Source organism: Pezoporus flaviventris, unplaced genomic scaffold, assembly GCF_033815535.1.
Source record: "Pezoporus flaviventris isolate CSIRO_AGI_PZ_B2104156 unplaced genomic scaffold, CSIRO_AGI_Pfla_v1 ptg000228l, whole genome shotgun sequence".
Classification (NCBI taxonomy): domain Eukaryota; kingdom Metazoa; phylum Chordata; class Aves; order Psittaciformes; family Psittacidae; genus Pezoporus; species Pezoporus flaviventris.
Genome location: NW_026892776.1, coordinates 301,783 through 411,906, shown reverse-complemented (window position 1 = coordinate 411,906; position 110,124 = coordinate 301,783). Strand labels below are relative to the sequence as shown.

Below are 110,124 nucleotides of genomic sequence, written 5' to 3'. Positions count from 1 at the left end.
GCGCTGCTGTCCCGCCCCGTCGCCAGCCTGCCAGGGTCTTCCGCGTACATCTTCATCCCGCTCCACTCATCCTCACCCACCTCCCTACGCTCACCTTCTCCCCTTCCACACATCATCCTTGTCCTCTGCATGCCCTCGCGCCGTGCCGCACACCTTCATCCCCCTCCTCATCGCCATCCTCACACTCTCACACCCCACCGAACGCCTTCATCCCCCTCCTCACCCCTCTCCAAACACCTTCATGCCCCTCTTATCCCCCCCATACACACCCTCAGCCCCCCATACCCATCTCTCTCAGACACCCACCCTACCCTGAGATACCCAGGATGGGGCTCTCAGCCCACGCCACTGCGATTTCCCAGGGGAACCCAGCCAGGAGCCAGCCGATGGGTGGTAACGTGCTAAGCCACAGCCGCTGATCGCATGCAAATCCCTGGCCATGACCCAGCCCGACTGTCGGGAATTGCGGCCCCGGGTACGGGCAACACGTGACAAAACCCTGGCCTCAGTGGCCATGGGGTCCAGCACGCTCCGTGGTACCCAAAAGCCCCCAAGGTAAATCAGGGAGAGCGTTCCTCCCTGCGCCCTGCTTGGAGAGGGGATGCTCTTTGCACCCCATCCCTTCTCAAAACATGTTTTTCTAATCTTCGTGACAAGCTCGGTTGCATTGAAGCATTTTGGGACAAGACAAGCCAACGCTTCAGCCTGTAAAGCGGCGGTCTCCAAAGCATCCAGCGCATTCAGCAATCGTGTGTGATTAATAAAGCCATATCGCATTCTTCCACCCTTGGCCTGGTGCTAAGTTGTAAGAAATCTGGCTCCAAAACTGCAACAAAATGGTTGCTATTCTCCAAGGGCCGCTCAGATCCCTCGTTACTCATCCCTTACTTGGGCAAAAATGACATTGACTGCTCCTGGAGATGACAGCCTTAATTGAGTTCAATAGGAGTTTAGGCTGAGTAAGGCATGAGCAAACAAGCGTGCATTAGCCCATGAATAAAAGCCTGATCTGCAAACGTTTAGGAACACATGGAACTCCATGCAGGGGAGTACCAAGGGGGTCACCGCTGTGCCAGGCCTGGTTCAGCTCCGGCTTCAGCTTGGCTACAGAATCCAACCCAACTGCTGGCACCACTGGGATGAGCTGGTTCTGGATTGCAATGATCCGAGCCTGCTTTGGTGGTTTGTTTCAGTCCTGTCTCTTTATTTGTATTTCTTTTCCTCCTTCAGAAGTCCATAATCCCTGTTTCTGCTTTTCTTCGTCCACTGGTGGGAACAGCAACTTCCTTTCCCAAATTATAATATAAAAGAGCTGCAAGCAGCAACGCCATAAATAATATTTTCTTATGGCCAGAACATCCAAGTCTAGGCAAGACACCAAGAACAGCTACAACATTGTAAAACTCCAACACTTCTGCAGAATGGATTCACTAATTAAAAAATGATTCCTTTCTAAAGCACTTGGAAAACATTGGCTTTCCCAGTACTGCCTGACGCTTGCTGTGGCAAGCGAGAGCCCATCCTGCAAACCCACAGCCCACGAGTCTGCCTTTCCCTCTCAAAAATGTCCCCAAAATAAATACACAGAGAGGGCAAGGGAGAGACAAACACCTCGTCCCCATCACTTCTTTAGTTCATTAATGTATCACCACTTCAAAGCATGGAGCAAGAGCCCCCAAAGCTGAGGCAGCGCTCTCCGCTGGGCACGGCCCTCTCTGGGAACCCACCCGACAGCTCTAGCCCTTCCATTGCTTGGTAAGAAGTTATCCCACATGGCCTTCGCTCCTGGACCTGCTGGGACGGATCCAGCCCCTTCCCTCCACAGGCGGCATCCAGCCCCTGTGGCATCCAGCCCCATCCATGGGGCATTTGGCCTTTTGAAGCCCTGCAGAAATACCCCACATCCCCCCTGAGAGTGAGTCAGTGCTCAGTGCTGGGCACATGGGGTCTGGGGCAGAGGAGAAGCAAAGAAGAGCCCCCCATTTCCATCCTCCTGCTCAGCTCTGGACCAGCATGCTTCCACCCACTGGAGCGGGATGGGGATGCAGCACCCAGCGCCTGCAAGAGCCACCAGCATCACAGTGACGTTGGTCCTGGCTCAGCATCAGGCTGGAACCTCCTTTATTTTTTTCCTCCCCTTTGCCTTATAGCCATCTTTGCAAAAACTAAAGCACATTTCCCAGGAGATTCCCTTGAGGAGCTGCCAGCAGTCGCCACTGGCCATCGGCCATGCCTGTGCCTGTGCGCGCTTCATGGGGTTAAATCTATCCTTGCACTGTCGACCACCTGAAATGAAGCTTCAGAAGCCACAAAGCCTTCCTGGTGTAGGGAACGCATCATCCCTGGGGCAAGAGGAAACCCTTTCTCCAAGGAAGATGGGCACGTTGGGCTCAAACGCTGTTGATAAGGCTCCCTCTTTCTCTTTTCCTTTTTTTCCTGATCTTTTCTTGCAGCAAGCATTCCTTTCACACCCACGCACCCCCCGGCATTCCCAACCATTGGTCTGCCGGCGCATCCGTCACACTTTCCGTCGGCCAAAGTAGATACACATTTCAACTGCTTCCATTCCTGTCTCCTCTGGTGTTAACAGCCAGCGCAAACAAAGAGCCCGAGCATCCATCGCCCTACTGAATTGTTTGCATTTGTTCCTTTGGCTGCAGTTGGTTTGGGTTAGAGGGTTTATATAAGTGATTTGGGGTTCTGGGATGGGGTGGCATGGCATTGGTCACCCATGGCAGAGGGTTTCACTCTGCTTGGGCTGCAGGCTGGGAACGCCAAGGGGTTTGCAAGCAATAATAGGCAACACAAAAGCTTTTTGGGTGAGGGGAGGGAGAAACTCCCCAGGGAGCAGCTGGGGTATCAGCAGCTCATGCTCCAGTGAGAGCCTGGGGAGCCCTAACTACTTTTTCTTACCCCACTTTGGCTTTTCTGCTTCCATCAGAGAGGACAGGGACAAGTGTTAGGCTCAACTGTTAGCCAAGCTGCTCCCAATTCCAAACAGATGTTGGGATCACAGCTGGATCTGTGGACAGAAAGCTCTTGCTTTCCCCACATTTGGTGCTCATACCTAGCCAGGGGATGCTGGTCCCAAACCGCTGATTCTCCCTTTAGCTTACAAGAAGGTCTCTGATCTCACCACAAGGATAAGGAACGATGTCCCACGCAGTCCCTTTGTCCCTGAGCTGTCTGCCTTCATCTGCCCCACCACAAATGTATGCAGATGAATCACGGAGCCCACATTCATGCAGATGGTGGGAAAACCTTGGCTCCACCCATTAAGCCACTCTGGCAGATGCTCTCCAGAGGTCTCTCTGCAGCTCACGGTCCTGCAATCACTGTGAGAGACAGTTTCAGGCCACAGCATCATTGTGACACTGCGCAGCAACGATGAGCATCCCTCTTGCACAACCACATCTGCCTCATCCATCTCCTGCTCCTCAGCCTTTCTGTCCCAGCTACCTCTCACAGTATTAACTTGGGAGGCTTAGATCACCCACAGAATGGGGAAAAAACTGTGTGTGTCCTGGGAAGGGGACCCCAAACTGTATCAGGCCACCCTGTGGTCAGTGTATGAGCTGAACTGGTGAGAGTACTATTAGGGGGTCAAGGACAGCGTGGGGCACCTTGGCATGTCCCATTGCTTCTCACACTGAATTAATCAAATTTGGGACTGTCCATGCAGCCAAATCCTCACCCCACAAAGGTGCATTAGTGCTGGAAATGGGGCACAGGCTGCCTTGCTCCCCCCAACCTGCCCTCTCCATCACCTCTCCTTCCCAATGACTCCCCCCAGACCCCTGTAACATCCATGGGTCTATGTCCTGAGGTGGCATCTCCCGTCTGCACCTCCCCATGAGCAGGGAGAACCTATGGGGTGTGCAGGGCTCCAGATCACCACCAGCCCAGGAGGGTCTGGAGGGATGGGGGGACACGGGGAGCCTGGCTGGGTGCTGAGTGTGACTCAGCACCGCACCACACCTGGTGAGTCACCCACCGGCACTTCCTGGTGCACCCAGAGTTTTCCCTTCCAGGTCCCTCCTGGCAGCATTGCCCCTGCCCAGCCCCGTGCTGGTGATGCCAGCTCTGCCTCACGTGGCTGCCGGTGCCTCCCCTTGGCACGTGCCCACGCGGTGCCAGGGCTCTGGGTGCCAAGCTGCTCCTTAGGGACCCAAATTCCCAAAGGTTTCCAGGTAGTGGGATTAGACCCAGTGCATGGAGAGCCCTGGGTGTGCAAACACATCACGGGCACTGCATGGCTGCTTGCACCAGGGAAAGATAGGGCAAAAAAGGTTGGACTTGATCTTAAAGGTCTTTTCCAACCTAATTGATTCTATGATTCCATGAATAAAGCGGTTTGGTGCTCAGTGGCGGGGGGGGTGGGGTGGGGGGTGTCTGTGCACACTCATAGGCAGATGAGGAAACACAGAGACCACCAACCCCCCCCTCTCTGAGAGACCAAGCTACAAAATGCAAACCAGAATCTAAAACCGTCAAAAATAAAAAAAGGGGGATGAGTTTCCAGGATCTAAGTCCAAGAAATGTCTCAAAGGGATGAGATTGGGATCACAGTCAGCCTCATCTGCTAAATATACCCTGAGCTTGACTCTGCCATCTGGCCCCAGTTTGCCTGGATAAGTGTCCCACTGTGCTCTGCAGGCGTCGTGCACCTCCAACCACCACAGGAGCAGCTGTAACCATGAGCATTCACCATGAAGAAGGTGGAAATGGAGGAAGTGGAGCAGGACAAGGACACAGGAGCATCCACTGGGCACCAGCACGTGGTCCCTGTGCAGGTGCTACTCACAGGCCAGCTTCCCGTCGAAGCTGGAGAGAGCTATGGCAAAGGCCTGCACGGCACAGAGGGGGTAGTTGTAGTCCATGGTGAAAGCATCATCCGCCACGCGCCCAAACTGCATCACGATGTAGTCAGCTGTGGAAGAGAAAGTGAGAGGCTGGGCACCCATCCCACCCTTCCATAGAGCCATGGAATCAACCGGGTTGGAAAAGCCCTTTCAGCTCATCCAGTCCGACCCCAGCACTGCCCAGGCCACCCCTAACCCATGGCACTGAGGCCTCGTCTCCACGCTGTGTGAACACTTGCAGGGACGGTGACTGCAGCCCTGCCCTGGGCAGCCTGTTCCAATGCCTGAGCACCCTCTGGGGCAGGAATTGTTCCTCAGCTCCATCTAAACCTGCCCTGGGGCAGCTTGAGGCCCTTTCCTCTTTCCAATGGTGACATCCCAAAGAACCTGCTGCCCCCCCAGTACCGCAGTGCGTATTACCAAAAAGCATCATTTCCCCACTGCACGAACCACAGCACCCTTCAGTCCCCCCGCAGGGGCAGGGACCCCCCCGGCAGGGGACAGGGACCCCCCCGTGGGACCGCTGGGACCGGAGGGCGGGTGACAGGAAATCTGTATAAATAACCAGGGGCCCTCGAGGGGCTGTTTCTGTCCCGTAACCCAACACCCGAGCCCGAGGGCTTCTGACTGCGCCCGACAGGTGACGACGGCCGGCGCAGAGCCGCTGCCACCCCAAGGGACTGTCCCCAGGGCGCGTCGCACCCCGAGGTGACCCGCGGGCAGCGTGGGGTGCGTATGGGGGGGATGCCCTGGGGCAGCCTGGGCTAAGGGGGGGCTGTCAACGTCCTGGAGGTGCTCGGCACCCCGCGGGGTTTGTCACTGCCCTAATCTGCCTGGCAACAGATGACGCTCGCTCCCTCTGCCTGCACACGGTGCCTCAGGCCCTGCGTGGCTTCACCCCGGCACCCCAAAAGCAGCCACACGTGGGAAAATTAAACCTCAGCAAAACCAGGGGGTGCTGGGGCCGGCTGAAGGTGGTGCTCCCCCATCACCCCCCTTCCAATCCCAGCTTACGGTCACTGCTGTGCACGATCTGGAAGTTCTTCACGGAGGCGTGAGTGACCCGGCCGTGGAAGTTGAGGACGTAGGACTGTGTCTCATCATTCCACACCGGCGCCTTGTTGTGCAGCTCAATCACGTTGTCCATGTTTTTGTTCTGCCATCGCATCAGGAGACCATCGTTATCCTGGGGAGGGTGAGAGTGGGGAGCAGAGTTGGGGTGACTGTATCCAGAGCCCTGCTACCCTCCATGGGGTGCCCAGAGGATGCTCTGCAGCAGTATCCAGCTGGGAGCTGGGATCCAGCATGGAGAAAACAATACAGCTACCACATTTCCCACCTCCCAGGGAGGTGCTTTGAATCTCAGGGACACCTGAAATCTTTTCCATACCCTAAAATGGGCAAAATCCAAGGTGATCCCCAGCACATCCAGGCCCCAAGCAGTTCCTCCCCAACTTACATTTCGGGGCCGGATGGGCACCCTCTCGTTGTCAGAGTTCATCCCAGGGATGATGACCGTCATCTTCCGGGGGCCTTTGAACCCTAAAACATTGGTCTCCTGCAAAGGAAACCCCATCCCTAAAACCAGCAACCACTGCAGGCTGCAGCCTCTTGCGGGCAGCTGTAGGAGGGCTCAGGAATGGATCCAGCCCCATCCCACATCCCCGCCACCCCCTGGCAGCAGCCCAGTGAAGGGGTGCAGGTCAGGGACCCCCTTGCCCCTGCCCAGGACGTCCCAGGGGCTCCTTACATAGACCACAGCTGAGAGTTCCTGCCGCACGTTGGACCAGTCAGCGTTGGCCCTGTCGGGGTTCGCGCCGTTGTCGAACACTGTGAACTTCGTACCCATCAGGTTGGATCTGCAGTGAGGACAGGAGATGGCCGCAGCCGGTGCCACCAAGTCCCCTCTATGCCCCCAGCCCAGCTTTGCTCCAGCTGTAACACCCATGGCCAGTGCCATCCTTCCCATCCTTTAGCTGTTTGCTTGGGTTCAGGGCACCCCTGAATCGGGGTGTTAGAGGGTGCTGCCACCTCGGGGGCTCCCCTGCAATTGCTGTGCGGCTGCCAGCGGTGCAGCACGCTGGGACTTGCCGGGCACTGTTTCCAGCCATAACCTGTCTGCCTGGAGGAACCAGACAAGCTGGTTTTCCCCTCCCGGCCCCCCCGACACTCTTCAGGTTGGACCCAGCAACAGGGAACACTGAATTTAGCCTCCTGCTTGACCCAGCCATCGCCTGGGACAGCCAGCAACCCATGTAGCAATGGGGTGCCATCGCCAGCCCTACCTGAGCTTCCCAATGAAGTTCTCTCCTCCCCGTGACAGGTCGGTGGGATCGATGGAGATGAGGTAGTTGGAAGTTTTGCTTTTCTTCCGCTTCCTCCCGGCAAGGAGGAATACCTGCCAGGACAGGGGAACTTTGTGGGAACTGGGCATTATCACGGCCATCACCACCACTGTCCCCAGCTTGCCGTGCCCTCTGCACAAGGCTTAGCCCAACAGGTCACTGTCACAAGCTTGGGGAAGTCATGGACTGGAGATGATCCCCACAATACAGGCTGGGCCAGGAGGGTCTGAGCCCAGCCTGGCACCAGCATGGCTCTCCAGCCAACGTTTGCTCATCATCCCGGGTACCCTGTGAAATAGGCACTTCCCAGGAGGAATTGCAGGGGAAGGGAACAGCCCCATCCGGGACCCACCACCACAGTGGGATAGAACCCCAGACTGGTTTGGGTTTGGAAAGGATCTTAAAGCTCCTCCAGCCCCAACCCCTGCCACAGGCAGGGACCCCTTCCATAGAGCAGCTTGCTCCAAGCCCCTGTGTCCAACCTGCCCTTGAACACTGCCAGGGATGGAACAGCCACAGCTTCTCTGGGCACCCTGTGCCAGCGCCTCAGCACCCTCACAGGGAAGAGCTTCTGCCTTAGATCCAACCTGAACTTGCCCTGTTTCAGTTTGAACCCATCACCCCTTGTCCTATCACTGCAGTCCCTGATGAAGAGTCCCTCTCCAGCATCCTTGGAGCCCACTTCAGACACTGGAAGCTGCTCTGAGGTCTCCATGCAGCTTCTCTTCTCCAGGCTGAACAGCCCCAATGTTCTCAGCCTGTCTTTGTATCGGAGGTGCTCCAGCCCCTGAGCATCCTCGTGTCCTCCTCTGGACTGGAGAGGTGCCTCTGGGATGCAGGTGAGCATTTCCCCAAAAGCCTGAGGGTGCTCCTGCATGGATGCAGAGTCCCAGGGGTAGCCCCACATCCCAACCCCAACTCACCTTCTTGTCATTATCCAAGTGAAGGTAATAGGTGGGGTAAAGCCCCCGGTCCATCCCCTTCTTGTCCCGTGTCACCCGGCACTTGATGGTCACCCCCTGTGCCGCCGGCCGCAGCACAAACTCCTCCAGGTTGTCCACCTCAATAACAGGCGATGGGGCTCTCTCCTCCTTGGGCTGCAGCACAAGAGGGGATGGTGGCCCCACAGCCAAACCTGTGCCCTGCTCCTTCCCCAGCTCGTTGCTCCCCACCTCCCCTGGACTGTAGTGCTGCAGCTTCAGAGATGATGCTCCAGCTCCCCAACCCACCCTGGGGGGGAAGAGCTGCCACCTCCCACGGCTCTAAGGGTTTTCTTTGTACCTTCTTTGATTTCTTCCCTTTCCCCTTCTTGTTGGAGTTTTTCTGTGGGGTCTCCAGGGTCTCGTCCTCACTCTCAGCTGCTCTGGGAGGAGCTGCAGGCAGGGCATGGAGGGAAGAGCCTGATTCTGCTGAACCCCAAACCTGAACTCTGCGTAGACCCACAGCCATTGATCATAACCCCCTCTCCATGGCCAGGCTCACCCACACTCCTGCAGCACCCACCGCCCTCCACCACATCACCAGTGCTGGGCTCCCACCTTTCTTTTTGGCTTTCTTCTCCTTAGGGGGGTCCCCGCCGGTCTGGAAGAGGGATGCTGGGTTTTTCTTCTTTCCCGACCTGATGGGTTTGGTGCTGGAATCGGAATCATCCTCTTCATCACTGCTGGTGGTGGCTGGAGGGGATATGGAAGACATTGTCATGCAGCACTGGGTACTATCAGCTCAGGGTGATGCTATGGGGCAGCAGCACTGGTTGCTACCCCTTATCCCTGCTCTCCTTGTACCTTTCTTCTTGTTTTTCTTCTCCTTCTTCTCCCCATTCACCTGGAACATGGACATCGGCTCCTTCTTGGTGCTTTTAGCAGATTTGGCTTTGCTGTCAGGGTCACCCTTGTCGCCTGGTGCGATGGAGGAGCTGATGAGTGGCCAGACAGGGGACAGGTACATGCAGTGATGGGCACAGGGAAGTGGCAGGAAGGGTTGAGCTCAGGGGAGATTTGGGGAGGGGGCAATTGCCCCACAGATACCTGAGCAATGGTGATGGAATGCTACGGACCTCTCATCCCACTAAGGACAGATTCAAGTGGCAATGAAACCGAGCTCAAGCCATCCCTGTCCCCTGAGTACTTACCCTTTGGCTTCAGCTTTTTCTCCCGGCTCTCACCCGAGGGGGACTCTTTAGGTAGTTTCTTCTTGAGCTTTTTTGGTGGATCTTTACTTTCCACCTCCTCTTCCTCCTCCTCATCCTCCGAGTCCTCAGCTGGCTCTGCCCAGAGGTGACACCAGGGCATCAGCAATGCGATGGCCTCCTGCATCGGGCCATCACGGTTTGCGAGCAGGGAACCTCCCGCGGCACCCATCCCACCATGGCCATGGTGCTGGGGCCGTGGGTTCCAGGCCAGCCGCGGCTGGTGGCCAGTGGCACATGGGACGTGTCCGGGGGCGAACGCACACTGCCACCTCCTGGCTGCAGAGCGGGGGAACGAGCCCCAGCTTTTTGTCCCGGAAAGATGTCCCGGGAGCGTGTCCCAACCCAATCCTGGCTCCCCAGCCAGCACTATGCACACAGCTCCCCTGCCACATCCCCCTTCTTCCTAGATCCACAGCTGGGGTTTGGTCCAAAAGCCCCTCAGACGCATGCAGAGTCCCTGCACTGGTGGCACCAGTGGGACATGGCATCCCTGCCATCGATGGCACCACTGGGACATGGTAGATGGGGATATAGGATGCCATGAGCGGGTGCCTGCAGAGGGGTGGGTGCTAACCCCCACCTTGCTGCTTCTTGGGGCCTTTGACCACACGTGAGCGGGGGGCTGGGCTCTCCTTTTTCCTCCGAGGCTCCTTGGTGAATTTAGGGTCCTTGTTGTTCTCCTCCTCCCCCTTCTCCTCCTTCTTCTTCCTCAGCTTCTTCACCCCTGTGTATTTCAAGAGATGCCTGTGATAGAGATGCCCCTGTTTGCGGGTGCAGGATGGGGGGACACGCTGGTGTCCCCCCATTTCCATGGGAGCTGGGGAGTCCGCGTTTACCCTGTGCCAGGGCTCGGGGCTCCTCCGTAGCCCCCCCCTCGCCTGGCTTCTTCACCCGAAGCCGCCGGGGCTTTGCCTCGGGCTCTGGAGCAGGCTCCTGCCGCTTCTTCTTCAGCTTCTGCCCCTGCGGGTGGTGCTGCAGAGACAGTGCCTGCCTTAAACCTCTTTTTCCTTGGCAAGGCAAACCCCGATCATACAGCACCAGCTCCCTTTCCGAAATACAGCCAGGCTTTTCGCACATGGGAGCAGGGACCCCAGGGACACACTCACACCTTAAAACGAGAGACTTACCATGGGGCAGCCCCACCGAGAAGGCAGAGGGAGGAAAACAAAAAGGGCTGTTAGCAGCCAGCCAGCCGCATGTCAGCCCCGGGGCCAAGGGACATGATGCTGGCACTGCCCCAGCACCATGGACCACACCAGCAGAGAGGGACAAGCTACACTGTGCCACAGGGACCTTGGCCTAGAGCCACCCCAAGCACCCATGGGCATCCCAGGGAACCTGAGCTGGGACAGGGGACATGAGGACAGCAACAGCCTGACTCCACATCCCCATCTCCTCTTGGTCCCATAAAAGGCTCCCAACAAAGACAAGGAGCGGTGGGGCTGTTACAGATGGAGGTCAACAGGAGAGGGGAAGCAGAGGATTAGGCACAACACACCTAATCCTGGTTAGGCAGGGCTATAAATAACTTTCATTTACCAAACACGGAGCATGTAGGGCAGCGCTTGGCTTCAGAGAGGAGATATCTGAGGAATGGGTGCCAGCTTGAGACCCTCAGAAAGTGATTTAATCAAATCCAGCTGTACCAGTGCACCCACCACCCAACCATGCACCTTGCCCCTTGCAGTGATGCAGCCATCTGTCCCTGCCAGATGCTCCAGCATGATGGGTGAAGGTGTTTGGCAAGAAGGGGCTTTAGATGGATCCCAGCACTGCGGATTTTGGGGGAGGAAAGCTGGGGGTCCCATAATGGAACTGGGAACTGGCTGGTTTCTTCCATGTCATCAGCTCACAGCTAAAAACTCCTTTGCATCCTTTAATCCCTTAAGCAGCTGGAGGGGGGGGGGGGGGTGGAGGATAACAACCCCTTTAGGCCTTAAGGAAGCCCTTTGAGGAGGGGCTGCTAATTAAACCAGGTGTGAATGAAATCGCTGCTGAGACCCCTCAGAGGCCGGGCAGCATCTGAGGGCTGGGCTGAAGCCCCTTGAGGAGGGTCTGGCCCTTGGGGTCATGGCCAGGGGAAAGTGAGTCACAGCCAAGGGCTTAACTGAGGGGCTTAATTAAAGCCTTAATGAGCGCTGAGTGCTCACCTCGAGGGCTGTGTGAAACTGGTGGGAAGGGGGTTTGGAAGGATGCACAAAGAAGCGGGGGGGGGGGGGGGGGTTGTGGGATTTTCTTTACTTCCCAAAAGCTCCCCTGGGGTGCAGCATCCGGAAGGAGCATCCTGTCCAGCCCCAAGTCAGTCTCATTGTGGGGCCCTGGGGTTTGGGGGTCTCCGATGTCTCCAGACCTTGGGCCTGCAGCCAAGGATGGTGGCGCTGGGGGTGGGGGAGGAAGGGCTTTTTCTCACCTGCTTGGGCTTGTGCTGGGGGCTCCCCGGCTCTTCGCTGGGGCTGTGGGGCACAGAGAAAAGGGGTCAGGGGTTTCAGAGACCCCATGATCTCCGAGACCATCTGGCCAAGCAGCACCCCATTTCTGGGGAGAGGAAAGTCAGCCTTCATTTGGCTGCAGGAGCAACTCGCCCTGTCTCCACTGGGTGAAGCTCAGACAATAGCATCCTTCCTGGAGCCCAGGATAGACCTTGGCCGAGGGTGACAGCAATGATGTTAATATAAGACACCCCCACCAACAAACACTGTCTCTCTGTAGGCCAACAAGCATTACCACACCAACCCCAGAGCAAAAAACCAACCCGGATAAAGCAGCTCCTTAAATTGCATTTTAACTGGAAATAGGACAAAAAGGCACCAGTGGGGAAGCCCAGCACGCTTCCCAGCCCACAGGTCACATCCTGCCCACTGGCACTCACCTCTCTGCAGCCCAGACCTCGCGCAGGATCTCTGTCTGCAGTGGCATGGTTCCTGGTCCAGTGTCGAGCTGGCTGCTCCCTTCTCCTGCCCCAACCTTCCCTCCTCCCAGCACCAGCTGCTGACCTCTGCGGTCCCTACCAGCCTGGTGCTGGGTCCATGGGCTCAGCCACAATGGTCCAAGCGGCCTCACCGCATCAGCTCATCCACCTCTGTGAACCCCGTGGCAGGAAGAGCAGGCGAAGGAGATGATTAACTTTTTACTTCTCCTGAAACTCAGTAATAGGATTTCAGGGGCTGCCGGCCAGGAGAGCAGCTGGCAGGGCAGTAATCCCAGGAAAAGGGAGCCCCAAGGGAGCACACTGGGCACAGGGGGTCAATTGGACCCCAAGTGCCTTTTGGGGGTGCACAGCTCCTCCGCACACTGGGTGGGTTCCCTGGCATGGTGGAGCCACTCTCTCCAGCCTGGTATGAGCAGAGGAATGCAGAGGTTAACCTCACTTAATGTGCTTTTTTCCACCCAAAAAGCATGGAATCACAGAATGTTTTGTGCTGGAAAGAACCTTAAAGCTCCTCCAGCTCCAACCCCTGCCACGGGCAGGGACCCCTTCCATAGAGCAGCTTGCTCCAAGCCCCTGTGTCTAACCTGGCCTTGAACACTGCCAGGGATGGGGCATGTCTTTTATTTTGTGATAGAAAAGCAGGATTTGGGCTGTTTCGTGGGAGTTGTGCATGGGGGAAGGCAGCATCCCAACTCCAGGCAATGCCGAGGACTTCCCTATGGACCACAGCTCTGCTCCAACTCGGATCCCCCATCCCCAGGTCCCTTCAGGTCACTGCTCCTGCCTCACCCCGCTAACGCCACTGTATTCCCGTCCAAAGGCCACCTGGATGCTCTCCATGCAAAGCCGGACAAGCCAAGTGTCCTGGGTGCGCCCCATAACCCCTCAGCCTTGCCCAGCCCACCCCAGACCCCCCCCCCCCGCCGCCCCACTTCCTCCCGGTGCCGCTAGAGGGCATTTGAGCACCGCGCACCGGGACCCACCCGCGCCCCGACGGCTTCGGCGCCTTGGGTGCAAAGTGCTCCCCGCTCCGCTTTCAGCCCCAAACCGCACGGCGTCACCTGCCCGCGGTCGGTTTCTTTTCCACGGGGGTAAAAGCTCCGAGGCGGAATAAGCAATAAATTTCCTTGGGGGGGGGGAGGGGGTGTGAAGGGAAGGGAACCCAGGAATTGCAAAGCAAGTTGTGGGGTTTGTGCTGTTTCCCATGGAAAATGTGGCTTGGGCTGCCCTCAGATGACTTTTTTTTCTTTGCCTGCAACAAAAAGAAGCCAATTCTTCGCAGAGCCCCTGGTCAGCACCCCCAGAGATGCTTTGCTGGCTCCGAAACACCCGGGGGATGCTGTAAAACCAGAGACCTGGATGAGCAGCAGCACAGCCGCAGGTAAGAAAATGGGCAGGCTTGAGAAATGGTGCTTCAGCTATCACCTGGTGGGACTAAAGAAGAGGAATTCTAACACAATCTGGGTTATACCCCAAGACTGTGGCAGAGGGGGTGTAACAGGGACAGGCAGAGGGTGCAGAGGGACCTGCATGGCTCTCTGCTCCCTCTACACCCTCACCAAGGGTACACAAACCTCCTTCATCCACGCCGGAGCCCCTTCCCAAAGGTAAGCACTGGCAAAAAAACAAAAGCATCAGGACAATCCTCCCCCGCCACCCTCCCCCCAGGATGGTGCTGGTAAAAAGGGACACCAGTAAATTCCTTAACAAATCCCTTGCTGGAGCCGGGGCATCTCCACATCCTCCCCCCAGCAAGCCCGTTTGCTGAGCAGGATCCAGAGAAAACACTTCTTTATTCTTTTCTTTTCTTCAGTTGTTTATTTTTAAGCTCCAAAAAGGGCTTTACAAAGAACAGACAGGAAAACTAAAGCTGTTCTGACAGTGTCCCTTTAGGATGCAGGGCGACCACAGCCAAGGTGGCAGCAGCACCGGTGCAAAGACACAATGTGCCCCAGCCCCCCTCACCACAGCAGCGAGCTGTGAACGCATGGTCCCAGCCCAGATCCAACAACGTCTCAAGCCCTGCTCTTTTCTTCCCCTGTAAGGAGCCCAAATAAGCAATAAAATCACTTAAAGATGGGTGCTGAGGGATGCGCTGCAAGCCATGGATTGGTTGCCTGCGAGCAGTGCAGCTGGACAGGTTTTACTCTCCAAGGACACAGAAACTGGCTTCTTCAAAGGATAAAGTGCTCACCAAAACCCTGGTTACAGGCAAGCCACATCCTATCACCAAGTGGCTGCAATGGAGGTGATGCAGATCCTCACCCTCATCCCCGGCTTCACACTGCAACCCTTTTGGCCACACAAGAAACCACCAGGAGAGAAGACCCATTTCTGTGCCCACCCCAGTGAGTACCCACAGGTGTCAAACCACCGGGTGCTGTGGGGAGCTGGGTGCCACCCGTGCCTATGCCAGCAGCACTCCCCTCACCGGCACCAGCAACCGGAGGCCGCACTGCAGTGTACAAGGAGCATCTCCCACATCCCAATCCCAGGAGGACCCAGGACAGCTGACACAAAGCCAGAGGAGCTGGGACGAGCTGCCTACGGAAACCTCCCAAGAGGCAAGAGTTTCAATTTTTATGATGATGATGATGATGATGATTTTTGTCTTTCTCTCCGTTTCCACACTGTTTGTTCCACGTGTGGTGGTCCCACAGCATCCCGCCACTCCCGCTCGGCCCAGGGCGGTGGGACAGGGTTCGGATTTTCCTTTGCAAGGTGCCTTTTTGCTTCCACGATCACACAAACTGTAACAAGCTTACAAGAAAACACTGGCGAGTCCTGAGGTCTGACAGCAATCTTCTTCTATGGGCAGGAGGCTCTCCCTTCCCCTCCTCCTCCATCATACATGTCCTTTAGCATCTTCAGCATCAGGTTTTGATCCCTTTTCACAAGCTGCTCTCTCTGCTACTTTTTCAACCCGGGTTTTGCTAGCTGCTTCCTGCAGGACGGCAAATACAGCACATAGTTGGGAACAGGAGAAAGAGCAGGCAGTTACAGTGATGCTGGGGATGGGTGCAGGCAAGCCTGGTAGAGCAGGCAAATCACAGAATCAACCAGGTTGGAAAAGACCTTTAAGATCATCAAGTCCAACCTTTACACCAGCACTGCCAAGGCCACCACAAAACCAAAATTCCCATCCTAGGAATTCCTCCCCATGTGAGATCCTCCCTGCCTGTACACAACTGCAGTTCACACTGGGGGCTCTTGTTTTCTTGGCTCAGCAGCTGGACAAGGTTACAGCTCATCAGCTCAGCAAGCCTTTGGGGAAGGGATGGGATCCCCTGGAAATGGTGCAACCCACCTGGATCAGGCTGAGAGAGCTGGGCTGGGTCAGCCTGGAGAAGAGAAGGCTCCTGAAGGGGAGACCTGAGAGCAGCTCCAGTGCCTGAAGGGGCTGCAGGAAAGCTGGAGAGGGGCTTGGGACAAGGGATGTAGGGACAGGCCAAGGGGAATGGCTTTAACCTGCCCGAAGGGAGACTGAGCTGAGCTCTTAGGCAGAAGCTCTTCCCTGTGAGGGTGCTGAGGTGCTGGCACAGGGTGCCCAGAGAAGCTGTGGCTGCCCCATCCCTGGCAGTGTTCAAGGCCAGGTTGGACACGGGGGCTTGGAGCAAGCTGCTCTATGGAAGGGGTCCCTGCCCGTGGCAGGGGTTGGAGCTGGAGGAGCTTTAAGGTCCCTTCCAACACGATCCAGTCTGGTTCTATGATGTAAGCAAGGCACTGACATGGAGCAAGCCTGGAGAGAGGAACAGGGCAGCAGGACAAGTAATTAAGGCAGCAACATCGGAGTGGGGATGTAAGAGCCTGAGCTGTACGTAACAGCCCATACACTGGCTGTGGGGGCAGGAGAGGAGCACTAAGGCACAGCACAGCCCCACGCCTGCTCCAGCCATCACTCTCCCTGACCTGAGCTGGTTATCCCAGCACACTGCTTCCTAGTCACTTATTCCACAGCCAGGCCCCAGTTCAGAAGAGATTAAACCATAAATGACCTACACAGATGGCTTGCAAAGCCATGTCCTCTCTTGTTACAGTACACCAGGTTTTGTTCAGAGGAATGCTGGATGAGAGCCTGTTACAAGATGGTGATCTCTCCATTCGAGCACAGGAGCAGGCTATTGCCTTACCAGCTGCAGGAAATCCATCCTATCATGTCTCAAAATACCCTTGGCCGTGCCAGAGACAGAATGACATTTCATTTTACCAGTGACCAAGAGGTCATCAACACTCACTGGCTGGGAACAGCAAAATCGAGTCCAAATGCTCACCCTGTTATCAGCTCTCGGGAGCTCACAGCACAAATACTTCCATTGATGACTGAGCATCTGATGGCAGCCTTTGGCTAAGAGAGACCCAGAAATAAACCACTTCTTCCCACTGCAGCAGGCTCTATCCCTCCATCCTCAACCTGATCTATAATTCGTTTTAACTCGTCTCTTTGCATGACAAACCAGCTGAGCATCCTGCTAGATGGCAACACGCACCTTTGCATCCCTCTCTGCAAACTTTGTGAACATGTTGGCGTAGATCCTCCGGTCCCGCTCGTTGTGTTCCTTTGTTTTCTTCTGGCACACAGAGATCTGGGATTTTGCTGCTTTGTTCTGTGGATTCACTTCCAGCACTTTCTGAAAGTCACATTTTGCCAGCTCAAACTCGTTCATCAATAACCTGGCTTCGCCCCTTCGGTACAAACCCTTCTCGTTGTCCTGGTCCAGTCCTAGTGCCTGCAAACACACAGGTCCCCGTTAGCAAACTGGGGCTCCCACAACTGACCCCCTTAGGGTCATACCCTCATTAAATGTGCAGAAATTAGGACAAGGTGGCTTCAAGTCTCCAGAGCACTTGCATCTTGCTGAAGAACTGACTCGTCTCCATCAGCAGCTGGCAGGTTGATAACATGGTTTACTTATGTCTCCAGGCTTAAAATCCCCCTGAGAGTAGCTGAGTCGATGGGAGACAAACCCACAGGCAAGAAATCAGGTGTAAATGCTGAACGTGAGCCCAGAAGATCACAGGCAGCTCAGAGGTGGGGAATCAATGGACTGAATGTGCTTTTGTGTCCCTGCTTTAGCAAGAACGTTATTTTCCTTTACTAAAAGCCACAAACGCATCTTGGAGATGACTTACCTTTCAGATTAAGGCAACTAGCCTTAATCCCGGGTGCAAGAGGAGATGCTCACATCTAAGCCTTTTATGAAAGAATTAATAGTTTCCTGACAAGGATGAGGTTGCTGCTCTTTAGGGGCCTGGCAAAGCCCCATCCCATCCCCCAGTGATCAGCTGCAGCTCTAGCAGACTGTCCCTGCTGTACCCAGATCAGCACCAAATGCCCATATCCAGCCCAGGCAGACCCAAACAGTATCTGAAGGCTTCCAGCCCATGCAGCATCGAGTTCTATGGATCTGGATTGTCCTAAGCCCATGCCCAGGTGGATTTTGAACCCCAGAAGGCACTTTTGCTCCAAGCACACAGCATCCACAAAGACTCTGAGGCGCAGAAGAGATGGTGGCACCATCACACTGCCATTTGGAAATTGCTTCTCGTACGAAATGAAACTCAAAACCCCCCAAACTCCCAATGAAAACATTCAGCAGGAGAGAATGCTCCAACTGTCTTGTGCACCTCTACCTTATCACAGCACTCCACAGCTTTGGTGTACTCTCGCAGCTTCAGGTAGCACATGGCCAGGTTGAGGAAGGCAGCCAGGAGGAAGGAGTCGGAGGCTTTCGACTCTTTCTCAGACAAGCCATATTCCATTTCCAGCCAGGACACGATCTTCCCATACTGAATCACTGCCTGCAGGTATTTGCCTTCCTGGGGTGGAGCAAAGAAGAAGAGGCTAGAGGAACCTGTGCTGACAACGCTCAGTCTGCTCCCGAAACATCCTGCAAACAGGTAACAAGTTTAACGTGGGGTGTCCACTAAATAAATGGAGGACGATGCCAAGTACCTACAAATCCACCAGGGCTTGGCTCAAGCTGCTGCTGTGCAGCCCCTGTGAATCATAGAATCAACCAGGTTGGAAAAGCCCTTTAATCCCATCCAGTCCAACCATTCCCAGCACTGCCAAGGCCACCCCTAACCCATGGCACTGAGGCCTCGTCTCCACGCTGTGTGAACACTTACAGGGACGGTGACTGCAGCCCTGCCCTGGGCAGCCTGTTCCAATGCCTGAGCACCCTCTGGGGCAGGAATTGTTCCTCAGCTCCATCTAAACCTGCCCTGGGGCAGCTTGAGGCCGTTTCCTCTTGTCCCATCCCTTGTTCCTTGGAGAAGAGACTACAAAGATCCTGGAGACAGACTCTTCATGAGGGACTACAGTGATAGGACAAAGGATAATGGGTTCAACCTTAAAAGAGGGGAGACTGAGATGAGCTCTTAGGCAGAAGCTCTTCCCTGTGAGGGTGCTGAGGTGCTGGCACAGGGTGTCCAGAGAAGCTGTGGCTGCCCCATCCCTGGCAGTGTTCAAGGGCAGGTTGGACACAGGGGCTTGGAGCAAGCTGCTCTAGTGGAAGGTGTCCTTGCCCATGGCAGGGGTTGGAACTGGATGATCTAAATCTTGATCTAGTATCTACTAAGTCATCTATCTGATGGTCAACCCGAATTTATGTCTAGCTCCCTTGTTCCACAATCGTCAACCTTACAAACCTTGAAGTACATCGTGCCTTTCTCCTTGACGATGGCAGCCTGCTCCAGCTTCTCTTTTGTGTCCATCTCCCACGACTCCTTGGCCTGAAAGAAATACTTGGAGCAATCCCAGTGGCAGCCCACCGCATCCAGCAGGACCACACAGCTTTCCAGGATTGCTTGCAATGAGCAGGACTCCTCAGGGCATTATTACCAAGGGTAGATCCAGCAGCAATGGGTATGAGGATACACCCAGAGCATGTACAGGGGTGAAGACCTGAAGCCTTTTACAAGAGTGGAACCCCCACCAGGTTTGGGATTTCTCACTGCGCCAAGGTGATTTATCCACCTGAACCCTACAGGAGGAAAAGCCCTGAGAGATGTGGTGGGTCTCACTCCTGCTCCGACCAGAGTGATGCCTGAGGAGGGGACCCAGCCAGGGATGCAGGACAGCGTCACTTGCCCATCCCATGGGCATCTCTTGCATCCTGTCCCCAGTATCCCAGCGAGCACAGTGGCTGGGCACACTGACTTGTATCTGTGCAGCCCGGGGCAGGGGGGGAGAAAAAGGAGAAAAAAAACTTAAGAAGGTACAAGAGGAACAAGGTGAGGAACAAACGAGACCCAGGCTTGGAGCCCAGCCCAAGAGATCCCTGGTGACGTCCCCCCTGCAGCAGGGGCTGGGCTGCAGCCATGCCAGGGGCAAAGGGTGGGCACTGCGAAGGGAACCTTGGCGCCTGCCCTCACCTTCTCAAAGCTCTTCAGTGTGACCTCGTAGACCAGCTCCGTGTTCGCCTGGATGCCGTACTTCGGCTTCCCTGCCTCGCCGAAGCCGTACCTGACCGGGCAGAAGGAGCTGTCAGAGAAGGGGGAATCTTCCCTTCGTCAGCGTTCGGCCATGAACTCAGACCCAGGCTGCCAATTCCCATCTCACCCCCAACTCCACATCTGCAGCTTTCTAGTGTTTCGTGGCCAAGGTGATGTTCAGCCATGGGCTGGGTCAGCCTGGAGAAAAGGCAGCTCCTGGGAGACTTCAGAGCAGCTCCAGTGCCTAAAGGGGCTGCAGGAAACCTGGAGAGGGGCTTGGGACAAGGGCCTGTAGGGACAGGCCAAGGGGAATGGCTTTAACCTGCCCGAGGGGAGACTGAGATGAGCTCTTAGGCAGAAACTCTTCCCTGTGAGGGTGCTGAGGCGCTGGCACAGGGTGCCCAGAGAAGCTGTGGCTGCCCCATCCCTGGCAGTGTTCAAGGCCAGGCTGGACACAGGGGCTTGGAGCAAGCTGCTCTATGGAAGGGGTCCCTGCCCGTGGCAGGGGTTGGAGCTGGAGGAGCTCTGAGGTCCCTTTCAACCCAAACCAGTCTGGGATTCTGTGATTCTATGTTACTCTCCACAAAGATACCTGACAACACTCAATTCATTATATAGTGGGAATCACCATTTCCACTATGATTCCAATCTGAATCAAATCCAACTTTTTATACAGGTTTCCATCCAGTGAAGACAAATCCCATGCGATTTCCAGGGAGACATTTTCCTTTCAGCCACAGGACTTGGATAAAACTTTTACCTGATTTTCCGAAGCATCTCCAGATTCCTACCTACGTGCCACTGGTCCCTCTTGCCATCCCCACCAGCGCTAACCCAAGGCTTTCCTGGAGGGTCCTATTTTCAGGATTGCTGTTTTCCATGACTGCTAAACCAACTTTGGATGCTGGAAGCTTAGAACTAGATGGCATCCCCGCAGGGGTGCTCCTTACCGTGGCGCGAGGTAGAGGATGCAGTGCTCTCCCCTCTGCATCTTCTCCAGGGCTTTGTCAATGCCGATGGGGATGTCGTGGTCCTCCCCTTCACCCACAATGAACTTCACATCTTTGCAGTCGAACCTGGTGCCACCACAGAATCCCTCCAGATGAACTACGAGGGGAAAAGGGGACAGGGCAGGATTGCACCTGGAGCCACCCAAACCAAGGCAAGGTGGGCTCTAAAGAAAACATCTTGTAAAGCAGCATACAAAGCAGATCTCCTGAAATCAGGCAAAACCTCCAGCTCTGGAAGTGGGGAAGACACAGGGCTGGGGGTAGCCAAAGAGCCCCTGGGGAGGAGAAAGGGATGGGGAGGGCTTGGAAACACTGCTGAAGAGCAAGGCAGGCCCATCTCATCTACCCAAGGAGCAGACAACAGATAAACATCATGACTAATATGTTCCCCTTGTTCTCAACTGCACGAGTCAAGTCTTACTGGAACTGGATATTGCTCCTGGCACGCAGCCACGCAGTTTATCATGGCGATTACAGACCTCCTATACAGTGCTATAGCGCCTTGCCTTCCACCTCGAGAGCACGGCTGTGTTCTCCTGCCTCCAAGAACTCAAAGTACAAGATAAACTTGCCTCTTCTTCCCCCCCCCTTAATCTTCAACCAGGAACAGCCCCAGCCGCTGGCAGAAGCGCAGGCAGAGCGGACACCAGGTACCTGGCACATTCACCACCTGGTACTGCTGGCTGCCTTTCCACAGCAAGATTCTGCTTTATTTATTCCCTCCTGAAGCCGTTCCCAGCTTTGGGGACAGTTTTATGTTCTCTGCACTCTGCTTGCAAGGTACAAGGCACAACACGTGCAGGCAAATGTAAAGTAAAAGCAGTTTCCTGAGGAACTGATGTACCGTTAGGGGAAAAAAGCCAACACAAAACACACTTGTTAGGAGAAAAATCCACAGTGGGCATTGACGTGGTTAGAACTGTGTGTAACGGCTCCGCAGCACGGAAGGACATGAGCTTTACCTTTCCTTGCAGCAGAGGGAGCAGGATGTGACCCGAGGATGTGCACTGAGCCCCTCACCCTGGTGTCAGGGCAGCAGGAGGCAAGTGCAAGGACAAGCCAAAGCAGACGCTGCGCCAGACACAGCCAAGAGGGTCCAGGCTCCATATGGGAGAGCTGCAGCCTGGGATGAAGGAAACCCACCCAGCTCTGCCCCACAGACACTTCCCTGTCCCAGAACCTATGGGAAGTCACCAGAATGAGACTCACAGACTGAGTGTGCAGCAGAGCCCCAACCCCAGGGCAGGTCCAGCTACGCTGCCATAACCACCCAAGGATGCCCTCTCCACCCCAGGGACAGGACACCAAGCTCTGCCTCACCACCCTGCTCCTGCCACCAAAGCCACACTGGGACCCGAGCTCAGCAGCACCCTGGGACACATCCTGCACCCATCACTGGCACGCGGTGACCATGCGCAGGCTCACCCAGAGCTCCTCCAGGGCTGACCTTGGCTTTTGCACTACCCAAAACCAAGCTGCAGCTGTTGTCTTAGGCATAAGAAAGTGGAAATTTCAGCCTAAAATACAGGTAACCCACAGCACCATGCACGTTCCCAGAGAGCATGGATCCATAATCCCCAAGCCCCAAAGCAGCAGCACTACAGCTCTCCCCTTTTCCCTGTCCCCAGCGGGACGTGGCAGCGACGGCGAGGTTCCTCTTTAAAACAGGATGCACAGGAGGATGCTGCGATCCTTCCCTTCAAGAACTGTTTTGCTCTACTTTAATTGCACACAAAATACACTGGATGAAGCGGGGGGGTGGGAATCTCCGCTTGGGTTTCCAGGAGCAGGTCAGCTGGTTGCAGTCGCTCTTGGATTACAGGGGGGAAGGCTCCGGAGGAACATCGCTCTGGTTGCAGCTCTGACTTATTGTTCTCTCGGTGCCTGCAGCGATTTTGTTTTTGAAGAGCTGAGAACAGAGTGTACCGAGTGCGGCTGGCACACGGACTTGATGTGCTGACAGCAATTTGTGCTCAGATTAAAAACGGAGAAGGAGGAGGGATGGGGGGGAAAGGTTGTAACAAAAGCTGGAATGCCAGATTTCAACTGCAGCCCCGGTTTTAAGGACCAGAACCGTGATTTTAGGATCTGTGTAACTTAAAACCTAAATAAAAGCTTTCAGAACTCCAGCCTGGAGATGCTTGTTCCTGGAAATGTGGTATCCCAGCTGGAATTAGGCTGGAAGAAACACCTCCCAGATACATGGCACCGAGAAACCATCGCTGCTCCCGTGGGTCACAGCCGTGCCCAAAGGTGGGCTGTGTGCTGTCCCCATGGCTGCTGTGCCATCCCAGCACAGTGCTCACCATGAACAGTGCTGCAGCTGTTGGGTTTGGGTTTAACTTTAAAAAAGTGTGTTTCATACAATCCTAGAATGAACCAGGTTGGGAAAGCCCTTTAATCCCATCCGGTCCAACTGTTCCCCAGCACTGCCAAGGCCACCCCTAACCCATGGCACTGAGGCCTCGTCTCCACGCTGTGTGAACACTTGCAGGGACGGTGACTGCAGCCCTGCCCTGGGCAGCCTGTTCCAATGCCTGAGCACCCTCTGGGGCAGGAATTGTTCCTCAGCTCCATCTAAACCTGCCCTGGGGCAGCTTGAGGCCGTTTCCTCTTGTCCCATCCCTTGTTCCTTGGGAGCAGAGCCCAGCCCCTCCTGGCTCCATCCTCCTCTCAGGCACTTGTAGGCAGCCATCAGGTCCCCCCTGAGCCTTCTCTTCTCCAGCCTGAACCCCCCAGGTCCCTCAGCCCTTCCCCATCACACTTGTGCTCCAGGCCCTGCACCAGCTCCGCTGCCCTTCTCTGGCCCCGCTCCAGCCCCTCAATGTCTCTCTTGTAGTGAGGGGCCCAGAGCTGAACACAGGATTCGAGGTGTAAGTTTGCACCCAAACTGCTCACTGCAGGGCAGCCTTGTGTGGCTCCTCCTTGTCCTCTCTCACAGTGATGTATTTAAGGATCTCCAGCCCCTGGATGAAGAGGGATGTATGGGACTAGATGAATTGAGGGCCATTTAAGCTGCGAACAGAGGCAGCGGGATGATGCCAGTGGGATCAGAGCAGCATTCCCTGTAGCTGCCTTCTCCACAGGCAGGACATCCATCATCACAATGACCACAAGCGTGCTCCTGCTTGCAGTGTTTGCTCTGATGGACGCATTCATTTGCAATAGGTAGAGCAGGGATAATAGGAGGGCACTATCACATGTGTGAGGAGCTTCACTTTTGGCTCCTTATGTCCTTTCAGAGAAATGACTCCTGGCTGGTGCCCTCCCTCCCTGCTTCAGTCCCTTCCTGAGCCATCAAAGCAGCATCATGTTCCAGAAAACCTCAAGCTGCAAAGGGAAAAACCACAGAGGGACCAGGGCTCTCCCCATCCTCCGCACTGGGCACGATGCTGCCTGTGAAGTGCTCACACATCATCAAAATAAAGAGGAACGCTGAATCCATATGACTGCCATTACATTTAGTCTTTTAGTTTAATCTTTGGGGGTGCGGAGCCAGCTCGAAGCTCGGCTCGCAGCTGGTCCCCAGCTAGAATGCTCACTGCGGGAGAGGCAGACAGTGCAATCTGAGTCAGAAACTCATTCTTCCTTACGAGGAAGCCTCGTTAGAAGAACCAGTCATCTAAGGCAGGGAGCTTTATGAGCTGTCACAGCTCAGATCCAATTTCTCCTTTGCTAAAGGGAGTTAATCTTTGTGTACGGGAGCTCTGAAAGAGAGAAAGGAAATGCTCCCATACAGAACAAGCTCTGAGTCTGTGGCTGAGTGGTTCTTGGGAAGGAAAAGAAATAAAATCAGCTAGGCTGGAAAAGACCTTTAAGATCACTGAATCCGTGATCAATGAGCCTGGCTTCCCCCATCCAGACCCAAATAATGTCTGCTCCAGAAACAGGATCAGAACAGGAACAGCCCGTGAGACTGAGCTCCTCATACTCCTGTATCAGCTGAGACCATCCTGGCCCCAGCAAACCCTGTTGATTCATTTCACAGAATCATAAAATGGTTTGGGTTGGAAAGGACCTTAGGATCCTCCAGTTCCAATCCCCCTGCCATGGGCAGGGACACCTCATTCTAGACGATGTCATCCAAGGCTCTGTCCAACCTGGCCCTGAACACTGCCAGGGATGGAGCATTCACCACTCCTCTGGGCACCCTGTGCCAGCGCCTCAGCACCCTCCCACTAAAAGGCTTCTTATCTCCAGCTGGAACTTTCCTGGTTTCAACTTGAACCCATCACCCTTTGTCCTAGCATTGCAGTCCCTCCCTGCCCTCTTCAGCAGCCTTCTGGCCGCAGGGGAAGAAAAGGCTCCATTCTGCAAAAGATGCAATAAACCCCACCAAAACTACCATCTAGGCTGAAACAGCCCCTTCCCTGTGAGGGTGCTGAGGCGCTGGCACAGGGTGCCCAGAGAAGCTGTGGCTGCCCCATCCCTGGCAGTGCTCAAGGCCAGGTTGGACACAGGGGCTTGGAGCAAGCTGCTCTATGGAAGGGGTCCCTGCCTGTGGTAGGGGTTGGAGCTGGAGGAGCTTTAAGGTCCCTTCCAACCCAAACCACTATGGGATTCTAACAAGTATGCCAGAGAAGCTGCTGAGCACCAGCATCAGTGCCCAAAAGAGATGCCATTAAGGGAGGATGTCCTGGCAACTGATGCTTTCCAGGCAGGGCACAGCCAGGGGTTTTGGCAGCCAGCGGATCCCAGAGCAGCCTGGACACTACAATGGATGCAGAAGGGTCAGCGGAGAAGCCACAGCCCTGAAACCCCATGTGAGGGTTTGCTTCCTTCATCCTAGCCCTGGCTGAGCAGCTCCAGGGCTCACAGCAATGTCTGTCAATGCAACTGAGGGAACAGAGCACAGGTTACACTGCAGCGGTCCCTCCAGCATCTCTGGCTGCTCCCATGGCCAATCCACCCTCCCAGCCAGCAGCTCCCGCAGAGCCAAGGAGAGCTCAGGGAACATCCCCAGGAAGGCAGGGAACCACTGCCCTCCAGCACCTCTCCATCTCATCCAGCCTCCACGTGGACATCACAGCATCCCACTGCGATGTACAAACACCTGCAACCTATATAGTGCCAACAGCTCCTTGCCAGTGGGCTGGAGGGATGATCCTGCAGCAGAGCACCTCCCTCCACAGCAACCAGCACTCACTTTCTACTGTAGCACCTTCATTAGGGTTGGAGTAACCTTCTCCCTTCCTCTTGATCCTCCGGATTATCCCTCCGTCCTCAAACAAGTCCTCACCTTTGAAGTCAAGCAGCTCAACCTAAAAAATAAAACAACAAAGAAAAGGTGGGCAAAGCTCAGGGAGAGGGGAAGGAGAAGAGAAAATACAACAGAGAAGCCACAGAGCAGCAGTTCATCCCCTGCCTGGAGAGCCAAGTCAACCAATTCTCCATTCAGCTGCTGAGCAGAAGTTGCTCATAAAAGCCAGCTCCAAGCCACAGCATAATACACCCGATTTATTAGAAATTGGGACACATCCAGTACCTGAAGCACAACACAAAGTAACAGTACAAATAAGTTTATTAAGCCTGTAAGGGTACAACACAGTCATTGCTGCAAGATGCTGCGAAAGCTGCCCAGGACCAGCGTGGGCAGGAGCTTCCCCTTCAGCCAGGACCAGCTCCGACCCACGGCTTTGTCCCCACTTGACTTGGAAAGACTCCGCCTGAAAGTGGACAGACCCATTCCTCCCACTGCCTGGTCCCGACGAGCCCTGCCCTGTGCCAAAACCTCGGCTCTCCAACCGCCCCACGGCATGAATGGGCTTTTAGCACCCGGAGGCTTTTCCCAGCCACCTTCTCCTTCCCACATCCATGTTTAAAGCAGGAATCTGCCCACTCTACCCCCTGGCTCCGGGGCTCTCCCCAGCCGGAGGTTTCAGTCCCAGCCTCCCAGCGCAGACACACATTTCTGAGAAAACCCTGGCAGCGGTTCCTGGAGCGCAGGGACACGTTTCAGGAATCCAAGCTGGGTTTTTTGTTGGTTTTGGGTGGGTTTTTCTTCCTTTCTGAGCTGGCTGGCAAGGCAGGAAGGGAGCAAGGGACTCATCCAAGCACCGGCTCAGCGGCGTTACTTGCCTCAAAGAAGAGGGTGGCGTTGGAGGGGATTTTGGGGGCGCTGCCAGCGGAGCCGTACGCGTACTCGGGTTTGCACAGCAAGTAGCAAATCTCTCCCTTCTTCATGGTAGCCACCCCGATGTCCCATGCCTTGATTACCTGACCTAGGAGAGAGGCACACGTGAGGCAGGAGGGAACAACCACCAGCCCAGGGAATACCCAGCCTGGGTGCTCCAAGGACGGCAAACCAAGAAAAAGCACCCTCAGAAGTCACTTAATGCAGGGCTTACACCGACCATCTATTGAGCAACAGGGTCCCACCACCCCCACGGTCATCCCATCCCCTCCAGGATCATCCCAGCCTCAAGCATCCCCCCGGCCCAGCTCACCCTTGCCCAGGCTGAAGACAAAGGGCTCGTTCCGATCGCGGCTGGAGTCAAATTTTTTCCCACTGGCCAGTTTGCCTTTGTAGTGGACATAAACCTTGTCCCCAATCATGGGGGACTCATCTTCACCCCCAGGTCGTTTAATGATCTGAGAGAGAGAAACCACCCGTGAGAAAGGGAGGCTGTGGGACAGCTAAGGATGCATGTGGAGAGATACACAGGTATTTGATAGGGACACAGATATTAGATACACAGATATTAGAGACATACATACAGATATCAATATTAACTATAGGTATCTATATTATAGATACTAGCTATAGATCCTAGCTATAGTTAAAGGTATTACATATAACACCTATTTAGATACATAGATATTAGACATATATAGGCACACATGCATTTTCATATATACATACATGCATTTTTATACATAAACCACATGCATGCACATATATATGTACACATGTACACATACATATAAATATATGCATGCACATACATAAAAATCTATATACACACATGCATATACACCTCAGTGCTGCTCTAAACCAAATGAAGGCTTGGGGGGGGGAGCCATTCAATTTGTCCTTCCATCAGCCCCTAAAAATAAACCCCATGGGACAGGGCTGGGAGCTGAGACCTGCCCGTTCTCTGCGGCACTGCCTGGATAAACACCGTGGCTCGAAACCCGACGCAAAGGCGACCGCGCTCGCTTTCTGCCCGTACACATCTTACTCGCAGGGGTGTGTCATTTCACTACTCGCTTCTTGTCAACACTTCTTTTGAATACTACAAGCCTGGAACATGCAGTTCTCGAGCTGAGGATGGAGCAGGGGAGGATGCTATTCTTAGAGGAAAGGTCCTATTCAACTGGAGAAGAACAAGCGCTGGGGAGCAGAACTATCCAGAAACGGCCCTGAATATGAAAAACGGGTTGTGGAGCAGACTGCATGACCTCAGTGGTGTGCTCTTTTTAATGTCTGTTGAGTCACACACAAAAATGCCTTGTGGATTTACAGCTAATAATCTGATTAGGAACACAATAGCAGTGAAATTGATTGAGCAGCCTGAATCCATCAGTCCCAAATACCACTCCATCCTTCTTTATTACAAGTGATGCTCATTTCCTTTGCCCTTCAAAGAGAGGAAACCAATCCTACAGCCCTCGAAGTACTACATGACCCCAGAGGCTGGAGATGCAGCCCACCAATGTGACTGTGCTCCCCAGAATGCAGAAAGAAAGGCAGGACCCTCCTGGCAGCCCCCCTCACCTTCAGGACCCCTCGGTCTCGAGCCGGTGTGATGTCCTCCCCATGCTCAGCGAGAGCCGCCGCCTGCACCTCCCCTTCACTCTTGGTGGCCTCATCAGTGGTCATGGTCTCTTTGCATAAGCCCCGGACCTGGGGAGACACGACACCCACCCCGTCAGCCTGTCAGGACCATGGGAAGTGGTGCAAGAGGAAAGGGTTAAAGAAAGTAAGTGGCTCGCTGTGCTGTGGGGCCAGGGCAGGAAGCTTTGAGCACATCTCAAGCGTACAGAGCGGAAAATCCCTTCCCAGGGGCCACCCCAGCTCTGCTGAACCATAGGGCACAGGAAACCCTGATGTGCAGTGCCCAGGGACAGCCCCTCAGCTTTGTCTGGCCACACCGGTGCGGACGCTCGCAGTGGTCCCCAGACCTCACCTTCAGCCTGGGGGCTACCACAGAATCATAGAATAGTTTGGGTTCAAAGGGACCTTCAGAGCTCATCCAGTCCAACCCCTGCAATGAGCAGGGACATCTTCAAGTAGATCACCTTGCCCACCAAGCTTCACCCATCCTTTCTGGCTCACATAGAACTGAGCACTTCTTGGGCACAGGTGCTAGAAATACAGGTACCAGGTTAGCATTTGCCTTTTGAGGGTCTTTTATACAGTTCAGGACTATTTCCCACAAGGAATCACCTTTTTGTCAGAGACACTGTAATTCGGAAAGCAGCACATCAATCCCAGGCAAACTTTGATTTCTCTTGCCCACCAGAAACACTCCAAAGAGACAGAGCAGGTTCCAAGTCTCAGGCAAGCAAAGCATCCCCCTGCACGGAAAGACCTGAACACGCAGCAAGCATCTTCTCCAAAAACTAAACCCAAACACCAAAAGAATCCCAGCTATTTGGGTGGATAAAGAGAAAATTCACAGCAAGACTCAAAGAAAGTGGAGTTTTTTTCCTGCTGGAGCTCCACACTCCCAACGTCACCACTAAGGTGCCAGAAAAGCTTTTTCGTCAAACACATTCTTTTTCCAACAGTGCCTGGTGAAAAGAGAATTGCCTATGGCTTAAAACCCATATTTCCTGATGATTTCCTTCAGACCATAAGGCTATTTTGGTAGCTGCACTGCTGCGTGACACGTAATCAAGGAAACATGTGATGGAGAATGAAAAGTGATGGGTTTTTTAAGACATAAACCAGAACTATTAAAGTCACTTGAATTGCAAAACGCTCCCATAGTCTTTGGTGTGGAAGCTGATGTTAACCAGCAGGAGAAAACACTCATTCAGGGGGTACGAAAAGAGCAAAGGATGTTTCCAGCTCCAAGGACAGATAAGTTGTGCTGCAAGAAGAACTGAGCTCCTCGCACCCGAGTGGAAAGGGAAGAGCTGGAACTCGCCACCCCCCCCAGCACAGGAAGCCACTGAGACACAAAGAGTCCTGCAATGGAAGAGGCAAATAAAAAAATAAGAAACTACTTGCTGCAGTGCTCAATTATCACAGGCTTTGGGGTAACATGAATGAAGATTTTGTCTGCTGCCTTTCCTAAATAATAAACCTAAATAAAACCACTAAAACCAGCAGCTTTGGTGGAGAGGCTTATTATCTCTGGGTGATGATAAACTGGAAAACAAACCATGGGTTACTTTGGAAGCAGTGTTTTATGAGGGTGCTGAGGCACTGGCACAGGGTGCCCAGAGAAGCTGTGGCTGCCCCATCCCTGGCAGTGTTCAAGGCCAGGTTGGACACAGGGGCTTGGAGCAAGCTGCTCTAGTGGAAGGTGTCACTGGTATTTGCAGTGGTGCTGGGTTAGATGTGCTTTAAAGGTCCCTTCCAAACCAAACCATTCTATGATTTGGGTGCTGATATGGTCTCCAAGCCACCTAGCACCACCATGGCCATCCTTCTGGAGTTGAGTGAGGAGTGGTGGTGCCCATCACTGGCACTGTGGCTCAGGGCTTCCCGACACAGATCCTGCGCAGCATCAGGGACACAAACCACATCCATAACCCATTTATTGTGGTATTAAGGGCCAGGAGGAGCACAAAAGGGGAGCAGCTTGCATAAGAAATTCCACCTCCTAGGAAAGAACCTCCCAAGGTCCACCAAGCAGCCAGTGCTGGGATGCAGAAGATGGATGGGGAGGTGCTGGCTCTGGTTTGCCGGTTGCTAAATCCCACCAAGAGACATCTAAAAATACACCACACGCATCCTTCTCATTATTTTTCTACGTAAGCAATTAGTGGAGTCATCCAGGGAAGCTGGCCAAGGCAGGCAGGAGGGGACACGCTCTGCGTCAGAAGCAGTGGGAGGGATGGAGCCCACAAGACCGGCTATGAAGATGAGGTCCACATTATGAAAGAGCTCAAGACTTCTCCATCCAGTGAGAGCGGCTCCACCTAGGTTAGAGAAAACCCCACGCTGCTCCCACTTATCTCGGGTTTGGAGCAACGGGAGGAGACTGGCTGGGGTCCAAAATCCCAATTAATGTGAAACAAACAGCTGGGGGGGATATCTGCTACTCCCCGAATTTAACCCCCGGGAAGCCAGGGACTGCTGGTGAGAGCCCTGCGAGCTTGCTGGAGCTGTCAGTGTGGATCTTCCCGCTGCAGGACCACGTGTGCCTTGGATACAAGCAGGGATACAAACAATTCATTACCCCGTGCAAAAGCCTCTGGGTATTTCTGACACGAGAAGCAGATCCTGCTCTCCCGTTGTTCTTAGCCACAAGCTTAATGCTGTCAGTCTGTCAGTGAAGCCAGGTTAAACGCTCTGATCGCCCACACTGCTTTATTCCCCTGGGGTCTAAATATGGAAGAGAGGGTGCTGAAGAGTTAAACCCCCTCAGGCTGGGGCGCCCTCTTCAACCCAGACGGGCAGCAATCCTGCAATGCATCAGAACATCACTGAAAGGACACCAAGACAAAAGGAATTTCCATGCACAGAGAATAAAAGCCATAGACAAGGGAGTAAAAAAGTCCAGAGCACCGCCCAGGAAAGCTGCTTTGGGGCAGTTCTGCACAACTTGATTCCCTCTATTCTGAAGCAAAGTCCTTTGAAGGAGCCCGGAGCCCACAAATACCCCTGCTTGAGCTCCAAGCACGGTGCTGGGGTCTGGCCTGTACCTCCAGTCACTGGTCAGGACCCAAAGCCACCAACTCCACCCTCCCCAGGTCACACAAAAGGATGAATTTATTCCTCACTGCTGAAGGAAAGGGTTTGGAGGTTTCATTTGCTTTTAATCAGCCCCCACTCTACTGGATGACCTGAAAATTCAGTGTAATAATCTGTCATTTACGAGTTATAATAAACAAGCTTTGAAATCCAGAGGTTTCAACATCTGGACACAATCTTTTTCAAGTGCAACTATCTCAGCATTAATTAACATAAAAGATATTAAAGTGCTTCTAGCTGAGCAAACAAGGAGGCTTGCGAGTTCAGAAGCCTCCTACAAGTGTGCAACACGCGCTTCACTTGGACCAGCACATCCTGACCCACGGTGCCAGTACACCGCCCCACTAAAGGAACATAAACTCAAAGAATCATGGAACGGTTCATGTTGGAAGGGACCTTAAAGCTCCTCCAGCTCCAACCCCTGCCCCGGGCAGGGACACCTTCCACTAGAGCAGCTTGCTCCAAGCCCCTGTGTCCAACCTGGCCTTGAACACTGCCAGGGATGGGGCAGACACAGCTTCTCTGGGCACCCTGTGCCAGCGCCTCAGCACCCTCACAGGGAAGAGCTTCTGCCTAAGAGCTCAGCTCAGTCTCCCCTCTGGCAGGTTAAAGCCATTCCCCTTGGCCTGGCCCTACAGGCCCTTGTCCCAAGCCCCTCTCCAGGTTTCCTGCAGCCCCTTTAGGCACTGGAGCTGCTCTCAGGTCTCCCCTTCAGGAGCCTTTTCTTCTCCAGGCTGACCCAGCCCAGCTCTCTCAGCCTGGCTCCAGAGCAGAGATGCTCCAGCCCTTGCAGCACCTTCTCATCCACCCCTTCAACTGCTCAAAAGCAACAAGGCTGCATCCATCCTTCTTGCAAATCTGCTGGTTTCCCAAACACTGTCCTACACATTGGCACCAGCAGTTGCAAATATTATTGCTCCCTCTTCCAGATTAAAAGCAGCATCACCACGACTGATACTCATGAGCAGTCGATGCCCATGTGCAATCAAGCTGCCTGCGAAGGGCCAGGCTGCCCAGACTGAGCATCCTCCGGCATGTCCCGTTGTGACTTTATTCCTCATTTTAGCACTGCCACACAGACATTAATTCAGCTGCGGCATCAGATAATTAAACATTTTTTGTCTATTTTTTTAAAGCAGGTGAAACAAAGGGCTTTTCTTGATGTCTTTTTAAGCTGGGCAATGGCTGGTGCCTTCCCCACCTTCATTACCCTTCAATGGTGTGTGGTTTTCAGGCTGGCAGGAACACCAGCGCACTGCATGGGCACTTGCAGAAATGCAGTGGGCACAGAGAACCACAGAATGAACCAGGTTGGACAAGACCTTTAAGAGAAAGTCCAACCTTTTCCCCAGCAATGCCAAATCTATCACGAAACCACGTCACTAGCGGCCCCATACACCTCAGAGCCCTTTCCTCTTTGCACATGCCTTTCCAACGATGGTACCAGGAGGATGCACACCATACAACAGCAACACACACTGCACAAAGATCCACACCATAAACCCAAGCCGTTTAGTTTTGCAGTTCCCTCTCTACATGAGCGCTGCTATCTTCCAGCCTGAAGAAACAGGAGAAAATTCTTATTTTCCGAGCAGAGAATGGGATGCAGATGTCCAACGCCGGGCTGAGGACAGACAGGTATCACACATGCTAGGGTTTCACCAAGCACACGAGCCCAAGCCACGTTTCCTAGAAATCAGCATACCGGGAATTTGCCAGCTCCAAATGGAAACTTTCTGCTGCAGATCCCTGCCAGAGGCTCACCCGAGGGGAAAGCAGCAGAAAGGCTGGGGAGGGGTTTGAGGGCTCTCACCTTGCCACCATGCGATCGCTGGAGAACGTCGGGAAGTCCAGGAAGGGTCTGGATGTGCGCACCCAGAAGAGGCAGGGTGAGGATTTCACACCAAAACCTGGTAAAGAAGACAGGAAGTAGTTAAAAATAAGACAGTAACATAAAAAACCCACATACACTTTATGCTCAAACAGGGGTTAAAATGAAGGGAGAACAGAGACGGCTGTTTTAAGCCACAAACCCAGCTCTACTATGGTCAGAAAGGGGTGATAAGACCATGGACAAAAGCTCCCATGGCTGCTCCCCTGCTCCCTGCAGCCACGGGACAACGTTTTGACCGGCTGTTTCCATAAAACAGCACTCAGCATCGTACCATCAGCTTAAAAAAGGGGGGAACAAAGAAAGGAGAAACAGAAAAGGCTATACTCTGTCCAACTTTTTTATTGACCGGTGCTGAAAGTCAGGATGAAAACTAGCACGATGAAAAAATAAGAGCAGGGGTTTGGTTTTTTTTAGACATACTTAGCACAAAGCACTTCTATGGCACCACAACAGCCTTAAAAGCTTTTGATTGCAACACAGGAGGGAGTTTAACATGCAAAAGGTCAGACTAAAACCAGCAAATCTGAATGCACCAGCAAGGGGGAAACATGGGGCCCCACATCCTGGTGACCATCACCCCAAATGCCACAAGCATTGCCCCAAATCGCAGTGAGCACTGCCTCAAATCCCAGCCCTCGAACTAGGCAGGAGCTTGTGGACCTGATCCTACTGCAGCCACCGGCAGATAACGAAGACCAGCCTACCCAGCGCAGCAGCCAGGCTCTCTGCGCTGTCCCACCGTGGTTTTGCTTCCCCTTAATTACAAAAACTAGTTTTTTCTAATAAAATCAGAGAATCACAGCATCAAGCAGGCTGGAAAAGATTGTTAAGATGAAGCCCAACCATTCCCAGCACTGCCAAGGCCACCCCTAACCCATGGCACTGAGGCCTCGTCTCCACGCTGTGTGAACACTTGCAGGGACGGTGACTGCAGCCCTGCCCTGGGCAGCCTGTTCCAATGCCTGAGCACCCTCTGGGGCAGGAATTGTTCCTCAGCTCCATCTAAACCTGCCCTGGGGCAGCTTGAGGCCGTTTCCTCTTGTCCCATCCCTTGTTCCTTGGGAGCAGAGACCCTGCTTCCTGAGTGAACAGTCCCCACACTGCGGGAGAGGGAAGCCCGGAGCAATGTTTTCCCCAAGACAAGGGTGTTTTAAGGCTCCTGGAACACAAGCCCGAGAAGCAGAGACCCAGGAAGATGGTGTCTGAGTTGGGAATAAATTAAAACTGGGATTCCTAAGAAAACATGACCTTCTTAAACCCGACCAAAGCAGCACCACGTAACCCTCAGCCCCATCCCGACACAGCAGGATGCACTCAGACATCAAGTGCCACTTCTCCCACTCATACATCACAGCTTCAATTTGAGATTAATTATGTTTCTGACTTCCCACCCCTTCTTTAACATAAATAGGGAAGCCATTAAATCTAAACTATCTCTATCTAAGACTCACATGGATTGATTTACATCCTAGCATGCACATTGTGCAAGCATTGGGCCCATCACGGCCACTCTGATTCAAACAAAAAGCCAAAACACAAATAGAGCTGCTTTCATGGCCCAGCACCCTGACGAACCTCCATCTTGGCCAGGGCAAACCGTAACAGATCCAGGGACCAAAGGTTATCCATGATTGCTGCTCCAGGGGTAACTCCTGCCCATGGAGACCCCGGTACCTGCCAAGCATCCCTTGAGCATCGCAGTGGCACCTGCCCTGCGGGACACCCTGGAAAGGGATGTGCCCACCCACCACCTCCCAAGGACCAGAAGGTGCTGGTGCTGTAACAGAAGAGAGGTAGCAAGGGAAGAGTTTTAAGCAATTAAGAGAACACCGAAAGGAACTACTGCATGAGGCTAACTTAAATACAACAGCATGTGCTCCCATCACACTTGCCTAGCTAATCATTTTGCCCAGCTAATATTTTTGAGCTTCTGAAGCAGTTTTAGTTAAGATCCAAGTCATAAATGATTGGTTTTCCCTTTTTAAATATGTTGAAGAAGAGGCTGCCCTCAAGTTTCAGCTGCAGCGAGAAGAACAACTGAGCAGAATGGCTGCTGCTCCCTGCCAGGATAAATATTCCAACAGACGGATGGGTTCAGCCCCTCTGCATCCCCCAGGAGCCATGGCAACATGCAAAAGGCTTTCAACAAGGTGTTGCCCCCCAACCACAGTTTACAATATAAACCCATTAAAGATAATCTGGTTATTAGCAAATCATTTATTTCCAGGTTGCTTCAAGTAAGATGATGCAGGGATAAAGCTCGTTTTGGCTCTCTAGCAAGCATCCCATCAGCAGCCCGTGGTCCATCCCCTCAGTGTGAGTGCCCAGAGACACAACACCCTCTAAAGTAAAATGGAGAAAAACCCCCAAGCAATATATTTTTCCCTCTCCTTTATTCCAAACCACAAACATATGCTGGGAAAAGCAAAAGCCATAAACATTTATGGGCTGCTGCTCTTTCAAGAGGAGAAAGTACCAGGATGGGACACGATCAAGGGTTTTACACACTGATGCTCTTCTGCTCCTACCCCTGAGGATTTCAGCTGCTCCCAGCACAAAAATCAAGACAAGACTCTGCCACAGGTAGCACATCCCAGAAATACTGGAAAACCCAGGAATGCCGGAGCCAGCAGCAAAGCAGGGAGAGGCAACAGCCTGCACCCACCCCACTCCTGGAGGAGCTAACACGGTCTCAGATGATGGTAAAACATAAAAAATAAGTTAAGAACCAGTAATAGTAAGTGTAGAATGGGCTGTTTCAGCCCTGCCTCAGCTTCCCGGGAGACTGCTGGCAGAGGGGCCCATCGCAGCATCCGAAGAAGCTCAGAGGCCATTATCCAGACACAGAATAGCACTCCATTTCCTAATGCTTTCAGAAATTAGGATTATGTAACTGGAGAGGGGAAAAAATACAGTAATATAGTCAAGCAGGTTACATAAACCACCCCTAAAAAGTGAGAAAGTGCTCGACATCCCGCGACCCACTCCCTGGCAACCTCAAACTGGGGTTTCTGCCATTGAAAATGTGCAGGCTCCTTTCACCGTGTCTTCTCCCCTGGTCAACGCAAGCAGGGAGAACAGACCTAGCCAGGCTTTTCGGGACACTGGAAAGAAATATTCCACCTCTGGCTATAAAACATGAAGTTCCATTCCCTGGACAGCACAGTCTGGTAACACTGATCCCTCCATAGAGTATCCTCCTGGCAGCAGCTACACCATTGCGAGCAAACCCCATTTTAAGAACCAGCTTGGGGGAACTAAAATAAAAACCCAATGGGAATAAACAAGGAACACCTTGTCTGCCAATTCTGTCTTAATCTGGCCTTTTTTCTTTTTCAGAATAAATTTGACAATTGAACTTGGATTTATTTCATCTTTTTTAATTTCTAAAATCATCTCATTGCTTGCAACAGACTCCAAACAACTTTCCACCCAGTCACTGTCACCCACAGCAGCTGGAATGTGTATTTTATCCTTATGTTCTCACTTATCCCCATGCACAAGCACTTGGCAGCATCCTGAGATCCCAAAGGAGGGATCCCCAACTTGGCATCTGGCATTGCCAGAAATAACCTGGCACCCAGGAACTTTTTTATGAAGCTATGTGTGTACCAGGGCTCTATAAACGCCAGATTTCATCGCGCAAATGACAATTCCCAGCATGTGGAACACCAGCCTGTTCCCACGCCAAATCAGGGTTTCTTGGAAAGGAGAAGGAAATGCCACGAATGGCCAAAATGACACTGGGGGACCAGGACTGCCGTCACTGGGGGACCCTGCAAGGTACTCGGGGGTCAGGATGATGCTGAGAATGCTGTGGCTTTGGGGACAATGTTACACACCCACCAGGTCACCCTCATTCCCACCAGCCCAGTGGAAACATGCATGTGAACATGAGTGCACACACACATACACACACACGTGAACTGCTGAAGGATGAGGGGGGAGCCACAATGGGGGTCACACGTCAGAGATGAGGCTCTTGGTGAGGTGGTGCGTCCCACAACTCCTTATACTGAATTAAGTGATTAAATTGAACATAAATAGCAGTAAGACATGGGGGAATGGGTTAAAACTTCAAGAGGGGAGGTTCAAGTTAGATCTAAGGCAGAAGCTCTTCCCTGTGAGGGTGCTGAGGCGCTGGCACAGGGTGCCCAGAGAAGCTGTGGCTGCCCCATCCCTGGCAGTGTTCAAGGCCAGGTTGGACACAGGGGCTTGGAGCAAGCTGCTCTATGGAAGGGGTCCCTGCCCGTGGCAGGGGTTGGAGCTGGAAGACCTTTAAGGTCCCTTCCAGCTCAAGCCATTCTATGATAGAAATATTCCCATTTCAAGTACTCTTGGATTTAAAGAGGCTAATTTCCTAAAAGCGGTGCTACCATTGATGCAGATGGGGCAGAGGAAGAGTTAATCTCAGTTCTTCCTCACCCTACCTCTTCACTTCTGACAGTTTTACTCCGATTCTTTTCATTTTCCAACACACTCACTAGCAAAAGCAGAAATCCTGATTGCAGTCACAGTTACCGATTACAGAAAAAGCCTGTCAGGGCCATGAGAAGAACAACTCGTACAGTAGAACAGTCATGGCCATTTCCTTACACCCACAAACATACCACATTAAACTAAATAAACACAGAACCCCCCAACTTTGCTAAGAAACTTATTATTTCCTTGTGATATGTATGCATGAGACTGGCACGAGCTCCAGTGATCCCTCAAGGGGCTGTAACAACTTTATATGCATATATATGAGAGAGTGAATATAAAATAAAATATTAAACAGTATAGAAGTAGAAACAAATGAGAACAATTGTTCTCAAACACTTCAAGAACATTCCCCTGCTCTGAGCCAGCCCAGGGAGCTGTGGCTGGACAGAGCAGGGTCTCAGTGCTGAGCATCTCGAGCTTTACAGCTAATCTGCAAGCTGGCAGTTAAAACACACCCAGTTACACAGCAGTGATACTCCTGAAGGATGCAACTTGGTTTTTTACTTGGGAATTGCCCTTATTTGCTGGCTCATCCCAGCAGAAAGATGCTCTAACAGCGCCGGGAAAGGAGATCAACATAATTCAAGCCTGTGCTGGGCAAATACAACCTTGGGAAGCTATGATTATTTAATTGTGTAAGAAAGAAGAAAAGTAAGAGCACAAGCTGCCAGGCCAGCAGCCATCTCTGCTCCGGGCAGGACAAGAAGCCACACTGGACCAGCCTTCCCCCCTAAACGGCTCCAGCACCAGTCCCACTCCATCCTCCAAGCCCGAAACTGTAAGAGAGGCCACATCCCGTCACCTCCCAGCAGGCTGCAGCAGAAGCGATAACTCTGCACCAGAAACCTGTTGGTTTAAGGCTTTTTTTCCTCACGCTATCACACATTTCCTCCAGCACAAGTCCCAACCCCCCAAAAAACTCCCCAAACACCTCTCCACCAGCATCCCATCCTTGTGGGCGCCCAGCTCCATCACACCCTCACCTTCATCCTCCTGCGTTGTGTGTGTTGCTGTTATCACCTACAACACAGCAGGGCCAAGGACCAGCATCCCAACAGGGTCTCTAGTATTCGCAGTGAGGGACCCCTGCATCCCACCTTTGGGCTGCAAAACTGAGCCCCCCTGGGAAGTTACTCCTGCTCGGGGAACACCAGGCTGGAGATAGAACCTAAGCATATCCAAGTCGCAGCATCACTGCCTGACCCAAACCCACGGCACCTCCAAGGAAACAGCACACAAAACCCACACAAATAACTGTGCTCATGCCCTTCCCACACGACTCCCCAGACCCACGAAGGACCCAACGCCTCACACAGCCCCAGGAAGGGTCCCGCAGCCACACGCCAGCCCCACGCACACCCCTACAGCGCTTCTCCAGCCCCACGCGCAGCCCTACAGCGCTTCCCCAGCCTCAGACGGAACCGCCCCAGCCCCACAGGCCCCACGCAGCCCCACGCGGGGCCCCGCAGCCCTCGGCAGCCCCGATCCTTCCGGGGCACCTCGCTCGGGGGCACCGACGGGCGCACGGACCCACCTGCTGCCGCCACCGCCCGGCTCCGAGTGACCCAGCCCGCCAGTACCGGCTGAGTCTCCCCGGCCGCCGCGCCCCGCCCACCCGCCCGCTCCTCATTGGCAGCTCCTCCTGCCAATCTTGCCGACGGCCCCCCCGCTGCGCCTTCCCATTGGCTAGCGTGGTGCTGGTATGCAAATCAGAACGTGTTCCCCTCCTCTGGCGTGCCTGAGCGCCCCGCCCACTCCGCGCCCTCGCCGGGGCCAGAGGCGGAGCAGGGCAGGACCCGGGGGTCCCGGCTCCGGGCGATGCCCTGCGGGGGGGTCCCGTTATGTGCAGCGCTCTTGGGGAGTCCCCGGCCCCGCGCGGTGCCCCGGGGGTGGGGGGGTGTCGGCGCCATGCAGGGCTCCAAGGACGCCTCGGCGCCGTGCAGCGCTCCAAGGTTCCCGCAGCCCTAAGCAGCGGCCCCGGGGAGGGTTCGTTCAACCCCCCTCAAGGGCACCCCCAGCCCTGAGCAGTGTCCCGGGGGGGGCTGTTCATTAAAACCCCCTCAAGGGCACCCGCATCGCTGAGGACCAACCAGCTCCACGCAACGCCGGCGCGGAGAGGGGGTGCCCCATCCCCGTGTAACCTCCTCGGGCCTTGTTATGGGGCACAGAAAGCCCTAGAGCGCAGATAGCGGCCTCTCCCGCCCTGCCCGGGGTTGGAGGACGCCGGGTGCAGGGGCACGGCGAAACGTTCCGTTCAGTATGAAGGAGGTGAGATTTTTGTTAAGAGCTGCCTTAGAATACCCCCGCCCCCCGAGTTAGAACTAACGTGCGGCTTGCAATTAAACATGGGGCACGTGCTGTCATTTAGGCACTCACTGGGAATAGAGGTCAAATCAAAGCCCACGTCAGGAAATAAAGAGCTCTATTTTCACCACGTCTCTCTTTTTTTTTTCCTGCTCTAAAACAACCCGGGATGAATTCTGTTACCGGGTTTTACACATTTCCTGCCCGGGAGCTTTAAATTCCCATTTACCAAAGAAATACTGGGTGTTCCCAACATCAGGAATTTCGTGCAGGCCCATCAGATAATACCCAAGCTCTGAAACATCCGACAACAGCAGTGAAGGGGTCCAGCACCCCAACTGTCCTTGCACCCCAATTTTTGTTTGCATTAAAAATATACAATATAAACTCAAAATACGCGCAAAGCAGCACCAGGGTGGGGTTTTAACAGGTATCTGCGAATTACTGCGATGCCAGCACCAGCTCACTTTGCTTTCTTGTGGGGTGGGATGCCCGAACCCTAGTGTTGGGGTCTGCCTCGTCCCCTCCATCCCTGTAACACAACCTGGAAGAAATCTGTTCCATAAATAATCCCGGTTGGGTTTGGAGTGGCTGCCAGGGACACTGCCTGTTCCCCCAGCTGCCTGCACATGTTCTGCCCCGAAGGGACAGGAGATCTGGGGGAAGCTTTGCCCCCCATCCAAAACGAGGAGCAGATCCCAGGGACCGTCCATCCCCGAGCACTTCGTGTGATGTGAGAGCAGCAGTTCCTGACGAAAACAGAAATAAACCTAAAAATCGGGGATATTTTTATTCATCCTTGCCTTCTGCTAAAAATAACCGGCGTTAATCTGCCTCGCGTCCCTCCGCCTCGGCTTCACGTCTAAAAGCCACATCAGTGACTCGGGGGCGCGTTGGAGAGCAGAGGAAATGGGTTTTCTCCCCGTGTCACGACACAAAGAGATGGCCCCGACTGTAAGTCGGTGGCCTTGGACAGGTGACCCACGCAGGATGCTCCTCGGGTGACCCCGAATGCATCCTTCCTCCCCCCCCCCGGCAGCCAGATACCTGCCCAATGCCCATTCTGGGGAGCAAAGGAGCTTTTTGGGAGCCGGGTGATGCCATAGTCTCACCGCCTGCACCCCCCTTCCCCGGTACGTGCCCGCTCCGAGGGCCCGGGTTGTGCCCGGCGCAGGGGTGCAGCGTGGTGGAAGCCGGGTGTTTACCGGAGGTGCAGCCGGGTGTTGCACAACCGGAGCAGAGTGCAGGAGGACACCGTGTCCTCACCACCGCCCGTGGGTGCAGCTGCACCGGCGGCAGGGAATGGACGGGCGGGGGGGGGGAACGACACGGGACATACGGGGACACGGGGTGAGGGCAGCAGGGCAGGACCTCACCCCTGCTTTGTGTGGGGATGCTTGACCCAGGGGGTGCAAAGCAGCTGCGAAGCTGCTGTCTGCATGAGCCCTCCCTAAATCTTCCCACTGGAGAGGTGGTGGGAGGGATGCTGGTGTCCTCATGGAGCCTGGCCGGTGGTGAGCAACCGGATCCAACCTGGGATGATCCCTCCTCTGGTTCTGTTCTCCCTCATTGCTCGATTCACGGCTCCTGCAATGAGATTTTAGCCGCAGAAGGGCAGAGACCTGCCCCGGAACCCCCTGAGCAGCCCCTGCTCCATCACAGGCCAGTGCCTGCCCCGTCCCCCAGTGTGGCCAGGGCTGCCCCTTTCCCTGTGCATTTCCAATCCATAAATTTCCAGCTTTGTGATCCAAACGCATGCAAGCAGGCGGGGGCAATTCCAGCCAGAGGCTTTTCCAAGGCTGGATCCACCCCTGAGTCCCCATTTGCCTCCCGGACACGGGCTGGAAGAACAGGCTGTTTTCCCAGATTATTTCCCCGCTGAGGAAAAGAGGGAAATCCCCGGATCCCCCGGCTGGTGAGAGCGGGGTCGGGGGTGAGTAGGCATGGACCAGGGGTCCCCCAGCCCCACACCACCGGGGGCAGGATGCCGCAGAGCCGGAGCAGGGAGGATAAATAAAGTCCAGCTCCGGCGTCCTGGCCGGCGGCCACTTCTAACACAAAGTACATTCCGGTCTGGACGTAACGAACTGTACCAGCCTCCGCCGAGGCGGGGGCTCCCCGCCGGGATAGGGGGGCCGGGGGGGGTTGGAGGGTACCGGCTGGTCCCTCTCGTTGTGCTGGGTGCAGGGATGAGGAGAATGCAAGCCCCTGGGGATGGTGACTGCGCTGTGCGACGGGGATGCTGCTGCCGGAGGGAGCTGCACCCCAAAACCACGCCGGGGACACGGCTCTGTGTGCCCCAACGCTGATGGGAGCCGGGGGGGGGACACACAGCACACACAGCAGCGTGGCTCAGGCCTCTGCTGCTGTCGTGGTCCCCCCCCCCCCACCCCGAAGCTTCCGGGATTTTGTGCCCCTGAAGCCGCACCGGGAGCGCGGAGCGGCCGCGCGGGAGCGGGGTCGAGAGCGGCCCCCGCCCGGAGCACCCCGTCCCGGCGGCGGGCGGGCTGCCAGGGCCCGGCCGGGACAGCGTGTACCGGCCGCGGAGCGCCGGGAACAGCCTGAGTCAGCACCCGGGCAGAGCGGCCCCGCGGCCCAGCTCCGCCCCGCGGGCTGCTGGCGAGCTGCGCGGAGGCCAGTGCCACCCCCCGGCATCACCCCAACAACCCCCGGGGTCACCCCAACATCACCCTGGCACTCCCCCAGCAGCCCCCAACGTCCTTTTCCTATTTCCCCTTCCCGCCAGGTATCCCTTCCAGCATCACTCCAACATCAGCCCCTAACATCACTCCTGGCACCCCACCATCACATCCCCTTCAGCATCCTCCCAACATCCTCCCCAGGCATCCCCCCCAGCGTCACCCCCCATCATGGCCCCCGGCATCCTTCCCCAGCATCTTCCCTCCCCACCATGACCTCACCAGCACCACTCCTGGCACTCCTCAGCATCTCCACAGCATCACCCTAACAGGTCCCTCACGGGACCTGGCCGTGCTCCCAGCCCAAAAACAACCCAGAGGAGTGACAGGGACCCCCAGCCAGGTTTTGGGGTTGCCCAGAGCTGAGGTTTTCCCTTCCCACCGGGTCCTTCCCCCGGGAAAACTATCAGAGTGGAAAAACAGGAGAGCATCAGGCGCTATTCCCTCCGTCACATGTGAAGGCAAAGCCAGAGAGGCCGGGAGAAATCTTCAACAATTGGTTTTGGCAAGAAGAGGCAAACCAGAGCTTTTCATGAATCCGTTATATTTATTCTGCTGTTGCTAGAAAGGTTCCTCCAGCAAGAGCTCAAGGGACATCAGCTCCATCCCAAACCACCTCCTTGGGACCTGGGAAAACCTGGCCCAGGTTTAGGAAAACCCCATCGGGTTTTCCTAAAGAGGCAGTAGCTGGGTGCGTGGTGTGGCTGCACCCCACTGTGGACCTGCTGTGAGGGTTCTGCTGCTGCAGGCACGGGTTAGAACCATAGAATGGTTTGGGTTGAAGGGAACTTAAAGCTCCTCCAGCTCCAACCCCTGCCATGGGCAGGGACCCCTTCCACTAGAGCAGCTTGCTCCAAGCCCCTGTGTCCAACCTGGCCTTGAACACTGCCAGGGATGGGGCATGAGGTGACTGACCAGGAGCATCTCCTGGGGGATTTGGAGTGCCCCAAGCCCCGGGTGCTGGCTGGGCTGCCCCTCACCCTGCAGGGACGTGCTTCATCCCTACAGCCCCTGCCTTGCAGCCACAAGTGGCCACCTCCAGCCAAAAGCGAGGGGCAGCCCCAGATGCCCCCCTCTGGGGTACCCCCAAATTACTCCGTGCACCCCCAGATGCCTCCGTGCAGCCCTTGGGTGACTTCCCATGGCACAAGCACCCACGAAGCAAAGGCACCCCCAGCACTCTCCAACCCAAACTGCATGAGTGCCCCCAGCCCTGCCACAGGATCAGGCCCCTGCATGACCCCAATCTGCAGCAAACTGGAGGGGGGGACAGGAGAATCACCCCATCTATCACTGCCCCAAGCAGGGTGCTATGGGGCTGCTGCCTGCCTGGGGTCCTCCAGTTCAACCCCCCAGGAATTACCTCCCTGGGGCTGGCCGTCCCCCCCAACACCCTTTTTGGGGGGGTTTTGGCAGGGTTGGGGGTGCTCTGTGTGTGCTGAGGAGGGGTCTGCAAGGTCTGCAAGGTCTGCAAGGACGGGCTTTGGGTGGGCACCAACTGGGAAGGCTGCTACATTGTACAAGGGGGGGGCGCAGACAATTGGGGGTGCAGGGACCCCCGGGATGTGCAGAGCAGGAGCGTCACGGCCTTGTTTTGGGGTGAAACTCGATAGAAACGAGCGATGCAGGACGGGCGGCTCTGCCGAGGGAAGGGTTAAAGCAGCGCGGCGGAGAAGAGGTGAAGGCCGAGGGCTGCGGAAGGGGGAGAGAGGGAGGAGGGAGGTTGGGGAGAGGGAGGCGAGAACATCCTGTACCCTCGGGGGAACAGCCCGGGGAGGGCCGCGGCGGGGGGGGGGCACACATCAGGGGCAGCCCCGGGGTGAACGGGCGGAGATGAGGGTGCGGAGTGCGGCGATGGGGTGCGGGGGGAGCACCCCAATGCTTCCACCCCAGGATGAGGCAAGGTCCCCGATGGGGGGGTCCGTGCCATTCCCCCCAGGGGGGATGCCCTGTTCCCCCCCTCAGCTTAGGGTGCCCCCACCCTGGCGCAGGGCCCCCCCGGGGCTGGCAGCACCCCGCGCTCGCTGGGGGCCCCTTCCTGTGTTTGTCAAGACGCCGTGAGTCAGGCGTCTGGCTGTCGGTTTAAGCCAATATTTACCAGTCCCGAGCTGCCAAAATAAAGTTGCCGCTTCACCAGTAAATACAGGGACAGATGGGGGGGGGGGGGTGTGCTCATGTGTGCCCTCCCTCCCAGCACAGCCACCCCATTCCCACCTTTCCGCCTCCCCCATCCTCCTCCTGCCAACATAAGGACACCCCAACGATGAGGTACATGCAAAATCCTCATCGTAGGCACCAGGAGCTGACCCTTCCCCCGCCAAGGTCCCCCCTCTGCAGAGAAGGGGTGACCCCCAAAGCGGGGCTCCAGGGCTGTGGGGATTCCAGGGTCCCCGTCGCACACCCGAGGCTGAGCTGCCCCTGGGCTGGGGGGGGGGATCCCCACGGCAGGGGGGTTCCGGGCTGCGGCTGCCCCCTGCTGGTCCTGTGCTGCTCCTGTGCTGGTCCTGTGCTGCTCCTGTGCTGCTCCTGTGCTGGTCCTGTGCTGGTCCTGTGCTGGTCTTGTGCTGGTCCTGTGCTGGTCCTGTGCTGGTCCTGTGCTGGTCTTGTGCTGGTCCTGTGCTGCTCCTGTGCTGCTCCTGTGCTGCTCCTGTGCTGGTCCTGTGCTGGTCCTGTGCTGGTCCTCTGCTGGTCTTGTGCTGGTCCTCTGCTGGTCCTGTGCTGGTCCTGTGCTGGTCTTGTGCTGGTCCTCTGCTGGTCCTGTGCTGGTCCTGTGCTGGTCCTGTGCTGGTCTTGTGCTGGTCCTGTGCTGGTCCTGTGCTGGTCTTGTGCTGCTCCTGTGCTGGTCCTGTGCTGCTCCTGTGCTGCTCCTGTGCTGGTCTTGTGCTGGTCCTGTGCTGGTCTTGTGCTGGTCCTGTGCTGGTCCTGTGCTGGTCCTCTGCTGGTCTTGTGCTGGTCCTCTGCTGGTCCTGTGCTGGTCCTGTGCTGGTCTTGTGCTGGTCTTGTGCTGGTCCTCTGCTGGTCTTGTGCTGGTCCTCTGCTGGTCCTGTGCTGGTCCTGTGCTGGTCCTGTGCTGGTCTTGTGCTGGTCCTGTGCTGGTCTTGTGCTGGTCCTGTGCTGGTCCTGTGCTGGTCCTCTGCTGGTCTTGTGCTGGTCCTCTGCTGGTCCTGTGCTGGTCCTGTGCTGGTCTTGTGCTGGTCTTGTGCTGGTCCTCTGCTGGTCTTGTGCTGGTCCTCTGCTGGTCCTGTGCTGGTCCTGTGCTGGTCTTGTGCTGGTCCTGTGCTGGTCCTGTGCTGGTCCTGTGCTGGTCTTGTGCTGCTCCTGTGCTGGTCTTGTGCTGCTCCTGTGCTGGTCTTGTGCTGCTCCTGTGCTGGTCCTGTGCTGGTCCTGTGCTGCTCCTGTGCTGGTCCTGTGCTGGTCTTGTGCTGGTCCTGTGCTGGTCTTGTGCTGGTCCTGTGCTGGTCCTGTGCTGGTCCTGTGCTGCTCCTGTGCTGGTCTTGTGCTGGTCTTGTGCTGGTCCTGTGCTGGTCCTGTGCTGGTCCTGTGCTGGTCTTGTGCTGGTCTTGTGCTGGTCCTGTGCTGGTCCTGTGCTGGTCCTGTGCTGGTCCTGTGCTGGTCTTGTGCTGGTCTTGTGCTGGTCCTCTGCTGGTCTTGTGCTGGTCCTCTGCTGGTCCTGTGCTGGTCCTGTGCTGGTCTTGTGCTGGTCCTCTGCTGGTCCTCTGCTGGTCCTGTGCTGGTCCTGTGCTGGTCTTGTGCTGGTCTTGTGCTGGTCCTCTGCTGGTCCTCTGCCCAGGCCTGGCCGTATCCTGCCCAGGCCAGGGATGCAAAGCCCCAGACAGATCTGGTCCTATTCAGGCAGAGCTCCCGGTAGCCTCAGGATGTGTTCCTGGGTGACACCAGCCTCTCCGGAGTGGGGAATGGCTGAGGACCCCATGCAGATGGTGAGGCTGGGGAGTCTCCCCATGTCCCTGTGTCCCCTCGCTCTGCCCACAGGAGAGGCACCGCTGTCCCTGTCCCTTTCCCCATCTTCAACCTCCTCCGGGCTTCTCTCCTGAGGTCATGGACCTGGTGATCTCCTGCCCAGGACCCCCCAGTCACAATGCCAAAACCTTCAAGGCTCTTGCCACCCACCCCGGGTTTAGAACTAAACTCCAGGTCAGCATTTACCCTCTCACACCTCTGCTGAGCCGGGCTTGAAGAGCCCTAGAGCATCCCTTGCCCTGTCCCCAAGCTGCCGCCCATGTCCCCAGCACCGCAGCAGGGACCCCTCTGCGGGTGTCTGCGGCACCCTCCCACCTGCATCCCCTGGGGGTTCTGCAGCGGCAGATGCCCTAACCCTGGAAAGAAGGCTTCCTGCAGGGCATCCTCAGGAATTGGCCTCTGTGTTGTCCCTCCTCCCCCCCCCCCCCAACCCAGTGCAGAGCCACCTCCAGAGCCTGTGGGTGCCTGGTGCTCCTTCTGTCTCCAGGGGTAGAAACATGTAAGATGTCCCCAGAGAATCGCCCTGCAATGACCCCCTCGCCTTCTGCTGCCCCCCCAGTTCTTCCAGGTAGGTGCCTTTTCCTCTTCCTCATTCCCCCCAGCAGGTCTGCATCCCTTTCCCATGCCCAAACCAACAGCTCTGAGCTGGGCATCACCCCCTGCAGCTGCCCTGCCCAGGGCAGGGTTAAGGGGATTTGCAGGGCTGCTCCCCCCATTGCCTTTCCCCAGCTCCAGCCTGAGTTCCCAGAGCTCCTGCACATCCTGCACCCAGAGTTGCTGCTGGTGGAGGTGCTACACGAGGGGAATCATGGAATCATGGAATGGTTTGGGTTGGAAAGGATCTTAAGATCATCCAGTTCCATCCCCCTGCATGGCATGTACAGCCACTGCCATTGTGCGGCACCTTCCAAGGAGGACTCACACTCAGCATCCTCATGGCCTCGTCTGCAGACCCCGAGGAGGAGGAGGCTCCTGGAGTGCAGGGTCTGTATAGATTCTATAGAATCATGGAATTATGGAATCATGGAATGGTTTGTGTTAGAAGGGACCTTCTAACCATCCAGTTCCAGCCCCTGCCACGGGCAGGGACCCCTTCCATAGAGCAGCTTGCTCCAAGCCCCTGTGTCCAACCTGCCCTTGAACACTGCCAGGGATGGGGCAGCCACAGCTTCTCTGGGCACCCTGTGCCAGCGCCTCAGCACCCTCACAGGGAAGAGCTTCTGCCTTAGATCCAACCTGAACTTGCCCTATTTCAGTTTGAACCCATCACCCCTTGTCCTGTCGCTACAGTCCCTGAGCCAGCCGCATGCAGAGGTGGACATGACCACCAACACATTGAGCACCCCCAGCTTCCACACCACCTCCAAGTCCTTCTTCTCCAGTGACAAACCTTTTCTACGGGACTTTTCCAACCAGAAAGGAGCCAATAAACCGTGTCTGGCCCAACCCAAAGGCTTCCTCTGATCCCAGCACTGCTGCAGCTTCCCCTGCACCCCCTTTGCCAACGCACCCCCTGAGCAGAGCTCACCCCATGGCTCACTGCTGGCCAGGCCCAGGTTACTGTACAGTTACGTACGATGTGCACACACATACGGGTAAAGCCATCACAGCCCTGTGGCTTTTCCTAGGCCCTCCTGTCCCCAGCCCGTGCTGGAGGGATGGATGGATGGATGGATGGATGGATGGATGGATGGATGGATGGATGGATGGATGGATGGATGGATGGATGGATGGGTGGGTGGGTGGGTGGGTGGAGGGAGGGAGGGATGGGTGGGTGGGTGGGTGGAGGGAGGAAGGGAGGGAGGGAAGGAGGGATGGATGGGTGGGTGGGTGGATGGATGGAGGGATGGATGGATGGGTGGGTGGGTGGATGGATGGAGGGATGGATGGATGGGTGGGTGGATGGATGGATGGAGGGAGGGAGGGAGGGAGGGATGGGTGGGTGGGTGGGTGGATGGAGGGAGGGAGGGAGGGAGGGAAGGAGGGATGGATGGGTGGGTGGGTGGATGGATGGAGGGATGGATGGATGGATGGATGGATGGATGGATGGATGGAGGGATGGATGGATAGATGGAGGGATGGATGGATGGATGGATGGATGGATGGATGGATGGATGGATGGATGGATGGATGGGTGGATGGAGGGATGGATGGATGGATGGATGGAGGGATGGATGGAGGGATGGATGGATGGATGGATGGATGGAGGGATGGATGGAGGGATGGATGGAGGGGTGGGTGGATGGATGGATGGATGGATGGATGGATGGATGGATGGAGGGATGGATGGAGGGATGGATGGATGGATGGATGGATGGATGGATGGATGGATGGATGGGTGGGTGGGTGGATGGATGGATGGGTGGGTGGATGGATGGATGGAGGGATGGAGGGATGGAGGGATGGAGGGAGGGATGGATGGAGTGAAGAGGCCGGCTCGCAGCTCAGTAGAAGATGCTCTTTACTCGACAGACTCCTCGGGGCAGTGCAGGCAGGTACTGGCATCCCTGGGGAGGGGAAAAGGGGGGGGGGGGGAGGGGCGGGGTACTAGGGGTCTTCTCCTTCATCGCGACTGCTGGGCTTCCGCAGGGTCTTGGCAGATGCCGAAGTCGCTGTTGGTGATGGCACCCACGATGGACATGTCGGCGTCACAGGACAGGCCTCTCTCACAGGGACACTTGTAGTACACCCCGTAGAGGCTCTGCGGAGAGCAAGGCTCGGTGCAGCGGGGGCGGCCGGCCCGGTTCCCGCGGTGCCCCCGGGCGCAGGGCGGCACGTACCTTCCTGGAGCACTCCTGGAGCTCGGCCGCCTTCGGGGCGCAGCGGGCCAGGCTGAGGCCGCTGTCGCGGTGGCAGCAGTGGCTCTTGCACTGCGCGCTCTGCAGACACAGCTCCCCCGCGTCCTGCACCGCGGGGCGCGCCGTGAGGCCGGGTCGCTGCTCCCTCCTGACCCCCGCTCTGGGGGGCGTCGGGAGCCAGCTCTGCCTCTCCTCTGCTCAGCAGCGCTCCCGAGCCTCCCACCCTGCAGCGGGGCCGTGTTCAGGCCCCAGCACCCCCTCTGACTGCTGTTTTCTGCTGGATTCATGGGAATAGGGCGGGGGCAGTGCAGGGAAAGCCTGTTCCCCGTCCCCGTTCCTTGTGTGAATGGGAATGGCTGGCACAGGCAGCTGACAGCTGCGGTCTCGTGCACTTTCAGGCTTCCATCGCCTTTTACACAGCTGCTTTCCCAGGCTCCAGGACCCCTCACAACCGTAGGAAGCCAACCAAGGCCATCCCCGTCCACCTCAGTTTCCGCAGTCGCAGCACGTTTTGCTCTCGTACCCCTCCAAGCCCCCTGCCGTGCCCCGTTGCAGCACTCGGGCTGTCCCAAGGGTGGGGGTCAGTGTCCTTCTTACCAAGTTGAAGACGAGCCCTCGCTCCTGTTCCATGGGCACAGCCTCGGCCAGGAGCAGCATGGCCAGGAGCATGCAGGGGTACAGGACGTTGGCCATGGTGGGCTCGCTTGTGGCTTTGCCATGGGGCAGGCGGGTGCTTTATAGCCGGTGGCTCCGTCAGCTGATGCGGCTGCTCCTATCGCACCCCAGCTCGTGGCATCGGGGCAGCGAGGCCAGTGCTGCCAAGGCTGTCCCCACGTGACAGTCCCACGATGCCCACATCCCCCTTGGCACCTCCTTTGGCAAAGAAGTGACGGCATTCCTGCATTTCCCAGTGGGAATTTCCACTCCTCCCTCCTCTCTGAGGTGCCCTCTGTGCTGGATACTGATGACGGGCTCACAGGGAGAGCTGGCGCTATGGCAGGAGCTCCATCAGATCCTCCACCCCTCAAACGTCACCAGCACAGACACCAAGAAATCCGCTCGAGAAGTCCCAAAGCGTGGCAGGAGCCAGTCCAGCCCCTGCTGGTGTGGCCTCACTGGGTGCTCTGGAGCCCACCGAGGTCCCCAGCCCATGGGGGCCTGTGTCCTGCCAGATACTGCTGGTTATTTTGCGGCTGATGAAAGGAAAACAGCCCTGGGAACGGCACAGCTTTTCCTGCCTGGCAATGCTTATGCTATGGCCTTCAGTGGCCGCAGGCGTGATGTTGAGGCTGGTGCTGGTTGTGGGGTGACCATGGCGCTGGCACATGCCTCTGTGGTCCCCTGGGATGTGGGGCAGATGCGGCTTCTCCAGTATCTGAAGGGGGGGCTACAAGGATGCTGGAGATGGACTCTTCATCGGGGCCTGTAGGGACAGGCCAAGGGGAATGGCTTTAACTTGCCAGACGGGAGACTGAGATGAGCTCTTAGGCAGAAGCTCTTCCCTGTGAGGTCCCAGAGAAGCTGTGGCTGCCCCATCCCTGGCAGTGCTCAAGGCCAGGCTGGACACAGGGGCTTGGAGCAAGCTGCTCTAGAGGAAGGGGTCCCTGCCCATGGCAGGGGTTGGAGCTGGAGAAGCTTTACAGCAGGGATTGGAACTGGATGAGCCCTTCCAGCACAAACCATTCTATGGTTCAGTGGTTCTGTGATTCTGGAGAGAGGTCCCCTGCAAGTGTCCACAGCCCATTGGGGCTGCCCATGGTGCTGTGGGGTGTCTTGGCAGCCCCATGAACTGTTTCTCTTTCCACATGGGACTCTGGGGCAGTCCCCTCCCTGCCTGCAGCTACAGCCAGCCCTGGAGCTGACAGGCCATCCAGCCCCCACCACGGTGATGCAGCACCCAGTGTAGGAAGACTCTGGTGACACCAGCAGGCAGGGCAGAGGGGAGCAGCCACAGGAGCACAGCACCCAGGGGACATTCTGGGGCACATGGCACATGCTGGGGGCTCCAGCACATCCCCTGGCACATCCTGAGGCACACATTTAAGGCAACACGCATCCTGGGGAGCATCCCAGCATTGCCCAGGGTTGCATGGTGCAGCCCAGGCCCATCCTGACACACATGCTGGGGGAACGTGGCACAACCCAGCAAACACAGCATGTTATGAGAGGCACAGTGATGCACAGGGTGCACCCCAGAGCACACATGGTGCACCCTGAACAGAGCCCAGGGCAGGTCCTGGTGCGCACACTGGGGACACAGGGCTCAGCCCACAGGCACTGGGCACATCCCAAGGTGCATCCCGCAGTGGAGGCACAGGGCACATCCCAAGGGAGCATCCTAGGGGTGCAGAGCACAGCTTCGGGACACATCCCAGAGGCAATGTGCCTTGGGGCACAGGGCACATCCTGGAGCTACAGGGCTCATCCCAGAGGCAGATCCTCGGGTGCATCCTGCGGACACAGGGCCCATCGCAAGGGCACATCCGGGGGTGCACAGGGAGAATCGTGGGGGTGCAGGGCCCATGCCGGGGCTCACCCTGGGGACGCAGGGCACATCCCGGCGGTGCAGGCCTCATCCCGGGGCTCCTCCCGCTCCCCCAGCTCAGGACCGGGGTCGCGCCGGCTCCTCCCGGCTCCTCCCCTGCCCTTTGCCGGTGCCGGGGGGGGGGGGGGGGTCTCGCCGCCGCCCCCCGGGGCGGTCCAGCCGCCTCCGGAGCCTCCCGCCGGGGCGGGGCAGCGCCGGGCGCCCGCGTGCGGGGCCGGTGCCGGTGCCGGTGCCGGTGCGTGAGCCCCCGCCATGCCCGAGCTGCTGCCGGCGCAGGAGGCGGCGCGGATCTACCACACCAACTACGTGAGGAACGCGCGGGCCATGGGGCTGCTCTGGGCCCTCTTCACCCTCTGCTTCTCCATCCTGATGGTCGTGACCTTCATACAGCCGTACTGGATCGGTGACAGCATCGACACGCCGCAGGCCGGTTACTTCGGCCTCTTCTCCTACTGCATCGGCAACGCGCTCACCGGGGAGCTCATCTGCAAGGGCAGCCCCCTCGACTTCGGCACCATCCCCTCCAGCGCCTTCAAAACAGCCATGTTCTTCGTAGGCATCTCCACTTTCCTCATCATCGGCTCCATCCTCTGCTTCAGCCTCTTCTTCTTCTGTAACGCAGCCACTGTCTATAAGGTCTGTGCCTGGATGCAGCTGGCAGCAGGTGAGGGGGCTCGGGGTGATGCTCGGGGGCGGGGGATGCTGATGCTGATGCTCCATCCGGAGCTGCTTTTCCCTCTTTGCTTCTGCCGGGGGAGAGCCTGGCCAGGAAGTGGTCCCCAGTGCAACCTTCAAGCACCATTTGCTCCATTACTGGTTACCAGTGGCGACTTTGCAGCAGGCAAAGCCTGTCAGAGCAGCTGAGACCCAGCAGACTCCTGATGCTCCATGCTCCGTGCTGCAAATCCAGGCAGCAGCGGGGTTGAGACTTCAGAGCATCATCAGTCCAAGAGCACTGAGCGCTGCAGGGCCTCCTGTGTGCCCGATCCTGCGGGAATTAAGCAGGGAGACAGTGCTGGTGTTTGCTGGGTTATTGTGGTAACTCCCTGAGCTCAGGGGATGATGTACTGGGGAAGTGGAACAGGAGGAGGGGACTGACTGTAACACTCGGCACCACCACCCACAGTTTCCTGTCTTTCTGCTCTTCCCCACATCCCTCTGCTCATCCCCGTGGATCTCCAGCCTTCTCCATTTCTCCTCTGGCACAAGAAGACACCTGAGACACTGGTAACCCAGCTCCTGTGGTTGAAGCCTCGGCTGAAACCCAACCCAGCCACTCCTGAATCATTCATGGATTCAATCTATCGTCCCATGGCAGGGACCCCCCATGGCATCGGGGCTGCTCCAGATCCTGGCTGAAAAAGTGAGCTCAAGCCAAGTTTTTGATAAGAGGCTTGGGGCAGCTCAGCCTCCTGGGGAGCGCTAGCAGGGAAGGGCTTTGCTGTTGTATTTGGGGCTTTTACATATGTTTTTGTGCTGGATGGCGGAGAGAAACCTGATGCAGGTGCTCAGCCCACATAGATGAGCCTGAATCATCCCTCAGCTGGTTTCTCTGCCCCAAACAGAGAGCTTTGGAGCCATCTCGGGGCTGGTGCTGCAGCATTTCTGAGGGTTATTTTATGACGGTGACAAGAGGATCTATTTTGTGGCTTTTGCTGTGCTCCAGGGTGCCTCTTCCCCAAAGAGGTGGTTTCTGGGCACCTTACCCCATTTCTCTGTGCCCCTGCTCCCTGCTAGCTACAGTAATCAAATACAGGAAAAAACAGCTGCTTCTCAATTAAGAGAAATGCTCCCTGCAGTCTGGGATGCTGCTTGCTGGCATTGCCACTCTTCTGTCCCCAGGGAAAAACCATCAGCAAAGCGTGAGGCAAATGTCCCCTGAGAGAGAAGAGGCACGAGGCCATGGCAGGGAGCAGCTTGCTGCTGCAGGAGGCTGCAGATGTCCAAGAAGAGCAGAGACAAACATCTGCTTCGTAGAACCATGGTTTGGGCTGATATCAAGTCCAACTGAATCACACCCCAGAGCCTCACGGATGAGCTCAGCTTCTCCCTCCTGAGCCTGGTCATTCTTGTCGAGCAAACACCATTTCTCTGAATGTGTGTGTGGGAAAAAAGAAAAAGGCGCTTTGGAGATCTTGGGACATTTTTGGCAGAAGATGGCCCTTTGGCACTGAGTTTGTTGCCACTCCTGTGGCAAAGCCACAAAGGCAATGTGCAGAGCCTGCAGCTCTTGGGCTGTGTGTGTTGGGGTTGGGTGTTGGGAGCAGCCACAGGAGGGGCTGGTGGCTCTTGGCTGGGCTGGAACCACCACAGCTGAACAAGCAGAATTAATCTGCAGAGCTGCTGCCGGCAGCTCTACCTTAGCAAAGCATAAGCTAAAATCTGGCCAGGCATGAAGCAACAGCAGGTTCTCCACCTTGCACAGACTAAACCCATCCGGGTGCTGCTTGGAGGAAGTGTTTCTTTGGAGGCACAGGGCCTGGGATGTGTGAGGAGGCAGGAGAGGTGTTGCCTGGGCAACACAACAAAGGGAGATGCTGCAGCAGTGTGTCCTTGATAGGGAGCTCCTTGGAATGCAGTGCGCTGTGCCCTGCTCCTCCCTGGCTGCAGCAGTGGCAGTAGAGCAGAGCCATGTGTGACCAGCAACCACAGAGCTCTTTAAGCCTGGTTGGTGGCACGTAGTATCTTATCTGTCCATAGCATCATGGTCATGCTCTTAGAATCATAGATTAGTTTGGGTTTGAAGAGACCTTAAAGCTCCTCCAGCTCCAACCCCTGCCACAGGCAGGGACCCCTTCCACAGAGCAGCTTGCTCCAAGCCCCTGTGTCCAACCTGGCCTTGAACACTGCCAGGGATGGGGCAGCCACAGCTTCTCTGGGCACCCTGTGCCAGCACCTCAGCACCCTCACAGGGAAGTATTTCTTCCTAGTGTGTGATCTAAATCTTCCACCTGCCATCTCCACACACCAGCTCACCGGGCAGCTTGTGGCTGCTGTCCCTGGCTGTGGCAGTTGGGCTGGCAGTAGATGATGTTTAAGGTCCCTTCCAACCCAAACCATTCCATGACTCTGTGCTGTCACATCTCCTTCTCCCCACAGCTACTGGGCTGATGATTGGTTGTCTGATCTACCCCGACGGCTGGGACTCAACCGAGGTGAAGCGCATGTGTGGGGATAAGACGGACAAGTACACACTGGGTGCCTGCACTGTCCGCTGGGCCTACATCCTCTGCATCATCGGCATCCTTGATGCTCTCATCCTTTCCTTCCTGGGCTTTGTCTTGGGGAACCGACAGGACAACCTCCTCCCATCCGATTTTAAAGTGGAAAATAAAGGTAAAGGCAGCTGTGAGCACCTGTCCTGCTGCTGAGGGTTCTGACCGCAGCTCTTTGGAAGGACAGTGGCTTCCTTCCATGGGAGAAGTGGGATTGCTGTAATGAGCATCTTGCTGTGTCCTAGTACTACAGCGAGCCAGCAGCAGGCTGAAAATCAATGGAGCACAAGGCAGGAACCCAGACTGAGCTGAGGGGCTTCACCCCGTCCTGCTTTAAATTGGTTTTATTCCTTTTTGAAAGCAAACCTTGCAAAACACAGCCACACCTTCAGTTTTATACCACAACCCATTAACATCATTCTCTTTTTGTTTTACAGAAGAGGGAAACCACTAACAGAGCTACTCACCATGTAAGTGATCCCCCCGGGGTGATTTCTGCTGTTTCTCCTCAGCATGTGTAGCACTGCTGTTGTATTTTGATTACTAAAGGATTGACAACTCTGTATTTTGGGCTATAGTCAGACGGGGTTTAGTTGTGGTTAAAGGGGAATTAATCTTTGCTTTGCCTTCAGGGAAAACATAAATCCTTGCCAAGTGACTAAAAAAAAACAGCTTACAGTTTGAAGTCATTTGGCATTGGGTGACAAGTGACCTTCCCTCTTCTTAGGGACACCCAGAGCTCAACTTCCATCAGCCCTTCTCTTTAAAGGACTTTTCCAAGAGCCTCAAACTTACTGCTGTGGATTTCTACAATTGCTCTTCCTGCCTGGCTCAGAGCACCCCCGCAGCTGGTTTGACAGAAAAGCCCAAACTGGACTCAGGTTTTAGCTTCTGGAGTCCACCAGCAAACCTGGCAAGAGGGGAGGGATGGTGATTTGTTGCTGCTTGGGTTTTGTATACCTTCTTTCAAGGAAATCGATTCCAAATTAAAAAGAATGAGTGTTTGGGATTTCATTCATCTCCTTGGAGCAGGGGAAGTCGTCTGCCAGGTCCCAGGTTGTACTTAAAAAGACCCAGCCAATGCCTAGAAAAGCTTTGTATCAGCTTACTACTCTGGGCAGCAGTAACCACAGCACCTTTCAAAGAGAGCACTTTTGGGGGGAAACCCCAGTGTGTGAGGCCACAGGTCTGCAACAGCACCCACCAACAGTGGATGTTGAGCTGTGGATGCTGCCAGGCAGGGGCAACACATAGCAGTACCCGAGTAATCTGATTTAGCCACATTTCTCACCATATCCAGCACCTGCACCAGCCTTTGGCCTACAGAGAACAAAGCAGCACATCGCCCCATCCCGTTCTTGCCTAGTCAGAACCCACGGCAGCCTGGACTGTGATTTTTCTTTCTACTTGCTTTCATTTTTTGGTTCCTGCAGCAGCCAATTCCCTTGGTTCTGACAAACACCTTCCAGTCTGGGATGCTTGTGTTGCGACTCTTTGCTAGGAAGAAGAGCAGATATATGAGAGACTTGGAGAAAAGCATATTTAAGAGTGGGAAAATAGCAGCAGAGCTGCCCTGCTATTGATTATTCTTCTCTTTTTAAAATGGATCATAGTATCAGCAACAAAATCTTCACCTGCATCCTCTTCCAGTGTCTCATTCTGCAAATCACAACTAAGAGCTTGCCAGCAAAGAAAATGCAATCACTGGACCATGTCTCAGAAAGGACACTTACAGAGGGAGCGTAAGAGGAACAGGGCTCAGTCATTAAATAATCTGTTTATTGTTACGGCTTTCACAAGGAAAAAATAAGACAAAGCACCCAAATAGAAAGAATAAAAATGTATTTTCCTTCAGGTTTTAGACTGACACAGCAAGTACAAATCCTTTAGTGTGAGCACTTTACGGCAATTTGGAGATTTAACAAACCCCAAGCAAATGAGCACACAGTACAAGACTGAATCCTGACAGTGGCTTCTGCAGGTCTTCAACTCACAAGTTGGCTTTAGCCTTGGCCATCATTGGAAGAACCTTCCTCCTCCAGTCTGGTGTGGCAGAGGGAAGGAACTCTTGGAGCTGAAGGTGCAGATCCCTTCTAGGAAAAGATCTTTAATGGGCCAGTCTCAAGTGCACAGGACCAGGTGAGCTTTCCAGACAACAGAAATTGTTTGCAATTTGTCAATGTATCTTCACAGTATGCAGAGAGCAGGTATTTTGGAACCCAATCCTGTCTGCAGTCCTTCTGTAACAGGTATGGAAGAACACACAACTGGAGAACTCCAGGTGAAAGTGAAAAAGTCAAATCAGCAGGTTAAAACTCTTTTGGTATATGACCTTCCTTTAATTTTAGATTATATGCATAGAGAACCTGATCTACCCCTAAACGAACATGCAGCATGATTTGCATTATAAGCCCAATCAGGCACTGGACCAGAGAAACTCTTTTCAAGTGGATTAAATGACACCAAGGTTTATGAATCAACGATCCTTACAAAACAGATTCCCAAACACTCATACAGAAGCAACACATTAACAGTGGTCTGGGCAGCTTTGGCAGTGTAATCCTCTTGGATTGCATCTACGTGGCCTCCAGCATTTTCCTGCTGTGACTTCTGGCCTCTGAGCGCCACCACAAATCCAAAGGCCTGTTTGGTCCAGGGTAAGGAAGTGCTTCTGAAGTCTCAACGCTGCCAAATCTTGTTTTAGAGAAGGACGCACTGAATCTGTAATAGGATCAGCAAGTCTAGAAGGAAGCCATCATAAAACTATCAAATGCCACAGTGATTTAATTAAAATTAACCCATTTCCTCACTATATCCAACCCCCTCTGAGCTTATACAGAAACCCCATAGAACATTTGGGCTTGGGGTAACTCAAAACCAGCTTCTAATCCAGTTCTACATGGAGAAAGTCCACTTCTGCTACCTCTCCTTGTGCTAATGGCCCAGAAAATAAAAGGCAGTCCCATCCTGGGAAGTTCTTTCTGAAGGCCAGCACCTGAAGCAAGCAAAAAAAAAGGTCTTTACACTGGGCCTTCAGGGGTTGATTTGGAAAGTCAAGGGCTACAGTGTGGCTGTCATACAGATGCCACTTGGGGAAAAAAAGACAATGGTCAGAAATTAAAAGCCAGAGTAAACTGCCTCAGTGAAAGCCCCATGGATACAGCAGCTGCCTCAAGCAAGGCAAAAAAGTGCCACTAAGGGATTAAAAAAAAACCCCAACAAAACAACCAACAACAAAAAACCCTTACAGCTCACTAAAATGCTTCAAGAGTTGCCTGCAACAAGGCTCCCTCTCTACACCCAAAGGGTGCACCCATCCGTATGCTGAGGATTGTGCGTGGAGTTAGTTCCAGCTTTTGCTTGTCACCTTTGAGGCACAGGCATTGCAGTAGAAAACGTCACCGAGTTCAGAAACTATTCTATATGGGCGCAGGGAAGGATAAAGTAAAGGAGCAGGGCACTTTGGAGGAAGAACTAAAGGATCCTAAAACCTAGGTTTAAATAGCTCTTTTTAAAAGGTTTAAGCAACTAGAACTAAAATTATGTGAGTGGAAAGCAAAGAATGCAGCACGCACCTTGAAAACTATGGAGGATTTCAAGACCTTTGCTCTACAAGGAACTAATGTCACCTTGGTGCCATCTGTTATTTCTCACCCCATTTCTGGGCCAACAGTGGGAAACTGACTCCTGACTCAGGGAGATAAGGAGGTGTTCACATCTTCACACCCCTCCCCTGGGAAGAGAGTTGAAATTTAGCTAAGGGAGCTTACTGAGCACAGCTGAGCTGTAACACGTGGGACATAACAGTGAGGAGACTCACAGGAAAAACTTCATATTCTACTCAATCAGTCTTTGGCAAAGTCCAATCAAGGCAAAATACAGATGATGCCCAGTGGCTGAGGAGAGTCCCCATGGAGTCACGCAAGCAAAGTCAGCAGAACAGGTTAGATTTATCTAAAATCTTGGAAGCCTTGAAGGAAGAGCTTCACACCGAAAATGAAAAAGGATAAAAGAAGATCTGGGGAAGGGGCAGCTGGGTGCATGTAGGCTATGCTGTAAACCAGAGTGTAGTGCTGTGGCATTGGGCTGAAGCTTCTAGGAGTTAAGCCAGGGGTGCCTGAGACACTCTGCTGCTGTAGCTCGTTTCTCTGGGATCAGCTCCAACATAGGTAATAAGAAGTCTGTGAATGCAGCTGCCTCGTCTTGGGACCACTCATATTTTTCCACCAAGACTTCAAAAAGGCCCCAGGGCTTCAGTTTAGTTATGTGCTTCAGGTCACCTGAAAACCAAGACAGACAGGTGGTGTGAGACATGGGAAAAGAGCAGCTGAACAAAATAGGCCAAACAGGCGAACAAGACAGACTGAGCTCAGAAACTGTTCTAATAGTTGGGGCACAGGGAGCATAAAATGCTAGGGCATGCTGGAGGAAGAAAAATTATACTAAACCCCCTTTCTATCCACTTTTGAAGACTGCTCTGTAAAGGTACTTCCTTGATGGCTTCTTTTTCTTCCCCTCCTGCTATTTCTGGTCCATTATCAGCAAATATTAGCTTCATTAAATCTCCAATTACACTAGTTGACATGGTGGACAACTGTGCCAAACACTGTGGAATACATGCAATACACAGAATCATAGAACGGCTTGGGCTGGAAAGGGCCTTAAGATCATCCAGTTCCACCTCCCTGCCATGGGCAGGGACACCTCACATTAGACTGTGTTGCCCAAGGGTCTGTCCAATACATGCAGCACTGTCTGAGGAAGCAATATACTACTGACAAAAAAGGGTTTGTTTTGTTTAATAAAAGTATTTTACCTTCTTCTTGAGGCTCAATATACTTCTGGGGTACTTAGAGCTTTATGATAGGGGTATAAAGTGTCCTGAGCAACATGGCACAGGATGCAAGGCACTGTTTAGGTGTCTGGCAGGCTGGAAATGGGACAAAGCTGTCTACAGAAGACTTCAAAGGTGAGACAACACCTCCAACTGACAAAGATCAGCTAAATAAAGCCAAATCAAGTCTGAAGAAGTATCTACAGTACTGTTTTTCTACCTGCTGCATTTGATCAACATCAAGATGTCAAGTAGGATGTAGGAAACCTTGAGCAGTCAGACAAGAATGCCTTATATTTAGCTGTAGTTTTACTGATGAAGTCTTTCATAAAAGAAAGGAAAGGCTTAAAGAAGCATCTTTGGAAGCATCTGTTGTAAAATGGGATTTCCAGCAAGGCACTCATGTATCTGGCACAGAGGATGAGGGATAAGTGACATTTGCTTTGTTTCCTTTTACCTTTTTTGGTGAAAAACTCCTTGGAATATTTTCCTGCCAAAATGAGCTTGCGAGGTATCTTCCCCAGAAGTTCTATGATCAATGCAATGTGATCTGTAGTTTTTCAAGAGAAAAGACAGTGAGACAAATTCACACAAGACATCTCTATGCCCCAGTTTCCTTCTCTGTGATACAAGGACAAAGACATCGTCTCCCTTAAAAATCACTTTGAGATCCACTTTGAAATCAGATTACGCTAAGCAGTGACAAAGTCAAGGGGGAAGTGGAATAAAAAGGGAAGGAGAATTTGAGAAAATGATCATTTTGCAAAGCATGATAAGAGAATAAGCAGTAGGAGGGACTGGAAACACCAGAACAAGAACATGGACTTTACTGCACCATGCGTTACCACAGAGCACAGCTGGTGCTGATTTGGGTAAAGGATCTTTTCACAAGGAGCCTTTGCATTGATAACTCACAAGAGAAGGCTCATTCTGAGGAAGCAAGCATTTTATTTCATGCGTCATTTGAAAAAGGGAAGACTTTGACAATCATACCTTCATCCCGTGAGTAATCCTCCCCAGAATGAGGCTCGAACAGATAGTCTCCTGTTGCTAATTCAAAGGCCTAAACACACAGAAAGGAGCATGTTAAATCACTTTAATACACCTCACACAGTGAGATGTGCTGCAGGGTGATTCTGATTCTCTCTGTGGGCCAGAAGCAAAAAACCTGCAGAACTCTGGTACACCATTATCATCTTAAGATGTGCAATTACTTAGCAACACTTTGAACAACTGCAGTAAAAACCATCCTAGGCATAGCTTGGATGAACTCTGCATCAAGTAATCCTGTGTAGAATGGTACAAAGGCATTTCACAAACTCAGCCTGTTTGCCTCAACAGCATTTTGAAAAATGATGTGACGTCCAAACTCCAGACTGTTTTTCCTTTTTACAAAGTTTCTCCTCTCTCCCTGGATTTCAGACAGAAAAAGACCTTTTTCAAACAGTCATTCTCTGAACATTTTTCTCTAGATACCAAACCATGTTTTAAATGAGAAAAACATTTGCATTCATTTCAACTCACCATTCCTAAATTCCAGAACACCTTTACATATTCACTTTTAATCAAAACAGAACCTCTGACCTGTATTCTTAAGTTTTCTTTACAGACTGCTGTTGTCAAACTATTCAATCAGGCGCTTGGAGTAGCCACTGTGTGATTCTGGCCACAGGTTCTGCAGAGTCAACACGATCCTATCAGATACTCTGCTACATTCGTCCAAGACAGTGAAAATTATTTCACTCGCTATTTTCCAAGCTTAAAATATAAAAGCCAAGCCTTGAATTTGCAGAAAACACAGAATGAAGACACCAGAGGTACACACAGGAACTGGCTAGACCGATTTGGTTTTTTAATTACCATATTCTACATTTGCCAGCTACTGCAGGAACAGCTTCAACCTCATCTCAGCATCACTCAGATTATACAATTATTCATGCAGAGGACGATTAAAATACAAAATTTTTGCCATTCATGCCAATGAAAAATGCAGAAGATAATTAAAATATGAAATTGTACTGAAGACATCTGTGTAACAGTGCTGGATGCAGCAGAAAGGCTCTTGTCTTCAGAACTGCATAGCTGCCATGTTCTTCCAATCATCTTTGAAATCTGCTGGTCCTGTAGAACAAAACTAACTTTCAAAAGGAAAGCCACATATGGCAAAGGAAATAAAGAAACCACTCTGGTATGCAGTCATGCTATTCATCGAGTCTGGAAGTTGTCTTAAAACCTGGGAGGGTTTTTCGCCAGGCTTGGTTAGTAACTCAGCAGCCCAGAGCACACAAGAGCTGCACCGTGCGCTCCATGGAAGCAGTTAGAAATCCCCTAGTGACAGCACTCACCATACATGCTGTGCTCCAAATGTCAGCAGGGGTGTTATACCCTGATCCTATCAACACCTCCAAGGATCGGTACTGTCTTGTCTGGATGTCTTCAGTGAAGTGCTTGTGCTAAACAGAAGAAATGTTTTACTGAACAGTTGTGAGACTTTACAAGAGGAGAATCAACAACCTGGAAGGCCAGAGTAGCTCAAAGCTCATTCCTAGGGCACTTCATCTGAAATATACATCCTCATTCAATATTTATCTTCCTACAAATACTGTTCAAATGCTCTACATGAGACACTCATGAGTCCAGCAAACCACAAAAATAGCATAAAGGAAGACTGAGAAGCTGCACCCTTCTCCTATCTGAGCATGACTCAGCTACCTTAAAAGCAAAGCAACACCAATGTAAGAGACCACCCTGCCAGACACTGCAAGCCTGACATGCAGTTCTGAGTTTAGGACTCATCTCTCCCATACGATCTGAAGTATTCTGCCATTTAAGCAGCCAAGAAAAAACAGACATTTCTTCTACATGAAACATCAAACTCTAAAAGCAGAAAAGCACAAGCAAAGAATAAAACTATGAGTCTCTTTCATGTACTGATGAATCCACTGAAGAGGTTTGACAAGCTAATGAACTATAGCACCAGCATGTCAGAGGAATTGTTTGCACTTTTCTTTCTCCAAGAGCACAACAGACTCCTTCAGAAGCTTCATATTCACAGATTTCTACATATTATGTGTGTCACTGGTCACAGGTGTATCACAAGTCATCTAATGACCACTGTGGCACACAGGCTGAAATCCTCTGTTAAAGGATGATTTCTTTCATTGCATCCCTGCTCACCTCTCTTTTTCTCCCCAAAGTAGTTTCAAACTGTCGCTACCTTCACAAGCAGGTCTAAGATAGATCTACTTTGCAAATTCTTTCCCATCTTGGGATCCTGTGAATGAATTATCAGGTTTAAACAATCAATGTGAAAAGACTGCACACTTACCACCCAGCAGGCATTTCCTAGGTCAGCTATCTTCACTTTGAGCTTATCTGCATTCTTGGGCTCAAGAGGATTAAGAAGGAAATTCCCAGCAGTTGATTTTCCTAGAGGCAATGTGTACAACAGCCGATTAAAGCTACATGGACAGTGTCACCATCTGTCACCCAAATCTTACTGCACTCCCCCTACACAAGGTCTCACAGATCAGAACTTTTCCCTCTCCAAAGCCTGGGTATAAAAATCACTCTGCACTGTGAACAGCTTCCACTATCAGGACCCGTGTGGTGTTAGAAAGCAGAAGGACAAGTAAGTGTACGCGAGAGGGACTGTTTCCAAGGCTCTCTGCGCAGCCTTAAAAAGTCCATTTCCAGACAGGAAGATTTAAATAAGGGCATTGCCAGAAACAAAACAACCCTCTCAACCCTTAAGTCTTCCTAAATATTTGAAGGAGGAGAGTCCGCATATTAGAGCGTCCTTCTGACATACCCATCACTCACTGCTGTAGTAGACAGTTACAAGAGTTAAGGTACAGATTGGGAAAAACCACAGTGACACAACAGAAAGCAAATAAGTCAGTAAATTACATCCAGCTGAAGCTCTAAAACTTTGGAGATCTGTGAAAAGCAAAAGACACCTAAGCTTATCTAGCAGGGGCATCCAACTAAATGCAGTTCAAGTTTAAATTTCACTTGCTACTTTTCATCCCTACAACTTTCCAGTGGTAATCTGCCAAGAAAAGGCTACAGGAAGAATTGTGGATGTTAATTTCTCCTTCCTTCTCCAAGCAGATATACTGTGCCTGATCTTGACTCAAAGTGCAAAAGGACAGGTTTAGTAATTGGCTCAAGGTTTTTTAGCACAGACACCCCTGGAATGGATTTAAAGTGCTGTTCACCACTGTGTCTTATGCTCTCCTAAACCCACAAGACTTACGGTTTTTGCCCACAGAAACAAATCATGTTTAAACAAAAGCATTAAAGAGGGTTTTTTTCCTATGCTGTATATGCTTTATTTCAGTCAGGCTGCATTTCCAGTTCTGGGAGAGCATTTATTTGTATTAAGTAACTGAGGAGTTACCTATGCTCCATGTTCAGAACTATCAGAACACACTGAGCAGTATTTATCCCATAATTTAACAGCCAGTGACTATTTGTAGACTTATATTTCTAACAATGAAAATCACATAAGCAACACCTGATACAAAGGAGGAAACGTTCCTATACTGAAAAACAAATGTATAGGTATTTAAAAGTGGGAATACTTATGCATTCAATAGTCAAAACTAAGGTACAGCTACAAATGGAAGCTACAAACAGTGAGTACCTCGGAGCAGGACTGTCATGTTAATTACTCCTGGCAGGAAACCACTCAAACAGATGGTTCTGATCACTTCAAATCTAGATTAGATCTAAGGCAGAAGCTCTTCCCTGTGAGGGTGCTGAGGCGCTGGCACAGGGTGCCCAGAGAAGCTGTGGCTGCCCCATCCCTGGCAGTGTTCAAGGCCAGGTTGGACACAGGGGCTTGGAGCAAGCTGCTCTAGTGGAAGGGGTGCCTGCCCGGGGCAGGGGTTGGAGCTGGAGGAGCTTTAAGGTCCCTTCCAACACAAACCATTCAGCCTCCAGAATAGAGGTTCCTATTAATACCCTGAAGCGTTGGAACACAACGCTCCCTCACCAAGGAGAAAGGAGCCCTTACAGGGTTCCTCTTATACCTTTGCTGTCTGATGGGTTATTATTCTCATTCTCGTCCTCTGAAGGTATTTCTGTTCGGATGCTTTCTTGCAAATGATTAATCTCCTGCTCACTGAATGACTGCTCTTCATTGGACGTGGGCTGACACACCATGGAATCTTCTGAAGCTAAGGGCACAAAGGAGTCCGACATTGCTTCTTGAGGCCTATTCTCCAAGTCACCGTTACGCTGACTGTAATCACAACTATGCAAGTTTTCCTTCTTCTGTGTAAGAGTGTGATCACCACAGTCATTGGCATTATGAAGGTCATCCTCAAGTCGCACAGATCCTTGATTGCCAGATTCTGGGAAGTCTGCCATTTGTACTACTCCATTGCAGTTTATTTCTGTTAAGCATTTTTCCACACTGCTTTCCATCAGAACAGATTGCTCCTGTACAACTTCAGCTGCAAGAGTGGAAAAGAAGATCATAGTCTAAAAGTAATAGCTGAAGTTGCTCAAGGGAGCCTCAAGGGAGAAGTAGGAGGCTCTCAACATGTAATTTATGAATTAAGTTTCTAATAGGAAATATCCTAGCCTCTTTAGATGGGCAGAATGCAATGGAAACAGGTTAAGTAACAGCCACCTCTATTAAAGGTGCTCATTCATGCCAGCACAAGTGAAAGGACAACACTGTGCTACTTTAGCAATAACTTTAGGTCCATACCTGTCTTTTTGATGGCATTTTCCTCTGGTGGGCTAACTTTTATGAGCATTTCCAGAGGGCTCTGAGCTTCTTCCTCTTCTTCAGGCTGTGTCTGCCCAGGGCTTGCTTCCTTCTCCATTTCTTCTATCTCTTGCATTCGCTTCTCTAACAACTCAGCCTGTCGTTTCTGCTTCTTTTTCAACTTCTTTTTCTTATTCTTTGACATTTTGTCAGCCTATGTGGAAGCAAGCAGAGAAACTGGACTGAACGTTTGGTAGTTCAGCAAATCTAAAATGCGTCGTTTAATTTATTTTAGATCTGAGGAAACAGTCTGGGATGAGAACTCTGGAGACAGTTCTTCCAAATAAAAAGCACACATTAAGGTTTTTGGAACAGCTGTCTATGGCTCTTACATGCATTTCTGTCCTAACCTGAGAAACCTGTGGTAGTCTCCAGACAAGGAATTGCAAGTAAGCAGAATAAAGGCACCTTCACAACATACCCTGAGCCCACCAAAAAGACTACTTATTCTGGTGCTTTATGAGCTAACACTGCTTACATCTCCAAGACAGCACTGAACCTGCCGCCTATGTCTGTGACAAACACAGATCACTTTACCTTCTGATACAAGGTTGCTTTCCCTTAATGTTGACTGCATTATAAAAGGATGCAGTAGATACTCTAAGCAGATGGATACTTACACATGAAAGCTATTACACTTACTGGTTTTGGCTGTGGTGCAGTGCTCACTGAAAGAGAAAGAAGAGCAGTAAATTAGTATGTTTGTAAGTAAAAACTGCAACTGTGTTCTTATCTTAAAGGTAAGCTATCTGCTATGTGGTTTGGTAACATTAAAAATATATCAGCAAATGTTATTTTGAAGGCTCATTTTTCTACAGAAGTAGAAGAATTAAAAAAAAAGAGAATAACATGAAATGCATAATTAGAATTCCAGAGAATAGACTTGCTTGACTGATATCAGACTTAAACTTCCTGTCATGCAGCTTCATTTACTGCATGTATTACGCATCTTACTAAAAACAAGATGCAAACCAAAGCATTAAAATACCAAAGTTGAGGGAGCTTCCCTAAGGTATACTATGATGGGCTCAGCTAAATGTTAGGATTGTAAGATTATGACTAACAGCCTTCCAACACACTGCAGTTGTTCTTCACAACTAGTCACAGGTACAATGGATATCCTGGAGAGAAACAGAAGGAACTGGGAATGAGAGAAAGGCTGCTCTCAGATCTTTAGGGATGTTTCACGTTAAGGAAGCCATTTCTGTTACAAGTTTTCCAGACTTCTGCAAAAACACCAGGTAAATCATCTTTTTTTACACCATACTCAGGAAGTTTCCCTAGTGTGAGCAGTGACAATGTGGGGGGGGGGATAACACCAATTTGCAGGAAAAGTCACCTGCAGAGCCAGATGGTGGGGGAGCCCCAGATCTTTGCCACTCTGTTGCTTCTGCAGCCAGCCTGCGGATGTACTGGTCATTCACACACAGGAGAATGTTCTCAGGTTTAATGTCAGTGTGAATGATTCGACACTTTGTGTGCAAGTAATCCAGACCCTGAAGAACCTGCAGAGAGGGAAACCGATCCTTAGAAAAAGCAAAGGACAAGCAAACAGAGAGTGAAGGAAAACTCAAAATAGCCTAAGATGACCACTGAAGGGCTTCTGTGAGAATACTCCAGATTAGAGCTAATGTGATCAGTGGTTACTACTCAGTTCCAGGAAATACAAGATTCACATATAGATTTTAGCTGTGAACTTAAAATACTGTCTCTTTACTCTCATAATTTATCATAGTTGAAAATCTAATCTTAACACCCTACAATAAAATCATGTTCTCCTCCGCCCCTTCACCTCACATGTAGGTGTGTGGTACTTCTTAGGCAACCATCCAGTATGAAGAACAGGTTTCTCTTGCTCTTTCCATCATTAAGCACCATATTTACTGAGACAGAGTTTAAAAGAAAAATATTTGCACTTATAAGGAATAACGAGGGTAACAAAAGGTTAAAAGCAAAGCTGGCCTCCCACCATGGTTCAAGTGTCAGAAAATAACAGGTTTTTGCAGTAGAGAAAGAAAATATTAACCCAAGAATGACTTGTTTTGCATGAGAAAGATACCAGTGCTTTTTGTTTTCTTCGAACTGAGGATTAGTGAAAGAGTTCTCACTGGGTCGAGTGGAACAGTGCAGTCAGAACTGAACAGGAACTGACCTGTTTGATGATCTTTTTGACACAAGGGAGTGGGAGCCCCTGATAATTTGACTTGATGATCCATTTCAGAAGATGATGCCCTAGAACTTCAAACACCATACAGATATCTGGAGCTCGGTCAAGGAAAAAGATGGAAATTCTGAAGCAAGGAGCCCTGAAGTCCCAGGACTGAGGATCAAAAGAAAACCATACCAGCTATATGCTTTGTATTAAAGAACTCTCATCCTTCTAACACAAGCTGCCTTCCTTAACAGTATCACCTTGTCCCACACATCAGTGTTGTTATGTAAAGCACAGAGGGATGGAGATGGCTAGGACACGGGTCCTAACACAGCAGCAGCAGTCTCTGGCTTTGAGCGAAAGCCAGCTACACAAGCAAGTGTGCATTAGTAGCTCCTGCTAGTATTGAGGCAGCTTCCAGCCAAGAGTGTACATTTTGGAACAACCTAGGCTCCTGCCCCAGGCAAAACTTAATGCCAGATCATTCTGTGCCAGCACTACCTGAAAAGATAATAAAATTTGCATTTCATAAGTTTCTTTGGAACATTCTCCACCCTCCCTTGCCTCTTTACCAGCAAAATAAACTTTTGACAAGCCTCAACTTCAACAATATTTACATTATCTGCCTTTTGTCTATAAGTTCTGAACAGCTACAGTCACTCCAGTGACACCTTATTGTGCTTTTGCTTTAGAAGCTAAACTTCCACTTTATTAGGTTGCTTTTCTTCTACACTGGCAGAAAGTGTTTCACAAGAGTGAAATAAATTCAAGATGAACTCAACATTTACTCGATGCTAAATACCAGAAAGTTCATAGAGGAGATACATTATGGGGCTACTGTTTTCTAGAAGTGTTAGAAGGTTTAGAGCCTACAGCTCACTGAAATCAAATTCAAGGGCAACAAGCACAGAAATCCAACTTTCTAATTTTAAGGGTTCACTACTGGGACTTGCCACAAATCACTGCCCATAAGAAGGCTGTTCACAGAACTAGAGGGGATTTTCAAAGCAATACACTTTAAACCTCCTAGAAATTTTTATGAAGTCCAAGGTAAGATGCTTTCATAACTAGAAACCCACCTTACTATCAAGTTACAGTGTGCATGTGTTTGCTGTTTTTACTTACTGCTCTTAGTATTTTATAGTGTTTTATTTCAGTAAGGGGTTATTACCAGGCTGCTTGTGAAACTGAGGGGTTCTGACAGAGCCATTCTGTCCTCAATCGGAAAGCAGATGCAGCCACCCTCATGTTAACATGATCTCTCCTGTTCAAAGCATAACTAAGCAGTGCAGTCTCCACCACTTGCACATACTATGTCAGACTGAATGATCCTTCTCAAGCTGAGCAGGCAGTTCTGAGGCAGGTAATTCAACAGCAGGTTTCCTTGGGAAGTGAAAAGGCTGCCTGGACATTGAGCAGCAGTCCTGATGTGACAGCTACCTAGCTAACTCCCATCTTTATATAATTCTTTGCCTTTATTTCTCAAAAGGATACGAGAACCATTAACTCCTGAAATCTTGAAGTCATCTAATAACTGAACAACTCTCTCTTTACTTGGATCATTGGGATCGCTGTTGCGGACCTGCAGAGAAAATAAAAGAGGTTTGTGTTTCTTGAGGTAATTACCAGGCCAGAATATATTTTGAAGTCAGATCAACTGCATTACTGTTAGGTTGCTCTCCAACTTCTCTGCAGCCAGATGATCCAGAATGAAGCATGATAAATGTGAACTCCCCCAAATGAAGTAAAAAATAAAATAAAACATCAGAACCCCACTCTTGGGCACTCACCGATTTTAGCAACTTGATTTCATCCAGTGCTGTTTCTGTGTAGTGCTCTGCACTCTTCACCACCTTCATTGCCACAAATCTCCTACCTCTACACACACAGAATAAGTAAATTGGAGACTGTTAATGCTCAAAGAACTTATTTTCCAGGATTATACTAACTCTTCTGCGTACAAGAGAGCTACTTATTTAAGGCATCATGGAAAAATAAGTTTTAAGCACTCATGAAGACTGTCTTTGAGTCTTTTTTTTAATAGTAATTTCTCATAAAATAATAGTTCAGAGACTGCCAAACACACAAGCACTCTTTCCACACATATGGTTTGTTCTGTTAATTCCCTCTTGCACACTTGTATGCACAATCACAGAATCCCAAGGGTTGGAAGGGACTGCAAAAGATCATCTAGTCCAACCCCCCCTGCAAGAGCAGGGTAACCTAGAGTACATCACACAGAAACTTGTCCAGGCGGGCCTTGAATATCTCCAATGTAGGAGACTCCACAACCCCCCTGGGCAACCTGTTCCAGTGCTCTGTCACTCTCACAGTAAAGAAATTTTTCCTGATGTTCCCATGGAACCTCCTATGCTCCAGTTTACACCCACTGCCCCTTGTCCTATCACTGGACATCACTGAAAAAAACTTAGCTCCATCATCCTGACACTCACCCTTTACATATTCGTAAACATTGATGAGGTCACCCCTCAGTCTCCTCTTCTCCAAGCTAAAGAGACCCAGCTCCCTCAGCCTCTCCTCATAAGCAAGATGTTTCACCCCCTTAATCATCTTTGTGGCTCTGCGCTGGACTCTTTCAAGCAATTCCCTGTCCTTCTTGAACTGAGGGGCCCAGAATACAGAAACTCTTGTGTTAGAATGTGCATTCCCACCAGAAACACCAGCTAGAACAGAAAGACTTACTGGATGTCCCAGGCTAGCCACACAGTGGAGAAGTGGCCCCATCCAAGCTTCCGAATCACATGGTATCGTCCATTAAAGAGATCTCCTATTTTCACCAGGTGATAACCACCTAGGAAAAACAGTGGGAAAGTTCTATGAAGTGATCTCACAAGCACTGAAGAGCAGTCTGTGAAACAAGCATCACCACTTGAGGCAGACTTGATGTGTTTTACATTTTTAATCATATAAACAAATGCAAATGTTTCTTTAACTGGATCTCACTGGAATAAATATAAAGCATGCCAGAAGAAGAGCTGCCAACAGCCCTCTGGTTGCCTGAAAAGCTTTAATATAATTGAAGTAGAATGACCAAGTTTTCCTCCTTTTTTAATGTAGGCCATCACTGTAGCACCACTAAACAGCATTTCTTCAGTGAAAGCATCTGAAGTCTACTGAACTAAGCACCTTCGGAAAGCACTGCTTCTGAGGTTCAGTAGCAGAATCTTACAGTTGAATACCAGCATTGCTTTGTCCTCATAACATGAAAGAGAACTGAACTCAAGACCCCAGTGGAGTTCCCCCTGCAACTGCTTTCCTGACTGAAAGGCACTTTGCCATGTAACATGACTACAAACACAAAAGTCTCCTCCCTGTACCCCCAGTATCTCCCAAGCTGCTGACTATGCAGGAGGATTCCATGACAGAAGCAAAGACACAAAGACAACAGAATTTGCAGGAAACAGAATACAGAGAATAAACTGTGACTGTTAAGGTATAAATCTTTGCCAGAACCTGGAACTGCACCCTCGATTCCAGGCACTTACTATTCAACTGTGGTGAGCAAGTACCACCCATGAAACACGTGCTTTGTCAGGAAGATTTGTCTCTCTTGATTGGCTGGTTCATAAACAAAATGCAGAATTACTATCCATTACTTTGTTAGCTCCAGCAGCAGAAGTCCTTTTTCTTCACTAGAAGATTTCAGTTACAACAGTGACAGCTGTACCGACTGCAGTCACACAATGGCTTTTTCTTCTTCCCACCTGCTTTACAACTAACAAAATCCCACAAATACTTGGGTGGCATGCCAGAAGTAATGTAAATGCTTTGAAGTAAAGCACTGAAGCAGAAGAAACACCGCAATTAGAGGTCCCTGTGCTATTTTACTGTGCATTTTTTATACCATATATATGGCATTTGTTACATGCTTCTCCCTGCCTTTATATTTACAATAGAGTATCACAGAAGTAGTCTTACAAAGCACTTGGAGGTGGGGGCACGTAGTCAAGCTTCTAGTAATTGATGAGTTAAATTTGTATGATCAGTGTTCTGTCATTTTTAAAGTATTTGCCATGTTAAAACCAGTCTGACCCTTTTGATATACAATTATATACTGTGGTGTTTCCATTTGCTCTGTATTTAGTTTCTACTCTGAGAAAGAGTGGAAGCCTATATTTGCAGACACAAAGTTATCTGAAGAATGGTACAAAGATGATCTTCAAAAGAAAACAATGAAGAATTTGAAACTGATTTGAAGGATTTAGGTGTCCTTTTTCTGATGAAAATCAAAAAGGAACTGAATGCCTACTTGCTTTTACTGATTCTGAAAGCCCTCTGGCACAGAGGTAAAGCTAACGGCTTTAAATACCTTCATTAAAATCAGCTTCAACTCAAATATTGACTGATAGCAGAGGAAACCCTGGAAAATAGTTCCTCCTTTTCAGGTTAGTTTGAAAAACATTACTATTGTCATACAGTTTCAAAAAACTGTTAGAGTGAGTCTATTTTCATTCTCTACAGTAGATGGAAAAATGAAGGAAATTTTTGGTTACACTGAAAATCCTGTCCTGAAACAAGCAAGTCCTCACCTTTACAGTAATCATTTGGATCCTCTTGTTCATCATCATCTGATCCCAGGATTTCTTCCTCTTGCTCTGGAATATCATTCTCTGAATGAGCAGCAGGGCCCCGATGCTGAGTGTCGGGTCTGAAAGAGAACACACTGCATGTCTCACACACGTTACTCTTTAGTTCAGTAGTTTTCATTTCACATCAGGGATTGCTGATAATGGAGGAGATGCAATTATCAGCCTCCAGAAATCTATTTTCACATTTAAATGCTTTTACTCCTATGCTAGTATAAAAGTAGACACAAACAATTTTTCAGATAATAGTGAGAAATACAACTTAATGCCCTAGATTCATTTTTACAGTGGAACAAAGAAAAGACTGAACAAGAGAGCAAGTTAAAAAGCTTGGTAATCCCACCAACGCATTACTGAACCCCTTCTCAGTTTTTCATTCAGTGAGGATTTCTCTAAAGTAGATTTATATTTTAAGATGTCACCTCATATAAGAGCTGAAGATTTAAATGCCGGTTAATGTTATCTTAAAAACTAACATTAATTAATTTTGACTCCTTTGGTAAAAAAATCAAACTGGTGTTTTAGAAATTGGTCCCGTTGTTCCTTTCACCTTTGAGATCAAATGAACATTTAATGATCCTTCTGCTTCTAACACTTCAGAACTCTAAACCCCACAATACTGGGCTGGCTTTCTCCTGCTCTCAGTGTGGTGGGCTGCATCCCTAGTCTGCCTCTTCACTGCATGTCTAAAGTTGGTGACAGTTGTCTGAGCTGTGGTGAGTGGGAATCCACAGAGCAGATGTTCTGTCAACCCTTCAAAGAGCTTGTGACTGCAGATGGATTGAGATCAGGCACCAAGGCGGTATTTTCTTTCCACTCCCACATTTATAAACAAAAACATTAATTTTGTGTGTTTAACTTTCACCAAATGTGTTACTCCAAGTTCCTGCTCGTGATGATGTTGGCAAAGGCCACCTCATTGCTCTCGAGCATTTGAGCTGTGGCCAAGTTCCCTGAGCTAAGGCATCCCCACATCCCCTGTACCCCAACTCTTCCTCTGTGGTAGCACACCGCTTACAGCAAAAAAGCTCCTGAAATGGTAATGCTAAACTAGGTAAGTTATTTACTTTATGTCCTGGGTTCAGCATTACAGGGAATGGTTAAATGTCTACAAAGTTTAATCTTCACTACCCTTTTGTCTGAAGCAAGGACATGAAAGCAATGCCTATAGTCCATTTGCATTGGCAAGGTTTAATGGCAAAGCACGGCAGGATACACTGAGCTTTTCTTCTTAGAAGTATGAGATATTAAATAAAGCTGGAGTTGTCCAAAGAGGTGGGCAACACATTTCTTTACAGCAATGGATGTGGATATGCTAATGAATGTGGGCTTTTGGATCAGTTCTTGTAACTTATAACTGAGCTGGAGCCCTGCACATCATATCAGGGCGGTCCCACTGATCTTATGCCACAGGACAAATCTAGTATTTCAATTTTGACTAGTTATACAGCAGAATGAAGATTCAGTGTTTACACATGCACTCTGCTGAGACTTCATACACTAAATACATTACTACCATTCAGGCTATGGCCATCTTAAATATCTATGGAGCATAAAAAGGAAGAAACGAGCTTTCCAATTTGATCATGACTGAATCTGTAGCCATTTACAATCTGACACTGAAGTTCATTAAGTAAAGAGGAGCTACAAAGGTCATCCTGGGCACAATTAAACCACTCGCCATTTATTTTCAGTCTGTTGCAAGTCCTGCTGATATCTTAATTCAGGTAGAGATAAGCAACTCAGATTAGTGATCCTAAACAATAAAACAAGCCTGCCAGACAGTCCATTCCACTGCTGCCAGGCTAATAAGACCTATATTAACAACCTGTAGCTTGAGCCAGCCCTCAGATATTCAGTATTTAGACTTTCTGCCCCCATGAGCCACAGAATTACAAGTCAGGGGTAGGTAAAAGGAAACTGGGGAAGAGGGGAAAACTCTTGGAGGTCAAAATGCTGCTTTACAAGTGCTGCATTCCTCTGGGAACGACTAAGCTACAAATAAAGTCAACTGTCCACAAATGAAGAGCGGACAGCAAAGGCAAGAAAGGACCATGGACAGAATGGTGGAAGGTGAGACTGGATGCTCCCTATATAACAGGATCCTATTGACAGGGTAAAAAGCCAGGATGCACAATTGGATAGAAAGGAGTATTTAAGGCCAGTAGCCACACCCATAGCATAAGCAGTAGAGTATTTCTCCAAACACCATTTAAAGATCTTCACTTTTGTAACTGACGAAGATGGAGGGATTTGAGTGGATTCAAAAGAAAATTCACCTGAAAAACCACAGCCCGAGTGCTTTGCAGTAATAGTAATTTCATGCATCAAGGAAGAAGTTACTGGAAGCACTAAACCCCATTCTCTCAGAAAGGGCTGATGAATCGTGCTGCCGACAGCCTTGTACCTGCACACCCTGTAGTATGCATCTGAGGCTGTCCTGGGGATCCAAAAGCATTTTGCTTCTATATTATCATCTATTATACCAACTATGTAATAGTGAGCTACATTTAGGTCACATACATTTTTACTGCACTATTTCCTTTATGAAATCACCACCAAAACAAATCTCATTCCTCTCCCTCCCTGTGAACATTCATTAGATGTTACTACATCCCACCACCTTCTTCCCCTAAAGTGACCATGTCAGCTGCAGACAGAGATCTGATCAGTGCAGAATGTGTTAATACCAACGAAAAACAGACACACAAAACCACAGCCCTCATCCATCTGCTTCCTCATACACACAGTATTTGAAGAGGCACAAAAGGCTGCTAAAGACATCAGAAAAATCCTTACTCTGTATTCTAAGATGACAACTGATACAGCTGCCAGCAACACTGCAAAGTGCACATAATATATATGAAGAGCCTATAAAAATGGTTACACATTAAAAAAAAAAAAATGAAGTGTTCTGGGGTACTTCTTTGCATAGCCATCTCTGTTCTACTTACGAACACCTTGATCACCTTTTACTTTCGCTCTCTCAATGTGCTATTTCATCATCAGAATTCACTGTATTTGCAGGGTCTCTCTACAACTATAGAGCAGTATTTTACTTAAGGAAAACAACACGGAAAGCAAAATGCTAGATCTTTTATGGAGTGTTTTATTCATATCTAACTATATCCATATCTAGACCCTCCCAAAAGTCCTTATTTTCTCAAGAATGCCTGAAGAAGTGCAAATTCATAAGATGAAGAAAAAACTGAAGAGGGTAACCTACCTGCATGAAGCACGGCCTCCCATTGATAAAGATATTCCTGAAGACAGCCCAACAGTTTTGGAAAGAGCCATTAAAACCCAGCTGCCACACTGGTCAGGAAGAGGGGGACATCAAGGGCAAGCAGAGGGGCTGGTTCTTCTCAAACGCAGCAAAGCTTTGTGCAAGAGTGAGAGAGAAAAGGGATTTGCCTCCACCACCTAGCTGCAGCTGCACAGCACTGCATTGCAGGTGAAGGGCCTTGCAGCAAGGCTGGGGGGTGCTCTCCACTGATCTCCCTGCAAATTCACTCATGTTAGGGGCTGAGCATAAAGAGATTCACCTCCTCTTGATGTTTACACCCTGTCTCAATCTTCCCTCTAATGAAAGTAGAAATTCAGTCAGATACTTCACTTCATCTTCCTGAACAAGCCGGTTTTATTTGCCTATTCAATAGTCCACTGGATTCAAAGCGTGGATGGAGACAAGGCTCATGGTAATTGCTGACAGTACAACCCTTTTGATACAGAAATGCCAGCATGATCACACAGGAGAGAAAGGGCCTTCAAAGTAAAGAGTAATTTTCTGATGTAATTCCAAACCTCCCCATCCAGCATTACACACAAAACTGATCCTTTATGTTTAAAAGTAACAACACAAGCAGACGAAGGAGTCAAATCTCCCTTAAAAAGGGTGAACTGAGGGTTCTTCAAAGTAGCAGGCACTTATCATCATCCTCCATTTCCTGTGCCTGTTTATCCTGCTCATTTATGCAAGTGATAGGGGAAACATGTCAGCAACAACGTGACATGGCAAGCAGTCATTTAGAGATTTTTCCCTGCTGTGGAGGACTGTGTATTAGTGAAAGACACTCTGAAGCTGGCCCTGCAGTTTTAAACCAAGGAGAACTGGTTTCATCTGACTGTAGATCTAACATACCTTCACCTTAAAAGGATGTTCAAATTTCAGTGAGCATTTAACAGCCTCACAGTGACAAACATTAGAAGAGGTATTAACAACATGCAGTATTTTCCACTGTAGACAAGATTTTGCTCCACACTGATTGAATGTATCACCTGACAACTCTGTTCCCCCTGCAATGCCCAGCAGGGACAGCAACAGGTATTTGCAGGAACTAAGCTTTCAGTCAGTCACTTATTCCTCACAAAAAGTGTTCAAAGAGTCTCGAGTTTTCTTTCTAGAGTTTCTCCTGCCAGTTTCCCACAGAATCATTTATCTGGTCCATGCACTAAAAGTAAAAAGTGATTAAAAATGATGTGTATTCTTACAGATTTGCACTGAGGTGGAACCAACAGCATCAGGAGGATGAGAAGATGGGATACCAGTCATGCCTGTTAGCAGAGGCAGTGGAATGAAAAGTAGTGCTCTTGGTGCTGTGGAGCAGCACCAGCATGGGCCCCTTGGCTGCCTCTATAGATCACCAGTGAAGCCATCACAGTGGTCAAGTCTCAACTTCACCACCAAACCTCAGAACTTGTTTTCTCTAGCCCGGTAACTTACATAAAATACTTGCAGAGGTGTTTCATTCTCTTAATCAAGAGCATTAACATTGACATCTTCAAAACTCTATTTTGTACAGGAAGTGTTTCTCCCTGTCCCCAAAATGGCAGAAGTATCACCACCCATACTACTTACCTACCTGCTTTGAGCAGATACAAAAGCAGAGCCCCATCCACCTCCAAGCAAGGAAGACAGCATTTAATCCAAATTACTTTTCTCACATCGAACATACTTATATATGTGCTAACAGAAGAGATACTTGGACTCCTTTTCACCTCAGTTTCTTTGACACTTGCAGGGATGATGCCAGTCTGCTTTCCTAAGTGATTTTTAAGCCACCGGCAGCATAATCTTTACAAACAGTCACTCCTTATTTGTAAGCTCAAATGACACACCTGAAACATCCCCAAAGAGAATTCAGTTCAGGGAATGCAAGGCTAATGAGGAATCCAGCTCATACTGTAGGAGCCACAGGTAAGAGCCCTGCAACACACTAAGGGACTCCTGCATCGCTTTCCACCTCAACCACCCAGCCAGGGATAACCAGGGCTGCACACCCACTGCAGCCAGAGCTTGCTCCAAGTGCTACTGAGATCATTTTCATTTGGGGAAATAGGGGGGAAAAAGGCTCCTTATGGGATGGTGAAAAGCCAGGATTTCAAATTTCTCTCCCACTTTCACATGCACGCATTAAGACAATGCCTATTTAAGTACAGTATGCTTGTCAGACTGCATCTCGTTACTATGCTATAGTGTGCCTGTAATTCCAGAATCATGTTAAGGCATTCCCAGTCAGAACAACTGCTTCTGGTGCCAGCCTCCAGCACTTACACACAGATCTGATGGCAAACCCAGTGATTGATAAATATTGTACTGCTTAGACTCAAACTTTCACTATGAATTCAGGTCTGAGTTGATAAAAGTATTTTCCTTGCTTGTATACACTTTACTGTTCTGCTCAAGAAGGCTTTGAGGGGATCTGAGGGAATTATAAATCACAGATTAGGAGGGGAGACTTAAAAGTCTATAACCCACATTATTTTGTGATTATTGCCACTCATTCACTCTTGCATCCCAATTTTCCGAATACAGAACCAGTATTTTCTGCCAGCAGGGCAAATGCACAGTACTTGCTGCTGTGGGGCAGCTGTCCCAGGGCTACGGGAACACCACCGCTGAGACCTTCAGAAGACCTGAAATGGTCTAACGTTTAGTTTTGAAGGAAGAGTGCTCAGAGGTACTAAGACATACTTTTGTTCAGTGGCTCCGTGGGAGTTCAGTCTTGAACATAGGTAGTAATTTCACAGAACAGTAGCACTGCACACAAATAACAGGCAATCAAGTCTCCTGCTCCCCGTACCCATTCACCCACACAAGCATTAAACAAGCTGTTTGTAAAACCGTCTGCTGTTCCAGCTATTCCAAACCAAGGGACTTCCATGGAAACCAGCAGATCTGCAGTTGTGTCCTGTCACAGTCTGATAATCACTTCTGTATGTGAACGAAAAAATCCTGTGGGCGATGCATTCTGACTCTACCTTAAACTTATGTTCAAAAGAGCTATGAAAGATGTAGCCCTGATATTAATTATGAAAGACAGGTGAGGAAAACATAATCCAAGATCCTGATCCCAGGCCAAGCTCTGAATAAGGAAGTTGAGGAAGAATATGAGAGGATTATCAGAACTCCAGGGCTCCACAAAGGCAGCAGGAAAGCAATGCAAGCAAGAGATGCAATAACAAACTGAGGAGTATCAGACTTCTGATCAGAACCTTCTGCTCCCCAGACAGCACAGATGGAAAAATCACCAACTTCCTTGTCTCTCTTCACAGCAATTCTATTGAGGAGGAAGAAAGAAGTGAGGCTTCACTGCGTGTCACAAGTCTGACCAGAAGATTGCAGACAACTGGAGATCAGTTCCTTGAAAATACCAGATATTGCAGGCATTTGGGAAAAGGAAGTAAAACAGGGGTATGGTACCAACTCAGCTCTGCCACTGCCCTCCCTCCAGCGGTAGAGGGAGCCAGAGCAACCACTTGTGAAGCTTGAAGGAGAAAATGCAGCTCAATATATACAACACAGATCCCTGATTCAGGATTCTGAAATAGGAACTCTTAAAAGAAGAATTGGAAGAAGTGTTGTCTGGAAAAGAAGCACTTCAACACAATCTCCAGGAGCTGAAGAATGCCAGTGAAAAAACAAGGACTGAAAATCAAGATCTTTTAAGCTCATATTGAAGAGCTCACTTGAAAACTTGCTTTTTAGGAAATTCAAATACAAGAACAGCGAAAAAGATCAGAAAAACAACACTTAAATTTCCTTCTGAAACAAAAGGAAACTGAACTCAGAAATGAGAAAGACCAACCGAGTTCTCTATAGAATTTCTTCACAGCAATTCTATTGAGGAGGAAGTTCTCTATAGAGAACTACCGAGTTCTCTATAGAACTCGGTAAATCTGTAAGAAAGGATTAAATAAATTCATCAGCACACACAGAATTAGGAGACAGCAACTTCAGCTCGAGTTTCCAGAACAAGCCACACACTGTAACTGGGGGGCTGCCACTACCTTTGTAGTTATGCAGGCTCACAGAAATAACATTCTGCTTTGAGGAACAATTGGTTCAACATCCCTTACAGAGAACTGCTGGGTTTGTGCACGAGTCAGCCAGCTTCTCCTGGAACAAAAGACACTGCTGAAGCAAGACACTGGACTTGATGAAACAGCATTATCATTTGGGCCTGCCAAAACCGCACACGTCACCTACACATCATACAGCTCTGTAAGCCCAGTTCTAGTAACATGCTATTTTTCTTCATTTCAGAGAAAATGAGGTATAACACAGAACTTTTTGTTCAGTTTCTTGGCTGTTTTATTTTGAATCCGGATGGGGGTTTTTAGCCTGTTTTTAAAACTCTGGGTCTTAATCTCAGCAGTAATCTAAAACCTCATTTTTTTCCTAGGACAAAGAGAATAGTTTGAGCTTCTCAAGGTTTGCAAAATACAACACAGAAAAAAAAAACCAAAAAAAACCCAGGGTATTTTACTGGCAGTTATGGTCTAACAGTCAAACATGCTTGACTATATTACAAATTAATAAAGCCATTGGTAAAGTACACCTGTATTTGTATTTTAGTTCAAATAGAAGCTTGTCTTTCCAAAGAGAAGCTCGGTTTTGAAGTACCAGATCTTCTTCACGTATCAGGCTTTGGTTCACACAGCTCAACAGCCTTAGAACACAGGACATTAATCTTTTTGCAATTGAAAGCATGCAGATGGCATGCTCCAGTATCACTTCAACCAGGAATGGACGTTATATCCATACAGGAACTAAGTCCAAGCAACAATCCCCTCAAAACAGCATTTGGGGTCTTTAAAAAAAAAGAAAAATAAAAAAATCAAGCTTTATAGCTCCTGTTTGCCTGCACTGCCTCCTGAGCAGACTCTGCCTTACCACACACACGTGGCATGGGGACCTGCAAAGCAAGAAGCAGCCACCTCGTGGTGACTGAAAGGCGGAACTGCTCAACTGCAATCACTCCTTCCTCCTGCTGGGCTCATGGATGTCCCCATCCAGCACTGCTCACACACCACCACAACACAGGAGTAGTTCTGTTCTCACTTCCCTACAAGTCAGACAACGAAAAGGAGCACAAGAAGCATTCCCAGGAAAGCACTGAGCAGCTCCTTCACCCTCCTAAGGACGGCTGTAAATAGGCCCATCGCATTTGTCTGCCAACACCAAACCTCAAAGACACTATTAACTGCTTCAAAGTGCAAGGATCTCCTGCATTATGGACAATTGGGCAAAAATTACTACCTGGATGCACCTCATCAGATACAGCTGTTGGAAGAGTTTAAGTTATTAAAGTTCTAGTAAGAAAAAAGCTTGGAAGCATACTTTTTAAAAGCTCCTTTTAAAAAGATGGGCTTTTTTTGAGCACCTTTGGGAATCAACTGACCTTTAGTGCCCAAGATGCTCACAAAATGATAAATTAACACATCAAATATTACCCCAGATAGCTTTCAGCAAAGCTCTTTCCTGGCAGCAGTACATACCACAGTAGCCAATGTATCAAACTCCCTGGGCTTTATTAGCAACTACAGCTGTGACGTCTGGATTTCCTGAGATGTTCTTAGTATTAAGGAAAAGACTAGCAGAAGGTTGCCTCTCATCTCCAAAAATAATTTAAAGAAATTTTCATCCTAATTCCTTGCCTTTTTTATGGAAAAGATTGAGATAAGAAGAAACTGAAAATTATATTCTTCCAACTCCACAATTGCAACCACAGGACCAATGAGGTGGGCAAGCAGAAGCTTCCTAAGCAGATCTGAGACATCTGGTTTCATGGTTCTGCCAGACTACCAAAAGATTAGGGGTAATTTTAGGTGAGAAGACATGGATACCTCTCCTTTGCATTACCAAGAAACCTCACCTGTGCCCTTTCCACAGAGAAGTATGTGAGGACAAATGCACACTTACAGAATCCCAGACTGGTTTGTGTTGGAAGGGAGCTTAAAGCTCCTCCAGCTCCAACCCCTGCCACGGGCAGGGACCCCTTCCATAGAGCAGCTTGCTCCAAGCCCCTGTGTCCAACCTGGCCTTGAACACTGCCAGGGATGGGGCAGCCACAGCTTCTCTGGGCACCCTGTGCCAGTGCCTCAGCACCCTCACAGGGAAGAGCTTCTGCCTAAGAGCTCATCTCAGTTTCCCCTCTGGCAGGTTAAAGCCATTCCCCTCATCCTAGGGGGACATTCACTCCATCACTGATACCAAATAAAACTTTTAAGACAGGAAGAATGGGAAGAAACAGGAACATCCTGAATTTGTGGTAAATGAAGAATTTGATTGACCTTCACATTAAAAAAAACCATCATCATCTAGATGGAACTTTAATTAGTATTTACAAGGGTTTTCTGAAAATAGCCAATTTAGGCTGGTTTTGTCTGAACCTAAATAGTAGCAGTTTTAACTTGTGAATGATGAAAAAAAGCCCTAACTTTCCTGGTTTGTACTATACACAGCCCATTTTGATTATTTTTATCCAAGCTGGTGTTTTGGTTGGTTTTAACTGGATTGGGTGGACAGGGAAACTTAAACCAGGTGTAGCTCATTTCTAAAGTGAAAGCTATTTTGAATTGCTCTAAATCCCTTCAGAACATTCTCTGCATTTTTATAGTTACCTATAAAAAGATAATTCCTAATACTTACCAATCTTAACCTTTTAAAATCAGTCCTTTCATGCTTTTTACTGCCCTTCATCCAGCAAAAATTACATGTATGTGATCTAACCAACTACAAGGGAACATTAGATGTTAAAAGGATGCTCCATGTGGTTTCAAGTTTATATTTTATAGAAAAAAAATCTTGCAACAACCCAACTACGCTTATTTTAGAAGATTTAACTAAAACAGCTTTGTATTTAAAGAGCATAAATGTTGTGGAGCTGCACCTGAAGTTAGAGGCTGACACTGGGTTCTTTTTGTGGTACAACATAAAGTACATAAAAAGTACATGCAAGTTCCTGAGGCAGGATCCAAGAAACTCACAGTACCAGGAAAGAGAGTTGAAGTATGATGTTTAAGACGATAAATGCAGAATTTACAACTAGCTCTTCACTCAAATCAAGGTTAGTGGTAAACCCACCAACTAAGCAGCAGTGCAGTTAACCTGCTCAGGCTTAAGGTTAAAAGTTAAGGCTTAAGGTTAAAAGGAGTTAAAATACCAGCCAGAACTGAAAGTTACCATTCAGCAACCTCAGAACTGACACAGAAATGGGTCTTTCCAGCTGCAGGACTCTATGGGCAGTCAGTATTGTGTGTCTGCAGCCAAGCAAGAAAAAGTAACAGAGAATTAAACAACAATATTCGTTCAGAAATTAGGATGCAGATCATGGTTAGAAAGAGGAGAGCTCTTAAGAAATTATCCTAATGCTGCCATCAAGAAATACCAGGAAGACAGACAAAGCAGCACGGTAACTTAAGGCACTCCTGGAGTTTAACTAATGCTCTTCACCCCTCAGAAGCTCCATCTCAAACCAGCCGAATCTTTGCAGGAGACATTCAGAAAGTATTTTAAATCCTCATGATTTGTCAGAGGAAGTTACCCAAAAAGCATTAAAGAAAACCATCTCCAGCTCCCTCCCAAAGCCTTACTCACTGAATACCTTTGTTTTTAAGCCCCAGCGAGTATAAAACCTCCTGAGGTACCCAAGTTTTTACACAAAGAAGCAGCATTTTACTGAACATACATAACTGGCACTAAGATTTCCACCGCCTTCTACTCTAAAGGCATCCCGAGCAGCACTGAAGGCAGTACTTAATGCAGTCTGGTGGGAGCCACTGTTCAGTACATACTTGAGATCCTTTAATTTTATATATGCATTCAAAAGCTCACCACATATAAAGGCTTGTGACATTCCTGCGGTAGGAGAAGCCACAGGAGAGCATCAAAGGTAGAAAAAGAAGTCAACACCACATCACAGCGTTCCTACGGCGAGATTAAATAATAAAAGCCGAGGGGTGGTGGGGAAAGATTCAAGAGAAGCTGGTTCCTAAAGGCAGTAGTTACTACGCTGCCTGGCGGGGGGTCAGAGAAGGGAGATGCCGCCGGCAGCCCCCAGGCACAGCCCGGGGCTGAAGGACGGGGTCTGCGGGGACACAGCAGGGCCCGAAGCGGCTGAGCACGACCGCAGCTCACCACCGAAAACCGGGGCCGCGGAGCCTCCTCACCCCGGCAGCTCGCTCCGCAGCCCGCCCAGGAACCCGCGGCAGGGCCCGGCGGAGAGCGGGGCAGCAAAACCCGCCGCCCCGGGCCACCAGCCGCCTGCCCGTGCCGCGGAACGTGCCTTCAATTAAAGCCGCCTCCAACACCCGCCTAGCCCGAGGGGTCTGCAGGCTCCGTCGCCCCGTGAGCCCCGTGCCCGCGGGCAGGGCCGGCGGTAACAAAGAGGCGGCAGGAGGCAGCGCTGAGGCGGCGGGAGCTGCCGCCTGGAGGGGAGCGGGGGCCGCACTCACTTCCTCTGGGCCTTGTCCTTCTTGGCTTTGGTCCGCTTCTTCCGGGCCTGCAGCGCTAGCACTGAGGGGAGAGAACGGAAAGACCTGAGTGACAGCGGGAGGAGCACTGCCCGGGGCGCGCCGCGGTGCGGTGCGGGCCGCCGCGGGTCTCACCTTTCCGCTCCATGGCCGTCAGCGCCGGGCGTCCCTGCCCCCGCACCCGGGCCCGGATGCGCATGCGCGCCTTGGCCACCTGCGCGCGCCGCCCCGAGGCCTCATCCTCGCTCCAGCTCGAGCTCGAGCTGCTCCATCGGCCGCCGGCCGCGAGGCGGCGCTGCCACGGCACCGGCATGGGGGCCGCGCCGCACGGCAGGCGCGGGGAGGCGGCGGCGGCGGCGGCGGCGGCGGCGGCGGCGGCGGCGGTGGCGGTGGCGGCGGCGGTGGTGGTGGTGGTGGTGGTGGTGGTGGAGGTGGGAGGCGCGGGCCCCGCCGGCGGCTGGGGCAGCTGTGACGTGAGCGCTGCGGGCGCGGTGGCGTTCGACAGGGAGGTGTGTGGTGGATGGCGTCAGTGCGCGCATCGTGGGGTGGTCTGGGTTGAAGGGACCTTAAAGCTCCTCCAGCTCCAACCCCTGCCACGGGCAGGGACCCCTTCCATAGAGCAGCTTGCTCCAAGCCCCTGTGTCCAACCTGGCCTTGAACACTGCCAGGGATGGGGCAGCCACAGCTTCTCTGGGCACCCTGTGCCAGCGCCTCAGCACCCTCACAGCAGGCAACTTCTTGCTTTAGATCTAACCTGAACTTCCCCTGTTTCAGTTTGAACCCATCACCCCTTGTCCTATTGCTACAGTCCCTGATGAAGAGTCCCTCTCCAGCATCCTTGTAGCCCCCTTCAGACACTGAAAGCTGCTCTGAGGTCTCCCTGCAGCTTCTCTTCTCCAGGCTGAACAGCCCCAGTGTTCTCAGCCGGGCTCCATACAGGAGGTGCTCCAGCCCCTGCGCATCCTCGTGGCCTCCTCTGGCCGTGCTCCAACAGCTCCATGTCCTCGTTACACTGAGGACACTGCACACAGTAGGCAGTGGGACTGAGTGCACCATCAGCGAGTTCACAGAGGATACACACGAAGCTGAGTGGTGCAGCTGACATGCCCAAGGGACAAGAAGCTATCCAGTGGGACTTGGACAGGCTGGAGAGGTGGACTCATGGATGGTCATGGTGGTCAGGAACCACAGAGTTTCAGTTTTTTAAAAAGGGCCTACAAGAATGATGGGGAAAGGCTTTTTGGCAGGGCCTCTTGCAACAGGACGAGGAGTGATGGTTTTAAACTAAAAGAGGAAGATTCAGGCTGGATGTGAGGAAAAATTCTTTACAATGAGGGTGACAAAACACTGGCACAGGTTGCCCAGAGAGGTGGTGGATGCCCCATCCCTGCAGCCATTCCAGGCCAGGCTGGATGTGGTTCTGGGCAACCTGGTCTACTTGAAGGCATCCCTGCTCATTGCAGGGGGGGTGGACTGGATGAGCTTTGAATGTCTCTTCCAACCCAAACTATTCCATGATTCTATGAATCTGTAACCCACCCCAGGTGCCCCATGGGAGGAAGAACAGTGGCGGGGCCATGACACCAGGACTTGTCATCCGGCCCAAGAAGGTTGCTCATTGTGGGGGACACGCAGCAGAGGGTGAACCGCAGGGTGCTCCGCGGGGTGCCTGGAGGCCTCCCCCACGCCCCTCAGCCTGTCAAGCTTTGCACTGAGGAGATCTGGAAGGTGTGTGCCTTTCACAGTGAAATGCCATTAGAATGAGAGAATATTAAATTACTTTGTAATTACCATGAAAAATATGAAACTTTTCAGCAACTGGGCCATTCAGGCCTTCAGCTGTTAAGTGCTGAACAAAGAACCCGTGTTTTAAGGTGCTTGTACATTCACCTCAGACCTCCCGCAAGCTCTATTCCTCCCTGTAGCTTTGCATATCATTAGTTTACTCCTAAGAACTCCCCACAGCCCCGTTCCAGCACGTTCCACGTTGTGTCAGGCTCTGGCAGGGATTCTGGCCACCCGTTCCTGTCGGCAGAGGGAGCCCCGGGCACCGGCTGTGGCCAGGGCCCGAACGGCGGCTCCTCTGGGTTAATTCCTCAGACACGGCACCTCCACGTGTCATGGTACCAGGTTATGAATGTTTCCACGGAGGGGCAGGTGTGCCTGTGTGGCGTTTGGAAGACAGGAAAAAGCCCTTTCCCTAATTTGTAGTTGTTGCTCTATTCCTCACTACAAGCACCAGATGTTTAGCACATCTGTTCTGCTGCAAGGAGAGATGTGAGAAATCACAAGATTTTGTGATGGGGAGGCAGCAGAAACGGACAAATTTCAGCACAGCTGCAGCGTTCAAAGTAACTGAGCAGAAAGACCTCAAGCACAATGGGGTCCCCCTTGTACAGCAAGTTCCCACCTCAGAGAAGTCGCAGTGTGAGTAATGATGATCTATAGGTAGCCCTCCAGCTGTTCTGTGCTTGTCCCTGACAGTTGGTGTATGCTCACACCGGCTCTGCTCTGCGCTGCTGCTGGCCTAGGCTGGGTTTCTTCACGTGAGGACATGAGAGATGGCATGTGGCTGGGTTTGGAAAACCCTGGGGTGAGGCAAGTGTGAGGACATGTATCATATTCCGTTCAACAGTAGGGAACTGTGGTGAACGCTGCAGCCCAAAGGACCTTGTGCACAGGTCAGCTGCAGAGGCAAGTTATTACTGAGCACTCATGCTCTTGTCAGGTTTCTTCCATGACTCTTCTAATTTGGGACAGAAAAACACAATCTGGGGCACCCCCCCAGAAGGCTGCTGGGCCAGGCCTTAGCAAAGACAGAATCATCTTTCCACAACCAGCCTGGCACTTGTTTTTAAAGCAGAATAAATGCCCCAGACTATGCCCATACGTAACTAGTTTGTCTGGTCCTTCCTCCTTGCTTCCTGCGCAGTGTCACACACCACAGTGCGTGGCCACAAGAACTGCTTCTGCCATGCTCTGTGTGACTCCTGAGCTTCCCCCTCCAGCCATTTACACACCAGAGTATGACAATAATAAAACAACGGGGGTGTGGGTGGTTATATATGCTTTGCACCACCTGCAATGATAATGTGTATGTTTGAGGGTCTGTATCCTCTAGTTCAGTGCAATGGGAGATCTGTCTGGGTTTCCTGCTACAAAAACATTGTGGCATTACACAGGCTGCAAAGGACATGAAGAAGTTGCTGTGTGCCCAGAACAACCGTAGCTGTTGCAAGTAGGTCAAGCGAGAACGTCAAGCTGCCTGCAAACACTTAATTATAGACAGGCTTTTGAACCCCAACTTTGTGGCTTTTCAGAGGTGTAAGTCCTTGGCCATGGAGTACGTGCTTTGTCATTTCACAGCCTGTGTCCAGGGATTTGTGCTTGGCTCAACACAACAGCTTTGTGTACGGATGCGGGAGCAGGGGTATGGCACTGCACAGCTCTCAGGGAAAAGGACTGGGACTGTCTGGAATTCTTCTCAGCAAGATACTTGGTTTGCAACATGAACACCCATAATTTGAACACTGACGTCTGAGTTGTCCCCTGGTGTCCTGGGGTAGGGAGGTAAAACTCAAAACTTTGCTGAATGAGCCAAAAAACCACCAACAACTCTTAAGTTTGCAACAGAGACTTTCTATGTTGCAAACAGCTTGGGATGCCATTTCATCTTAAATCAAGACTGCTGTAGGAGAGCCAACAGAATCTGGAAATTAGGGCTATACTGTTCATGGGTTTTGTATTACTCTGTTTTGAACAGAGCCCAGAGGACCTTGGCGTAAAGCCACTGTCCAAAACAATGCAGGGAAGCATATGTGGTTTGAGAATTACTCAATACCATTTGAGCTTTCAGTTTTTCCTGTCTTTCATTCCAAAAGGTATGAGAGTTCCAGGACTCAGTTTCCTCTACAGTAAGCAGCTCCACACAGTAATGTGCACTAAAATCCTTCACCACTGCAGTTTTCACAGGCAGTGCTGTGGCTTCCCTCTAGAAACTGCTTGGAAGCAGTATGAATTTAAATTGAATATATATATATATTAGTAGAACTCACTGGAATAAATTACAGACAATTTAATACTAATATTACTATTAGCCATTGTATTATTGCTAAACTTTAGCAGCCAGGAGCAGCAGAATTCAGAGGAGCCACCTTGCTGTTGCTGCACATCCAGGAACCACATGATGACCAGCAGCAAAAGCCAGATCTGTTCACATGTTAACGAATTCAGCCCAGGGCCCAGGATCTGTACACAAAGGATACATCATTTAAACCCAATTTTGCCCTAAAATGGGGTCTGGATGGTATTTATACACAGTGCAGGCCATCCAGCTGAAGTTAATTCACCTGCAGCTCCTTGGCAGTTTGTGCTATGGGATAATCCTACAGATGAGGGCAGGGTGAAGCCTTGTGATGTGTACTGCTGGTATAAAACTCTTCTGCTTTCAGGGGAATCCTGCCTTATGCCTCTGTACTAATATTACTGCATCCAACTCTGGCTGATCTCCAGAAAATACAACTAAGTGGAGTTTTTTATCAAGTGCTAACTGTATCTAAGGCTACAATTTTCCTGCTTCTTCAGAACAAAGTGAAGATATTCTCCCATTCTGAACCATTTCAGTAAAGGACTAAAAAACCATGAAAAAAAATTAGATTGTTTACTGGGATTTAGTTCTGGTGGATTAGAAAGGGACTGAGGAATAAATAATGCGCAGCATGTCATGTTAGGGCAGACAATAGTGTTGAAGAGTAATAGTAAATGTTTTCTTTGAAGCTTCACATCATTCCAAATGCATCTGAGAATACTCAAACTGCCTGCATGTTGAAATATGGCAGATTAATTTAACTTACTAACCAGCAATAAATATCTAAGAAGTGCTAGGTTAGGACATTTAAACTTCTTCAGAGTTTCAGAAAACAAGTGCAAATGATTTGCTAGAATTAGCTACAAAACTAGGAATTATCTCACACATTGAAATGTCTCTGCTTTCAGCATTGCTGGCTGGAATATCTATTGGAAAAGACTTGCAAGTAATAACATAAATGTTGCTTTTTGTTTAGAACAGCACAATTACAGGAGGCATTAGGCTGTATATTTTAAGAACTCTGGAACAGGAAAAAGAGGATCAAAAGCTCATAAAAATCACCGGAACTGTTGCTTAACTGTACTTTTCTTCTCTCTGCTGAAATCCCAACTCTCCAGCAGTTGCAATTCAGGCCTTGCTGCTCTACTTCCATCTCCTCACCCAGCCTGGGTCCTGGAAATCCGATTGATAAGGTTGAGTATGATACTGCTGGACAGAGCTTGGACCTGCTTCATTTGGCGCTGAGCATGAGGCATCTTCATGCCAGTGTTTGTTGTAAGAGTTCTTTCCAGAGAAAAGATCTTTATTCTTCCTTGAGAGCAAACTTCTCCTCTGAAACATAACACAAATGTTACTGTAGGGGGTGGCCAAGCTGTTGAGCTGTTCAAGTGCAGCTCCTGTGCCAAAGCACCATCCTGTGTGCAGTGAGAAGGGGCCACAGCAGCACACTGCTGGGGGTCTCATGCACACCCCAGCCCAGCTCCATCCACTGTCACCTCCTGCCTGCTGGCTGCTCCCAACCCTCCCGTCCATGTCCAGGAAAGGGAGACTGGTGAATATACACTAGAGGGTGACACCACAGAAGGTCAGCATCCTTGCGGTAGACTATTCATAGAATCGTAGAATGGCTTGGGTTGGAAGGGACCTTAAAGTTCATCCAGTTCCAACCCCCTGCCATGGGCAGGGACACCTTCCACTAGACCAGGTTGCTCGAAGCCATGCCAGGATAGGGGAGTTAAACAAGTTTTGCCATGAGCAGCAGACTTGAGAACCCTGTTTTCCTGCAGTTTTGTGTTGGTTTTTGCCTTCACTCTTGGTTCCTTCAGCCATAGGACCCCAGCCTGGCTGTACACATAGCCACAGCTGGGTTCTTTCCCTAGGTGGAGCAATTACTGGAACCTTCTACTCAGAACAAGGGCTTTTCCTGGAACTTGTTCTGCCCTGTTCAAACTTGTCTGGGACAGCCAGAGAGCTCAAAAATTATTGCAGAATACAGACAGAAAGAGCATGTGCATAAACTTCAGTTCTTCAGGAAGTCAAGCTAGCACTGTCCTTCGCTTCCCCATCAGCCCCAAGGGAGCTGGTGTAGTAACCTCTGGAAATAAAACACTTGGAGCTTTTGCTCTGGCCTGGCAGGGTCCTTGCTCTGTCAGAGAAATGGAAACAATTTAAAATGCAAGAGTCATTCCCTGCCTCAAAACTCAGCTGGATGCTTTTCCAGCCAACACACAAAGATGCCTTTCCCCAAACAGGAATACAGGGCTCAAATAAACAAATGGGATTACGGACGCAAAAAGGTGAGTACCTGTGAAAAACCAGAGAATCCAAAAGAGCACCTGCTCTGCCCTATTTCCTCAGCCACATGACAAGGTTTAAGTTACAGACAGGATAATTTAACAACATAAAGGGCTTAAATGTTAAGCTAAATATTCTACCTCTTGCTGTTCAGGTGGTGGTCCTTCAGCGAACTCTCTCACAGCCTGGTCTAGCTCATCTGGCTTCTGATGCTTGTTCAAAGCAGCCAGCACAGCATCATGAAGAGTTAGAAAGAACCTTTCTTTGGTGATACAGCTGTCAAAGAAATCATTCTTCTCAAAGTCTGCTACCATGGAGGCTATAAAAAATGGGGGAAATAAATAAAGTAGCAAAATCACACCAAGTAGTACAGCTAAATCATTTCACTTAAGTTTAAAACTTATCCTTGGAGATAAGTCAATGTTAGTAAACAAATACTGTACTCACAGTGACAGCCAGCTATAAGGACTGTAATGCCAATATTGTGAAACATATGAATGATCTGTGGAAAGAATTCCATGCAGGCATTAGAGCAATTCTCATTACACAAGTGCACTAGAAGGTGAAAGATAAACAAGGAAATAAAGCCTCTCTTGTAGTGTTTTATCTCCAAAGAAAACCCTTATTCCTGTATCTCAAATCCTGATTTTGAGTTCAGCATTCAACAGCCATCTACATCTGTGCCTGTATCTGTGTCTGTATTGGTATCTGTATATCTCTGTAGATCTATATATCTCTCTATATATGTACATCTGTATTACATATATCATATATAGTCCTTTAACTTGGTGTGAAAGGAATCAGATTTCAGAGAGGATAGATTCTCATCGTTTTCTCAATCCCTGACCCTTTGTAATTAAAACATCTCAAAGTTGGTTTGGGGGTTTTATTAAGTCAATTAAACTTGCTATTTCAGAGAATCACAGAATTTCAGATCATGGGGCTGGAAGGAATCTGGAAAGTCTTTGACTTACCCTCTTCCCCAGTGGAAGGGTCATTTAATGGGTAGCAAGTCAATCTTCAAGGATTTGGGGGCATTGGCTCAGTCCACAATTATTCCCAATAGGTGGGAATTATTAAAAACAAATCTTTTTATTTGTGTTTAATTAAACAAAAACTCTGAGCTACAGAGTTTGAGGGAGATGACTAAGAATCCACCTGGAACTGTATCTTGCTGAGAAGCACATCCACATGACATCTATTTTTACTATAGATACATCTCCATTGGCTCGGATCCCCACTTGAAGACTTTAAAGTCCCAGGCATACGTCAAAGAAAAGGCTAATCAGGGTTTAGTAACATCAAAATCACTCTAGGAGAAGACAGCTGGTGGGTTTATATTGGATGCTTTGAGAGGACAGCATTTTTTAATTGTTCAGTTAGAAGCAAAAATAAACAGCCAAAATGGCAAAAAACCCAAAGTAGACATTTTTATAAATGTCTTTTTAGTTTACATGATTCTAGAGTTGGTCACAATGGAGGACAGGGGTTTGCATCTCTTGTACGCATAGTGGGGCTTCTGTTTGTAAAAATAAAGTGGGAATTTATTGATTTCTGAAACTTCATGGATAAATCTAGTGCCTGTAAAGGTCAGCTGGAAGAGGTGCAGATTGTTGTATATCAGGAAATTTTAGGCTAACAAGAAGCACAAGACATTGGGTAAACTTCCAAGTTTCTCATCTCTGCGCAGTTGGGTTACTTACCTGTTGCAGTAAATCTGAACCTGTCAAATCCACAAACTGCACCATGCTGAAGTCAAAAATAATGGTGTGCACTGGGCAGGGCAGTGGCTGTTGTTCCTGATCAAAATGTACGGAGGAATTATCGATTGCAGAGCCCGGTGCCTGGCAGGCTCTTCTGTCCTGCTCATTCCTTCCAGTCCTAACCCCTCTGTGAAAGTCTGGGGATGCATCAGCAGCTCCCACCAGCAACGTCCTGGAGCTGAGTTTGTCTCCATACTTCGACCAACGTACCAAATTCACTGAAGATGATGAGGACTGGCTGTCTGTGGAATGTCGCTTCACCAGTTTCTCTCTATATAGTATCTAAGATGGAAAACAGAGAGTGCACAAGTGGGTGGACGAATGGGGTTGAGGAGGTGGGAATTTATCTGCTGCAAGACAGTGCTGTAAATCATATGATCATAGAATCATAGAATGGTTTGGGTTAGAAGGGACCTTAAAACTCCTCCAGCTCCAACCCCTGCCACAGGCAGGGACACCTTCCACTAGAGCAGCTTGCTCCGAGCCTCTGTGTCCAACCTGGCCTTGAACACTGCCAGGGATGGGGCAGCCACAGCTTCTCTGGGCACCCTGTGCCAGCGCCTCAGCACCCTCACAGGGAAGAGCTTCTGCCTAAGAGCTCATCTCAGTCTCCCCTCTGGCAGATTAAAGCCATTCCCCTTGGCTTGTCCCTACAGGCCCTTGTCCAAAGCCCCTCTCCAGCTTTCTTGTTGGCCCTTTAGGCACTAAAATAGTTCTCTCATGGTAAAAAACACATCTGAAATAACACTAAATATAGGACAAACACACAAGAGTATGTGAAGTAGCAAGTCATCTTGGGCAAGGCTCAGATGTGGTTAGCAGAGCACCTTCAGCCACCCTATAGTACAGTGGTACCTCATTCTTCCATACTGGAATGGCCTGGACTTCCAGTGGCCTGTGATACTGGAATCTGGAATACTTGTGACCTCTACCTTTCAGAAAAGAAAAGAAGATAAAAAGACGGCCTGTGACCACTGCCTTTCTGGGCAACAGAAGGCTGACCCTTACTGGCTGAGTTCTCTAGACCTTTGATTCATCTGCTTCTTGGACGGCAGCTGCTTACAGAACAAACCAATTTAATCATGTCTTCTTTCTTAATAGTTCCTTTTTCTAAGGCAAGAAAGGAAAAGCCACTGTCTGCATTTTTGTACTTCAGAAGATGATGTTAAATTATCTACCACATCCACTTCCTAAGGACCTTGGTGTTGCAGATGTGTTCCTAACCACTGTCTTTCAACCCATTTCTTGTACAATGGCTTTTACAAATCACATGTAACTGCTTGGGAAATATCTTCTGGAGACTGTCCATTCCATGAAGTCCCTTTCTAAGACATTTCAGAGAATTCAAATAAAGAGTATTTGATATGAGTGACTCTAGAAGATGCACAGTGAACAATTACAAATATGAGAAATCCTCTAAACATGATAATCTTATGATGATATTTATAGCTGTCCGAGGTATTTTGTACTTGCACTTGGCAGTGGAAGAAATTCCTCATAAGCAAGGGAGTTCCTCAATCTATAGGGAGAAATAAGAAAATCCCTACTTAAGCACCTAATTCTTGTAGCTGTGAAGAGAATATGTTGAATACTTCAACTGCTGGTTAAATTTGTCCAGTAAGATGAGCTACTATTACTCTATCACATAAAGTATATGTAAAGAAATACAGTGGTAATGGTTGCTTATTTTCATACAGCAAATATATATATACTTTATATATACATGTACAGCCCTTTGGGGCTGTACTGGCAAGTTAAGCATGGTTTCTTCAGTAATGTAAAACCAGGCACCTCAGAGCAACAGACTAGATAAATACACTGTTAAAGCTGACCGTAGTTGGAGGTAGAGGTGGATCATAGACACAAAAGCATGTACGATCTTCTCTTCCCCCTGTAGTGGCGGCCAGACGATGTGAACTAAAAGCCCTCATTTCACTTACATCTAGAGGCACTGTTTTCACATCCATCTGAAAAAGAAAGGCAGATTTGAGTTTTTATCTCCTTAATGCAGGTTCTTATAAAACTTCTGCTGACTGAAAAAGTGGTATTTACCTTGTTCAACAAATAGGTTTTGAAGCAATTCATGTTGGCAAAAGAGATGGAAGAACAGCATTGGAAGATTTTGATTCCTTCAATCTCCTTTGCCTGTAAAACAAAAGTTGTATCTGTTAGGGTTGTAATCAGCAGAAGCTGGTTTGCCCCTACTGACTGTGTTGTAGCCTGCAGGGTGCTACCCTAAGGATGGAGTCTGGCTGGTCTCACTGTTGACTACCCTGGCAGTGGCATTGGGAACACACGTAATGAGTTCAAACTGAAACGGGAAGTTCAGGTTAGATCTAAGGCAGAAGCTCTTCCCTGTGAGGGTGCTGAGGCACTGGCACAGGGTGCCCAGAGAAGCTGTGGCTGCCCCATCCCTGGCAGTGTTCAAGGCCAGGTTGGACACAGGGGCTTGGAGCAAGCTGCTCTAGTGGAAGGGGTGCCTGCCTGGGGCAGGGGGTTGGAACTGGAGGAGCTTTAAGGTCCCTTCCAATGCAAACCATTCTATGATTCTGTGATTCTCTTGCAATTAGAAACATTCCTCCATCAGATCTATCACAGCTGACACTTGGCCGCTCTGATATAAAATAAAGCAAATTATTTTTACTGCTCATCACAGAAAACATACACTATATCTTTGTCTTACTAACCTTGTCCTTACATTAGTCTATTTTTTGCAAACCATTAGCATAGCAATGGGAATGTACCCACATGGCAAAGGCAAAACTCTACTGCTGTATTGCCTACCTCTGCATGGTGCAGGTCTTGAAAAGAACGTGTTAAAAAGGTCCTGCCTGTTTTCCCATCACTGGGAGAACCTGTGAGTCAGTCTAGTACATGCACAGCCACTGTGAAAACACATGCAGTATGGACAAAACCAGACTGAGAAAGGCAGTTCAGCAAAAAAGAAATGCCAAACAGCTCTGGAAAGGACAGCAGAGCAGCTTCCACCATGGAGGCAGCAGAGGTGGACAAGGCACTGCAGAGGCCTGAGCAGGCTGAGCGAGGTATATGCATCACTTCACACTGCAAGTACTTCAGTGTTCTTCAGATTTTTGAATCAAATGAGCTGACTCTGAATGATCACCCCCAGGCATTGAAGGGAAGAAGCTGGATTACAGAGAAAGATGAAACATTTCTTTTTTGTTTCCTCTTACAGCTTTGTAGTCGGATAAACTTCTATAAATATTCGTGTTTGGAATCTGTCCCAGCATCACCGTCTTCATCCTGAAACAAGAGGTTTATTAGGTTTTCACAGAGAACCAGGAAATACCATCTGTTCCCAAAAGGTTGATCTCCATTTCTCTCCTCTCCACTAGATACACCAACTGTAACTTAGAGGGTGTGAGTACAAAAAGTTATTCACTCATATTCAGGGTTCTTTGAGTAGGGGAGCACTACACAAGCACAGCCTTCAGTCACACTGGTGTCCTCAAGAGTGTATAATGTCCCATTTCTACCACTGGAACATTTGGGTTATTGTTATTACACTAGAAAGCATGTTCCCTTTAGTCTCCCCACCGCTCTCCTCAAAGATGCATTTGGTGGAGGCAGCTGTAACCTGTGCTTGGAGCTGCACATAGGCTGGATCTGATCCAGAGCTCATGCAGAAGCATTAACTCAGGGTTTTGCCTTGAAGGAGAATCTCCTGGTTTGGGGACCATGCTTTGCTAATGGTGCTGCATGATTCTGGGGCAAGTTCTGGTTAGTTTGGGGCATGAGTAGAATAAACATGTGGCTGGCTGGCTGGCTGGTTGCTGGGGAACTGGAAGACTGTACCCTGGTTTATGGAAAACTGTTGTCAAGACACTATTCAAGGCAATCTGTTTGCAGATAACTTCCCATGTTTTTTTGAGCATAATGCCTTCACTGGTAGGAAATTGATAAGCACTAATGTATCCTGAACGTACTATGGACAACAGGGAAACTTAACTGAACTGTGGCTGCAGAAATGCCCTTTCACAATGCTCATTAAATGCCAAGGCAAACCCAAGAGCATAACTGAGCAGAGCTAATGCAGTGAGTGTCAGACAGCAACTGAAAGTCTTCCTGGAGGTATCCTCACAGAGCCACTCTCGATCAGGTCATGAGCAGTTCAGTATTTGCAGAAACTGAGTTACTTCCTAACTCTTTCCATGTTGCTTGAGAGGTTTCAGCCTACCCAGAGAAGCGCTTCCCTATCATGGCAAATCTCATGAGGTGTGGCTTGGATTTATGAATGATTTTCCCATTTGGATTAGCAGCTAATAAACTGAGTAATGCATGCCTGACATAACTTCCCTCCCCTATCACAAACTGAGTTGACGGGGAAGATAGAGCAACTTGGTAGATGGCAGTGAAGACTGAGGAATGTATTTGAAATAAAGGTACAACATCTCATTTTATCCCTATACAAGTGTGTATAGAGATCACCTCTCCTGGCTGATGCCTACAGTACAATAAGCCGCCTTCAAGAGCATGAAACACCTGAAGAAGGGACCATAAACTTGAGGAGTTTACTGGATGGTGACAGCAACAGGTTAGATGTAAGGAAGAAGTTCCTCACTGTGAGGGTGCTGAGGCACTGGAACAGGTTGCCAAAAGAAGTAGTAAATGCTCCATCCCTGATAGTGTTCAAGGCCAGGCTGGACAGAGCCTTGGGTGATGTGGTCTAGGGTGAGGCGTCACTGCCTCTGGCAGGGGGTTGGAACTGCACAATCTGAAGGTCCCTTCCAATCCAAACCATTCTATGATTCTATGATTCTGTGATTCTATGAGTAGGTCATCCAGAATGACCTGACTTAAATATTGATGAAGATGAAACAGCTTTTTCGCTGTCACATGTATAACTCTCTCTAAAACATCAACTCAAAAAAAACCCAGTATTTTGTTTTAAAAGTTATAAGTACCTGTGTAACCTAATGGTGATAAGGAGGAACGCGAATCCTGTGGCGATCACTAAACCCATATCAAGACCAAAACAAAGCACTGCAGCAAAAGCTACCAGCCAAATAACCTTTGAAGGAGAGAGAGAGAGAACATGAGCATTAAAAACATGAAAAATTATCTCTAACTCAGCCCTAGCATTTACAGACTGCAGACAATATAAAGGCCTGGAAATGGTAATATGTGAAAAACTTTGTTGGCACATCTAGACCAACCCAGTCCTGGAAGCAGCTGCAAACATCGCAAGTATCGCAAATTCCAGTTCAAATCTTGAGACGTTTTATCAGGGCCTCAATAGTTAGGAAAACCTACATCATATTGAGGGTCTTTATAAGAAATCCTGCACAAGAGCTGACATGAGCATGTGACTCTGTCTGGCGGCTTGACAGTTGCCTTCTTAAGGGATCTGGGAAGAAATAATAATTTTTCCCTCATAGAACGAATTGAAAATTGATTTGAAGAGATAGCAATACACTTTTCTTCAGGACATATTTCAAAGGACCCCTTTCCCAAGGGAATGGCCACTGCTTTGCCCTGCCCTCGTGAAACATCCATTTCTCCCTTTAAGACACATCCCAAATCCTAGGTGGTTTTCTTGGCACTTACGAAATGATACATATCCTGTCTCCACAGCATGCGGATGTCCCGAAAATTTTGAAGAAAAGGGGACACGTTAAATACCACAATAGCAGCCAGGATACACTGTGCAAATCAAAAGAATAACATCTATTATTTTGTTATTTTTTTGTTTGTAGCCACAAACAGATACCCATGACAACCTGCTTGAAGTTCAAATCTTATCATAGCTTTATTTCCATCATTAGACATTAGGCAGAAGCTCTTCCCTGTGAGGGTGCTGAGGTGCTGGCACAGGGTGCCCAGAGAAGCTGTGGCTGCCCCATCCCTGGCAGTGTTCAAGGCCAGGTTGGACACAGGGGCTTGGCGCAAGCTGCTCTAGTGGAAGGGGTCCCTGCCTGTGGCAGGGGGTGGAGCTGGATGAGCTTTAAGGTCCCTCCCAATCCAAACCATTCTATGGTTCTATGAGTCTATGATTTTATGATTCTGTGATCCTCTTGCAATTAAAAACATTCCTCCAGCAGATCTATCATAGCTGACACTTATGTATAACATTCCTCTGATCTGCAAACCAACTTGAAACCAACATATAATGATTTCACAATTATTTCTGCCAATACAACTTGGACTTCCTCTTGCAATGCTCTGTGTAGTTTCCATTACTGAGTACTTCTGCAGCACTAGGAGAAAGGCCAACACTATCTGCAGCATTGCGAGTTGCTGTTTCAAAGAATGGTTTCAATTTGCACAGGCAGTTCATGGCCAGATTTAAGAAGTTGTCTGACACCATTTGTTGAAACAGACTCTTAGCAAAGAGGAGGAGACTGAAGGGAAGTAGATGGTTAAATTCTGTTTTATCAACTGGTTTTGGGAAAGGGATTTATTTTCCCATCTTACAAGGAGGCCAGGAAAAAAATGTCAGGAATTGGTTCCCTAAGAAAACTTACTGAATAAAAGGAAAGTCTAGATAAAAATATAAGGGGAAAGTGGAAAACTGAGTACAGTCAATAATCCACAATAACAAAATGTTTATGTGTATTGCACTGGCAGTGCAAAATCCACAGAAGGCAGTTTAAGACTCCATGGTTTTAAAATAAACCTCAAAGACTGAGATAGAATCAGAGCTACTAAACCCAAATTTCCATTTGAAAAATTTTATTTACACTAAAGATTTTGAAGCACCCATCTTGGAACTGCTTATAGTGATGAATTTGTTACACAGATGTGCAAACACTTCAAGATGTGAAACTAGAAGTGAAACACAATGTTAAACTTACTGAGACTGGCAGTGAAATTGCAATGCAGTTTTAGGCCATGAAGCTCAGCTTGTACTGATTAGTGAGAGATGGGAGAGAGATGACATACCCATTACCTAAGATGCTGGGCTGCTGAAATTTAGGAGTGTTTAGAGTCATTGCTTTGGTTTGGCCTATCCCTGAAAATAATTTAACTCTAGAGCCTGATTAATCCTTAATGATCCACAAAAATCTTCATATTACGCTTAGAAAAACCTTCATTATATGCCTAAAAGTAAGTAGGCTGCTGCTGGAACTACTTCAGGTTCACTTACATTAGGTATCATCTGGAAAAAGTGTCCTAGCTTCAGCGCAATCACCAGCATCACACATGCTCCAATCGCTGCTGCTAACTGAACAGAAATCCCACATCAGACAGGCCTGGCGGAATCATTTACTTCCTTGTAAGTAAAGTCTGAAAACCCAACTCACCTGTGTCCTTCCACCTGTCCTCTCCTGAATGACAGTTCCAGAAATAGTACAGCTAACAACAAAGCTTTTGAAAAATGAGCTGCAGATATTGCATAGCCCCACAGCTATGAGCTCCTGTAAAACAGACACAGAAGGAAGCACAGCAAACCCCAAACAAGTGACTTACCTTCATAGAAGTAGCTTATCAGGAATGCCTTTCCTTCTGCTCACGCTTACTGGTTGCTCATTTGTGCTGCTAAGCTCATTAAACCTTCTGGAAAGCAGGGCTAAAGGACCTCTCTTAAAACACAGCTGAGTGTTGCGTGGGCCAAACAATTCAGTTCCTCTTTTCAAAGAAACCCACCTAGAACCCCAAAGCTATGAAGCACTGACTTTTGAGCTGCCAAATGGCAAATCTCAGTATGCAGCATAGTGCACCTGGAGAAAAGCTGAGTGGAGAAGACATTCCCTTTGCATTTATCCCCAGAGGCTTTGGGAACTCAGGTCAGCTTCCTTACTGGCTTAGTTCCATTCTAGTAAAGATCCAATGCCATCATAACAAGCTAAACATGCAAAACACCTAATGCTAACTCTAGCACACTGGAAGCTAACATGGTTTTAGCTTAAAAGCCTCTCAATCACTAAGCAGAGAATCCATATACTGGGATAGCAGCCACATACAGAGAACAACTACAGCTGCTCTGGCCATTTACAATTCCAGCTATTATGCTTTTACAGTCTCATGGATTCGTGAGAGCAATGGTCCTCCATGGTCAGTTACAGTACTACATGTGCATGAGATTCATCCCAATCCCTGTGAATATACAACAGCCTCTTGGTCAAAGGCAGCTGTGTTTTTGCCTTCATATTATTGGCTTACAACATCCACTTTCCATAGGAAAGGGTAACAAGTTGTTACAAAACCATCATCTGGCATATCCATTTGCATTTCTACCACTGTCAGGTAGTTAGTGGCTTTGCAAATCAAATTCAGCTTGTTTCTTCTCCTAGGAAATTTACGTGTAGTTGTGTTCTCACCTGATTGCTGGCGATATGGTAGCTGTGAAGTGAAGCATACTTCTCCCCAACAAAAACAAGGAGGAAATAGCTTACAATAGCAATGGAGAAGGCATGTAGTATGACCTTGTTCAGGTTTGATACATCTGGCACTGCAGGAGGCAGAAACCTGCAGAATCAGAAAACAGATGAGTTTAGACCTGAGCTCTGTCCACAGTAACTCCAAATCCAGGATCACCATCACAAGCACCCTGCACCCCACACAAGATGCTCTCAGTCTGTAAGACTTGTACCTCACACAAAATGCAAATTCCTTCCTCTGTGTGCTAGACAAAACCTGAACCTAATGCAGAAAAATGTTGATTGAATTCTACATATGCTTGGAAATGCTGATGCAGTTAAAACTTTTGAAGAGCTATTCCTTTAGTTGTATGTGCCAGTAAAATCAACCCATGTCAGATTTCAACAACAGGCTGAAACATCTATGATCTCTTTCTTATCTCAAAAGTACAACCTCATAAACAGCAAGATAACTAACCTCTGAGGAATCATACTGATCACAGCATTATTAGATTCAGCGTGAAGACGAATGCAATTAGAAATAATGGTGACTGTGATAATCTGGGAAAGAAAACAAGAAACAATACCAGAGATTAGACAGCATTTGCTCATGAAGCTGTACGCAATCTCTGAAAAGTAGTTAATTCCGTAGAGGTATTTAAAGGACTTCAGCACAGATTTGGTGTGCAAGGAATATGTGAAATGTTTTGTGAAATGAAGTATATTATATGCTCTGTTAGTTGTGTTATTTCAGTGGCATTCTGAAGATCACTTACCAAGAGAAGCTCCATAGGAAATGCCATAAGACTACGTTTATAAACTATCCTGAGTGATGCGGTGACTTGTAGTACAGCCATGCTAAGCAAAAATAGCAATATGCTGGTGGCATTAGCCTTTGGGATAGCCAGGAAGAAATGATATAGATTCTGAAAAAGAACCATCACAGAGCGGATCAGAGCAGATACTACAACTATGTTTATACTGCAGGAGGTTGACATAGGCTGCCCTGACACTTGAACTCATCCTCTCTGATAACCGTGGGATCTTCAGTTAGAAAAAGAGAGATGCTAAGAGCATAAAAGCGTTAAAAATGAAATCTATCTTGTCTATCTGCAGATACAGATTTGCACAAATAGCTCAGATCTACTACTGTCATTCTCTCTTCTACACAACCTTCCTGTCAAGCTGATTGACATTATTAAAGTAAATGAGAATGAATTAGCTTTAACTTGTCTTTAGCTCAGAGTCTGCTGCTTTCTTGTCAGAAAGATACTGTGTGCCCAACAGCTTGCCCATGATCATCTATTGAGGAAAAAAGTACCTTTTCCTCTAACCTTTGCCTTTCTACAATTATAGAGGTGCTGAAAATACATTCTAAAGCTATGTAAGTAATTAAAATATGCACACAGCCTTTTCTTCTTGCATCTCACACAATAGGCTCCCTATATAGTTCAAGCCCCCGGGAAGGTGAAGTAAACCACAGCTGAGCCTGGCACAAATATCCCTTAACAACTAAATTAGAATGGAGTTGCCTTCCATTTCTGAAGCTATTCTTTTCTTTCCCTTCCAAGAAACATTCATTTCTTTGACTAATAATGAATTGACTCACACAGAAAATGTCCAGGGGCCTTGCAGGGATGTCAAGCACGATGTCAAAAATAAAGGTAAGCTGTGCTACAATGACATGCACTGCTGCTGCAGTGAGGCAAGCATTGATGAGAGTCTTCGGCATGTATGTTTTTATGAGCCCCAGGCAACAACAGCCCAGCAGCAACTGCATGGAACAAATGAGAAGCGAGATGTGATATAATTCTCAATGTTTAAACCCACTCTTCTTGTTTTCATGTGACTCTTCACTGCCACACATGATGGACAGTTATTTGAACACACCATTTTCATTACGCACAATTAAGTAAGACACTGCCAAACCAAAGCAGGAGCAGTTCACATCAAGTGTGTGAAGTTATGGAGGACTACATAAGCATCCACATATTGCAGAGCACATGAATCTTAAACCCACCATTTCTTTTCCACACAGCATGACAGGAAGAGACAGATCTTCCTGTCCCACTTTGAAATATGCTGAGCTCAGTCTTTGTGGTACAAATACACAAGCAGTTCCAATCCTTCCATTTGTATGAAGAATGCACATAAGGATACATCAATTAAGGATATAAAATAGATTCTTCCTCTACCTGAATGATGCCAGTCAAAAATGTTACTGATGCACTAAGTGTCAAGGCCTGAGAAGGGTCTGAGTAGTTGTCTGGTGAACTATTAGAGGACAAGGTTTGGTTGAAATTAAGAGTCTTCAGAATGTTTGTTGCTGCCATATTTAGGATGCTGAATGAGCCTGGAACCAACAGAACAGAACAGAAAATGGAACTGCATGACATGTTGCAACAAAGCTTTATCTTAAACCCACAGAACCATCTCTTCCCTCCACCATATGCCTGTGCAGTATGAGACAGTCTATTCTCATTCATATATATATATTCCAAATATGTATCATTAATTTTTACTGTTTCTGAGTAAGTACCTAAAGTTTTCAAAGTCCTGTCTGAAAATTCGAGATTCCTACCATTATACAAATGACATCTTCACTTTGTCAGATGCACAACAAGAAGATTTTAATGTAAAGTATAAAAAATTGAGCTGCCTGGAAGAGTGAAAAAGAGAGAAAGATCTGCAACATTATCTAAGAGGCCACAGCTCCACATAAGCACATAGTACGGTAACATGAAAGGCCTTCTCACAAATAATAGCGTTTTAATAAACTAGCTTCTGAACAAATCAAGAGTTCTGTCATGTCAAGAACTGCATGTAGAAGCCCAGAAGCCAAATCATTATTCACATCCTGGGGGTAAATGTGAAGAAGCTTCCACTGGTCCTTTATGTAGGAGCTGTGTATGTGACACTCCAGCATCTCCCTTGCACTGGTGTGAGTGACACAGGAGCTAACACATCCTCAGAGGTACAAAGGACCTCACAGCTGAAGCATGACTGACTTGGTGGAATTCTCACTACAGATGAGCTGCAGAAGTGGAACAACAATGAACTGAGAATCTTGGGGCCTGGATTCTCACCTCACCTAAACAGCATCCGCCTCTTACATGATACAGATAGGGTATCTCACCTGCTTTTTGAAGCAGCACGGAATATAGTCTCCAAGTCCTGTAGAAACATTTCATAGTACAAAACAAAACAAAACTCACCAATTGAGATATGATGTGAAGTCCCAAATATAACATACGTTATGGAGCAGCAGAACGCGGAAAGGAAGCCATTGGTATTTGGCAGAGGTAACCTGGTCAGCCAAATTCCCAGAAGCCCTGGAAAGCAAAGATCTGTTTCTAAAATCAAGTACATTGGGAAGGTGCTCTATCTTTGGTTACTATTTTAAAGGAAAGTTTTGCTGATAAAAACCTGACAACCTTTACAAAAATCCCAGTTCAGGACCTGATAAAGCCAGGACAGTTAGTGACAACAGCTATTGTCTTACAACACGGCCCTTGCTAACTAGAAATCACAGAAGGGACACCTTCCACTAGAGCAGCTTGCTCCAAGCCCTGTGCAACCTGGCCTTGAACACTGCCAGGGATGGGGCAGCCACAGCTTCTCTGGGCAACCACTCTTCATTTAGGCCACCTATTAGCAGGGGACTGTGCATGTGAGTATCTAACAGACCTGATTTTGCAAGGCAGATTTTAAAGACTGTGTTATTTTGTGTGAAGTATAGGAAAATGCTGCTATTAGTTTGTATTTTGAGTAGTGTCCTGTCCTTGAAATGACACCATGTAATGTCTGATTATAGAAAAGAAGATCTGCAAATATGCAAATAAAGAGGTTAATGATTTAAGGAACTTCCCGTGCAACCTGATGATGTTAGATAGAACAGAAGCACACACAGAAGATAGATTATGAAAAGCATGATATACCAAAGGAAACTAGTGTGTTTTTTTTTTCTCTGCCTACCTTGAGGAATCTGAAACATCCCAACACTTAGGCCTGCATGTAGATCCCTCATGATCCATTCTCTGAATCGATAGGAAAACAGCCAGTTCAGGATAGGGAACATCATGAGTATCATCTTTCTGAACCTTCTCCAAGAGAATCTGAAAAGACCCAGGTAACCTAAGCCACAGGCAATGTCTTTTACAGTCTCTGCAGTGCTTTTGCACAGGCTCACGCTCTGCACAGAAGCCACACAGCTGTGGTAGCTCTCTGCAGGCACGGTGTCCTGTGAACCACATAGGCATCAGCCTCCCATGAATCCAGCTGGCACCCAACATGGATCCTACACAGGCACCCCCCTGCTTTTGCATGCCATTCAGATGAACTGCAAATACTCTCATGTGCATTCATATGACAGTCTGTCAGCACTGAATGTATCAATTACTTGACCTCATTAACACCACAGACAAATAGGAGATGGTGTTTTGATTCCTCCTGTCCTGATCTGGAAGAAAAGCATATAAACACCACATCGGGGGTGGCAAAAAACCTACCCCATCTCCAAAAAACCAGTTAAATGTTTCTTGTATGACATGATTGACTAACGGGATGGAAGCAGGACTTGGCCTATGTGATTTAGTTTGTGGATATGGTTTTGAATCAGAATTTCCAGTAGGTAAACTGACTAACCCCATGACCCCATGCTCCTTCTTCCCCTTTTCAATCCCTTGGCAATGTTTGTGATTTTTTATTTACAACCCAAATATAAGTGATGTAGCGTCTGCCCAAGGCTCCTGGCTGCCTTGTGCAGTGGCTGTGGGGACTGAACCCAGGCGACATCACTTTGTTGTCAAAGGTGACTACGCACCAGGCTGACAAGCAGATACAAAATGGAGAACAGAGGAAACACACAAGATAGGGAAGTGGAAAAGAAACAGGGAAAAGAGTATGAGGTAGCAAGGCAGACCCAGTTCTTCAATGACAAGTTGCAGGAGAGAATAAAGAGATTTTCTTATTTAGCATTGAGTGCAATGATAAAAGTTTCCAATAATATTAGCTGTGACTTTAGAGCAAAATTCTCCCTCTGATAGCTGGGCAAGACTTATTTTATTGCACCAGGTGTTTCTGGGTGGACAGACTTTTAATTCTAGACCACATGTCGTAATTCTAAACAATTCAACCTTTTTGACCAAGTCATTTTATTTCTCTGACTCTTTTTTTTTTTTGTATTTAAAGACAGCACTGGAACAGAAGGCTATTGCACAACTTGAAGAATCTCACTATTACAGAGATTAATCTAGATGACAAGTCTTCCTGGTAAGTGAAAAGTAGAAAACACAATAGCAACTCAAACCATGGCTCCATTTGCCTTCACTTATCACCAGGAAATTACTTTACAGCAGTGTAAATCAGACATGACCCACAGTTTTAGGCTGCAGTCCCACATGGAGCTGAGCTGATGTAAGAGCTAGTTATACGGAAAGAGAGAGGTCTGGCTCTCCTACCTTCCTTTCCCTGTGTGGTCCTGTCCCCTCTGGTATAGCAAGCTGATAGATTAGCTCACTACACCTTGTGGAACCTCACCCATAGTAGACTTGAGTCTCAAGTCCTGCCAGGGTCTCAAGACAGTTTAATTTTCAGTGTATGTTCAGTGTAAATGCTGAAACAAAGTCCAGATAAATGATGAATCAGAGATTTTGTATTTACTTTCTTAGGAGGACTGTGTGGAGTAGATATAGCCATAACCATTGACAGTCCACTCTGGATACAAAAAGTGACTCAGAAAGAAAACTGAGATACTTGTTGTCATAGAATCCCAGACTAGTTTGTGTTGGAAGGGACCTTAAGGTTCATCCAGCTCCAACCCCTGCCCACGGGCAGGGACCCCTTCCTAGATCAGCTTGCTCCAAGCCCCTGTGTCCAACCTGGCCTTGAACACTGCCAGGGATGGGGCAGCCACAGCTTCTCTGGGCACCCTGTGCCAGCGCCTCAGCACCCTCACAGGGAAGAGCTTCTGCCTAAGAGCTCATCTCAGTCTCCCCTCTGGCAGGTTAAAGCCATTCCCCTTGGCCTGTCCCTCCAGGCCCTTGTCCCAAGCCCCTCTCCAGGTTTCCTGCAGCCCCTTTAGGCACTGGAGCTGTTCTCAGGTCTCCCCTTCAGGAGCCTTCTCTTCTCCAGGCTGACCCAGCCCAGCTCTCTCAGCCTGGCTCCAGAGCAGAGCTGCTCCAGCCCTCGCAGCATCTCCATGGCCTCCTCTGGCCTCACTCCAACAGCTCCACGTCTCTTGTGTGCTGCTGCCCCAGAGCTGGATCAGGACTGCAAGGGGGGTCTCCCCAGTACACAGCAGAGGGGTAGAATCCCCTCCTACGTCAAACTAAACTAAAGGGGAAGGTGATGAATGGGCATCCTATTTTTTATTATATTTCCTTTGCTGGTTGAACATCAGGAATTCTCCTCTGCTGCCAACAAAGCAGCACAGGAGTCTCACTGCCAAGTGGAGTTGCAGGCTACATTCTGGTGAGTCTGCAGGACTTCTATGGCAGAAGAGATGCTTCTATTACCAGTAAAATGCCCAAAAGAGAATTGTGTCAGATAGAAAGATGAGGCTGTGGAAGCTTTAATGCCTTATCAGTACCTTGGCCTCACCCACTCTCCTCAAGAAACACAAGAACATAGCTCCAAAATAATGAAAAGCAGTTCAGTCAATCTCAATCATACCATGGTGCAACCTTCCATGTCCTCAGCTAAGAGGGAACCGAAAAAGGCTCTTGAAATGTAAGAAGTATTAAAAGGCATAAATCAGAAAACAGCAAATGAAAGCCTGTGTCTGACAGAAGCAATGGATACAACTACAACTGCTGGCAGTTTCTCTTTACACTTCATCTATCCTTCTCTGTCATAATCCCGAAGTGAACAGATGCTTTTGCAGATTGCAAAGACCACCTTTGGTAGTGCAGCAGTCTTGCATGCTTCAGGTGGAAGCTGCTGTAATTGGGTGTTCTGCTTTGGTTACCAATCAGTGCAGTTCAGCATTTTAGTTAGCATCTTTTTTTTACACTTGAGCTTGAAGATTCTCCTTGGTTTCTTTACCCCTGATAAAAACCTAGCATTGAACTCACCTGCAATACAGCCGTCTGTTCTTTCCTGAGATTTGTAGGTCTCTCCCCAAGGCAGAGGGCACTTCTCTTTCATAGTATGCCTGCAAGTGTTCCTCAGTCTGTATTTCTCTTTGGACCCTGTAAGCTGCTGGTTGCCTGCCAGTGCCCATGGTGTTGTTGAGCGCCATGGTTTCCTTCTGACCAGAGTCAGGCACATACAGAGGAACAGCAAACGCTGGAGACCACCAGAAACACCTTCTTGGCACTGAGACTGGAAGAAAGAAACAGGATCACTGATGAAGTATCTACTAAACCCAAACCAAAAAGTGTAAGTTTTTGCCCAAAGTAAGTCCTGTGAAGCCAGTAGTTACAGCAGGGATAAGCAAGGCTCTGGAGACTGAAATCCATGAAAGACATGCTGCTCTTGGGATCAAACAAATCAGTTGCCAAATCAGTTGTAGGAATACCGGGTCCTTCTAGAACTTGTCTTGTTCTTATTTGTCTTGTTCCTACTTTTCCTAGGGAAAAGCAGCACCCCTCTGTTTTGTGATCCCAAAAGCAGGGCTGTGTTTAGGGAACTAAATACAGTCACTCTCCATAAACTTATCACAGCTGAGGAAACAGTTTGAATTCTCCTTGTTTCCAATCTTGGGGAAAAAAAGGTTGAGTCTGAATCATACAGAGAGCAGCTAAATCTGTGGCTGTTAAAATGCCACAACTTGCTGTATAAAACTGGTATCTGATACCATTCAGCTTTTTAAATCCTGAAAATGACTGACTTGCATTCCTTAGAATTTTAGCACCAGGAAGGAGATCTGAATTCAATCACTGTCTCTCAGAATAGGTAAGTTGTGTGTTCCCAAAGTGAATACTGAGTAAAGTAAAAGGCCGGTGCAAGAGCAGATCCAAGATGAAGTTCTCATACCAACAGCTGAGGCAGAAAATAAATTCAAATCCAGAGCTACCAAGTAAAAGTGAATTTAAGAAGGGTGGTGACATGTAGCAACATACTTTTTGCTATGGGCAGAACTAAGAAAGAGGAAATATGAAAAGTCTGCAAGTAGGCAGTTGAAACTCTACTCAGAATGCAGTTTAAGTTTCGAGTAAAAATACTATAGAATCATACAATGGTTTGGGCTGGAAAGGAACTTAAGATCATCCAAGTCCAACCCCTGCCATGGGCAGGGACACCTTCCACTAGAGCAGCTTGCTCCAAGCCCCTGTGTCCAACCTGCCCTTGAACACTGCCAGGGATGGGGCAGCCACAGCTTCTCTGGGCACCCTGTGCCAGCGCCTCAGCACCCTCACAGGGAAGAACTTGTGGCTAAGTCCTAACCTGAACTTGCCCTGTTTCAGTTTGAACCCATCACCCCCTGTCCTATCACTGCACTCCCTGATGAAGAGTCCCTCTCCAGCATCCTTGGAGCCCCCTTCAGACACTGGAAGCTGCTCTGAGGTCTCCATGCAGCTTCTCTTCTCCAGACTGAACAGCCCCAATATTCTCAGCCTATCTCCACATGGGCGGTGCTCCAGCCTCTGATCATCCTCATGGCCTCTTCTGGGATCATCCTCATGGCCTCTTCTGGCCTTGCTCCAAGAGGTCCATGTCTTTCTTATGTTGGGGACACCAGAATTGCACACAGTGCTGCAAGTGGGGTCTCATGAGAGTAAAGGGGCAGGATTACCTCCTTTGACCTTCTGGTCATGCCAACCCAGGATATGGTTGGCAAATCATTGGGATTTAAGTTTTCTCCTCATCTTTAATTTCCTGACCCACCAGGATCAGTTTTTATAGGTCTAATGCTTTGCATCACTGAGATCTGCTACTTCTGATCCAGCAACTCAGTGTAGTATTTACTGTCTTGTGAGACATCCACCAACACATACACAAGTCCCAGTCATTCTAAACCAC

General features: G+C 49.7%; 6 protein-coding genes across 13 annotated transcripts; 1 reads left to right on the top strand and 5 right to left on the bottom strand.

Annotated features, from left to right (window-relative positions):
• Window positions 1–4,482: 4,482 nt before the first annotated feature.
• Window positions 4,483–12,708, bottom strand: TULP1 (TUB like protein 1). Of its 3 annotated transcripts, XM_061442575.1 has the most exons (14): window positions 12,268–12,708; window positions 11,809–11,851; window positions 10,235–10,370; window positions 9,979–10,122; window positions 9,339–9,473; window positions 8,992–9,105; window positions 8,746–8,880; window positions 8,489–8,580; window positions 8,131–8,304; window positions 7,148–7,260; window positions 6,613–6,721; window positions 6,322–6,420; window positions 5,877–6,048; window positions 4,483–4,930 (listed from the first exon to the last, which is right to left on the bottom strand). In XM_061442575.1, exons 1-14 carry the CDS (start codon window positions 12,312–12,314, stop codon window positions 4,797–4,799), a joined length of 1,647 nt encoding a protein of 548 aa, XP_061298559.1. In that variant the 5' UTR covers window positions 12,315–12,708; the 3' UTR covers window positions 4,483–4,796. The 3 variants fall into 3 exon arrangements, with proteins under 3 accessions (XP_061298559.1, XP_061298560.1, XP_061298558.1); XM_061442576.1 differs by lacking the exon at window positions 11,809–11,851 and having other exon boundaries at window positions 12,268–12,385; XM_061442574.1 differs by lacking the exons at window positions 11,809–11,851; window positions 12,268–12,708 and having other exon boundaries at window positions 10,235–10,594.
• Window positions 12,709–14,915: 2,207 nt separating this feature from the next.
• FKBP5 (FKBP prolyl isomerase 5) lies at window positions 14,916–39,680 on the bottom strand. Of its 4 annotated transcripts, none has more exons than XM_061442577.1 (11): window positions 39,558–39,680; window positions 28,492–28,620; window positions 27,221–27,365; window positions 26,853–26,995; window positions 25,921–26,035; window positions 20,715–20,871; window positions 19,705–19,813; window positions 18,979–19,062; window positions 17,959–18,144; window positions 16,815–17,054; window positions 14,916–15,271 (listed from the first exon to the last, which is right to left on the bottom strand). In XM_061442577.1, exons 1-11 carry the CDS (start codon window positions 39,651–39,653, stop codon window positions 15,173–15,175), a joined length of 1,503 nt encoding a protein of 500 aa, XP_061298561.1. In that variant the 5' UTR covers window positions 39,654–39,680; the 3' UTR covers window positions 14,916–15,172. The 4 variants fall into 4 exon arrangements, with proteins under 4 accessions (XP_061298561.1, XP_061298562.1, XP_061298563.1 ...); XM_061442578.1 differs by having other exon boundaries at window positions 19,705–19,795; XM_061442579.1 differs by lacking the exon at window positions 39,558–39,680 and adding an exon at window positions 33,409–33,433.
• A 9,846-nt stretch (window positions 39,681–49,526) lies between these two features.
• Window positions 49,527–50,539, bottom strand: CLPS (colipase). Its single transcript, XM_061442518.1, has 3 exons — window positions 50,400–50,539; window positions 49,785–49,907; window positions 49,527–49,705 (listed from the first exon to the last, which is right to left on the bottom strand). The coding sequence occupies exons 1-3, from the start codon at window positions 50,493–50,495 to the stop codon at window positions 49,568–49,570; spliced, it is 357 nt and encodes a 118-aa protein (XP_061298502.1). The 5' UTR covers window positions 50,496–50,539; the 3' UTR covers window positions 49,527–49,567.
• Window positions 50,540–52,507: 1,968 nt separating this feature from the next.
• On the top strand, window positions 52,508–56,563 carry LHFPL5 (LHFPL tetraspan subfamily member 5). Its single transcript, XM_061442517.1, has 4 exons — window positions 52,508–53,011; window positions 55,447–55,683; window positions 56,000–56,032; window positions 56,290–56,563. The coding sequence occupies exons 1-3, from the start codon at window positions 52,600–52,602 to the stop codon at window positions 56,014–56,016; spliced, it is 666 nt and encodes a 221-aa protein (XP_061298501.1). The 5' UTR covers window positions 52,508–52,599; the 3' UTR covers window positions 56,017–56,032; window positions 56,290–56,563.
• Window positions 56,564–57,387: 824 nt separating this feature from the next.
• SRPK1 (SRSF protein kinase 1) lies at window positions 57,388–84,988 on the bottom strand. 2 transcript variants are annotated; one of them, XM_061442519.1, is made up of 16 exons: window positions 84,830–84,988; window positions 84,677–84,737; window positions 72,881–72,999; window positions 71,034–71,142; window positions 70,121–70,208; window positions 69,825–69,912; window positions 68,331–68,437; window positions 67,518–67,683; window positions 66,821–66,846; window positions 66,119–66,332; window positions 65,433–65,858; window positions 63,725–63,825; window positions 62,742–62,849; window positions 61,390–61,459; window positions 60,854–60,946; window positions 57,388–59,842 (listed from the first exon to the last, which is right to left on the bottom strand). In XM_061442519.1, the coding sequence occupies exons 1-16, from the start codon at window positions 84,891–84,893 to the stop codon at window positions 59,658–59,660; spliced, it is 2,025 nt and encodes a 674-aa protein (XP_061298503.1). In that variant the 5' UTR covers window positions 84,894–84,988; the 3' UTR covers window positions 57,388–59,657. The 2 variants fall into 2 exon arrangements, with proteins under 2 accessions (XP_061298503.1, XP_061298504.1); XM_061442520.1 differs by lacking the exons at window positions 84,677–84,737; window positions 84,830–84,988 and adding an exon at window positions 76,164–76,833.
• A 4,352-nt stretch (window positions 84,989–89,340) lies between these two features.
• SLC26A8 (solute carrier family 26 member 8) lies at window positions 89,341–108,482 on the bottom strand. Of its 2 annotated transcripts, XM_061442502.1 has the most exons (19): window positions 108,234–108,482; window positions 105,136–105,275; window positions 104,376–104,492; window positions 103,356–103,513; window positions 102,770–102,934; window positions 101,937–102,086; window positions 101,639–101,721; window positions 101,122–101,269; window positions 100,105–100,218; window positions 99,948–100,025; window positions 98,408–98,503; window positions 97,765–97,871; window positions 96,034–96,103; window positions 94,892–94,984; window positions 94,672–94,806; window positions 92,780–93,121; window positions 91,524–91,578; window positions 91,217–91,395; window positions 89,341–90,113 (listed from the first exon to the last, which is right to left on the bottom strand). In XM_061442502.1, the coding sequence occupies exons 1-19, from the start codon at window positions 108,398–108,400 to the stop codon at window positions 89,925–89,927; spliced, it is 2,586 nt and encodes an 861-aa protein (XP_061298486.1). In that variant the 5' UTR covers window positions 108,401–108,482; the 3' UTR covers window positions 89,341–89,924. The 2 variants fall into 2 exon arrangements, with proteins under 2 accessions (XP_061298486.1, XP_061298487.1); XM_061442503.1 differs by lacking the exon at window positions 89,341–90,113 and having other exon boundaries at window positions 91,258–91,395; window positions 91,524–91,631.
• Between the last annotated feature and the right edge of the window lie 1,642 nt (window positions 108,483–110,124).

What these genes read in the sequence shown, in the direction of transcription:
- TULP1 (XM_061442574.1), bottom strand. Translation starts at nt 10,475, where the DNA reads ATGTGCGAAAAGCCTGGCTGTATTTCGGAAAGGGAGCTGGTGCTGTAT. An exon ending in GAAGAAAAACAAGAAGAAAG is followed by an intron (nt 8,881 to 8,991) that starts GTACAAGGAGAG and finishes TATCCCCTCCAG; the next exon opens with CCACCACCAGCAGTGATGAA. An exon ending in GATCGTGCACAGCAGTGACC is followed by an intron (nt 4,931 to 5,876) that starts GTAAGCTGGGAT and finishes TCTCTTCCACAG; the next exon opens with CTGACTACATCGTGATGCAG.
- FKBP5 (XM_061442577.1), bottom strand. Translation starts at nt 39,653, where the DNA reads ATGAGGAGCGGGCGGGTGGGCGGGGCGCGGCGGCCGGGGAGACTCAGC. An exon ending in TGTCTTCAGCCTGGGCAAGG is followed by an intron (nt 26,996 to 27,220) that starts GTGAGCTGGGCC and finishes CCTCTCTCCTAG; the next exon opens with GTCAGGTAATCAAGGCATGG. An exon ending in ACGCCACCCTCTTCTTTGAG is followed by an intron (nt 26,036 to 26,852) that starts GCAAGTAACGCC and finishes TTTATTTTTTAG; the next exon opens with GTTGAGCTGCTTGACTTCAA.
- CLPS (XM_061442518.1), bottom strand. Translation starts at nt 50,495, where the DNA reads ATGGCCAACGTCCTGTACCCCTGCATGCTCCTGGCCATGCTGCTCCTG. An exon ending in GAGGGCTCGTCTTCAACTTG is followed by an intron (nt 49,908 to 50,399) that starts GTAAGAAGGACA and finishes CCCGCGGTGCAG; the next exon opens with GACGCGGGGGAGCTGTGTCT. An exon ending in TCCAGGAGTGCTCCAGGAAG is followed by an intron (nt 49,706 to 49,784) that starts GTACGTGCCGCC and finishes TGCTCTCCGCAG; the next exon opens with AGCCTCTACGGGGTGTACTA.
- LHFPL5 (XM_061442517.1), top strand. Translation starts at nt 52,600, where the DNA reads ATGCCCGAGCTGCTGCCGGCGCAGGAGGCGGCGCGGATCTACCACACC. An exon ending in CTGGATGCAGCTGGCAGCAG is followed by an intron (nt 53,012 to 55,446) that starts GTGAGGGGGCTC and finishes TTCTCCCCACAG; the next exon opens with CTACTGGGCTGATGATTGGT.
- SRPK1 (XM_061442519.1), bottom strand. Translation starts at nt 84,893, where the DNA reads ATGCGCATCCGGGCCCGGGTGCGGGGGCAGGGACGCCCGGCGCTGACG. An exon ending in TAACCCATCAGACAGCAAAG is followed by an intron (nt 63,826 to 65,432) that starts GTATAAGAGGAA and finishes CATTGCCTCTAG; the next exon opens with GAAAATCAACTGCTGGGAAT. An exon ending in GGATTACTCACGGGATGAAG is followed by an intron (nt 60,947 to 61,389) that starts GTATGATTGTCA and finishes GAAAAACTACAG; the next exon opens with ATCACATTGCATTGATCATA.
- SLC26A8 (XM_061442502.1), bottom strand. Translation starts at nt 108,400, where the DNA reads ATGGCGCTCAACAACACCATGGGCACTGGCAGGCAACCAGCAGCTTAC. An exon ending in GGACAGGTGGAAGGACACAG is followed by an intron (nt 100,026 to 100,104) that starts GTGAGTTGGGTT and finishes ATTTCTGTTCAG; the next exon opens with TTAGCAGCAGCGATTGGAGC. An exon ending in CACCTCTACCTCCAACTACG is followed by an intron (nt 93,122 to 94,671) that starts GTCAGCTTTAAC and finishes TTTCCATCTTAG; the next exon opens with ATACTATATAGAGAGAAACT.